Genomic DNA, 144,179 nt, shown 5'->3' with positions numbered 1-144,179 from the left:
GTGATCTTAATATCCTTTCTATTCAATTTATGATTGCCAATCATCATTTGATTCAATGTTTCTAGTTGCATGTGATAAATCCTATTCACCTTTGATGTTTTCTCTTCTAATTTGTTAGTTATTATCCTTTTTTCATCTTCAATCATGATTTTTTCCTCTTCATCTTTCTTTTTCTACTCGGTTACCTCACATAGTAATATTGATTGGACTTCTTGTTCTATGTTAAGATTTCTAACCTCTTCAATTAGGGCACCATTCTTTTCCGTTAGATCTACAATTACTACATCAAATTCCCTTGAGTTTCCATCTACAAATAATTTAGTAGTGTCAATCTCTTGGTAATGTGTGTCATTCTCTTTAATAGTTATCTCTTTATTTCTCTTCATTGAGTGCTTCAAATAATCTCTTTCTTCAATTAATTGATGTAGGGAAAGCTGGATTTCAATCACCAGATTATCAATAACATTTCCCAACTTGTAGACTTTCATCTTCAAGATCTATCCATAGAGTTACAAAGTGTTCCTTTCCAAGGAACCAATGCTCTGATACCAATTGTCGGAAATACAATAGGGTGGGCAGGGGTGAATTAGTCCTACAAAACTTTAACCATAAAATCATTCACCACGCATCCATCTCACAATTTGCATGTAAAATGGAATAGCTAGCTAGATATATTCATCCATAACTTGAAAGTGAATAACATTCAAAACACGAATGACAAAAGATATTAGTTACCCAATAATGCTCCAAGGAGAAGGTAAAACTAGGGTGGGGATGACACCCAAAAATATTCACTAGTGCATTAATAAAATGTATCCAATGAAGGCTATAATGTTTGGTCATAAACTATGATCTACCTTGTGAAAAGTCTTCCCGTTAAAGGCTTACAAGATTATTATATCTTACCCATTTAAAGGATTTCAACACACCATTAGAAGTGTGCTTGATTAAAGGACTTCAACTTATAATGAAGTAAGCACCTTGTTAAAGGATTTACAATAGCCTATTCGGACTAATCTATAAAGAGATTTAACTAATTCACCTGCTACAATGTATCAACAATGATCCTATGATTATCACTCTACTTCTAGATAATAGATCAACTCTTTCCTAATGTGTACTTGATTCTTTTTTATTAGATATATCACTTATTTCCTCTAACTAATTCTACAATGTATCTCAATTCACAACTCCTTAGCCACCATGAATGCTCTATTTGCACATGCAAACTTCTCTCTACACTCCTTCCACTCTTACATCTTTTAGGGTTTTTCCTCCTTATGAAGACTTAGGTGACTTAGTGTTAGGTATGAACCAATGATTGTGATTCACCCATTTTCCACTTAAAACATCCCTTCAATTGATTGGCTACATGTATCACATAGGGATCCTTAATATAGATTTGTCCTTATCATGTAGAATCACAAAAAATCCTTAACTTGGCACAAAAGTGGAACATAGAATTTTGTGCCATTACAAACAACTATGTCCAAAATTATTTAATCAGCACCTAATGTGTTTGAAGCTCGGTATCCACTATATCTTCATTCTATTAACTTAGCCTCTAAATGACTCAACATCCATTGATCACTCGAAATTTGAATAACTTGGCTTATACTATCTACTTGGTACTTGAGTGACTCAACACATACTATATATCTGACAATTTATGTTTAAAATACACTACTTGTTTGGCATGAACTAAGCAAATAACTTAAGTGTATTGTCACTCATATGTCAAAACCAATATGAGATTAATAGAGACCAGTTGGCTAGTGAGTTCAGTGGTCTTGCCCCTGAAGTTATTTGGATAGTGGGTCCTCTTACCTTATACAACTCCTAACAATGTTGGCACAACTCCCAATAGGGTTAGAATATCCTAACAAGGATTCAAAGTCTCCTAATAGGGATTGATATGTACTGAATATATTTCATTGGCTCATAAGAGAGTCCATTCTCTTACAATAAACTTTTATATTACTACATCATTTTTTGAGTTCTATCTCCAACAGGGTTTTCCCTCTGATCAAGTGTTTGCCTAGTTAACATATCTAGTGTTATTATGTATTTATATCTTCTTATGGTTGCTGATATTATTGTTTACATGGTGATTCACCCCTCATTATCTTGGTGGACTTTACTTTTTAACAATTCGTAGTAGAGCCTTGGGTCCTTGAAGAAAAAACTTAACAACTTAAGGAGATTAATGGTACGTTACTTCAGAAAAGAAAGCCCTAAATTTGATGGAGTTAACTATGATAGCTAGAATGGGTCTAGAGTATATGGGTGATGACAAAGAGTAAAAATAAGATTTTGGAAGAAAGAAAACAAGAGAAATGGAGTGAAGCAGAAAGAGATCTATTTATGTGTAATATGCTTTCTAGAGAAGCATTATTGTCAACTCTTCTTGAGAATGAATACAGTCAGGTAAAATCCTTAAAGACATCTCATGAAATTTGGGTAGCCTTAGAATCTACTCTTGATGGTGATAAGCATGCTAAAATATTTAGACTACAAAATTGCATATATTTATTTCAAGCTGCTAAAATAATGGAAGTGTTGACATTAAGGTCAATTTTTCTATTAGTGATGTAACACTTAGTTAGTTGGTTACATTTCTATCAAGCTCTATAGTTACTACAGATCTTGTCATTCATCCAACAATGTTAACTAAGTGTTTCAATTGCTTTATAGTTCATGTTGAGCTACATAGTGTTTACCAAGTAGTTGAGATAGTTTATAGTATAGCCTAAGCATAGCAGTGTCTATTGAGCTATCCAGTAGAAGTGATAAAGATCTTAGTGTTAACTAAGCTCTATAGTGTTAACCAAGTTCTACAATGTCTACAAAGATCACAATGTTAACAAAGTGAATTTAGTGTTGACCACATGATGCAGTGTAAGCTGAGTGATTCTATATCTACCAAGTCACAAAGTGCTAACCAAGTTAAAGCTACTCAAAGTGATCAATATGGATGGAACTTCAAGTTCAACCAAGTGCAAATTTTGCCAAGTGTTAATAGTATTTATCGAGTCTTAAAACATCACTGAGTTTTTCTACTAAACTTGAGTTACAACAATTGGGCTGACTTTGTGAATTATGATGAATTTGATATTCTAGCCAACTCAAATGATTAGTTATTTGAATTGATATGTATGTAACTCATTGTGTCATATCCAAGTGTTTCAATGAGAATTATTAAGAAGTGTATGAGTGCAAATTGAAGAAGGCTACGAGTAGCATAAGGAACAACATAGATTTATCTATCACAACAAGGTGATCATTGTCATTTAGAAAATCAAAGTTATAGATTAGAGATCAGCCATTGATTCATTCTATCAAGTACACTAGTGAAATCCTTTAACTAGGTGAACTTAATAGTCATTTTCTAGATATTCTAGCCAAGTGCCCACTTCAATGTATGTTTGTAAAACCCTTAACAAAGTGGACTTCATAGTCCTTATTTCCAATAACAAAATAGATCAACAAATGTGATCAATTGTAAGCCTTAATAGGTTAACTTTATACTATAGTACTAAAGCTTGTGGGTATCATCACCACCCCAATTTTACTTTCTAATTTACCATATCTTCTATCAAAATGTTATGTTTTATTACTTTCATTATTTCATGCATGCAATTAGATCAGAATAATATATGAAGGATTAATTGGTAAAGTGAGTTGAAATTTTTTTGTTTCCTAATTCACACACCCCCCCTCAGTAACCTAGCCTACCTTAAATCTCCAACAAGTGGTATCAAATCTATTGGTTCTCACATCAGAAGTTTAACAACTTGAGATAAGATTAGAGGCAATGGAGGTATACATGCTAGAAAAGGCTATTGAGAATGAAAAGATAGATCTTGAATTAGCTATTGTACAACTCAAGATGGAAAATGAGCAACTCTCTCAATCATTACAAAGAAGGAAAGATCTTGCAGTACAAATGGATGACAATCTCTACATTGAAGAAAGAATTGAAGACTTATGTCTAGAAAGAAATTTAGATGAAGTTGATGCAGCAATCAAAGACCTATTAGAGAAGAATTCCAATCTTCAAGAAGAAGTCAAAAACCTCAAAAGAGAGAAATAAATCCAATCAGTTAGATTATGTGAAGTCATGAAAGAAAAAGATGAGGCCAAGGAAGTGATAGAAGGAAAGGATAATGAAATTCAACAACTATCCCTTTAGCAAGAAGAAATTATTGATCAATTCACTGATGCAAATCAAGAGCTTATCAATCTAAGGAAATAGAATGGAAGTTTTTAGAATGATCACAATATCGAAAAGTGAACCAATGAGAGAATGATGAAATCTCAAGAAAGAAAAAATTAGGTGAATTAGAAAACTCAATATAAACATAAAGGAAAAGTTGGATTAGGTTATATAGAAGAAGGTGAATAATCTCAACAAGGAGATCAAAAGAAAAAAGGACCTACTTGCAATAATTGTGGTAAGATAGGTCATACATCCAATTAATGTTGGAGTAAGGGTAAAGAAAATATCAATGGAAAGTGTTACAATTGCAATAAGCACAGTCATAGAGCAAGTGAATGCATAGAGAAATCTAATTTTGAAGGAAAATGTCACAATTGAAACAAACAAGGACACAAATCCTTAGAGTGTAAGATTGAAAAATGGAACCAAGTAGAGAAAATTGTGAAACAGATATTTGGATGGGATTACAACACATGGTGTAGATGTCACTACTATGGTCAGTTTGGGCACATTGGAGAAAAATGTGTGAAACATCACTTGAGAAGAAGGGACACCACAAAGAGATGTTTTATTTGTAGAGAACTTGGACACCTTGCCAATAATTATATTTTCATAGGTAGAATTGAAGATGAACATAAATCCAATGTTTACAATATCAAAAAACAAATGAGGTAGCAATGGGTGCATAAATCTCTGGAGAATGCAAGCCAAAGTCCTGAAGTTATTAACACCTAAGTCAATGAGTTTGGTGGCCAAACCATTTGAAATTAGTTCCCTATGGAGATCACTATAATTATGATTTAGAAGAAATCATCTAACATTAGTTCCAACTAGCAAGTAGAAAGATCCATATCAACATTCAAGATGTACAAGAACACCAAGTGATGATGGAAATCCAAGACCTTACCAAGAAAGGTTGGGTCACAAGATCTTACCCGACACGATTGGGTTGCATATTATTTTCAAGATGTAGATATCAAGTTGGTAGTTCCTACTAAGTCAAGAGACCTTACTAAGTTGAAGGTTTCTTATAAGCATTAAATACCAAACTAAGTGGATATGTGTATGAAGAATTAATCGCAATGGTAAAGACTAAAATTTATTAAAAGGAGGAAATTGATTGTATTGTTTCACTACAAATTTTTAGAGCAAAGAGTCAAGAGAAAATTTAGAGTCTTTGAGTGATTTTAGTAGTTGCTATTGTAGATTTTGTTGTGTTTGAAACCCTACTGAGTAATGGCATCTTCAAGCAACAAGGTTTGAAACAAGATCACTAAATTTCCCATGTTAAACAAAGAAAAGACCACTAAAACCCTAGGTAGGGTTGATTTGGGAAATTAGACTCTTTCCAAATGGGATGGAAGAGGCATGAAGCTAAGTGGTGTGAGCAACATGGAATTAAAGTTTTGCATTCATGTGATAGCCCACAAAATCTACATCTTGAACTAGTTAAATAATGTGTCATGTGAAGTGATTGACTTGGCATACACGGTGGTGAAGAACAAATTATCCTTTGACCTTACTGAGTTGTTATTGAATCAATTGAGAAAGAATATGGAGAGCATCTAAGTATCACTGAACAATCCATGCAAGTTTTGTTCTCTCTTGACATGTTTATTTTTCTATGTTCAGAAATTTTTCCCTTCTAAAGGAACTATAACATGGAAGAAAGATACTCTATTTTTGTACCAAATTAATTAATTCATAGCAAAGATGGAAGAAAATTTTGATAGCATTATGGACAACTATTTTGTAATATTTAATGAGAAAATCTAGTGCATATTTAGGATTCCTAGGAAAATTGTAGAAGACTATAAGGAAGATATTTGTTTTATGGTTGATTATGACAAGGTTTATGTTCAGGAAGTTAGGCCTAGAGTGGCATGGGTTAAGCTTCTATAATATCATGTTAACATTGATGAAACTAAACATATCATTAATTCTTTTTTAAATGAGCCTCTAGATCCTAAAGCTACCTATTTCAACAATTATAAAGAGCCTAAAGAGAGAATTGAGTTTGAGATCAAGGTACCTCAATTAGTGAATAGAGGAAGGAAGAGGATAGAGAAAATGATCAATAATTCTAAGTCATTAAGTTCTCCTCTCATCACTACCAAGGGTAAAGGAGATGATATAGAGGATGAAGATGAAGAAGATGAAGTAGAGGAAAAAGAATTTGAGGAAGAGGAGCCTCTAAAGAAGAAAGAAAAGGTTATTATAACCAAACCTTCCAAATCTTCCCCTGCTATGTTTACAAGAAGATCTACCAAGTCTAGGAAGAAGATAAATTTGGGTGAAGATGAAGCTGAACAGATTATCTTTCAGAGGTCTACACCTACCCTTCAGAAAATATTGAAGAAGATACAACAAGGAATTGATATGGCATGTTTTAAGTCTCTTAAGTATGAGACTAGGAGTGAAGAAGAGAAAAAGTAGACTGAGGATACCCTTGTGACAAAATTAGATAAGTGGAAATATTCACCTAGTGAACTTTCATAGCAAGTTCTTAATATTCTTTTGCAAGGAGTTAAACCTAAATGGGTTAGAACAATTAAAACTACCAAAGACATCAATGAACAAACCTTAAGACAACTTATGTAGAGTCTCAGTGAAAAAGAGGTGAAGGAATAATTGGAAGAAAATGAGTAGAAGCTCACACTCAAATTCAATACATGTCTAAATCTATTCAAAGACATTGAATATGTGTTGAGATCTACTACTACCATATGGTAGAATATCTATGGGCTACACAAGCCTAGTGACTTTGTTGTGCAAGTTGATGACAAAGATGGAGAAGATGATGTTGAAGAAGTAGAAATCAAGGATGATGAGATAGATGATATCAATCTTGATGAGGAGGAGGAAGAACATGAAGCTACTAGAGGAAGCCTTCCAAAAATACAATGTATTGAAAAATATGATGCATAAAAGATTATAGCAGAGATTATGACTTCCTTTCCTTATTCTCTAAGCAAAGTCGTAGTGTAATCAGGCTCAAAGAAGGCTTCTACTAAGTTGATTAAGGAAAAATCTACAACACCATGCATACAACCAATATCTAGAATTTTTCTACCAAGTATTTCAATGAATGAAGTGCCTAGCACTTCAACTACCAAGCAGTAAGTTCTTCTAGCATTAGGATTGACCGAGAAATAGCAAGGTATTCCTGTTGTTAGTGTTATTTCTATTGTTTGTACTATTGGTACAATTCCTATTTTTTCAACTATTGTTTCCACCATGGCTAGTGAAATGATAATTGAGAATTAGTCTCAATTGGGCACTAAAGTTGTAGATAAAGGTAAAGAAAGTGTTCATTCTACCATTCCAAAGGTTAAGGGTACAAAAGAGGAAGAAATTGATCTAGATGAGGACATTGTTATTCCAAATTGGGATACCTCTAACCTCATCCCTAATCAAATTGATACCTTGGGTGAACTTTGGAAGAAGAGGGTTAAGAAACAAAGATTAGACAAGAGAAGAAAAAGAAAAATCAATTCTGTGAGGATATAAAGAGTATATTTGTTGATTCTCTGAGTATTGAGGTTGATGAGAAACAACCTATTTTGGATCAGTTAGGTTAAATTATCCACAAGTACAATGAAGAATTAAATGGACAAAAAAAATTGATGTAGAGAGCTGAGAGAAAATTTGAGAACAAAGTATTAGAGCAAGTAGCACACAATATTTCTATAGATCAAGTAGAGTTTTCTACTATTATTACTTCATTAGAAACATCTATCAATAATGTTGTTTCATTATTTGTCAAATTGAGTGACACGTCTATCTTCACAAAGGAGATCAAGGAAAAATTATCCAAGATAGATGGTGATATGAAGGAAAGTGCACACCAATTTTCACTTGATCCAAGTTATAGTTCTATACACTTCACAAAGATTAGATATTAGAAAAATCTCTAGGAAAAATTATTAAGGGAAGAAGCCAGAATTAGGGCCATACTTGCAAAAATTTAGGGCATGATTCTTCCAAACATGGATGCACTGCAAAAACACATTGAACATGCAAAGAATCTCATCCATGATAATAACTTCTCCATAGCTGACCATATAATAGAATTTCCAGCATAGGTATAGGTATCCTTGCATGCGAGTAAGGTATTGCAAGAGAATTGAGACAAGACTATGGTACTAATCATAAATGTACATTCTGATTTCTTGTCACATTTTTATATTAACTTATAGATATCATACACCTTTGGAATTTATTTCAAAAAGGGGGAAAAGTAAATATGCTTAGGGGAGAAGATATGTATATTATTAATAAAGGGAGAGAAGAAGAGTATCTATATAGAGTATGGGAAGAGAAATGTAAATATGCTTGATAAAGGGGAGAATAATATTATACTCTAGATATATATAGGAGTGATATATGTATTGGGTAGTAGTAATATGTATAGATGACTAGTAAATATGTTTACAAAAGAGATTGCTAAAAAATTAGAAAAATAGAATAATTTACTAAGCTATAGCAGTAGGAAGTCAAAATTGAGTTGAAGACACAACATTTCGATAAAGGAAAGTTTTGACTTTTAATTTTGAGAATTCAAATTTCTCATTTGAAGAGTGTTTTTGTCACTAATGCCAAAGTGGGAGATTTTTTACACTAGGTCAATTTTTCTATTAGTAACTTAACACTTTTTTAATTGGTTACATTGCTACGAAACTCTATAGTTACTACCAAGCTTATCATTCATCCAGCAGTGTTAACCAAGTGTTTTAGTTTCTTTATAGCTCACGATGAGTTACACAATGTTTACTGAGTAGTTGAGACAATTTTCAGTATAGCCCAAGTGTAGTAGTGTCTACCAAGATATCTAGCAGAAGTAATGAAGATCTTAGTGTTAACCAAGCTCTATAGTGTTAACTAAGTTCCACAATGTCTACCAAGCTAACACTATTAACAAAGTGAATCCAATGTTGACTGAGTCACACAGTGTCAATCAAGTGATTTTTTATCTATTGATATTCTCAATGTTTACCAAGTCACATAGTGCTAACTGAGTTCAAGCTACTCGAAGTGATTAGTGTGGATTGAGCTTCAAGTTCAACTGAGTGCCAGAGTTTTCTGAGTGTTGACAATGTTTTTTGAGTGTCAGAACATCATTGAGTTTGTCTTCTAAACTTGAGTTATAATAGTTAGGTAAACTTTGTGAATTATGATGAATTTGGTATTGTAGCTAAATCTAGTGATTAATTATTTGGACTTATATATATGTAACTCATTGTATTATATCCAAGTGTGTCAATGAGAAGTATTAAGAAGTGGATGGGTGTGAATTGATGAATGCTACAAAAAAATAAGGAACATTAGAGATTTATCTATCATAGCAAGGTGATCATTGCAATTCAAAAAATCTCATTTAACAAATCAAACTTGCAGATCATAGATCAACCACTGGTTCATTTTAATAGCTGTATCAGTTAAATTCTTTAGCTGAGTGGACTTAATAGTCTTTTGCTAAATCTTCTAACTGGGTGCATACTTCATTATATATTTTTAAATCCTTTAACAAGGTGGACCTCATAGTCCTTATTGCTCCTAATAGGGTAGATCACTAGAAGTGATCAATTGTAAGCCTTCATAGGTTAACTTTATACTACAATACTAAAGATTGTGGGTATCATCCCACCCCAATTTTACTTTCTAATTGGAAGGTTTCTAGGTCACCATATCTTATATCAAAGTGTTATGTTTTATTTCTTCCATTATTTCATGCATGCAATTAGATCAAAATAATATATGAAGGATTAATTGGTGAAGTGAGTTAAAGTTTTACTGGTTCCTAATTCTCACCACCCCCCCCCCACCCCCTCTTAGTAAACCTAGTCTACCTTATATTTCCAATAGGAAGATGATTCTATGAGAAGATATATTAGAAGAATATCATAGATTGTTCCATGAATTAAGTCTTATCAAGGATCTAAAGATGCAAATGAGATTATATGGAATATTTTGAAAACTTTGACACCACTATTCAAATAGATAGTGCAAATGATTGAGAAAGTGATACCTTGCACTAAGAAGTTTACTAGAGAGAGTTTACTTAGAAGAATGGAAGCAACATAAGTGATCTTAAAGAAGTATGGAAAATTTCCTAGGGTGGAAACAAATTTTAGTGCATTGAATGTTTATCCCTCTTTATCAAGAATTGCAAGCACTAGTGGAGACAATGCTAGAAGTAACAAATCTAGATCTGAGGAGGATAGAAGAACTAAAGAAGGAATTTACCTTCTTGTAAGAGGAGAACTAGATGGTAAGTGATTCTTTAAATGTTCTACTTGTAATGAATTTTGTCAATTTTCTTTTAATTTTCCTAAAAGAGAGAAAAAGTATAAGAATAATTGAACAAGACTAGAAGACCTAGAGATTGTTTGTATGAAACTAAGGATGATGATTTTGAAGAAAAAGTTTAGAGTGAAAGTGATGATGAATTAGCATTTGTAGCTATAAAAGAAGAAAATCCTAAAAGAGAAATTAGAGAAGAAAAATCCCTAGTTTCACAAGTTAAAAATAAATTTCATTTGATTATAGATAGTGGATGTTTGCATCATATTAATGGAGACATAAATAAATTTGTCAAGTTTAGTAATCATGATGGAGGAATTGTTAGAGTTGGAAACAATGCAGCTTGTCATATCAAGGGAATAATATCTATTAATCTTGATGGAAAGACTAATACTAATGATATCTATTTTTTTGATGGATTAAAGAATAACCTATTGAATATTATAGAGCTAGTTGATAAAGGTTATTAGTTACCATTTATAGACAAGACATGCATTATCAAGGATAAAGATGGTAAGTTGATTGGAAATAGTACAAGATCCAAAGGTAATGTGTTTCAATTTAACCCTATAGAGATGACTTGTTTGGTTGCAAAGGTGGATAATAGTTGGCTATGGCATAGAAGATTTTCCTACATTAACTTTGATAACATTGTGAAGGCTAGTAGTAATTTTTCTATTAGAGATTTACCTAGAATTGTGAAACCTACTAATATTGTTTGTAAAGAATGTGTTATGGCTAAGTAGAAGAAGGTTTCTTTTCCTAGCAAGAAGCTCACTAACATAGAAAAATTAGAGATTTTTCACAAAACTTTGAGTGGTCCTACTAGAAGAAGAGGATTCTATGATAAAAGGTAGTTTATGATTTCACTAGAATGATGTGGGTAGCATTTCTTAAAGAAACATCTTAGGCAATGGAAAAGTTTAAGCTCTTCAAAAATAGAGTTGAAAATGAATCTAGAGTAAAAATATAATGTTTGAGATAAGATAAACTTTGAGAGTTTACCTCAATAGAGTTTGATACCTCTTGTGAAGAAAATGGTCTTAAGAGGCAGCTATCAACACCTAAGACTCTTAAGAAAAATGGGATTGGTGAAAGAAGAAATCAATCTATAATAGAAGCAACAAGACTCATGATGTTTGATAATAATGTCTAAAAGAATTTCTAGAGAGAAGCAATCAACACAATATTATACACCATGAACAGAGTGCATCACATAAAAGGTACAAACAAGACTCCCTATGAATTGCATGGTTTGGAGATGCACATTCAATAAAATATTTCAGAATTTTTTGAAGTAAGTGTTACATAAAGAGAGATGATGATATTCGTAAGTTTGATGCAAGAAGGGATGAAGATATTTTCCTTCATTATTAATTGAAAATAAAATCTTATAGATTTTTAACCCAAAGAACTAAGACTATTTTTGAGTGCACAAATGTCAAAGTGGATGAAAAGTTTGGAGTAAAAGAAATAATGTTGGATTATAATTCAGATGAAGAAGAATATAATCCTAAACCTATTGGAGTGAATATTGAATTTTTTTTTGAGACTTACAATGATTTAAAGAATGATATTCAAATTTATGAACAAAGAGAAGAAGAAAGATCTAGACCTAGAAAAGAAGCAAGAATTGAAACAACAATACCTACACTAAACATAAATTTGACAAAGAACCACCCTATTGATCAGCTAATTGGAAACAATGAAAAAAGTGTTATGACAATAAATAGAGTACATGAATAATTAGGCTTGATCTCTCAAGTTGAACCAAAGAGTGTAGATGAGTCATACAAGGATCATCATTGGATTCAAGTAATGAAGGAAGAACTAGATCATATTCAGAAGAATAAGAAATGAGAATTGGTTCCTAGGCCTAAAGACAAGAATGTTATAGGAACTAAATGGGTATTCAAAAATTAGATGAATAAATAAGGTGAGGTTGTGAGGAATAAATAAATATTGGTATGCAAAGGATATTCATAGCAAGATGACATAGATTATGAGTAAACATTTTCCACTATTGCCAAACTTGAAGTAGTAAGAATGTTGTGGGCTTTTGTAGCAAGTAAGAAGTTTAAAGTATATCAGATGGATTCAAAGTCAACATTTCTAAATGGAAAACTTGAAGAAGAAGTATACATTGAGAAGCCTAAAGGATTTCCTTTGAGAAAAGAAAATGATATGGTATGCAAATTGAAGAAACCATTGTATGGTCTAAAACAAGCACCTAGAACTTGGTATGTAAGATTGACAAATATTTGACAAAGTTGGGATTTGATAAAGGTACGATAGATAGTAATTTATATTTGAAATATAAAATGGATTGTTAATTATTATGATATTTGTGGATACCATAATCTTTGGAGGTAATGATGAAGTGAGTGAGAAATTTGCTACTAAAATGAAGAATGAATATGAGATGAGTATGGTTGGTGAGATGAAATTTTTCTTTGGTCTATAGATTATACATAATAGTGATGGACTTTTCTTATCAGAAGCTAGATATTTAAAATAATATTTGAAAATATTTGGCTTGGAAAGTTGTAAGCCTGTTGGTAGATGTATGATAATTTGTCACAAGTTATCTAGAAAGGATGAGACACCTATAGTTAAAAAGAAGAAGTATAGATCTATAATTGGAGGTTTGCAATATTTGACTTGCACCAAATTAGATATAGAAAACAGAGTTGGGATAGTAGCAAGATTCCAAGGTGATCTTGAAGAATCACATTATACAGCAACAAAGAGAATATTTAGATATTTGAAGGCTATGCTTGATTTTGGTTGTGGTATGACAGATCAAGTGATTTTACTTTGTGTACATATATTGATGTAGATTGGGAAGGTAGTATGGATTATAAAAAGAGACTGTTGGTGGAGCATTTTTTCTTGGCTAAGAAAGAAATTGGATTGTATTTTACAAAGTATAGTAGAAGTAGAGTGTGTAGCTAAAACAAACAATTATAAACATATCATGTGGATGAAGAAGATGTTGAAGAATTTTGGGATAGAATTCTTAGAGCCTATTATCATACATTGTAATAATACAATTACAATGAGTATGTCTAAGAATCTTGTGTTGCATTCTAAGACTAATCATATATCTATTAAGTATCATGTTTTAAGAGAAAAAATTATAGATAAAGAGATTAGATTAGAGTATGTGAGTAAAAAAGAGTAGATTTCATATATTTTTACAAAACTCTTTCTTAAAGATACATTTGAGTATTCCTAAGGTATGGATGGGGTCGTTGCCCTACCTACTTTTGAATAGATGATGCAAATAATTCATTAGTCTAGTGGTATAGAGCACTATTGTTTACAATCATTTAATTGTATGTTGTCTTTGATGTTAAAAAAATTTCAAGTATATACCAATAAATTAGTATATTTCAAGCTCACTCAAAAGTCAAAGGAAGTTGCAGTGTATAATGAGTGTTAATCGAGCTCACTCGGCTACTGAAGGGAGTTCATAGAAAGACTGTGTCTACCAAGTTCACTTGCTTACCAAAGGAAGTCTAAAGGAAAATTGTTAACTAGTGTTAACCAAGCTCACTCAGTTACTAAAGGAAGTCTAAAGGAAAATCATTTCTAAGTTTGTGTTGATTGAGTTAGGTCAGGTAACAAAGGATTTTCCTACATCAGTTTTGTTAGTTAGTTCTAGTTGACTCATGGGATGAATTTCATTGTTTGAAATTGTATTCAAGTTGACTTGACAAGGTAAAAAATATAAGTATAAGGTCAAGTTGAGGATTGAAATGTAAGAGAAGAAGAGAAGAAGAACAAGAAGCATGGGATTGAAAATATAAATCAAGGAAGCAAATTGGGAGTTAACTGAGCTACAAAGAACATTATAATCAAGAAGGATCAAGTATTAAAGCTAGAAAAAAGATTTAAAATCAAAAAATATAGTTTGCATTAGCAATCAAGTCATATCATTATTACTCTCTAATAATTGTAGCAACAAATCAAATCTCTTAATATAGTTAGCTTAACAACTATTTGTCCAATCCTCTAACAAGGTGGCATTTGTAGATTGAAGTATCTAAAGACCTCTAACAAGGCCACTCATAACAGGGTGAACTAAATCCTTTAATAGGGTCACACCTAAAAATATATTTGATAACCTTTTAACAGGGTTGGCTCCTAATAGGCCTCTCTTCTGAAGAGTGAAAAAATAATAAGTAGTTGTAATTGGTGGTTTTTCTCAAATTGAGTTTCCATGTTAAATCATGGTGTCTCTTGTGTTCGTGCTATTTTCTCTCTGATTTTGCAAGTAAGTTGATTAAGTTCATCACACTTAATATCATAAGATTTGCATGTTTAATGTTAGCAAAGTAATAGTGCACATATTTAGTAGTAATTGAGTGTTTACTATATTAGTGTGTTAATTGAGTGTTTTAGTGCTAATTGAGTTGTATTAGCATATTCAACAAAGTATGATTTTTATTTGTACTAAGATCTAAAGGGATCAAGGATTTCTTTTCCTAGTAATTGATTCACCCCTCCCTTCTTAGTTACTCCTCTTACATCTCCAATAGAAGTATCTAAGATGGGTAGAGTCATCGAGGACTCTTTGTAGTTAGTATGGAATAGTGTTTTTGAACACTTGAGCTAGATGAAGATATTGAGAAGATGATCACATGAAAAATATCTTATAGTAGTATGTGGGAGATGTATGTATGGGGGAGAATTGTTCATAAATCTACCAATGTCAATAAGGAGAAACATTGAGTTATATCAATGGAGGAGAGGTGTGAAAAATGATGACCATTCATGTACGATAGATAAGATTGGAGAACTATTCCTATGAGCTAGAGTGTGAATAATTGATGTTGATCCTAAGAATGAGAAAGCATAGAAATAAGAAACTTCATGGATTTATTGATGTCAATAGGGAGAAACACTAAGTTATATCAATGAGGACAAGTGTGAGAAATGATGACCATCCATGTAAGACAGATACAGATGGAGAGTTGTTCCTATGAGCTAGAGTGTGAACAACTCATTTTAATCCTAAGAATGAGAAAGCATAGACACTGAAGCATTCCTATTATTTTCAAATTTGACTAATGAAGAGGATTTTAAAAGAAGAGAATAGAAATAGTAGCAGAGTTTGATCTGGTATTCTTAGAATTTAGATGATTTTCATCTATGTTGCCATCAATGCCAAAGGGGAAGATTGTTAGAATGAATGTTGATGCTATTCTTTTGGAGGAGTATCCTAAGCATTGGATATATGGATATTAGAATTGATATGTTGCATTGATGACTATGTTTGTCATTGATGTTAGCATAATAGTTATTATGTAAAGAGTGTCATAGTAGAAGATATAGAGAGAGGTTGTACAGACTATTCAATGATGATGATGGCAAGCACAATTGAGGTTGTACTCTACATTGCGTTCTAGTTCTATGGAAAAGTGTGTGCACGAAAAGTCAAAGACATGTGGAAGATATTCTTAAATTATAGAAGAAAAGTAAGAAGATAGAGTACATGATAAGTGGTTTCCGATAATTGATTTATATCTCTTAACTTTGATAGAATCATGATGAGTGTAGTTAGACCAAAATAGTAGATAACCAGATGATAATGTTACTAGTGCAAGGTCATTAGTTAGATGTGAGAGAATTTGTAAAGACTGTGAGGTGACAATGACCTATAATTATAAAAGGATGTAATGTCTTGTAATATCTTAATGGAGTCCTATTATAATTAATTGGGAAAGCCTCAATGATGACTCAAGGAATCATTTTGAGGATATGGTATAAAGGAAGGTTGTTTTCCTTGTGTTGAAAATGTGATTGATGTGGTTGATCTATGAACTATGAATCGTGCAGGTGTTATAAAAAGTTGCTAAATACATGTAAGCAATCCAAGGGATTATTTGGATGCAAAGTTTGTGATCTAGTATTGAGATCACAAAAGGATAAATTTGGTCAAGGGGAAAGAGGATTTTGAGATCATTAATTTCTATTATCATGGAAGGAATAATATAGAGACTAATTGGATAGTGAGTTTGGGGTCTTGTCCCTGAAGCTATTTTGACAGTGAGCCCTTCTACCTTATACAACTTCTAATAGGGTTGGAATCTCCTAAGAGGGATTGATATGTAATCAATGTATTTCATTGGCTCCTAAATAAGTCCATCCTATTTCAAGAAACTTTTATATTAATACATGATTTTATTGGTACCATCCCCATTGGGGTTTTCCCTCTGATCAAGGGTTTCCCTAGTTAACATATATGGTGTTATTATGTATGTATATATTCTTATGGTTGCTGATTATATTGTTCACATGGTTAAGGATTATTAAGGTTGAAAAATATCCAATAGTTGGATAACTTATTCACCCACCCCCCTCTTAGATATCTTGATGGACTTTACTTTCTTACAAGATATAGGTGTCAAAATAGGAAAGTAAAGTTCAACACTAGTAATTGGTGGAACTATTCCTATTTAAGATGCACCTTAAGCCAAAGGCTTAAGATGTGAATGAGAAAGGTGTGTAAGACCATGAAAAAGATTAAAACCATGTTTATTATTATGAACCACTTTCTTAAGAATATTTAAAGAAGAAATAGTATCAATATTGAGATCATCTTGAATAAGAAAACCGTATGCGCTTCCAATCTTTGTAGAAAGCTTACAAATTTGTTCAAGAGTAACTCTTAAATCCTCATCTTCATTATAAGATAAATGGAAAAGCTCACTCTCCATAGAAGGATTCATATCAAAAGAAACCATAGGGTCACCAAGGTTTGAAAAGAGAGGAGAAGAAGATCATCTTAGATAAAAGGAAGGTAAGAGTATATGTCTTCTCCTAAAAAGAATTTTATATTAAGGGATTAAAGTAGTAAAGATCATACATTGAGAAAGACAAGAAGAAAATGTAACGTTAAGGTATCAACTAGATGATAGATAATACAATAAAAAAATTTGAATAATAGGTAGCTTTAAAAAGATATTGTTGAGCTGTTGTTTTACATGATGCTAAATGAGAAGAATTCTTGTGAACTCCTCTCTTGAAGAGCTGATTTTGTGAATTGACTCCATGTTTCTAGGTGATCTTGTGACCTACTAGAATCCACTTAGTTGAAGATAAATGTGAATGTTCATGAGGTGGCCTTTTCTGGTTTGTTTTGATTTTGGATAAAATGAAAAATCTGCACATTGTTTCAAAAATAACACTAAAAAGAACAATGTTTTTTAATGCAATCTAACAATGTAGCTATTATGAAATCCTATTCTAACAAGGGATTTAACAAAGAAAATGACATGAAATTCAAATCAAATAACATGAAATATAAATCCTAATAGACATAAGCTACAGAAAACAACACATCTGCGAGTTAAGCTTTCAAAGAAATCGGCAGGTAACCAATGAAAGTAGGAGCAACACGTTGATGATTTTTTCTCAAACTCATTACATCAGAATAATTTGTAAATATCATAGAAAAAACCAGAACTAAAAGATCACACAACCAAAAACAAAGCAATAAACCTTTGGCTCAATCACAATTCCATGAACAAAATTCACAAAAATATGACACATTCAGGCAAGAATAACTACACTCCAAATGCAAGCACCAGAAGCATAATTTTATTACAAAATAATGGTGACCCCAATTAAAGATTACAATGGAGTATCTATAAGAAATCATCTCCTCATTTTTTTTTGAGAGTGAGATATATCTTCATGCAATAATATGCTTTTAATTTAATAAAAAAAACTAATTATATACAAACTAACAATCTAACTGGTGTTAGTAGGACTCCATCCATTTTATATTCATTAATTGGATGCATGAACCTTTACATGTCAAAAACAAAGAATATATGAGGGGAGAAAGAATAAGAAAGCTTTTAGTCAAAGTGGAAGTGTTTGGAAGTGCCAAAAATAGAAGCTAATCCTTCATTGGGCGTCTGTTGGAGTTAAACTACCACTAGAATGTATTTTTGATGCATGGAAAGCTCTATTTTTGGAACTAGCAATTAACTAATGGCAAAACTTATAGAAATACACACCTGTGGACTTGCAAATCTATGAAATTGTGCACCTATGGACCTGCACACCTATGGATCAGTGCATCTCAACTGTGAACTAGCTCAAATACCACCTACAAACCTGTGTAGGTCAATTGCCTACCAACTCAACTACACACCTACAAACCTATGTATCAACTCAACTGTGCACCTATAGACCTACACACCAGTGCACTTGTGCACCTCAATGAAATTTGTGCAAGGTGCCCAAATCACCAAAAAATCAAAGTTCTTAGTTTTGAAAATGGTTTCTTAGTTTTTCTCAAATAGGGTTTTAGATAACTTTTTTGTACTTACTTTGATCCTTTTGATGATTTATATCATCCTTATAGTAAAAAAAGCTTTCATAGACCCGAATTCCTACTTCTAAAATTCCAAGGCACCTAAGCTGAATCTTGTCATTAATGGTTGCATAAGATGAATAACCTATTCTAGTTCACGTATCCTACATCTATATCTTTGATCTTTAGTGTAAATTGCTTGATTCTTTCTTCTCTCTGACTGCCCAATCCTTCCCAATCAGAGACCAAGTGATCTAGATTATCCAAAATGATCAAACATTTGAAACTTTTTCATACTTTTTTACATATTTTTCTAGGTCCTTTTAATTGGCTCTTTCAGATCTCTTCTACTAAAAATATTAGGTTGAAACTCTCATTAGTCCCTAAAATTGGGCAGCTGAAGGCTTGCTATTTTAGGGACTAAAATTAGATCTTCAGTTCTTCTTTCCAACAGTGTAAATGGTTCTAAATTCTAAGCTCCCGGTCAAAAGTTATAACCCCAACAAGTTGAAGATGCCCTTTTCTCTACACAAAAACACAAACATTAATCTAGAGAGTTGAAACTACTTAATTAAGACAAATCCTAATAATTACAAGAAACAACCCAAAAACCCTAAGTATCGAGAACACCTTAAAAACCTAATCTTACCCTTGGAATGGAAAAAAAGGACACACCTTGTGCACTTGATAGGTGCACCTTTCATCAAATTTTAACATATCGGTGCACATCAACACACCTCATGGGGTACGCTGATGCACACCCTATGCTGACTTAAACACATTTAAACCAAAAAATGAATAGTAAAGTGCACAGTAGGTACACCTCATTAGGTGCACTACTGCACATCTTAACTCAAAGTTTTAACATTATTCCATTTCTTCAGTGCAAGTAGGAAAGGCAGTGATGGGGTGGTGCACACCTCTCTTTGGTGTGATGATGTGACAAGGAGAGCCAGAGGAAGCAAGAATAACAAGTGGAGGAGTGAGGGAGGTGTGTAGCTACACTGTTGTGCACTTACTTGTGATGTGTGCCCTTTTATGAGTCTTGACGCATTAGCACACTTGTGTAAGTGTGCTAGTGCACCTTTTTACTTTGCAAAAAGACTTATCTCCAATGAAATCTAGACTTTGGGTTTTTTGAATCAGGACTAGGATCTAACCAAAAACACTAGAAAAAGACTCAAACCCCAAACTAGGGATCCAAAAAGCCAAAAAAATAAATAAAGTAGGGGGTCCCTATTTCTAATCGAAATGGGGCATGTGTTTTGAAACCACAATAGCTATCAATTGCATTAACAACATCACTCAAAGAAATCAAATACCAAAAGAAAGGAGGCAGAAGTTGATTTCACCAAATATATGTAGGTGAAGCCAATACAAAATAAATGAGATCAAGGGATCTAACTCCAAAGTAGAAAATAGGAGATGTGTCAAGTTCAAAAAAGATGTGTAGGGGTATATATAAAGAAATTAAATGAACCTAAGCTAATCACATAGCCTAAGACCTCAAAGGGGAAACATTTTAATTGATCCTTTCAATTAAAGTTCTAAGGTAACTAGATCCAAGATGATTAGTGACAACCAAGTGATAAAGGAGAACTAATGAAATCAAAGATCTATTAAAAAAATCCTTAAAACCCTAGTGTAGAAAGAGCTAAGAAAGATAATAGATTTATGAAGTAATAGGTTGAAATAAAGAAAATAATTACATGACTCACCTATAAAATGAAGAGGAATATTAGATCTAATTTTCTAATGTCCCTATAAATCTAATTAGTCAATAATTTAAACCCTAAATTTGAAAATATGAGATGTCTAAAACCTATAATTTTTTCAGCTATTTGGAAGAGTTGACTTTTGTTAGAAAGGTCAAATTTTGTCAGTAGACATAAAGTGTGTCCCTACTCAATAGTCTCCAAATGTGAAACAATTTATGAATCTCCAAAGTTTGATTAAAAAGGTATTTGAATTTGAAACCTATTTTTACTTCCAAGATGTTAAACCCACAATAATAAAAAATGGAGATATTGCCTTGGTCACACCCTAGTTTAGGAGTTAATCTTGAAATTGGAATGATTAAAATACTACAAATGTAAATCACATACACAAATACACCCAAAAATAGTAGGATTTCTTAAATAAATTATAATAAATTTACATTACCAATTGAATTAGACCAACAAGATGAAAATGTAGAAGAACTATGGTGGCAAAAGCCCTATATTGATGGCATACTCCACTATCATCAATTAAGGAAGCTATATCTTAAAAGGTTATACCATGAAAATGGAAGATAGATAATAATGCCTCCACATGAACTCCTTGAAACTTCTTGAAAGAAATTTGAATGTAAGAGATTTATCGTCTAATCATGTGTAAAAGCATCTCCTTGAATGTACTTGAATTCTTGAAGAATTGAATGCTTGATAATGAAAGCTTCATATGAATACTTGATTCTAAATGAGAAAAATATAAGGGCTTATAAAGAAATCAAAATAAATTTTATCATACAAGTTGACTAAACCTTGAAATCACCTCCTTCAATCAACCTTAGAACAGAGTCAAGAGGGAGAACAAAAATGGGTCACAAGAAGGGATGTATTGTGTGTTTGAAATATAGGATAGACTAGGTTATTGAGAGGGGAGGGGTGAATTAAGAACCAATAAAACTTATTCTTATTTCACCAATTAATGCTTCATATATATTTTGATCTAATTACATGCATGAAAAAATAAAAGCATTAAAACATTCATAACATTTTGACACAAGATATGGTGACCCATAAACCTTCCAAATAGAAAGTAAAACTAAGGTGGGGATGATACCCACAAGCTTTAGTACTATAGTATAAAGTTGGTTGGTTAAGGCTTACAATTGATTACTTATGATGATCTACCCTATTAGGAGTAATAAGGATTGTTAGGTCCACCTTGCTAAAGGATTTACAAAACATACAATGAAGTATGCACTAGGTAAAGAGATTTGCAAAAGAATGTTAAGTCTACCTTTTGAAAGGATTTAACTGATCCATCTATTAGGATGAACTAGTTACTGATCTCTAATCTGCAACTCTGATTTTCTTGTTGAGAATCCTTTAGAGTGTAATGATCAATTTGTTGTGATAGATAAATTTTTGTTGCTAGACTTATATTTATTGTAGCCTTCTTAATTCACATACCCACTCTTATTATATCTTACACATTTTATACATCTTCTTTTGGATGTGATACAATACATTGCATATATACCAATCCAAATTACAATTCATCAAAGTCACTTATAATACAAGTCTCAAAAAAATACACAAATTCAGCTCAACTATTGGTACTTGGGTTCTAAAGACAAACTCAGTGAGGTTCTAATACTTGGCAACCATTGTCAACACTCAGCATTATCATGCTCTCGATAGACGTAGAAGCTTGGTTTATGCTGATCACTTCCAAGTAGTCTAAACTCAGTCAGTACTAGTGACTTGGTGAACACTGTGAAACTTGGCATATAAACTAAATCTTTTGGTTGAAATTGCAAGACTCAGTCAACACTAACACTGCAAGCTCGGTATAAATTGAATCACTTGGTTTACACTTCCCAGCTCGGTCAACACTTGATTCACATCGTTGATGCTATAAACTCAACAAACAATGAAGACCATGGTTTGCACTATGAAACTTGATAAATACTATGAAGCTTAGTTTGCATTGATACTCATCAACTCAGTAGATACTACTTAGTGTGAACTAAATGTAGATCTTGAAACTCGATAGAAATTGTAGAACTTAGTAACAACTATATTGCTCAATAGTAATTGTAGAACTTGGTCACAACTATTGCTTGATAGTTACAACTTAACCAATTTACTAAGTGTGAGTCACTAATAATAAAAAATTGACCATAATGTCAATAATCTCCCCCTTTGGCATTAGTGAAAAAAACACTTATCAATCAAAAGCTGAATTCTCTAAATTTCAACTTCAAAAAAATATTTTAGTCTCCATCATGTGTCTTTAGCTCAGTAATATACTCTATTTTTGAGATATTTTGAAATTTCTTTTCTAAGAGATGTTTTTTGATTAACTATACATGAATATTATGTTTCTCCCCCACACATATATCATATATCATACTTTACTCACTATATACATATATCACATATCTTTATCTTCTCCCCTTTTATATCACATCTTCTCCCCCTTTTTGACATTAATCCTAAAGGTGTATGCTACATGGTAATGCCAAAATGTGATAGAAAATCAGAGTGTACCTTCAAAATTAATGCCATTTTCTTGTCCCAATTTATCTATAATGCCTTGCTTGTATAAAATGCAATCTATACTTCTGTTGATAACTGGATCATGTGATCAGCTATAGAGAAGTTAATATAATGGATGACAATTTTGGCTTGTGCAATGTGTTTCTACAATGCATCCATGTTCGAGAGAATCATGCCTTGGATGTATACAAGTGTGGCCCTGATCCTAGCTTCTTTCCTTAATAATCTTACTTTCATATTAGTTAGAAATTTAATCTTTGAGTAGTGAGAATAACTGTAGCTTGGTTCAAGTAACAACTGGTCTGCAATTGCCTTCAATTATTCATCTATCTTATATAATTTATCTTTTATTTCCTAAGTGAAGATAGATGTATCACATTACTTGCTAAATAATAAATTAACATTATTTGCAGAGGTTTCTAAAGAGTTGAGAATAGTAGATAGTTCTACTTGATTTATTGCAATCTTCTGTGCAACTTGCTCCAATACTTTGTTCTCAAATTTCCTCTCTACTCTTTCTAGCAACTTTTCTTGTCCATTCAGATCTTCATTGAATTTTTGGATAACTTCTACTAACTGAACCAAAATAGATTGAGTACTATCAACCTCATTGCTTAGTGCATTTACAAGTATGTTCTTCACATCTTCAAGCACTTGGTTTTCTCTACTTTTTCTCTTCTCTAAGCTTCTACTGCTTAGCTTTCTTTTGCAATAGTTCAACTACAATGTTCCTTTGATCAGGATTTAGATTAGAGATATCCAAATACAAGATAACTATGTCCTCATCAAGATCAATGGCTTCTTCTATACCTTTGTCCTTGCTTGAAACTTTAGTATTCAGTTGAGGCTTCCTCTCAATTATCTTTGTACTTACTATTTTCATACTTCGAATAGTAACAATAGTAGGAATAGAAGGGTTAGCAGCAAAGGTAGATATTACACCGATAGTAGAAATACCAATTTTTTGTGTAGCCAAATTTGATGATGGAGGAATCACTAGTTGCTTAGTAAATGAAGTGTTGATTACTTCAGTCAATATGGTACTCAGCTGAACAAGTGCAAAGATTGTTTGGGTGCATGTTTCTAAATGGTTGCCATAACCAACTTGGCAGAAGCTTTTTCTAAGCTTGATAGCATTAAATCTTTGTTTAGAGAATGAGGAAATGAGGCCATAACTACTATTGCAATCTTCTCTAGGTTACTTTCCTCAATACTTTGAATCTTAGGGAGATTCTCCTTTGTAGCTTCCTCTTCTTTCTCCTCATCATCTAGATTTGTTTCTTAATTGTTATTGTCATTTTCTTCCTCTTCCTCTTCCTCTTCATCATTTGCTTTAGTCACATGAATAACAAAATCACTCTGTTGATGAAGTTTGTAGATATTCTTCCATCTAGTTGTAGCTATCTTCACCACATGTTCAATGTCATTAACCAATATCATGCATGTGTTGAATTTCAAAGTTATTTTCTCTTCATTTTTCTTCATGGATTATTTTACCTCTTTATCATTAAGACTCAGCATGTGCTACCTCAGAGTCTGTTCAAATATATCTTTTGTAGTTTTTCTAGCATTTTCTCATCTAAGCTTGATTCTTTCCATAAGCTCATTATGAATTTTTTGTGCAAGTTGATTAGGTGAGTATTTCCATTTACCTAGTTTAGACATTATCATGTCTTCAAATTGCTTCTTCTCATCTGCATTCCTATTCTCATATTTGAGACATTTGAAGTTTTCCATGATAGATCCTACATCAATTTCCTTTAAATTTTCCTAAAATGTAGGTGGAGATCTTTTGAAGATAATTTCCTTGGCATCTTCCTCACCTAATTTCAATTTCTTTCTTGATCTAGATGCTCTCCTTGTAAATACTATAGTAGATGACTTGGTAGGTCTAATTATGATAACCTTACCCTTCTTCCTGATTGGCTCTTCTTCTTCAATATCTGTTTCTTCTACCTCATCTTTTGCATCATCTTCTTCCACATTATCTCCTTTTCCTTCTGTCAATAGGAGAGTAGAACTTGCTTGCCTCAATTTTGCTAGCCTCTTCTTTCCTTTACTAACTACTTGAGGAAGCTTAATTTCAAGTTCTATTCTATCTTTGGATTCATCAAAAGTACCAAAATATGTGGCCTTGGGATCCATTGGTTCATTCAATAGAACCTCAATGATATGCTTAGAGTCATCAATGTCAACCTCATAGCTTAGAGGCTTAACCCACACTACTATAGATTTGATTTCTTGAATGTATACTTTGTCATAGTCTACCATGAAACAAAGATCATTTGTGTAATCTTCTACAAGTCTTTTAGGGATTCTAAATATGTTATTCATATTTTCCTTGAATAAATCAAAGTAATTTTCCATGATACTGACAAAGTTCTCACCTATCTCTATTATATATATTTATTAATATGATATAGTATTGGTACATCTTTTCTCATATGACTAAACCTTTTCAAGGTAAATTTTTTTGCACAAATAAGAGTAAAAAAGTCAAGGGTGAACTAAACTTACATGAGTTCTTCTTTGAAGTCCTGATGCTCTCCATGTTCTTGTTGAATTGATTTAGCATTAGCTTGGTAAGGTCAAAGGATATGTTGTTTTTCACCACCTTGAGAGCCAAATCAACTATCTCACATGACACACTATTGAGACAATTAGAGCTATAGATCTTATGAGCTATTACATGAATTCCAAAATTTAGCTCCATGTTAGTCACATTTTTGATCTTCATGCCTCTTCCATCCCACTTGGCAAGAGTTTTGCTTTCCAGTTCTACCCAACTTATCATTTTGGTAGTCTTTTCTTTGTTCAACATTGGGAACCCTATGATTTGATGAATCATTTTCTTTTTTATTTGAATAGGATGCTCCAACCATAGCTGCCTATTGTGTACGTGACTAAGGATAAAGCTTACCCATTTTATTTGAAAATCTTAGGGAATATGTAGAATGTGTGTTAAACCCTTGGTCTCTAAATGTTGATGCTCGAGTCTCAACGCACCATTCTTACATAACTTTTCTAGAGTCTCATCCATCTCTAGGTTTCTAATATATTGTATCAAACAATAAAAATGTGAACAAATATTGTTAACAAGTAATACCTTTGGTGGAATCTACAATTACGCTCCAGTTGGATCAAGTGCTTCTACAATTGTCAAACTTATCTTGAAGTTTGGTGCTTTCCAATCGACTCCTCAAACAACATATCAGATCCTTTCTTTTGTTTTCTACTAGAGGACACAATGCTCGGTAGGGTTTTGCAACCCAACCTAGCTCGATAAGGTCTAGATTTTCCTTAGACACTCAATGATCTCTTTTTATCTTGAATGTTGATATGGATCTTTCCTTCTAGCTAGTTGGAACTGATGTAAGATGTCTACTTTAGAGTCCTAGTTCCAATCATCCTTATGGGAGATCAAGTAGAAATGCTTGAGTCACCAAATTCTTGAGTGACATGTGCTTCATGGATTAGAATTTCATTCTCAAAAGATTTAGGAATCTATTTTTGCCTCATCTACTTTTTGAGTTGTTATCTTTTTCTTTCTTTTCATCTTCTATCCTTCCAGTGTTCATACAGTTCTTGGAAAAATGTCCAAGTTCTATAAAAATAAAACATCTTCTATTGGTGTCTCTTTTCCTCATGTGATGTTTCACACAATTTTCTCCAATGTGTCTAAATTCTCCACATTAGTATCATCTATGCCATGTGTTGTAATCCCAACCAAATATAGCTTTCACAATCTATTTTTTCTAGGTTCAATTTGTTGGTTTTGCATTTAGAAGATTTGTGCCCATGCTTCTTGCATTTGTGACATTTACCTTCAAATTTGGGTTCCTCTTTGCATTTATTTTCTCTATGACCATGCTTGTTGTAATTATAATATTTTCCATTGAATTTTGCTTTACCATTACTCCAACATTTTTTTGATGTGTGACCTAACTTACCACAATGATTGCAAGTAAGCCTTTGATTCTTTTGAGCTCCTTAGATGATTCACCTTCTTTTGTGTATCCTTTTCCTACTTTTCCTTTATATTTTTATTGACTTTTCTCATTCAACTGATTCATGTATGCTTGAGATTTTATCATCCTCTCATTGGTTTGATTTTTACAATTTAGATCATTTTGCAATATTTTATTTCTAATATTAGATTCATGTTTTCTTCATTTTCATTAGTAAGATAATCAATGAAGTCTACCTATTGAAGGGATAGATGTTGAATTTCATTATTCTTTCCTTCTATCTCCTCTTTGGCTTTGTCTTTTTCTTCGATGACTTCACACAATCTTACTAATTCAATTTCTTGCTCTCTTTTTAGTTTTCTAACTTCTTCTTGAAGATTACAATTCTTTTCTAATAGGTATTTGATTGCCTTATTTTCTTCATCTGAATTTCTTTCTAGATAGATATCTTCAATTCTTTCTTCAGCGTAGAGTTTGTCATTCATTTGTACTATAAAATCTTTTCTTCTTTTTAAGGATTGAGAGAGTTTCTCCTTTGCTTTCTTAAGTTACCCAATAGCCAATTCCAAATCCATTTTTTCATTGTCAATAGCCTTATCTACCCTAAATACCTCCATTTCCTCTTATCTTTGCTCAAGATGTTAAACTTCTCTGAGAACCACTAAGATCCAATACCAATTGGTGGAAATATAGGATAGGCTAGGTTACTGAGAGGGGAGGGGTGAATTAGGAACCAATAAAACTTATTATTATTTCACCAATTAATCCTTCATATATATCTTGATCCAATTACATGCATGAAAAATTGAAAAAATTAAAACATTTATAACATTTTGACATAAGATATGGTGACCCAAAAACCTTCCAAATATAAAGTAAAATTGAGGTGGGGATGAAACCCACAAACTTTAGTATTGTAGTATAAAGTTGGTTGGTTAAGGCTAACAATTGATCACTTCTAACGATCTACCCCATCATTAGCAATAAGGATTGCTAGGTCCACCTTTCTAAATGATTTACAAAACATAAAATGAAGTATGCACTTAGTCCACCTATTAGGATGAACTAGTGGTTGATCACTAATTTTTTTGTTGAGATTCCTTTGGAGTGTAATGATCAACTTGTTGTGATAGATAAATCTTTGTTTCTCCTTATATTTTGTGTAGCCTTCTTAATTTTCACTTCCACTCTTATTATATAGTACACATTTTATACATCTTCTTTTGAATGTTATACAATACATTACATATATACCAATCCAAATTACAATTCATTAAAGTTGGCTACAATACAAGTTTCACCAAAATACACAAAGTTGGCTTAATTTTTGGTGCTTGGGTTTTAAAGACAAACTCAATGAGGTTCTAATACTTGACAAGCATTGTCAACACTAGGCATCATCATGCTCTCAATAGATGTAGAAGCTTAGTTGATACTAATCACTTTTAAGTAGTCTGAGCTTGGTTAATATTGCTGACTCAGTGAACACAATGAAACTTGGTATATAAACTAAATCACTTGATTAATGCTAAAAGACTTGGTTAATTCTAACACTACGAGCTTGATATACATTGAATCACTTGGTTAACACTTCTTGGCTCACTTAACACTTGATTCACATCACTGATGCTATGAACTTGGAAAATAGTGGAGACCATGATTTACACTGTGCAACTTGGTAAATACTATGAAGTTCAATTTGCATTGATGCTCATCAACTCAGTAGATATTACTTAGTGTGAACTCAATGTAGATTCTAAAAATTGGTAGCAATTGTATAACTTAGTAAAAACTATATTGCTTGGCAGTAACTATAGAAATTGGTCACAACTATATTTCTCTGTAGTAGCAGATTAACCAATTGACTAAGTGTGAGTCAATAATAAACAAACTTTACCTTAATGTCAACACTATGATGAAGGGTGCTCCCCTTAATACTACAAAAACATAATAGAAATAAAGGAAAAAAAATTGTGGAACAAAATAGATGCTTCTTATTTATTTATTTTCCAAACCGCAGTGACATAGCCACTTGATATATGAGATTTTCCTAAGTTGCCTACCAACCATCCTTATATACAAGATTTCCCATCACATAGGAAGGTTCTAGAAATTATTCCTAATCTTTGAGGCTAATCAACTATAAAATTACATTATTATTTTACATAGATTCATCTCAAAATATTTGTACAAATTATATTTTCTACATATTCAGATTTTCCAACTTCCTGGGACCATAACTTATAAGTCATTGATTAGATCAGCTAAATTATAACCCCTTTTTAAAATAATAACTCTTATTCTATATTTTATAATGGATCATTTCACAAGCACACATTAGTTATTGGTTGACCTAATTTCTAAGCATCTAAGGCCTTCAAAGCTAAGGTCAAAGTTTTTATAGCAAAAATTTGTACTACAAATCTATAATAACTTCACCAATAACATGAGATATGGTAGTGAAACTTGTCTAGTGGGAAAATATATCTAGGTTAAACCTCTACTTGTGGAATTAGAATACTCTAGACTCATATGAACAATTTACTAAAAAATGTAAGCTTCCACAAACAAAAACTTTTCATTGAAACAACCCTTATTGAAAAGACAGAAACAAATTTTATTTTTTTTGATGCAAGATTTCCCTTACACCCAGGTTGATCATGCATCACACTTCATGCCTGATTGGCCATGCATGGATGCACAACATTCTTGATTGAGTAGAGATGCATTACATCCCTACTAACTAGGTCCAATAATATCTGGGAATCCCCCAAAACCCCACAACAAACCTCTATTTTAGGAAATCAAATGTTGATTTGAGAAAAGTTAATTTATGTGCATAAAATAGAATCTAAGCGATTACATGAAGGTAAGTGATAAACCAAGTGGATAGATCCTACCCTCAGATTCACACCATGAAATATGAATACCAAAGAGGATCTATTAGGTCCTAGACAATTTTGTATAGGAGAAATTAGATGAAAGGGGAGAAGTTAAGATTAAATATTGGTATAGCATTAAATCTCATTAAATAGGTTCTAAATCATCATTAAATTGAAATTATTCCAATTTATGATGGTATAATCACATACATCATGAATCTTAGATGTGGTCATAAGATGCAATTTTGAAATTTGGATGATTAGTGCTAAGTAGAGATTGAGTTGATATATTGTATTTGAAGGAAGTGTTTTGGAAAGTGTTTTTCATATCAGTGAGTTCACCATATTTTTGATATGTCATCCTAATGTTTGGTCTTCACACTCATTGGAGCAATTTAGACAATAGGTCTAGTTTTTTTCCTATTAACCTTTAATGGGATTACAACCTTCTAATAAGGGTTGAATGTCTTGTAATAGGTGTTTGTATTCTAATAGGGAATGTTGTACCAAATGCATGTTAATTGGATCCTAAAAGGGTCACATCATTTAACAAGGAACATATATGTTAGTATACTATCATGTGGGTGCCATCCCCAATAGGTTTAATCTTTGATCATGGGTTTAATGCCCAAATTTTACAAGGCAAAACAAAACCAACAATTATATATATATATATATATATATTTTTTTTTTTTGGAACATTGGGATACACCAATTTGATCATTGATTTGGTGGTAATGCTAAATAAGATTTAGGAAAACTACAACCATGTTCTAGGGTTCACAGGTAAAATTTTAGGGTAAATTTTGAAGATAATAATTCTAGTTGGTGTAGAAGGATTTGTTTCATACAAAATCCTAGATTTCAAGTTTTCAAGGGAGACCAATTAGTTTTCTAACATTTGTTGAAGATATAAACTATCATGTAAAAGCTAGATGATGTTATCATTTTGATTTCACATCCTAAACTTGTAATGAGATGTTGCATATATATAAATGTGGAACATCAATCCATTATCGTTATAGTTACAAGAACTTAGTGATCTAAAAAAGTTTAGGTAACTTCTATTTAAATAGATTCTTACATTTCCTAAATTTGTGCCTTAATCTCTTTAGTATCCTTTCAATTAGGTCACTAGTTTAATAGTTAATTATACACACACACACACATAGACACACAGACACACACATATATATTGTTTTTTAAATTTATTTTAAATTTATTTGTTTATTTATTTAGTTATTATTTTTATTATTATTATTATAATTACTTAAAATTTAAATTTAATATACTTGATAATATAGTGTCTTTGTAAGCTATACCAAACCTACGTAAGGTATTCTATATACTTAATAATACTTACTAGGCAGACATGTAGGTATGTAGCCATAACTATATAAAATCCTTTAATGAATTTATTTAATAATTATTTTATTTTCTAAACCTTACCCATCAACTAATATTTAAGTTTTTTTAACAATTAAATCTTAATACTAAAGCTAACTAAGATTATATGCATCTATAAGCCTTTACCTACATAATCCCTAGTTTGACTATCAACTAATCTATTCTTACTCCCCCCCTGCACTAACCAAATTTCCATAGAAAAACCCTTTCACATTATCCATAACACAAATAATCATTACTAACTAATGTCTTAATCCTAACTTTATTGAAATGCATTTCTATTTTACTAGCCCCTTTACCTAACACCCTCTGCTTAACACATACTACTCACTTTGCAATTAACTTTACTAACTAACCTCCCCTTTTTCCAAGAAAATTTCTCCCTATGGCTCACATGCCATGAGAGGACTCTACATTCCACCTAGTCCCCCTTTTGAGTTCTTTTTCCTAAGTTTTAAAGGGTGGGTATTGTGCCTTGTCTTGATTGGAAAGTATTTTTACTTTATCTCCCTCCAGTTTTTCCCATATAGTCACCTTCTTCAAGGCTAGGTGTACTTTTTTGGGAGTGGAGACATGTTCCCACATGTGAGGAGAGAGGATACAATAGAAAACCTAGGGGTGGACAGCTTTGGGGAGTATTTCATGGGTTTAAAATATGTTATGATTTAAAAGGTGTTTATGCATGTATTTTCTCTCCAGGGGGGTGCTAAGGGTAGTTACCATGTATTTAGGATTATTATATTTTTAAGCATTATCCACATTTCAATCCTTGGGGTAATAACGTGTATTACTATATAGATTGTTCATAAGTATTACTTTTATTAGTTTTAGTTATGGATTGTGACATGTAATCACATGTCTAACACTAGCTTAATAATGTTAAATGGGATAAATAAAGAAAAGTTTATTTCCTAAATCATTATTTGATGGGTGTCCTTTGATGATAGGACAAGATACTAGGAATATACCTATGAATATTTTATTGTTTGTAATTGGGAGAGGATTTATTTCCTTCTCCCATATAATTTCCAGAGAGTAAAAGTGCATCTACAACATAATTTCTCTTATGGATTTTAGACTATCGCATATGTGGAGTTATTTTCTTCCATTACAACTATGATATCAAGATAGTTTGTTTGATGATAATTAATGTGATTTCTTACATCTATATGGTCTAGAGATTTATTGGTACTAGATACTCAAAATTTATTACACTATCTATATTACACAAAATCAACTATAAATGTTTCCAAAAGATGAATAGACTCATAAATGAAATTATTTATTTTTGAAAACATATTGAATCACTATCTATGCATACATATGGACTATTAAGAACTTTATTTTTCTATTGCATCACAATACATAAAAAAGAACCTCAAAATGAAATCACTCAACTCTACATTGAATAATCATTACAATATTCCTCTCACATGAGAATTCCATAAGATTTAGCTATTGATAAAAATTTGAACCTACATAAGAAAGGTAATGAATTTACATAACTTCTACATGGACTCACAACAATGGCTATTTCTCTACATGAGCTATTTCCTTCCTTCCTATACAACAATGAGAGGGATGAAATCTTTCTTTTACAATGCCAATTATATACATAACATCAAATCTCACTTTCATATTTACAATGATATACAATAGGGAGTAAATCCCTCCCACATTACAAGGAACAACAATAGAAGTTTGACATTACAACCCATTATGAGATGACATAGAAAGGATTGATTTCTTCACAACTCTTGATTTTTCAACCATGCCAAGGGTTAGACCTTAATTTCTTCATAAGATCCATTCTCACAAAACCTACAAAGAAACACATAATTAGGAATCATGGAGGCTCACCTCCCAGCCTAGGCCTCCAAAGAGGCCACCCACCAAGCTAGGAAAATAAGGTTTAAACTAGGTTTCATTCCAATCTTACAAATGCATATACATCACATTACAACACTTGAACAATTATATCCCAAGGGTATTTCACCATGGTTCACCAATAGAACCTTGAACATAGGGTGAAGGTGTGCTTTCAAATAGGAGACTTGTCATATCAAACCGTATCTGCAATAAACAATTTTCATGCCCTTTTGGGGCTTTCACAAATTGAAAAATTTCAATGCCATTTAGGGATTCCATAAACATCCTCCAAACATACTACCATCAGCTATAGCTTCCTTGAATCCCATACCCATAAACTTCATTTCTACACCATCTTTGCCTTATCATGCCCAAAGCAAGATATGAATGAATATGGCATAAAATGGACCCTATACTCTAAGGTTCTCAACTATATTTCAAGCCCAAATAACCCCTTCACCCTAGACTTCTCTTCCCTTCCCAAAGGGTGAGTGAAACCCCCACACCCATAGCAACACTTATGCACAAAATCATGGAAACTCAAAAATAAGAGAACAATGAAAATCCAAACTTCATGCTCATCACAACACAACACAACATGATACAAGATGATACCACACATTTTTCTTACAATGAAATTCTTCATACCTACATACTCATGAATGAAATACCAAGATTCAACTTCAAAATGGAAGAAGTTAACTACATGGTAAGAACACCAACCTTGAATTCCTTTGCAAAATGGTAATGAAAGGTTGTAGAAGAGCTCCCTCCAAGCTTCCAAACCCTAAGAGTCTCTGAAAATAGAGAGTGGGTGAACACCCCACTATTTTTCCCAAGTCTCCCTAAAAAAGCTTTCCTCCGATCTATTTTTGAAAAAAAAAACCAAGCCACTACCTCTTACAACCTTGTCCCCCTAGGTTAGCTAAGCATTAACACGGTCAAATTTAGGCCCCTCACATGTTATGCTAACATATGGGTAGCTTATTTTCACACAAAGATCACTTTGGGACCACCAAATTACCCTTCAAAACCCTAGTCAAGTCTAAATTCGAATTTCTCTTTGATATTGACTCATCCTATTCCTTGTCAAGTGGGTTTACTTTATCTTTAAAAAGGAAATTAGTTTAAGGGTTAAGTTCTACTATGACCTAAACCCTAGGTGGAATGTCATTCGCACACAAAAATCTACAAGTGTCAAGTGACACATTAAGGCATATTACACATCATCATGACATGTCCCTAATTCATCTTTTGAGATTAAAATTTTCACACACATACAAGCTTACATTTACAAAATAAAATACATCACAAAGAGGCTTTTGAATCTTCCAAAGATTTGCCTTGGCTAAACTATGTTCACATGAGTTTGGACCTTGTTTCCTTGGTAATTCTCCATGGTTCCACTTCCTGCACACTAAACTCAAGCATCAATAGTCCAATGAAAATTCATATAAAATACATATTGTAAGTGCATATGAATTCCAATGTTGTGTAATCCACATTAACATAATCCAATTAAATTTCCTTTCTTGATCATTTCAAATAAAATATTCAAAACATTAAAATATCAAAATTTGTATATCAACATTAAACTTTACTTAACATGATCAAATTAATATTCTAAATAGATGACATAATCTATTTTCTATCATAGTAACGAAATATTGAATCCATGACTGTTGAGTCCCTAAATATGTGAATTAGGCCCTAGTGCATATCACTATCTATCCTTTTACTCTAATTTCCACTTAAATGTTACAATTTCACATTACAAGCATTTGTACAATTTAGTTTCTATCAAAGAAATCGCAAAAAGTTAGAACATGAACAAAATCATTAAATATATCATTTAGGTCTTAATGTGTAGACATAAGTGTGGATCATCAAAATGTAGATATTAAAATAACATAATCCAATAGTCTCAAAAGTATATCAAAACATAAAATTAAAAGTATAATAATGCAAATATGTCATCTATACTATGACAAATTGGGTGAGGCCTCACAATGGGTTTCCCTAGTTAACAAAAATGTTGTCTTATGGTGTATGGTTTTATCTTGTTGTGTATTTTAATAATTGGAGTTGGAATTAATAATTTTGAAATTAATTTTAATTTATCATTAGTTATTCATGTGCCGTGCCCCCCCCCCCCCCCCCATCCATTGAGTTATTTGTGGATTGTATTTCATAATAGATAGTCATCTACCTTATGAGCCAAACATTTTTGCAATTAAATTTCAATCATCCTCCATTCAAATGAAAATGGGGTTTGTGTCCATCTCATGAATCCTCCCAAATTTTGGCATTTTACTCATTGTGAGTATACCATTATAAGTATATAGAATTCAAACTTGTGTAGGATAAAAAGGAATATTTTATTTTTGATCAAATTTTCCATGTTGATAAAGTGAATATCATTTCATTGTCAAAGCTATCAAGGTATTTGCATGTCATGATTATACCCCAATTAATTTAAAATTTAGTATGTTATTTCCAAAATATTTTTGACACCTTACCGTTTCCTTTAGATCTCCATATTATTAATAGTTGAGCAACATTCTATATTTGGTCTACATGATTTATCTCAAGCCATTAGTTAACTTATTTCTTATTCTCTAAATTGATATACTATATTAATATTGTAAACAGATTATTGATGTGATCAATTACTCCTTTTTTTTTCTTATCATATTTAGTAAAACTCTCAAACTGGTTAGTTTCCTAGCCCATGTAATCCATTTACATGTCCACAATAGATCAGTTTAAAATTTATTAATTAAATTTTCCAAAAGAAATTTATTTTCTCCTATTTCAAATGAAAGGTATGCTATGACATTTAACAAAGAGATGAATTGGAATGACTTAAAAACGAAGTATAATGCCATGCTATTATTGAAATATTTATGGAAATATATATATATATATATATATATATATCGTGATGGTTTCTCCATTATATTAGCTTGATAAAAAAATTATATGTTTCATTTCAAAAGATTGACTATTTTATTAGGTCAAAGAAGGAATCTTTTTTTTTTTTTTTTTTCCATTTATTCAAGTTGTTATATTCTCTTAAATTTTGAAAATTAGGATTAAATTGAACAAATTTATCTTCAATAAAATCTGCTATATATTAACATTGGAACTTAATAATTTGATTTAATCAAAATAAAAATTTAAGATTTGTAATTGTAAATGAAATTTAAAATAGTATACAAAAAAAATTTAGAGCTTACTATAAACTATTTACAATATTTATTATTTTTGTAATTATGTGATATTTAATGTTCATAATAAAGTGAATGAAATTTTTATAGTAGCTAATATTGATATAATTTTATAGGTATAATATATTTTATTTTATATTAAATTAAAAAACTTGAGATTGATTTTTATATTAGTATGATAGAACTACTTTTGTTAACTTTAAATACAAGTTCTTCACTATTGATTAACTATTTTCAGAGCCTTTTGGTCACTTTTATCCTAAAAGCGGTAGAGAAAATAAAATATATTTGCTATTAAATTTAATAGATAGCTATATATTGAAAATAGTTCTATTTGATATATTACTAACTCTATTGTATATTTATTTATAATAAGTTTTAAAAATTACAAATGTTTCAGATAAATAAAAATGAAGTCGATGAGGAAACTCAACCATATATAGATCTCAATCATGTCTGGAGGTAAGAATCATTAAACTCTCTCTCTCTCTCTCTCTCTCTCTCTCTCTCTCTCTCTTTCTATATATATATATATATATATATATATATATATATATATATATATATATATATATATATATATATATATATATATATATATATATATATATATATATATATATATATATATATATATATATATATATATATATATATATATATATATATTCCTTTCAAGCATTTTCATTTTTAGGCACATAATATGAGTGTATTTCTATGTGTTTCATTTTAGACAAGATAATGTTGATGATAATGAAGGCATGGAATTGGAAAAATTACATGCCATAGGAGGAACCTTTCAAGAAGAATCAAGGAAAAATCTCTCAAGAAATGTAAGTATATAATGATATTTCCTTTTTAAATTACTATATTATAAATTTCATCAAAGTAGAAGTGAATTGTAAAAGAATTAATGAAACATTTAAAGCTCTTTGTAAAATTATAATAAGATTAAATTATATAATCATATATGTGTGTGTGTGTGTAGGAAGGGGAGTGGGGCATAGGAAATTAGTATTTTCAAGTCTATGCATATAAGTGTATATGTATGTGTACAAACACACATAAATGTATACTAATAAATGCATAAACATGTGTATGAACACACACATATATGTGTCATCTTTTTGAATAATAGGCACTCACAACATGTCTAGAAGAAACAAGATCTTATTGTTGAAAACAATTGTTCAATTGTATATTGTCTTTGATGTTACACAAAATGTCAAGTCTTTACTAGTCAATGTTTTTTGATCTCACTCAGCCTATGTAGATAGTTTCCAGTGTCTGTTGAGCATTCTAGAGATAATCAAGTTTAGATTTAGTGTCTATTGAGTTCACTCAAGCATCAAAGGGAGTTTGCAGGAAGAAAATGTCTATTGAGTTCACTCAGGATGAAAGAGAAGTTGGTATGGAACCATTGTTAACCGAGCTCACTTGATTATCAAAGGGAATTCAGTTCAGGATGCAGTGTTAACCAAGTTCACTTGGTTACCAAAGGAAGTTTGAAGAAAGTCTTTTTTGAGTTAGTATTGACCAAGTTGGGTTGGCTAACAAAGGATTTTCTCGGGTTAGTATATTTAGTTTGATGAATTTATTTCTTAATTCTAGCCAACTTAAGGGATGAATATTGACTATTTGAAAGTGTATTCAAGTTGACTTGGTAAGGTAAATGATATAAGTATAAGGTCAAGTTAAAGATTTAATGAGAGAAGCATGGGATTAAAAAGATAAATCAAGGAAGTAATTTGGAAGGATATCAAAGTATCATGAGTTGACCAAGCTAGAAAGTTTAATTTGATCAAGGAGGATTAGGTAATCAAGCTAGAATAGAGATCTGAAATGAACAATTAGGTCAAGTCATTGTTACTCTCTAATAACTATAGTAGTGAATCAAATATCTTAATAGAGTTAGCTTAATAGCTATTTTATAAATATTCTAATAAGGTGGCATTTCTAGATTGAAGTGTTTAAAGAACTAATGTAGGAGCATCTTGGGTTGCACTGTTATCTTGCATGTTTCTAGTTTTTACCTTGATGTTGGAACTATGTTTTTATGGTTTCTAGGTGCATATTGCATACCATGTAACTAATTTTTTGCAATTAATGAGAGGATGCACATTTTAGGGATTTAAGAGAGACTAGAGGACTATCTCTTTGTAAAGGTGCAAGTCCTAATTCCTCATAAGCTGGGAGATATGGCAATTCTCCTAGAGTATCAATTTCTAGCAGTTTTGTGCTTGACTTTTAGGATGGATGCACACTTATCCTTGGTTAATAAAGCTTTGTGACTTTAAGGGATTGTAGAGGACCTAAATTACTACCCTTATTTTGAAGTGAAAGTTCTAATTCAATCAGGGCTAGGAGATATCGCAAATTTTCTCAGATATCAATTTATGGACATTTAATTGTTGTTGGAAGCTGACTTATGACTCTTAAAGTATTTAATTTTAGTTTTTAGAATTTTGGGCCAACTTGTTTCTTAGATTAGTATAAGTATGGGTCTTGGATAGAGTATTAATAATAATTTATGGCAGATAATTTGGATAGAGTTTGATAGAAGGAGGATAGAAATCTGAACTTGAAGCTAAACCTTGGATTTGAATGTATTTTGTATCTAGACATAACCTAGAAGGCATTATAGCTAGGCATGTGTGATACTATTTTCATGGTGCAATAAAGAATAATGTTCTCTCTCTATGGTGTTGTTCTCTTTTATGCTTTCTTCCATTGTGTAAACTCTTGCATGGTGGCTTGGGTAGCTAAGTGTGCCACTTGGCCTTTGTTACTCCCAACCTCCCTACGTCAGGCAATATCAGAGTTTGAGGTTCTTCCTTATGGTGATTGCATCATGTAGAACCCTATTTCAGATTTTTTTGTAGGGTTACAAATATATGGATTTGACCTATAAATTATAGAGGGTTTTGATCTTCCAAGAACCTAATTTGTAAAGATGGTTCATGGCAAAGGAAATGTCGATAATGCTATATTGGATTAATTGAGACAAATTGTAGCTAGATTAGATACTATGGAGATAGCCCAGAGGAGAGGAGAAAATCTTGATGATGTAAGTGATGATGAAGCAGTAGCACCAAACCATAATCTAGAACCTAAAGAAGATCAAGATGAGGAAAGATTGTTGAGATTATTATCTAGGGCACATCCAAAGCCTACTATAGAGTTTGTTCCTTATGATGGAAAATTAGATACTAATGCTATGTTAGATTGGATCTTAGATGTGGAGAAGTTCTTTGAGTATGAAAACACTCCTAATAATAAGAAGGTGAAGACTGTAGTTACTAGGTTGAAAGGTCATGCTTCATTGTGGTGGGAGCATTTGTAAATTGATAGACAAAGGAGAGGAAAGGAGAAGATCAAAACTTGGTTGAAGATGGTGAACAAGGTGAAGAAAAAATTCCTTCCTATTGATTACCAAGTTAGCTTAGTGAGAAAGATGCAAAATTTAGAAAAAAGGGCATGATTATGAAAGAATATATTGAGGAATTCTATAGATTAGACATTAGATTTGGACATGTGGATGATGATGTTGAGAAAATTGCAAGGTACATAAATGGATTGAGATCTAGAATTGAAGATGAAATAAGTTTTGTGAAGTTCAAAAGTGTTGAAGAAGCATATCAATATACTTTGAAAGCTAAGGATATCTTGACAAAGAGGCATGAACAAAGACAAAGAGGTAGAGGTTGTATCTTCTAGAGAGGAAAAGGTAGATCTTATGGGGAAGGTGGCAGCTTTGATAGTTTTGTGCATGATAAAGGAAAATCTAAATGGAAGAATGATGACAAAGACAAGACTGAGTGGAAAGGTGGTAGTTTATACCAAGGCGGTACTAGATCTTACCAAGGAAGAGGTAATTATTATCCTAGAGGTGGTTTCCATGGTAATTATTTTAGATGTGGTAAAGAATGGCATGGATCCTTTGAATGTTGATCAACTGAAAGTGGGTAGAATAATATAAATATTGTGATTCAAGGAGAAATTGAGAGTCCACCAAGTGGCCCTAAGGCTGGAGAAAATCTAATGGTGAAAAGAACCTTATGTAATAAAGGAAGTGATGAGGAACCTATCCTTAGAAGAATTCTTTTCGAGACTAGATATAAGATGGCTAGAAAATGCTACAAGGTAATCATTGATAGTGGAAGTTCTACAAATTTGGAATCAGAAGAGCTAGTTACAAAGTTGTAGTTGTAGAGGTTGAAACATCCCAAACCTTATCATGTTTCATTGATCAAATATGAGCATAAGATATTGGTAAGTGAGCAATGTATTGTGAAGTTCAAAATTGGACATTACTTTGATGAAGCTTTCTATGATATTATGCCCATGGATTGTTGTCATATTTTGTTGGGTAGACCTTGGCAATATAATAGATATGTTGTGCATGATGGAAGATTAAATCAATATACTCTTTGGATAAATGGGAAGAAACAAATATTGTTGCCTTTGATTGAAAGTCTAGATGAGGTCAGTTATACTGCAATAAAAGTTTGCATGGTTAATGAAAGGTAATTTGAAAAGGAAGTAAAGAAGAATCAAGTTTGTTTTGCTATAGTTCCTAGAGGAGAAAGTGTTGGTAGTATTGACCAAGTAGCAAAAGTTGGTAATGATAGAGTGATAGCAGATAATGGTAGCCAAGTACTAGAAGAAATTTTAGAATTTCTTAATGAGTATAAAGATATTGTTGCTAAGGATATTCCTAATGGTTTACCTCTAATAAGAAGTATAAGTCATTGTATGGATTTGATTCCTAGAGCTAGTTTTCCAAAAAAAGCACCATATAGATTGATACCTATAGAGAATAAAGAACTTAATAGACAAGTGCATGAGTTGTTGCAGAAAGGTTTGACCAAATAAAGTTTGATTCCATGTGTTGTACCTACTATATTAGCACCTAAAAAGAATGGAGAATGGGGAATGTGTACTGATTCCAAAGCTATTAACAAAATCACAGTGAAATATAGGTTTCCTATGTTGAGGATGGATGACATAATGGATTGTTTGAGTGGAGCAAAGTATTTTACCAAGATTGATTTGAAGAGTGGCTATAATCAGATCAAAATTAGAGAAGGTGATAAATGGAAGACTACTTTCAAGACAAAAGATGGTTTGTATGAGTGCTTGGTTATGCCTTTTGGTTTGACTAATGCACCTAGTACCTTCATGAGGTTGATGAATGAAGTTTTGAAAAGATTCTTGGGTAAGTTTGTGATTGTTTATTTGGATGACATTCTGATATTTAGTAAGACTAAGGAAGAACAACTTGAGCATACTAGACAAGTATTGAAAATGTTGAAAGAGGAAAAGTTTCCGATCAATCTAAAAAAGTGTTCTTTTATGCAAGAGAAGATTGTGTATTTGGGACTTGTGATTTTAGCTGATGGATTGAGGATGGATCATGAGAAGGTTAAAACAATTTTGGAGTGGCATACACCTAAGAATGTGTGGGAGGTAAGATCATTTCATGGTTTGGTTAGTTTCTATAGAAAGTTCATAAGAAATTTTAGTGTTGTTTGTAATGCTATGACTGAGACAATGAGAGGAGATAAAAAGGAATTCAAGTGGACACATGGAGGTGATAAGAGTTTTGAGACATTGAAACAAAAGGTTGCTAAATTACTTGTATTGGACTTGCTTGATTTCAACAAAGAATTTCAAGTTGAATGTGATGCAAGTGGTAATGCAATAGGAGTTGTATTAAGTCAAGAAGGTAAACCTATTACTTTCTTTAGTAAAAATTTGAATGATGCTAAAAAGAAGTATTCTATGTATGATACAAAATTTTATACTATATTGTCCAAGCATTAAAGAAGTAGAGACATTATTTGAATCCTAAGAAGTTTGTGTTATATACTGATCATAAAGCTTTACAATAATTGGAAAGTCAACATAAATTGAGTCAGAGACATATGAAATGGGTTGATTATTTTCCAAATTTTAAATTTGTAATCAAGAATAAGAGTGGAGTTACTGACATAGTTGATGATGCATTGAGTAGAAGACATTCTTTCTTGATTGAAATGAAGGTTGAAGTTCTTGGTTTTAATGAAATGAAAGAGTTGTATGATGCTGATCCTAATTTTTTGAAGAGATGGAGGGAGTGTAGAACACCAAATCTAATAGATTACATAAGTAAGTATGATGATTATTTCATTCAAGAAGGTATGTTGTTCAAAGGTATTTAGTTGTGTATTCCAAGAAGTTCTTTATTAAGGAAAAGCATAGTGGTAGATTGGTTGGACATTTTGGAATTGACAAGACATTGAATTTGCTAAAAAAGAAGTATTATTGGCCACAAATGTATAAAGATGTTCAAAAATTTGTAAAGAGTTGTGGATTTTGTCAAGTTGCAAATGGAGTGAGTCAAAATACTAGCTTGTATACACCAATTACTATTCATGAGAAACCTTGGAGTGACATCAATATGGATTTTGTTCTTGGATTACTTAAGACAGTGAAGGGGTATGATTCCATATTTTTTGTAGTGGAATCTTTTTTAAGATGGCTCATTTCATACCATGTAAGAAGACATCAGATGCTGAGCATGTTGCTGAACTTTTCTTTAAAGAGATTACGAGATTGCATGGATTACCAAGAAGCATTATTTTAGATAGAAATAGTAAGTTTGTTGGTTATTTTTGGAGGACTTTGTGGAAGAAGATGGGTACTAAGTTGAAGTTTAGTTCTATAATTCATCCAAAAACAGATGGATAGAGAGAGGTTGTGAATAGAAGCTTGGGTAATTTTCTAAGATGTTTAGTTGGGAATAAGCAAAGTAATTCGGAGATGGTATTGGCACAAGTTGAGTTTGCATATAATAATTTTGTGAATAGGAGTATAGGGAAGACACCTTTTGAGATTGTTACTAGAATGTAGCCTAGACATATATCAGGTTTGAGGGATATTGCTAGTGAAGTAAAGAAAAGTGTTGTAGGAGAAGAATTTGTTAATTTTATGAAATGTTTACATAAGGAAGTGAAGTTAAGGATAGAACAAAGTAATAAAAAATATAAGGAGAATGTTAATTAGTCTAGAAGACATCATGATTTTCAACATTGTGATGAGGTGATGGTTTATCTAAAGAAAGAAAGATTTCCTTTTGGAACATAAAATAAGTTGAAGATGAAGAATTTTGGACCTTGTAAGATCTTGAAGAAGTTTGACAGTGGAAATGCTTATGAAATTGAGTTACCTAATGACATTGATATATCTCCTATATTCAATATTACTGAATTATACAAGTATCATGAGTTAGATGATGAAGTTATTTTATTAAAGGATTATCCTAAGAAGTAGATTTAAGAAGTTGAATAGATATTGGATCAGATAGTTGGTAAGAGCACAAGGGGAAATGGTTATTATGAATATCTAGTGAAGTGGAAGGATAGACCTATGGAAGATGCTTCATGGATTTCTCATTCTAAGTTGGATTTAGATCAAGTTGTGGCATCTCAATGATTCAAAAGAATAATTTCTTCCAACCTTGGTTGTCTGATGTAGGAGCATCTTGGGTTGCACTACTATCCTGCATGCTTTCAGTTTTTACCTTGCTACTAGAATTGTGTTTTTCTAGTTTCTAGGTGCCTATTTTAGACCATGTAACTAATTTTTTGCAATGAATGAGAATATGTGCATTTTATGGATTGAGGAGGGCCTAAAATAATATATTTGGTTAAATGCATAACTCCTAATTCCTCATAAGTTGGGAGATATGGCAATTCTCCTAGAGAACCAATTTTTGGTAGTTTTGTGTGACAATTTTTTGTGCTTCAGTTTTGGGATGGATGCATAGTTATCCTTTTTGAATTAGAATTTGCATCTTTAAGGGGTTGTAGAGGTCCTAAACTAATACCTTAGTTTAAATTACAAATTCTAATTCAATGAGGCTAGGATATATCACAAATTTTTTTAGATATTGATTTCTGAGTATTTAATTGCTATTGTAGGCCGACTTGTGGCTCTTCAAGTATTTAGTTTTAGTTTTTAGCATTCTGGGCTAACTTGTGGCTTAGATTAGTATAAGTATGGGTCTTTGGTAGAGTCTTAATAATAATTTATGGTAGATAATTTGGACAAAGGTTGATAGAATGAGGATGGAAATCCAAACTTGAAGCTAGACCTTGGATTTGAATGTATTTTGTATCTAGTCATAACCCAGAAGGTGTTATAGATGGGCATGTATGATGATATTTTCATGAATCAATAAAGAATATTGTTCTCACTCTCTATGGTGTTTTTCTCTTTTGTGTTTAATTTCCTTGTGTTAACTCTTGCACGGTGGCTTAGGTAGTTGAGTGTGCCACTTGGCCTTAGTCACTCCCAACCTCCTTGTGTCAAGACCTCTAACAAGGCCACTTCTAACAAGGTGATCTAAATACTTTAACAGGGTCATACCTATTAGTGTGTTTTTAAACCTTTAATAGGTTTGGCTCCTAATAGAGCTCACTTTAGAAGAGTGAAAAATAGTAACTAGTTGTAATTGGTGGTTTTTCCAAATTGAATTTCCACGTTAAATCCTGGTTTCACATGTGTTCATGTTATTTTCTTTATGTTTTTGTAACTAAGATAATTAAGGTTAATCACATTTAATATCATAAGATATTCATGTTTAGAGTTAATCAAGTAATAGTGTATATATTTAATATTAATGAAGTGTTTACCAAGTCACATTCATTCTTGGTATTAACCAAGTTATCGTGTTAATCTAGTGATTCAATGCTAACAAAGTTACAACAAAATTTTAGTTTCAAAAGAGTTTGATTTTGAATTTTATTGACATATTGAGGGATCTTGGATTTATTTTTTTATTAACTAATTCACCCCTCCCCTCTTAGTTACTCTTATATTTTCATCAATTCGTATCAAATTTTTTTTTCTCATTGAGAAGGTTTCAAGGACCTAAGCTAAAGATCAATATGTCTTATAGAAGGGAGATTCCTAATTTGAATAAAGATAACTTCAAGTCATGGTAGAAACTCATGAGACTACATTTGGAAACCACTGGAGACTCAGGCCTAAAGTACCTAGACACCAAGTATGTGGCACCTACTAGAACTATGACTACTGAAGAAATTACAGAAAGGAACAATCACAACATTATGATAATTGACATTGCCTCTACTCTTAATTATACTAAATTTGATGAAGTTAGTGATTGTGGTACTTCTTATGAGATTTGGATCTTGATGAAAGCTATCTATGGAGGAGATGACAATGTGAGGAGAGCAAAGGCAGAAAGTCTCAGATACTAATTTGATCAGATGAAGATGAAAGAAGATGAAAACATTGTAAGATAAAGTGAATGAATCAAAGCCAGTGTGTATGGAATCAGATCCTTGGGAGGAGAGATAGATCATGAGATAGTGGTAAGAAAGGTACTCATAACTCTTCTTCCTATTTATTCAATTAGAGTTTCATCAATTCAAGAGATGAGATTTAATCCCAAGAAAGATATAACTTTGCATGCACTACTGGGAAGGTTGACAACTTTTGAGCTAGATAACTATATTCCTAACTCAAGCATCATTGAGTTTGTATTTCAAGCCAAGCTATCACTCAAGAAGAAAGCTACAAAATCTAAAAGGCAATCAAATAGTTAATATGAAGATGCTTCTGAGGATGATCTTGAAGTCATTGAAGCAATACTTGCAAGAACATTTTCCATAGACAAGGAAATTACAAAGGAAAAATTGCTTTGATCTTCTTTTCTTGTGAAGAAGTTGGTCACATTGTTGCAAGGTGTCCAAAAAAAGAAGGAAAAGAAGAATAGAAGAATTAAAAATACAAAGAAAAGAAAGATTTGAAAAGCTACAAGGACAAAGGTAAGAAATCTTGCTAAATTGCTAAAGATTTTGATAGTAGTGAAGAAGATGAAATGCTTTACATTACTGTAAGGATGAATCAAATGATGAGAATGATAAGATGGCCCTCATTTCACATGTTAGTAAGAATGACACATGGATCATAGATAGTGGTTGTTCTCACCACATTACTGGTGATAAATCTAAATTTGAAATCTTGGTACACTATGTTGGTGGAAGTGTTTGATTTGGAAATGATGAAACATTTTATGTAAAAGGAAAATATTTTATTACACTGACCAATCATCTGAAATGTGATAATGTAAGGTAATCTATTCTACCTAGATCTAATTGAAAGTTCAAGTTTCCTAGCTCAAGTAGAAGAAAGTTGGTTATGACATAAAAAGTTTTTTCATATGATTTTTGATAACCTAGTCAACATAAGCAAGAAAAAAAGGGTTAGAGGTATTCGAAACTTGAAGAAACCTGATATGGGCATGTGGAAGAATTTTCAAATTGCTAATATGGGAAGGATATGTTTTGAAAGAAAAAATTATCATTTTGAAATTTTTTTGGAGTTGGCTCATACAGACCTTTGTGGACCTATTGGCAAAAAAAGCTACTATGGAGATACATACTTTATTCTATTTGTTGATGATTATTCTAGGATGATGATAGTTATGTACTTGAAGGATAAATCAAAAGCTTTTCAAAAGTTCAAGTCATATGTGGCTAGAGTGGAGAAAGGAAAAGGAAAGAAATTGAAATGTTTAAAATCATACAAAGGAGGAGAATTTATTTCCAATGAATTCAATGAATTATACAATGAAAGAGGAATCAAAAGACAACTGTCTACACCTAATATACTTCAAAAGAATGCCATAGATAAGAGAAGGAATAGATCAATCATGCACTATGCAATGACACTAATGACAAAGAAGATTGTTGCTATCAAATCCTGGAAGGAGGCAATCAACACTGCAATTCGTACCTTGAACTGAGTTCAACTTAAAAAAATATTAAGAGAAAACACCTTATGAATTATGGTATGGCTATAAACCTAATGTTTATTATTTCAAAGTTTTAAATGAGTCAAGAAAAGGAAAATTTTCATGTGAAAAGTGATGAAGGCATATTTATGGGATACTCCAACAAAGCAAAGCATATAAACAGCTGAATCTATCTACTAACAAAGTTATAGAAATTTTGCACATGTAAAGATTGAAGAGTTTGCATAAAAGTGTGAAGAACAAAGTAGTAAGGAACCTGAAAACTACATAAACTTTTTTTACTATGAACCTCATACTTTACCTAAAGTTCAAGCAAATGGTAGTCAAAAGTCTTCACCATCCAATTCCTTAAAATCTCTAGTTCAACGCAAGTTGTAGCCAATGTTGCTAGCATCAATGGTTATGATACTACACTGGGGGAATATCTTAAGAATTGTAGAGTATTGACATGATGCATTCATGACTATATATGTCATTAATGTCAATCTAGCATGGTTTCTGTAAATATTGGCTGAGTAGTAGACATAGATCTTAATGGTCTAGAAAATGGTTTGATTGTCTAGTGATGCAAAATTATGGACATTTTTGGTATGGTGTCTTAATGATATGGTTAAGTGTATGGAAGTTGAAACCGATTTATAGAGAGCAGTTCAGAGACAAAGTTGATATGTAATGAGAAGATGCACAATCAAGCATTGATAAAGGATATTCAGGTGGTAATGTCAGCAAGTGCACAAGACCTAGAATGTGAGTTGATAATACTATTATAATTATAATTAATTAATTATGTTATTATAATTAATTGGGAAAGCCTCAAGGCCAACTCAAGGAATTATTATGAAGATATGGTATAAAGGAAAGATCTTTTCCTTGTTTGGTATATAAAGTATATGTGTTGTGATTGTTGTATGAACTGTAAAGTGCAAAAAGGAGTAGAGTGTTTGATGGATATGTGTAAGAAATCCAAGGGATTGCTCGATATGATATTTTTGATCTAGTTACAAGATCAAAAGAAGTAAAAATTTGATTGAAAAGATAGAGAAAGAGGAAGGAACAATACAATACAATTCTATTATTCTGGAAGGAATAATACAAAGATCATTTGAAGAGTGGGTTCATTGGTCTTTCCCTAAAGCTATTAGTGCAGTGGGTCCATCTGTCTTCCACAACTCCTAATATAGTTGGAATCTCCTAATAGGGAATCTTATCTACTGAATGTATTCATAGACTCCTAATAGAGTCCATCCTCTAACAAGGAACATTTATAATAGTACATCATCTTGTGGATACCATCCCCACTAGTGTTTTCCCTCTGATCAAGGATTTCCCTAGTTAACATATCTAGTGTTATTGTATGAGAATCTTATTGTGGTTTTGGTTTATATTTCTCATATGGTTAAGTTTTTTAAAGGCTGATAATTGTGATAATACTTGGATAACTAATTCATTCCCCACCACACCCCCCCCACCCCCCAAAGTTATATCAGTGGACTATATATTCTAACAAGTGGTATCAGAGTTTCAGGTCCTTGAAGGATAATCTTAAGAACTTTGGTAGATCGATGGTGAATATTTTAGAAAGGATAGTCATAGATTTTATGGGGCTAACTATGATAGTTAGAAGGAGAAGATGAAGACTCATCTATTATGCATGGATCCAAGATACTAGATCTTGACAAAGAGTAAGAAAAAATTATTGAAGAAGAAAATCTAAAAGGATGTAGTGAAGATGAAAGAGATATATTCATGTGTAACATGGGAGAAAGAGAAGCTCTACTAATAGTTGTCAAGTAAATTCACTTGAAACATCTTATGAAACTTGGAAAGCATTAATCTACTTTTGAATGTGATAAAAATACAAAGAGAATGAAATTATAGAATTGGATATGTACATTTCAAGATACTAAAATGATGGAAGATGAATCTGTAAGAAGTTATTTTGGTAGAATAGCCAAAATTGTTGAAGGAATTCAATCTCATTGTGGAACCAAGGAAGTAGATGAAGTTATATGGAAGATCTTGATAAGTTTAAACCGCCATTTAAACAAGTAGCTCAAATGATTTAGCTAGTAATGCCCTGCACTACGGATTTCATTGAGGAAACATTGCTTGGAAGATTAGAATCTGTAGAAGTAAATCTAAGACAATCTAGAGATCTAGCAAGAGTCAAAATAGCCTTCGATGCCCTGAACATTTGACTTAATTTGACAAAGAGTACAAGCACATGTGGAGATTTGGTTGGTAGAAGTAGATCTGATGAAGACAAGAATATTGAGGAAGGAATAGCCCTTTTTGTGAGAAGAGAAAAAAATGATAAGAAAATATTTAAATTTTGGACTTGTGATGTAGTTGGTCATTATGCATCTAAATATCCTAAAGGAGAGAAAAGATATAAAGGAAAGTTTAATCCTAGAAGAGATAGAGATAGAAATTGTTTGTATGCAAATGATGGTGAAGAATATAATCAGAAAGGTCGAAGTGAAAGTGATGATGAATTGGGATTTGTGGCCATCAAGGAAGATGATCTTAATAGAGAAATTAGAGAAGAAAGAGCTCTAATATCCCAAGTGGAAAAGAAATCTGAATGGATAATTGATAGTGGTTGTTCACGTCACATGGATGGTGATATGAATATGTTTGTTAAGTTCAAGAATCATGATGGAGGTATTGTTAGAGTTGGTAGCAATGCAACCTATCATATAATAGGATTTGGATCCATTACTCTTGAAGGTAAAACTAACACTGATGATATTTATTTTTTTGATGGATTGAAGCATAACTTGTTGAGTGTTGGATAGTTGGTGGACAAGGGTTATTAGTTGCAGTTCACTAAGAAAAATTGCATTATCAAAGATAGAGATGGTAAGCTAATTGGAACTAGCACTAGGTCTAGAGGTAATGCATTTCTGTTGAATCCTACTAAAATGACATGTTAGATAGCTAAAGTGGATAGCAATTGGTTATGGAATAGAAGATTTTGTCACATACACTTTGATAATATTGTGAAAGTTAGAAGCACTTTTGCAGTCAGACACTTGCCTAAGATCACAAAGCCTACTAATGTTGTGTGCAAAGAATATATTTTCACTAAGAAGAAGAATGTGTTATTTCCTATCAAGAAGTTCACTACTATAGAGAAGATGGAGATCATTCACACTGATCTAAGTGGTCCCTCTAGAATAAGAGGATTCTATAGTGAAATGTATTTTATGATTTTTGTTGATGATTTCACTAGAATGATGTGGGTAGCATTTCTTAAAGAGAAATATGAAGCTTTTGATAAGTTTAACATATTTAAGAATAGAGTTGAGAATGAATTTGGTGTTAAGATAAAATTTTTGAGATCAAATAGAGGAAGAGAATTCACCTCTAGAGATTTTAACATATTTTATGAAAAGAATGGAATCAAAAGGCAACTATCTTCACCTAGAAAACCTAAGTAGAATGGGATTGTTGAAATAAGGAATAAGTTAGTAGCAAAAGAAAAAAGAGTGATGTTGTTTAAGAATGATGTTTCTAAGACATTTTGGAGAGAAGTAGTCAATATGACAGTATTTATTTTCACCTAGAACACCTAAGTAGAATGTGATTGTTGAAATAATGAATAAGTTAGTAGCAGAAGCAATGAGAGCAATGTTCTTTGAGAAGAAGGAAGAATTAGATCAGATTGTGAAGAATGTTACATTGGAGTTAATCCCTAGACCTACATACAAGAATGTGATAGGAACCAAATGGGTATTCAAAAATAAGATGAATGAGCAAGGCGAAGTTGTGAGAAATAAGAATAGACTTGTATGCATGGGATATTCACAGCAAGAAGGCATAGACTATGAAGAGACTTATGAACTTGTAGCCCAAATAGAAGCAATAAGGATGTTCCTAGCTTATGCACTAAATGATAAATTTAAGATTTATCAAATGGATGTTAAGCCAACCTTTCTAAATGGAGAACTTGAAGAAGAGGTATACATAGAGTATCCTAAAGATTTTCCTTTATCAACAAAAAAAGACATGGTATGTAGACTAAAGAAAGCTTTATATTCTTTGAAGTAGATACCTAGAACCTGGTATGCAAGGTTGGATAGTTATTTGGCAAAGCTTGGATTTGCTAAAGGTATGGCAAATAGTAACTTGTATTTGAAAGAAGTTGAAAATGGTTTGTTGATGAGATCATTTTTGGAGGTAATGATGAAGCAAGTTATAAGTTTACTAAAGAGATGAAAATGAGTTTGAAATGAGATAAAAGGAGAAATAAAATTTTTCCTAGGATTGTAGATTGTACAAAACAGTGATGATATTTTTAATTCACAAGCTAAGTACTTGAATGATTTTTTGAAAAGGTTTGGCTTTGAAAATTGTAATCCTATTGGTACACCTATGATAACTAGTCACAAGTTATCTAGCAAAGATGAAATGCCTATAGTAGAGTAGAAGAAGTACATATCTATGATTGGAGGATTGCAGTATGTGAATCACACCACACTAGACATGGTAAATGCAGTTGGAATTATAGCTAGATTTCATGTTGATCCTAAGGAATATCATTTTTCAATAGTGAAGAGAATATTCAAATATTTGAAAGGAACATCTAACTATGGAATTTGGTATGATATATCAAGTGATTTCACTCTATTAGGAAGGTAGTATGGATGACAGAAAGAGTGCCAGTATTGGGGCATTCTTTCTTGGAGGAAGATTGGTTTCTTGGTTAAGTAAGAAGCACGATTGTATTTTGTAGAGTACTACTGAGGTAGACTATGTTGTAGCAACAAATAACTATAATCAAGTTATGTGGATGAAGTAGATGTTGAAGGATATCAGAATTAAGTTTGAAGAGTGTATTATCATTTACTATGATAACACAAGTACAATGAGTATGTCTAAGAATCATGTATTACATTCTAAGACTAAGCATATATCTATTAAGTATCTACTAAGAGATAAACTAGTAGAAAAGGACATTAGATTGGAGTATGTGGGTACTAAAGATTAGATTGAAAATATCTTTATGAAGCCTTTGCCTAAAGATACATTTATGTACTTGAGAGGTATTCTTGGGGTTATGCCCCTACCTAATCCTCTTTAGATGACATAGAGAGTGCATCAATCTAGTGGTATAGAGCACTATTGTTAAACTAGATTGAATGTTGATGCTTCCTAAAGGGGGTAGTATCTATTGAGTACTGAGTCATTGAGGAATCTTGGAATTTGGTTTTATGGTATTGACTAGTGTCTTTGGACACTTGATCTGGTTGAAGACTTGGTGCAGCATATTAGCAATTGGTATTTATCAATTGGTATGAAGTAACATTGAGATTGAGGTCTTTGACATTGATGTCAATGGGGGAGAATATGCATGAAAAAAATCCTCCTGAGGCATGAGGGAGTTGCATGAAAGAAAAACATCTCCTAAGTATGGGGGAGAGAATATGCATGAAGGAGAGGCATAACTTTAGAGAGATTTAGAAAGATTCATGAAAGGAAGCAATAATATGCATCTAATGTATTGTGAATTGTTTAGTCTAAAATGAAAATTTTATGTCTAAGAAGTAGGAGTATGCACCTATTTATTATTTTGTGGTGACCAATTAAGGAAGTACTATACACACTTCATAAATTCTTTGGGGTTCATCAATTGGTTATTATTTGCCAATTGGCTATTATTTATTTTCCAATTTATGGCTGACATGTTGTAACTAATTTTAACCCTAAAGTGGAAAAAATACTTGTACAGAAGGGCTTAGAGTTAGGGATTTTCATAAGGTGTGATGTGAAAATTTCTTCTTGCAATAGTATTGAGCTATAAGGGATTATAGATTATAATTAGGTTGTAATCACTAGATCTTAATAATATGAAACTTGTTGTTTTTTGGGCATAGCCTAGGGATTAGGTGAACCACATTAAGTCTTTGTGTCTTGTGTTTTCTTCTATGCAATCTATTATTTTCTTTTACTAGTTATATTTGCATGTAATTTTTATTTTTGTTTCTGGCTTTATCCTAACAAGTGGTATCAGAGTGAGGTTATTTTTTAGTTAACCTTTGCAAGAAATTATCATATTGAGTGAGAGTGATGGAAAATGAGGGCAAGTTGAGGGTTGATAAGTTTAATGGGTAAAATGAAAATGGAGGACTATCTTTATTAAAAGGATTTATGGAAGTCATTAGAAGGAAAAACTAAGAATTAAGAAACTATGACAAATGAGGATTGAGAGATTTTAGATAGAAAGGTACATGGAAGCATTTGATTATGCATGGAATCATCGATGACATTCAACATTATAAAAGATAAGATGATGGAAGAGTTGATGGAAACCCTAGCAAAATTGTATGAAGAGCCCTCCACTTCAAATAAGGTATTTCTCATGAAGCATTTATTTAATATGAAAATGGTAGAAGGTGGATCTGTTGTAGATCATTTAAAAGAGTTTATTACTATTACTAGTCAATTATCTTTTGTGGGTATTAATTTTGATGAAGAAATTAGGGCTTTCTTTATTTTGTGTTCTTTTCCTGAAAGTTGGAATGACTTGGTATTGGATGTGAGTAATTTTGTATCTAGATCTAATATGCTAAAACATGATGATATGATTGATGTTATTTTGAGTGAGGAAACTCATAGGAAACCTTAGGTAGATCTACATCAGGAAGTGCTTTGAATGCACAAATCAAAGGAAGAATGACTGAGAGAGGAAATAATTCTTGAAATTAAGGGAAATCAAGAAGAAAGTCAAAGGGGAAAAAGTATCAATCAAGAGGACCAAATGACAACTAGTACAATGGGAAACTAGGGCATAAGAAGAAAGATTGTTGGACTCCAAAGGAAAATGAAGGAGATAAATTGGAAAGGAACAAGGAGGCAAATGTGGTAAGTAACAAATTCAAAGAGGATTCTTTTCTTTTGTCTTTAGAAAGTATTGATGATTCATGAGTTTTAGATTATGGTGTTCATTTTATGCTACACCTCATAGAGATTATTTCATTGATTATGTCCAAGGGGGTTCTGGGCTTATTTATTTGGAGGATAATGAACCCTGTCAGATTGTTGGAAAGGGAAAAGTTAAGATTAACTTGCAGAATTGGAATTATTGGCTACTACATGAGGTAAGACATGTTCCAAGGTTGAGTAGGAATTTAATTTTAGTAGGAAAACTCGGTGATGAGGGTTGTGTAGTTACTCTTAATGATAAAAAATTGAAGGTTTCAAATGGTGTGAAAGTAGGCACCTTATATCTTTTTATAGGTCATACTATTCCTTCTATTTTGATTGTTTTACAGAAAAATGAATGTTTGGGAACAGTTGCTATAGTTGAGCAAGGAGAACAAATAGATGATGTAGATTCTAATACAATGATGTGGCACAAAAAACTTGGAAACATGAGTGAGAAAGGTATGAAATTATTTCATTCAAAAAAAAAATTATTAGGTCTAAAATGTGTTAATATGGATTCCTATGAAAGTTATGTGTATGGAAAACAAAAGAGAGTGAGTTTTGTGAAGATTGGGAAGGAAAACAAAAATGAGAGATTAGAGCTTGTGCATATAGATGTATGGGGACTAGCTTAGGTATCTTCCCTTGGTGGCTCTCATTATTATGTTAAATTTATTGATGATGTAACTAGAAAAGTATGGGTTTATTTCCTTAGATATAAATTTAATGTATTTCAAACTTTTAAGAAATGAAAATTCTTGGTTCAAAATGAGACAAGTAAAAAATTAAAATGTCTTAGATCTAATAATGATGGCGAGTATTACAATCATGAATTTGAAGAGTATTGCTCCAATAATGGTCTTCATAGATAAAAAACTATTCCTAGGGCTCCATAGGAAAATGGAGTGGTTGAACTTGCATGTTGGGTTGCCCTTAGATATGTGGGTAGAGGTTGTCCATACTGCTATATATTTTATTAATAGAGGTCCCTCTACTCCTCTTAGTTGTGTTATTCTAGAGGAAGCATGGACTGGTAAGAAGGTGAGTATTCTTTTCTCAAAACTTTCAACTGTGAAGCATTTGCTCATATAGATTCTGAAAATAGAACCAAGTTGGAAGCTAAGTCAAAGAAATGTGTATTTATTGGATATGGAATTGATGAATTTGGTTACAGGCTTTGGGATTTTGAAAATTGTAAAATTGTAAGAAGCAGGGATGCCATATTCAATGAGAAAGTGTTGTACAAAGATCTATTGCAGCAACATGAGAAGAAAGAAGAAGATTATATAGTACTAGATGATACTCCAAAAGATGATGTTCCAACAATTCCTCATGATGTTCAACAACTGCAATAGAAAATACCACACACACTAGTGAATGTTAGATAGTCAACAATGACAAGTAGACCTCCAAAAAGATTTTCTCCTTCTTTGTATTCTATTTTACTTATTGATGCTGGTGAACTAGAATGTTATGATGAAGTTGTGTAGGTGGATACTAAGATTTAGTGGGAGTCTGCAATGAAAGATGAAATAAAATCTTTGTTGAAAAATAAGACTTGGGATTTGTGCAAGTTGTTCATAGGTAAATGGGCTTTATAGAATAAATGGGTTTATAGATAAAAAGAAGAGGATGGAGGTAAGAAAATATTTAAATCCATGTTAGTGGTAAAAGGATTTGAACATAAAAAAGGCATTGATTTTGATGAGATATTCTCTCCTATTAAGATGACTTCTATCTATATTGTTTTAAGTATTGTTGCTACTAAAGATTTTCATTTGGAGTAGCTTGATGTTAAAACAACCTTTCTTCATTTTGATTTGGATGAAGACATATATATGGCATATCCATAGGGATTTGTGGTCAATGATAAGGAGAATTGAGTCTGTAGATTGAAGAAAAATTTATCACTTGAAGAAAGCACCTCAATAATGGTATCTAAAATTTGATAGTTTTATGCATGAGCATGGATATAGTAGGTGTCATTCAGATCATTGTGTTTATTTTAAGAGGTTGGATGATGATAGTTATATTATTTTATGTTTATATGTTAATGATATTCTTGTAGTTGGGTCTAACATGGATCATATTAAGGAGTTCCAATGCCAGTTAGCACAAGAATTTTCTATGAAGGATTTGGGGGCAACAAACCAAATCCTTGGTATGAAGATTTGCATACATAGGAAGAATAAGAAATTGGCATTATTTCAAGCTAATTCTATTGCAAAGGTGTTGCAACATTTCTCTATGGAGAATGTTAAAGTTGTCAACACACCTTTACCTAGTCATTTGAAGTTGACTAAGGAGATGTGTCCCAAGACACAAGAAGAAGAGGATAAGATGTTCACGGTACCTTATGCTTCAACTATAATAAGCTTGATGTATTTTATGGTATGTACAAGGCCAGATATTGCACATGCAGTGGGAGTCCCTAGCAAGTATATGAGTCATCTAGAAATTGAGCATTGGAATGCAGTTAAATGGATTCTCAAATATTTGAGAGGAACATCAATTAAGTATTTACACTTTGGGGGCTCTATCACTAATTTATAGGGCTATGTTGACTTAGATTTGGTAGGGGATATTGATACTAGGTGGAGTACTATAGGTAATGTATTTAGTGTTGGTTGGGCAACAGTGAGCTGGGTTTCTAAATTATAGAAGGTTATTACTTTATCCACTATAGAGGTAGAGTATGTTGCTACTACAGAGGCAACCAAGGAGATGATATGGCTTTAGTTCTTCATGGAAGAATTGGAACACCCACAGAGGGATAATTATTTTTTTACAGATAGCCAAAGTGATTTTCATCTTACAAAGAATTTAGCTCTATAATCAAAGAGAAAACACATATCATTGTGGTACCATTTCATTCAGTCAATTTTGGATGATGGACAATTAAAGCTGGACAAGATACATGCAGATGAAATCTAGCAGATATGTTTACAAAAGTAGTAACAAGGGAGAAGTTGAACTCCTCTTCAGCTTTGATTAGTCTTCTAGACTAAATAAGAATAAACGAATAGCAGATTCTACGGTGGTATGATCTAGTGGGAGTGTCATGGAGTAGCAACATAGCTATAGGATTAGTCTCCAAGTGGGAGACAGGGTAAACTTAAAAAAAACCCCTCTAGAAAAAGATATAAAATATTGGCAAATCTTTAATTATTTTGAAAAATCAAATTATTTTTATCGACAAATCTCTCAATTTTTTAATTTTATATATTATTTACATTGGTGATTATTTTGAAATCATAATTTTTCAGTAGAAAATGTTGTCGAAACTCATTAATAATAGGAAGTTCACTAATCATCAGGAATATTACAAATCAAAATTGAACATGTTTTATGTCATGGAAACTATGAGGCTAATTGCATTATATTTTAAATCAATAGTGAAAACTAAATATTTGTTATATATCCCTAAAATAACTAATAATTATGATAATTATTAGTAAATTAATTTTAATTTCTCCAATAATATATAATATTTAGGTGAATCAAATCTAATCATGTATTGAATATTTTGACGAATCTTTGAGTTTAATTTTTTAATAAAATAAATTATTAAGTGATTTTAAATATTTTAGAACTAAATTTAATAAAAATGTGGGAATTTAGGTTACATTAAATCTTAAATTATTAGCCAAATTACTAGCAATTTTTTTTCTAAAATTAGTCAATTTATGAATATTAGCCACTAAAAAATACCTTGGTGGGAGATTATTGTTTAATGTGGAGTCTGATCAGTTCCTAAGTGGGAGATTGTTAGTTTGATTGTGTCTAGTGACATATAGTTACAGACATGTTCAATATAGTGTCTTGATGATGTGGTTAAGTGTGTAGACTCTGAGTCAAAAATGTACAAAATTTGTACATTATTTACAGAGAGTAGTTCAAAGAGAAAGTATTAGGAAAGTGGTTCCTAATGTTTGTTTTCTATCTTACATCTAAGATACAATGAGAGAAGATACATTATCAGGTAGTGATAGAGGATAGTCAGGCAGTGATGTCAACAAGTGCATAAGCCCTAGTATTGCACATGTGAAGTTTTTTATAGACTGTGAGTCAACAGTACTATTGTAATTATAATTAATTAATTATATTATTATAATTAATTGGGAAAGCCTCAAGGTTGACTCAAGGAATTATTATGAAGATATGGTATGAAGGAAAGATTTTTTTCTTTTTTGGTATATGAAGTATGTGTGGTGTGATCATTCTATGAAGTGTAAAGTATGAAAAGGAGCATAGTTCTTACTGAATCTATGTAAGAGATACAAGGGATTATTACATATGAGATTTGTGATCTAGTTACAATATTAGATGGAGTAGAAGTCTGGTTGAAAGTATAGATAAAGAGAAAGGAATAGTATAGTATAATTATATTATTCAGCAAGGAATAATATAGAGATCATTTAGGCAGTGGGTTTATTGATCTTGCCCTGATGTCATTTGGATGGTGGGTCTATTTGTCTTCCACAACTCCTAACATGGTTGGAATCTCCTACCAAGGATTCAAAGTCTACTACTAGAGACTCATATGTACTAAATGTATTAATAAACTCCTAACAAGGTCCATTCTCTAACAAGGAACATTTACATTAGTAAATCATCCTGTGGGTACCATCCCAATTGAAGTTTTCCCTCTAATAAAGGGTTTCCCTAGTTAACATATCTAGGTTTATTGTATATGAGTATCTCATTGTGGTTTCTATTTATATTACTCATATGGTTAAGTTTTTTTGATTAGATAAAAGAAAGTTTGAAGGGGACCTTAAACCCTAAACAAAAAAGAAACAAAGTCAAGAGACAGTTTTATAGGGACTAGCAACCAAGAATATCATAGTAAAATTCAAAGACTAGTTTTACAAGGACTAGTAACTGAGTCAATCCAGTTTTATAGGGGCTAGCAACCAATATAAGGCAAAAAAAAGGGACCAAAAGTCTAGATAAAACCTAGAAAAAAATTAGATTAGTTCTTTAATAGCACCAAAAATAGGTGTGCCTAAAATAACAACCTCTTTGAGAGAGTGTTGAATATTCTTTGTTGGAAGCTAGAGGTCAACTTTCTTAGTGCTTTGTCTATTTCTTCTACTTGTACCACCGACCGACAATGGAGAATGACCAGTCTAGTTAGCCTCATCCAGAGAAACTTTTCCAATAGAATCTTTAGCAGCTACGATGGATAAGGTAACACCCAACATACCAATCTCATTATCCTTAATCAATTTTTTAATGAAGGCTTCATAAGCTTGAAGATTTATTGGGATGTCGCTAACCAGACATTCCAACTACCTTTGCTTCTTCCTATCTTCATCTAGCTTTTCCTGTAAAAATGGGTACTTCTCCTACAAGGAAGAAACATATAATTGAGGCTTTTTAATTTCATTATACATCCAGTTGTCCATCACCATCCCAATATTATCTCTATCTTTGGCTTTATTTAGAAATTATAGAACAATAACTTTACCCTCAAAATTATCATTCTTAGGATTTGTTTTCCTTCTTTTCCTTAAAGTCCTAGTTTTGGGAATTGGGCTCATCGTTTGTACCAAGATTCATATCTTCATGATCACATTTGGCTAGAGAAGCATTCACTAACACTAGATCAAGGGAAAGGGTAGCATATGGTTAGGTTTTTTTAAGGTTGACAATTGTGATAATAGTTGGATAACTGATTCACCCCCCCTCTTAGTTATATTAGTGGACTATATATTCTAATAAGTGCAGTCTAAGTCATAGTTTGAAGTACCCAAATCACAATGAGAAGGACCCTAGTTTTAGCTAGTGGAAACTAAGTCATAGTCTGAAGGACCCAAGTCATAGATAGTGGGACCTAAGCTTGATTTAGAAGATCACTTTGAGCATGGTGAACCAAGTCATTCAAGTCCAAAATCCAAGAAGAAGATACCTATGCTTGCTAGATTTGTTAGAAGGTATTATGTAACAAAGAAAATCATTGGAGATTGGTCAAAAGGCACAATGATAAGGAATAAATTAAAAGGTACATGTTTTCTTACTAAATTTGAACCTAGAATTATAAAAGATGCATTAGAAAATGAAAGCAAGATTGAAGAAATGAATAAAGAGATTGATTAGATTGAAAGGAACAAAACTTGGACTTCTTTTCCTAGACCTAATGATAAGAGTGTAATTTTTTTTTCTTTTAAAGGGTATTCAAAAATAAGTTGAATGAAAATGGAGAAGTTTCAAGAAACAAGGAAAGGTTAGTTTGCAAGAGTTATGCACAAGAGGAAGGTATTCCTTATGAATAATTTTTTTCTCAAATTTCTAGACTAGAAGGTGTTAGAATACTTCTTTCATATTTTTCACATTAAGGATTTAAAGTATATCAAATGGATGTGAAATCAACATTCTTGAATGGAATCTTAGAAGAGGAAGTCTACATTGAGTAGCTAAAGGGTTTCATTGATCCTAAAAAAAGGGACATGGTTTGTAGATTATGCAAAGCTTTGTATGGTCTCAAAAAAGCCCGTGGAGCTTGGTATGAAAGGTAACATAATTATCTCATTAAGATTGTTTTTCAAAGAAATAATGATAACAACAACCTATATATCAAAGAAGGATGAAATAAGAAGATTGTGTTTGTGGAAATTTTTGCGATGATACATTATTTACTAGAAATGATGATTTGTTCAAATTTTTTTTGATGAAATGAGTAAGGAATTTGAAATCTCAATGTTTAGAGAGATCAAATTCTTTGTTTGCTTGTAAATTCACTAGAACAAGGATGGTATCTGCATTACTTAATCAAATTACATCAAGGAGATACTAAAGAAATTTGGAATGGAGGATTTGAGACCAACTCGAATACTTATTTCTATGATAAATAAATTTTCCAAAAATGATGATTCCAAAGATGTAGATCAGGCTACATATAGATCAATGATTGGAAAACTTTAATATGGAGTGTGCACAAGACTTTCTACTAATCCAAAAGAAAATCATATGATGACAATAAAAAGAATCATGAGGTATCTAGAGGGTATTGAAGATTATCATTTGTGCTATAAGAAATAAGGAAACTTTGAATTGAAAGCATTCAGTGATGTTCATTAGGTAGGAAGTACTGATGATAGAAAGAGCACTAGTGGTAGAGCATTCTTTCTTGCAAAAAAGACTAGTATCTTGGACAAGCAAGAAGAAAAATCATATCTCCCAGTCTATAGTAGAAGAAAAATATATTGTAGCAATAGTCAATTGTTCAAACATTGTTTGGTTCAAACAATCATTGATAGGTATGAAATCAAGGATTTAGTAATTTTTTTTCTATGATAACACTAGTGCAGTTAACATTTCCAAGAATCTAGTGATGCATATCAAGACCAAGCACATTGCAGTAAAGTATTATTTTCTGAGAGAATTGGTGCAAGAGAAGGAGGTAAGATTGGAATATGGTTCATACAAAAGAATAAATTATAGACATATTCACCAAGCCATTACCTAAGAATGCATTTTTGTATCTAAGAGGTAATCTAGGGGTCATTCCCCTATCTAAAGCTCACTAAACAATGTTCAGTGATGCATCAACTGAGCATTTTGACTTGATTAGTCAAGTTGATGTAGTATTGAAAAGAGTAGATTGCATATGAATCAATACATCAGGTGCATGGAAACTACATTGATTGTTGTTTTTGGCATAAGATATCAAAGAGGAGAATTATTTATCAATGTCAAGAAATTTTGTGATTATTTATGCTTTTGGCATGATTTGTCAAAAAGGGAGAGTTTTTTGTCAAGTTAGATGAAGAGTAAAGAAGGAGAATTTGCTAATAGAGGAAGAAACTACTATCACAGTAATCAGAGAATCATTCTAGAGGGAGAGATTGATGTTAGAGGGATTTCACACTATTGGATGGAGTTCTCATAGATGAGAATTAGAATGAAACTAGGGATATTATCCTAACTTTTATTTTTCTCTAAAATTTCATTGTTTGTCGGGCATTCCAAAGATAATAAAGTTTAGAGTTAGTGTCTACTAAGCTCACTCAAGCATCAAATGGAGTTTCCAGGAAGATATTTTAGACCAGTTTCACTTAGGCATCAAAGGGATCTTGTAAGAAGCCAATTTCTACCTAGTTCACTCAAGCACCAAAGAGAAGTTGGCATGGAACAAGTGTTAATTGAGCTCACTTGGTTACCAAAGGGAATTTAGTTTAGGATGTAGTGTTGACCAAGTTCACTCAGTTACCAAAGGAAGTATGAAGAAAGTCTTTTCTAAGTTAGTATTGACTGAGTTGGGTCGGCTAATGAAGGATTTTCTTGAGTCAGCTTATTTAGTTTAATAAATTTATTTGTTAATTCTATCTGACTTAAGAGATGAATATTGACTATTTGAAAGTGTATTCAAGTCAACTTGACAAGGTAAGTGATATAAGTATAAGGTGAAGTTAAGGATTGAATGAGAGAACCATGGGATTGAAAAGATAAATCAAGGAAGAAAATTGGAGGGATATTAGAGTACCCTAATTTGACTGAGCTATGAAGTTTATTTTGATCAGGGAGGATCAAGTAGTCAAGATAAAATAGAGATATGAAATCAACAAGTTAGTTGCATCATTAGTTAGTTCAAGTCATTATTACTCTCTAATAATTTTAGTAGTAAATCAAATTTCTTAACTAAGTTAGGTTAACAACTATTTTTCAAATCCTCTAGTAAGGTAGCATTTCTAGATTGAAGTGTTTAAAGACCTCTAACAAGGCCACTCCAAACAGGGTGATCTAAATCCTTTATTAGGGTCACACCTAACAATGTGCTTTATAACCTTTAATAAGGTTGTATCCTAACATGGTTCACTTTAGAAGTGATGGGGACACAACCCAAGAATGGAATGGACACAACAAGAAAGGGAAAAATTTTATTAACTATGAAAATATGCTAGTACACTTAGTGCAGAGAAAGAAACATGCCCTAAGGCTTTACAATAGTATAAATCTGGAGATAATTTCTTCTCCCAACACCTCCTCTCAAACTCCACTCTGAACTGCCTTTTACAATGCTAGAAATGTCCTTAAATAGACCTCAAAGGATTAAGGATTAGGAATACATTCTAGAAAGTGCTATTTGGCATCCATCGACCAAATAGAAGACTCTAGAAGTCACATTAGAAGTCCGCACAAAATTAGAAGAATCCAGAAATGGTAACCGAACTTTCGGGAAGCATAACTTTTGAATCATAGCTTCGATTGACGAACCGTTTACATTTCTAGAAAGCTCTCAAAGTGCTCTATAGTCTTATGGAAAGATTCATTCATCCCCCATTTTTTGGCCCTATTCGAGGTCATTTAATGCCCCTAACCTAAATTTGAAACATTCTTAGGAGGTCTCCAAAAATTGAAAAACTGCAATAACTTTAAAATCGTGGGCCTTTTGACCTGATTCTTTTTCTAGAATGCTCTAAATTATAATTACATTCATCCGACCAATTTACACCATCTAATTCACCAAAATTATGGCTCAATTACATACTCCTATTTTTTTGGCATTTACATGTATCCCAAGGTGCTCAAATACTCTATCCTAGAACACTAATAGTGGAACTATGAGAGTTGGAACCTTATTTGACCCAAATGGGTATCTAGAAATGAAAACACATGAAATAGATACTAAGTCTAAGTAGATTTTTTGGGTGACACAGGATTGCCCTTATACCTCTGGATGCTCCTGCATCAGACACCTAGGGTAGATTGAAAAGTGACCCTCTCACTTTATGAATGGTAGAGGAAATCCCAAATGGGAAACCTGAGCTGTTGATATCCAAGTTGAGTCCTCTATTGGCCATCCTTTCCACTTGACCAGATACTCTTCATACTACCTATTTTTGGTACTCCTACCCACACAACTATCCAAAATCTCCTCTATTTCCTCCTTCTTAGAAGTAGGAATTGGACATGCCTCTAACATGAACTCCTCATCTACACCATCATCTCTGTTAAGTCTGCAATATTGAAAATAGGAGAAATGTGAATTCCATCTCGCAACTCTACTTCATATGCATTTCCTGAGTCATGTTTCTTCAAAAATTTTCAAGGGCCAAATTTATTCATCTTTAGCTTGTTGTAAGTACTGGCTGGAAATCTTTCCTTTCTTAAGTGTACCATCACTAGATCCCCTACTTGGAACTCCTTATGTCTTCTCCTTTGATCAGCCCTAGCTTTATAATGTTGGTTCATCTTGGTAATGTGAGCCTGGACCTCCTCATGTAGATGCTTGATATGTTCAGCAAATTATTTAGCTTTAGCACTTGTCCTCTCCCCTTGCTCTATCTTCCTCAATCATAGTGCAGTCCTTGGACTACTTCCATATACAATTTGGAATGGTGATCTACCAGTACTCTTGTTTATAGAGTTATTGTAAGAAAACTCTACTTGTGCTAGAATCAAATCCCACCCCTTGGGGTTATCCCCAACTAAACATTTCAACAAATTGCCCAGACTTCTGTTTACCACTTCTATTTGGCCGTCAGTCTGTGGGTGATGTGTGGAATTGAATTTCAAGTCTGTTCTCAACTTCTTCCACAATGTTCTCTAGAAATACCCCACAAATTTAGTATCTCTATTAGAAACTATACTCCTTGGGAGACCATGTAGTCTTACCACCTCTCTGAAAAACAAGTTTGGAATATGGATATCATCATGAGTTTTGTCGCATGGAATGAAATGTGCCATTTTGGAGAACCTATCAACCACCACAAATACTGAGTCATTACCCCTTTGTTTCCTCAACAACCCAAGAAAAAAATCTATACTTATGTCCTCCCATGGCTTTGATGGAAAATGCAATGGCTGATATAGTCCATTATTGTGACTAAATCCCTTGGCCACTTGACAAATCTGGGAATTCTGTACAAACTTCTTCACATCTAGTGACATTTGAGGCAAAAATAATGTTCTTTGATAATGGCAATGGTCTTATCTCTACCAAAATTTCCTACCATCCCTCCACTATGTTTCTCCTTAATCAGATTTTCCCTCATGGAACTCCTTGGAATGCACAATTGACTGCCCTTGAACAACATACCATCTTGAATCAAATAGTCTAGCCACTTGGTTCTATCTACAGCAACAGACTCTTTACAAGCTTTCCATGCTTCAACAAAATCAAGATCCTTAGGGTACAAATTCTTGAGTTCAGCAAACCCAACTACTTCAACCTACATTACTGTAAGCAACAAATGTGTCCTACTTAATGCATCTGCAGCCTTGTTAGATTTTTCAATTTTATGCTTCAACACAAATATATAACTCTGCAAGCACTCTACCCACTTCATATGCCTCTAATTCAATTTACCTTGGCTATTTATGTACTGTAATGCTTGATGATCAATATACAAAACAAATTCCTTTGGCAATAAATAATGCCTCCATTTCTTTAAGGCCTGAACTATTGCATAGAACTCTTGATCATTCAATTTTTCTCTAAAATATGCAATAGGCTTACCTTCTTGACTTAATACAGCCCCAATAGTGCTGCCACTAGCATCACAATCCACTTGGAACACCTTTCTAAAATCTGGGAGTGCCAACACAGGTTGTTTTGTTACCTTCTTCTTTAGCATTTCAAAACTTCTTTCAGCTGTCGCAGTCCATTTGAACTCTTTTCTATCCCCTCTTATTGTGTCAATCAAGGGTGCACATATGCCACTGAAATTCTTAATGAACTTCCTATAAGAACTAACCATACCATGAAATGATCTTACCTCAGTAGCAGACCTTGGAGTAGGCCATTCCAAGATGGCTTTTACCTTCTCTGGATCCATTTTGAGACCTTTAGGTGATATAACAAACCCCAAGTAGACTAATTCCTTTTTAGCAAAGGTACACTTCTTTAGATTAATTAACAATTTCTCTTCCCTCAACCTTTCAAGGACACTACGAATATTCAATAAATGTTCTTCCAAAGTCTTGCAAAAAATTAAAATATCATCCAAATAGACAATAACAAATTTTTCCAAGAACTTCATAAGTACCTCATTCATAAGCCACATGAAGGTGTTTGGGGTGTTCGTCAATCCAAAGGGCATGACTAACCACTCATAAAGACCCTCCTTGGTCTTGAAGGCTATTTTCCACTCATCTCCTTCTCGTATCCATATTTGATGATAGCCACTCTTGAGATCTATCTTTGTCAGGTACTGAGCTCCACTCAAGCAGTCCATAAGATCATCCATTCTTGGCAAAGGAAACTGATACTTGATGGTTATCCTATTTATAGCTCAAGAGTCTGTACACATCCTCCACTCTCCATCCTTCTTTGGTGCCAGTACTGTAGGTACTGCACATGGACTCAGGCTCTCCCGAATCAAGCCCTTCCTCAATAGCTCCTGAACCTGTCTATTTAGCTCCTCAGTTTCAGTAGGAGTCATCCTGTGAGTAGCCTTGTTAGGTAAACTAGCTCCTAGGATTAAATCTATCTGATGACTAATTTTCCTTACCGGTGGCAATCCTTTTGGAATATTATCAGAGATGATATCTCCAAACTCACCTAGTAAATCTAAAACTTCAAGTGGTATTTCACTACTACCTTCTTTATCTTTCTTAGGAATCAAAGCATAGCATATACGCTGATGTTTCATGCCATCTAAAAACTTCCTTCCATCAACAAGAAAAATCCTATCACTGCTACATACCTTTTCACCTTTCTTTTTCATAGGCTTCAGTTTGTGGCAAACTCCATCCTTTGTTAGAGAGAATGTGTTTTCATGACCATCATGTACTGCATGCCTATCAAACTGCCACGGTCTACCCAACAATAGATGGCAAACATCCATTGGAATAACATCATAGAGAACTTCATCATGGTAACTCCCAATTTTGAACTTCACTAAACATTGATCACTTACCAGGACCTTATGATCATATTTCACCCAAGCAATCTGATAGGGCTAGGGGTGTTTCTCCCTCTTGAGCTTCAGCTTAGAGACCATCTCCTCTGATACTAAGTTATCAGTGCTACCACCATCAATGATCACATCACAACATTTATCCTCACACTTGCACTTGGTACAGAATAAACTCCTCCTTTGTCCTAGTTCAATCTCACCACTTAGTAGAACCCTTTCATTTACTAAAGTCTCTCCTCTTTTTGCATCCTCTAAATGTGATGATTGTTCATCCTCATCCACATGAGCAACCCTAGCTTGACCCTCAGCTCTCCTGTTTGTCCTTCCTTGTCATTGAGGGCATTAAAAGGCATAATGACCTTCTTCATTACAATGGAAATAGGTACCACGGAAGCCTCCTCTTCCTTTTCCACATCCTCTACCTCTTCCTCTTTGATTTCCAAAGTATTGATCATGGGGGCATTTGAAACCCTCATTCCTCTGGTTCTTGCTAGTACCCACATCTTCATTTTTCTTTTGGGTTTCATTTCAGCCTCCAGATAACCTACCACTACCCCTTCCTCCTTGACCACACCCTCTTCGTCTCCCTTCAAACCTTTTATTTAGCTTCTCTTCAACTCGTAGGGCAAACTGGTATGCCTCTTCAACACTGGTCATTCTTACCAAACTTAATTCCTCCTGGATGCTAGGTCACAACCCACTGATACAACAAGCAAACTTCTCCTTATTTTCTTTTGCATGCCCCACTCTAATCAGAAGTTGATAAAACTCCTCTGTATATTCCTAGACTGATTTTCCTACTTGCTTTAACCCATGGATCTTGTTAAACAAATCAAGCTCGTAGTCAATAGGAATGAACTATTTCTTTAGTTTCTCCACCATGTAATCCCAACTTGTGATCTTATCCTTTCCTCTTCTATTTATTTCTAATTGAACCTCTTGCCACTAGATTTTGGTATGTCCTTTTAGTTTGGGCTTTGCAAACTTAACCCTATCTAGATCCCTGATATCCTCATACTCAAAGTACTCTTCTAGTTCATTGATCTAGTCGATCAATTCATTTGGTTTTAGATTTCCTAAAAATACACCCACATAAATTGTAGGTCTTTTCCCAAACTTAGTAATGGCCCTAAAAAGTCTCTCCTCTACCTGATTCAAAACTTCCCCATCAACTTCCCCTTCTGGTCCAATTTCTTCTTCTTCATTGTCATCCTCACTTTTGTCACTTGCACTAACATTTGTTCTTCTATGGAACTCCTCTTGCAATGCTTCTACTTGCCTTTGGAGGGCTCTAACCTCCTTAGGATTAAAAGCTTCAACCCTTCCACCATGCTCTCTTCATGGAGGCATCTTCTTAATTCAAACCCACAACCACACAGTCTTGGTGCAAACTACCTCATTGTCGATGCTTTGTCTACACACTCAGGAAAACTTGCTCTGATACCACTTGATGGGGACACAACCCAAGCACATAATGGACACAATAGGAAAGGGAAAAAATTTATTAATTGCAAAAATATGCTAGTACACTTAGTCCAGAGAATCAGACTCCAAAACATGCCCTAAGGGTTTACAATAGTATAAATTTGGAGATAATTTCTTCTCCCAGTACCTCTCAAACTCCACTCCGAACTGCCTTTTACAATGCCAAAAATGTCCTTAAATAGACCCCAAAGGGTTAAGGATTAGGAATACATTCTAGAAAGTGCTAGTTGGCATCCATCGACCAAATAGAAGGCTCCAGAAGTCACATTAGAAGTCGGCACAAAATTAGAAGAATCCAGAAATGGTAACCAAACTTTCAAGAGGCATAACTTTTGAACCGTAGCTCCGATTGATGAACTATTTACATTCTTGGAAAGCCCTCGAAGCACTCTATAGCCCTATGGGCAGCTTCACTCATCCCCCATTTTTTGGCCCTATTTGAGGTCATTTAATGCCCATAACCTGACTTTGAAGCATTCTTAGGAGGTCTCCAAAAATTGAAAAACTATGATAACTTTAAAACCATGGGCTTTTTGACCTGATTCTTTTTCTAAAATGTTTTAAATTATAATTACATTCATCTGGCCAATTTACACCCTCTAATTCACCAAAATTATGGCTCAATTATATACTCCTATTTTTTCGGCATTTACATGTATCTTAAGGTTCTCAAATACTCTATCCTAGAACACTGATAGTGGAACTGTGAGAGTTGAAACATTTATTTGACCCAAATGGGTATCCAAAAATTAAAACACATGAAACATAAACTAAGTCTAAGTACATTTTTTTGGGTGACACGGGATTGCCCTTATACCTCTGGATGCTTCTGCATCAAGAAGAGTGACAAATAGTAACTAGTTGCAATTGGTGGTTTTCCCAAATTGGGTTTCCATGTTAAATCCTAGTGTCACATGTGTTCATGTTATTTTCTTTATGTTTCTGCAACTAAGTTAATTAAGTTTAATCATATTTAATATCATAAGATCTGTATGTTCAATTTTAACCAAGTAATAGTGCATATATTCAGTATTAGCCAAGTGTTTACTAAGTGAAAGTCATTTTTATTGTAATTCAAGTTACTGTGTTAACCTAGTGATTTAGTGCTAACTGAGTTGCAGCAATATTTCAATTTCAAAAGAGTTTGATTTTGAATTGTACTGACATCTTAAGGGATCTTGGATTTATTTTTGTGGTAACTGATTCACCCATCCCGTCTTAGTTACTCCTCTTATATTTCCAACTCTTATGACTTGACACATTACTAGAACATCCAACAAAACAATCTTAGTCTTGAGTTTTTGTAGGAGAGCCTTTGTGTGAAAGAAAATATAATATTGAGGATGTTGTTGATAATTGTGACATGGTCCTAACCCTTAAAATATTTAGCAAGCTTAGCCCAACTTAAATAGTATAGCTCAGTATTCTAATAAGTGACAAGCTTGGACCTTTGGTCCACTTCAATATAAGAGAGTTTACTTGAACTAGGGATCCAACTATAAAAATATTTATTCTCCTTTTACTAATTTGGTTTTAAACTTGGTTGACTAATTTGGTCATTTTTTCATTCTAGATTATTTTACCTTTGCTTCATATATTAACCCACTTCCATTTTGGTCTTAATATTGTAGTAATACTTTCCAATCCGTATATTTCTTATTCAATCCGTATATGTATATGTATATATACATATATTATATATGTATGTATATATATATATATAGATATATATATGTATATATACATATACATATGCATATATATACATATATACATATACATATGCATATATATACATATATACATATACATATGCATATATATATATATATATATATATATATATATATATATATATATATATGTACCTGAGATTAAAGGCATTGGTGTCCACTAATTGTGGGCCTAGTAAAATAGTAATCTCCACTTCTTCTGTCCTTACCTCCAAAAGTGGGTTGGTAGCTACTAGTTTGAATTAGGGAATGCACTGCCTAGAGGGTGTTACTCCCCCAAATGAGTCACAACTCAAAACACACACACACACACACACACACACACACACATATCTATACACACACACACACACATATATATGTATGTGTATATATGTATATATATGTATCTATACGTATATGTATATATATGTATGTGTGTGTGTGTGTGTGCGTGTATTTATTTTTAATTAAGGAATAATTATTTTTAAAATACTAATATTAACTTTAAAGAAAATCAACTCAAATTTAACATATTTATATTATATAAAATATAGTGAAAAAAATTCATAAAAGAACTATTTAAAATATTACTATTTAATTTTAATATTAATTTTAATTTATCTAGAGGAGTTCTTTTTTATCATCGAAGCTGCTATTTAATTATAAGTTGGAGTTATGGTTTTTAAAATATTTTGTATGTTTCAGATTGCCGAGGATACATATGAAAACCTAAAACAAGCGCACCTAGATCTCCATAAATCATATAGGTAATAAATCAATTTATTTTCATATATAGGATTACTTTATTTTAAATGACCAATGAGACACATATGTCTAATTTTATTTTCTAAAATGTTTTCTACTATGTTTTAGACAAATGAATGGACATGACATTGAAGGAGAAAGCCTCCAAAATTTAAAACAATTAGAAGATGAGCTTGAAATAGGTCGATTTCGAGTTCGATCAAGAAGGGTAAATACAAAAATTCAATAGAACAAAGAATGTAATGTTGTTTAGATGAATGCTTATACTTTTTAAAATCGTAATCAAATTTATAGTAATATTAATATTTATTATCCCTTTTCTTAGGAAATGCTATATGAAGAGATTGCAAATAAAGTAAGTACAATCTTTCGATTGACTTCCATGATTTTGAATTGAGTCAATTATGTTTTTATAATATAGTATTTTTTCAAGTAATTTATATTTTAATCTCAATTGAGTATTGTTTTTTCTCTTTCAGAATGAAATATATATAAGAGAGATGGAGCAAACAAAAATAAAGGTACGCGTTTAATTTGTTTTGGTCATATAATTTTATTTTAAGAAAAAGCTAACAATTATATGGATATATATTAACAAGAATGTAGTATTTATGTATATGTTTTTTATATTGGTACTAAAAAAAATAGAGTTGTGTTCTTTGGTACAATGCATAAAGGAAGATAGTCAACAAAATCACATTATCAATTTGTTAAAAAACATTATGCAAAAGGCTAAATAGTCATGATGACATCTCCATTTAAAATATTATCATAAGTCATAACTAGCAACTTAAATTTACTATCTAGAGTTTTACAAACATTAAAAGATCATTAACAATTTGAAAAGAAGGCTAGAGAGGGACATACAAACAAAAGTCTTTAAAATAAAACATCAAAATCCAAAACTAAAAAATGACCTTTAGATGTAGTATCTTAAAGACAAAAAAAAGGAAAAAAGGAACCAAAAGAATAGGCCTCCTTTCATGTGCATTTATATGACAATATTATTCATTCTTTTAATCATGAGTGAAGAACCTAATAAGTTTCTTAAAATTTCCATCTTTATTTTCCTCCTTTTCCAATGTGATCTTCTGACAATAAAAAGAGTGTAGTGGCCAAGTAGTGCATCACTTTAGGAAAAATTGAGACACCTCATCACTCCTTTTTTTCACTCCTATTATTTCATTTTTTAATTTACTCAATATCTTGCCAATTAGCCCCACACTTACCACAATACTCTTTGGTAGGGTTTTTGTTTTTAAATTAAAAAGAAACCAAAACATGGGGGCTAGCCCATAAAATAGACAAATTGGTACACCACCAACAAATTACCACCAACCAAAAATACCCCCTACCACATTTAACAAAAAAACATTGTTTGGAAGCACAATGATAAAAGTAGCAAAATGCATTAAACAACTACTACTTATACTAGAACTACCAAAAATTAGAAAACATACTAATAAAGGCTCAACTACCTTAAACCCAACAAAGTTCAACAACCAGCAAAATAAAAACATAGAGAGTCGAGGCAAAGGGGCCCTAAGGATTCTTGGTATCCTTTCCCTTTAGAAGAATTTTTTCCTAGACTTTAGCAAGGAAGTCGAACAACATCTTAGAGTCCTCATTGGTTAGATAATCCTCCTTGTCCTTTAGTAGATGCAACATGGTAGTAGTAGCATGTGTCACCTTGATAGTAAATTTACTCAAGAGACACATTCTTTCCTCTAGGGTATAGATACTCTCCCACAACTCGTTGCCAACCATCTTGTAGACTTCCTTAGTGACCTTCTACTTTCCATAATGGTAGCTATCCACCTGCTCCATAATGACATCCTACATAATCGGGGGGTTAGGTATAATATTATCTTTAGAAGGAACCCTTGCAGGAAAGGAAATTGTAATAAGGGAGGGTACTCTATCCACAATATCAGGGAACTAGTCCCGAGTTAGGTCCACACATCCCAAACCAATGGAGGCCAAAACATGTGTCATCTCTTTCCTCCCTTTAATAAAATCTCCCAAGCCAGACCTTGAGGAATTAGAAACATCCACTTCCTCCTCCTCCATATTCCCCCCACCAAAATATGAAGCCTTTTGTTTAATTCTTTATTTAGGGTGGCCAATCTCCTCCAAATATGAATCCTCCCCCTGTGAGGCCCCATATTAGAGCTTCCCCTTAGCATTGGATTTCAGAATTCTCCCCAACCTTCTCCTACCACCTCTCCCCTCATCCTCTAATTCCTTTGGTTCCTTCTCTTTGCCTTTTCTTGACTTCCCTTCTTTAGGGAGAACTTTATCTCAATAGGGGACCCACTAGGCAAAGGTTGCGGGGTAGGGGCTCTAAGGCTCGTGATCCTAAGGGGGATTTGTTGGGGATGGGGGTTGTGGGGAGTAGGGATATAAATGTCAAAAATCCTAGGGCAGACCAAAGCAAGGTGGAATTGATAGAGATAGAACATAAACCCTTGATGCAATATGGTATAATTAACTCCCTTCCTCATCTTTTCCTTAACATCGACAATCATATCAACTAAATCATAAAGAATTGAATTGAAATAAAATCATGGTGGTAAAAATGGTTTAGAAGAGGAAAATGATAATAATAACAAACACCATACCTCCCTTCAAGCATTAAGTACTTCATCAACACTAGACAAACTTCATTCAAAGGCTTTGGGAGCTTCTCCCTCATAAACCCTCCTCTGTGGAGAATAGGTTCCTCACCCTCTAGTAAGAAATGATTCAAACTTACTTCATTAGCCATCCTTGTCACCTTTTTCCATTTCCTTCCCCTCATAGAAAGTTTGGTCACCAGAGAGATAAATTCCTCTGAAATATGAAATGAGATACCATTGACCGTGACTCTTCTATCCTCCCAAGAATTAATAGACTGTAGGGAACAACTCTCATCATACCCTTTTAGCACCTTCATGAAAAGGATAAATCCTCCCTCCCTCAACATGTACAAGCGGCTTACTAGCACTATCCTCTAGCGTAGAAGGCTATATTCATTGAAGATCACTCCCCATCTCTACAATTTTCCCTAAAACTCTCTCCTTCTCCCAAACCTAGAGGAAATTACTTAGAATGCAATCAAACTTAGGTGCAAAAATAGTGGGCCTTAAGCATTCATAAAAGCCTTTATTTTTAATAATAGTTGTCCCTTCTAGACATAAATGTCACATGTTGACTACCTATATCCCTACTCCAGCCTTTTCCATCATTCTCAATAAGCCCAAAACATTTAAAATTTGAACTTTTACTCATCGTGAAGTGCGAGGACATGCATAAAAGTCATTAAAAATTCATTCATCTCAAACTTTGATATTCTTTCCTTTTTGGACCATGTGAATTTATTATCATAAGTACCTTTTCTACTACTCCTTGCTATCTATCCATAGTGACTCTATCCCTTCCATTGACTTAGCAACAAGTCACTATAATTTAAGAGGATCATCCAGCTAGAGTTAGTCATGCTTAATTTCTTTATTCACTAAATCTCTTACAAAGTTTTGTAATGTCTTGTTTAGGGCACTTATGGATTTTCTCTAATTTGTATAGATTTCATAATATTTTCATATAATGATCCTTTTCACTCTTTGATATTTGATATATGTGTGTGCGTGTGTGTGTGTTTTAAAGAGTCACATCCTTCCCTAATAATAATAATTATATTAATTAGTAAGGTTAGTTATATTATATTAATAATAATATAATTATATTAATTAATAAGGTTAGTTATATTAATGTCATAAAGTATACTAATAATTATATTATAAAGAATATTATTTTACTAATATATCAAGTATATGTTATTATATTATAATACATTTATTAGTATAGCATTTTTATATTAAAAATATATCTTAATCATAATATTATTATTTATCATATTAGATTACTATTATTATTTTAGTATTATTATTAATATTACTTTATATATAATACTTATTTATTAGTTAAATTATATGTCAGAGTGGGACATCATAGTTCTCCCCTCTAATTTTCTTTCCCTCAAGAAAAATCTTTCATACACAAGCTTTGTAATAAACACAAAACATATTTGCATTCAAAGACTATAGAGATACATGAATGAAACACAAAGCATATATGATGTAGACAGATGAAAACATGAAGTAGACATGATGCAAATAGGCGAAGACACAAAGTAAACACAATGCAAATAGATGAAGACACGAAGTAAATATGGTGTAAACACACAATACACATGTTATGTGATTCCTTGATTGTGAACTTGCAACAATAAAATCATTGGTATGCATTTATATATACATTTTCCTTTTTGGGATTTCCTTATATCAATCCTTTACAAGGTATTTATGGTCTTAGTTTGGTGACTTGTTAATCAAAAGTGTAGTTCTTTAACTCATCATTTTCGAAGTACAAGAGGAGAAAATATAATAAGGTGCCCTGTTACCCAATCATGGGTCTCACCATTCTCCCTCATTATTGTTATCTCTCTCCAATCATCATCTCCAAGATAGCGCCTTTGTATGATCTACCCTGGGGTATTTACACCACTGTATGCCTTACCTAGTATTCCACCGTAGGCCTTATCTTATCTTGGACAATGTTGACCAACATTATAATTCATTAAAGCAATTACAAGTCAATCAAGATTTAAACTTAATTGATTAATGTTGTCACTTAGGTTTGCACCCTTGTCCAAGGCCTATGCGTGAGGACAACCTAGTGAAACATGGAAACAACCTCCAAGTTGTGGGACTTGAACTATGAGGTTGAGTCTTCAGAGAAGGCTGGCTTCCTCTTACTATCAGGGCACACCTAACTACTCCTGGAAGGAAAAGGGGAAGGAGGAGATGCAAACAACAACTCTACCCTACCTAAATGATGCAGGAGCATCCAGAGGTATAAGGGCAATCCTGTGTCACCCAAAAAATGTACTTAGACTTAGTTTTTGTTTCATGTATTTACATTTTTGGATACCCATTTGGGTCAAATAAAGGTTCCAACTCTCATAGTTCAACTATCAGTGCGTTTGAAAATCCCGAAAAAATAGGAGCATGTATTTGGGCCATCATTTCGGTAAACTAGAAGGTGTGAATTGTCCAAATGAATGTAATCATGATTTAGAGCATTCTAGAAAAAGAATCAGGTCAATAGGCCCCACGGTTCCAAAGTTATTGCAGTTTTTTGGGTTTTGGAGACCTCCTAAGAATGCTTCAAAGTTAGGTTTGGGGCATTAAATGACCTCAAAAAGGGTCAAAAAATGGGGGAAGAGCAAAGCTGGTCCATAGGGCTATAGAGCGCTTTGAGAGCTTTCGAAAAATGTAAACAGTTCGTCAATCGGAGCTACAGTTCAAAAGTTATGCCTCCCGAAAGTTCGGCTACCATTTTTGGATTCTTCTAGATTTGCACCGACTTCTAATGCAGCTTCTGGAACCTTCTATTTTGTCGGTGGATGCCTACTAACACTTTCTAGAATGTACTCCTAGTCCTTAACCCTCTGAGGTCTATTTAAGGAGATTTTTGGCATTGTAAAAAGGTAGTTCAGATTGGAGCTTGAGAGGAGGTGCTAAAAGGAGAAATATTCTCCAGATTTATGCTATTGTAAGCCCGTAGGGCATGTTTTGAAGTTTATTTTCTCTGCACTATTTGTACTAGCTTATTTTCTCAGTTAATATAATTTCCCTTTTCTATTGTGTCCATTATGTTCTTGGGTCCTGCCCCCATCAAGTGGTATCAGAGCGGGTTTTCCTAAGTGTGTAGACAGAGCGCACTGTGAGGCAGTTTGCACCAGGACTGTGTGGTTGTGGGTTCGAGTTAGAAGATGCCTCCACAAAGAGAGCGTGGTGCAAGGTCTAGAGCTATTGATCTTGAGGAGGTTAGAGCCCTCTAGAGACAGGTACAAGCATTGCAAGAGGAGCTTCGTAGAGGAGCAAATGTTGCCGCAGATGACAATAGTGAGGATGATAATGAAGAGGAAGTAATGGAAGTTGATAGGGAAGTTCTGAATCCTATAGAGGAAAGGCTTTTTAGGGCCATTACTAAGTTTGGGAAAAGACCTACAATTGAAGTGGGTATATTTTCGAGAAATTTGAAACCAGATGAGTTGATCGATTGGATGAATGAACTGGAAGAATACTTTGAGTATGAGGATATAAGGGACCCAGATAGGGTTAAGTTTGCAAAGGCAAAACTGAAAGGCCATGCCAAAATCTGGTGGCAAGAGATTCATCTGGAAAGACTTAGAAGAGGAAAGGAGAAGATCACAAGATGGGATCGCATGGTGGACAAATTGAAGAAGCAGTTCATTCCTGTGGACTACGAGCTTGATCTGTTTAAGAAGATGCATGGGTTAAAGCAAGCAGGAAGATCAGTCCAAGAATATACAGAGGAGTTTTACCAACTCCTAATTAGAGTGGGGCATGTAGAAGCAAATAAGGAGAAGGTTGCTCGTTATATCAGTGGGTTGCAACCTAGCATCCAGGAGGAATTAAGTCTAGTAAGAATGACCAGTGTTGAAGATGCATACCAGTTTGCCCTATGAGTTGAAGAGAAGCTGAATAAAAGGTTTGAAGGAAGACAAAGAGGATGCAGTCAAAGAGGAAGGGGAAGGGGTAGATCATCTGGAGGCCGCAATTAAACCAAAAAGAAAAATGAAGATGTGGGTACTAGCAGAAACCAGAGGAATGAGGGTTTCAACCGCTCCCATGATCAAGACTTTGGAAATCAAAGAGGAAGAGGTAGAGGATGTGGACAAGGAAGAGGAGGCTTTCGTGGTACCTATTTCCATTGCAATGAAGAAGGTCATTGTGCCTTTGAATACCCTCAATGACAAGGAAGGACAGATAAGAGAGTTGAGGGCCAGGCTAGGGTTGCTCATGTGGATGAGGATGCACAATCATCAAATTTAGAGGATGCAGAAAGAGGAGAGACCTTGGTAAATGAAAGAGTCCTACTAAGTGGTGAGAATGAACCAGGACAATGGAGGAGTTTGTTCTGTACCAGATGCAAATGTGAGGATAAATGTTGTGATGTGATCATTGATAGTGGTAGCACTGATAACTTGGTATCAGAAGAGATGGTCTCTAAGCTGAAGCTCAAGAGGGAGAAACATGCCCAGCCCTATTGGATTTCTTGGCTAAAAGATGATCATAAGGTCCTGGTAAGTGAACAATGTTTAGTAAAATTCAAAATTGGGAGTTACCATGATGAAGTTATCTATGATGTTATTTCGATGGATGTTTGCCATCTATTGTTGGGTAGACCATGGCAGTTTGATAGACATGCAATACATGATGGACATGCAAACACATACTCTCTGACAAAGGCTGGAGTTCGCCACAAATTGAAGCCCATGAAGAAGGAAGGTGAAAAGGTATGTAGCAGTGCTAGGATTTGTCTTGTTGATGGAAGGAAATTTTTAGATGGCATGAAACATCAGTGTATGTGATATGCTTTGATTCCTAGGAAAGATAAAGAAGGTAGTAGTGAAATACCATTTGAAGTTTCAAATTTACTAGGGGAATTTGGAGATATTATCTCTGATAATGTTCCAGATGGATTGCCACCAGTAAGGCAAATCAGTCATCAGATAGATCTGATTCCAGGAGCTAGTTTGCCTAACAAGGCTACTCACAGGATGACTCCTACTGAAACAAAGGAGCTAAATAGACAAGTTCAGGAGCTGTTGAGGAAGGGCTTGATTCAAGAGAGCCTGAGTCCATGTGTAGTACCTGCAGTACTCGCACCAAAGAAGGATGGAGAGTGGAGGATGTGTACAAATTCTCGAGCTATAAATAGGATAAACATCAAGTATCGATTTCCTTTGCCAAGGATGGATGATCTTATGGACTGCTTGAGTGGAGCTCAATACTTCACAAAGATAGATCTAAAGACTGGCTATCATCAGATATGGATTCGTGAAGAAGATGAGTGGAAAACATCCTTCAAGACCAAGGAGGGTCTTTATGAGTGGTTAGTCATGCCCTTTGGATTGAAAAACACCCCAAGCACCTTCATGCGGCTCATGAATGAGGTACTTAAGAAGTTCTTGGGAAAATTTGTTATTGTCTATTTGGATGATATTTTAATTTTCAGCAAGACTTTGGAAGAACATTTACTGCATATTCGTAGTGTCCTTGAAAGGCTAAGGGAAGAGAAACTATTAATTAATCTAAAGAAGTGTGTCTTTGCAAAAAGGGAGTTAGTCTATTTGGGATTTGTTATATCACCTGAAGGTCTCAAAATGGATCCAGAGAAGGTAAAAGCCATCTTGAAATGGCCTACTCCAAGGTTTGCTACTGAGGTAAGATCATTTCATGGTCTGGTTAGTTTTTACAGAAAGTTTATTAAGAATTTTAGTGGCATATGTGCACCTCTAACTGATACAATAAGAGGGGATAGAAAAGAGTTCAAATGGACTACAGCAGCTGCAAGAAGTTTTGAATTGCTGAAGAAGAAGGTGACTGAACAACCTGTGTTGGCACTTCCAGATTTCAGAAAAGTATTCCAGGTGGATTGTGATGCTAGTGGTAGTGCTATTGGGGCTGTATTAAGCCAAGAAGGTAAGCCTATTGCATATTTTAGTGAAAAATTGAATGATGCAAAGAAGAAGTATTCTGTTTATGATCAAGAGTTCTATGCAATAGTTCAGGCCTTAAAGAAATGGAGGCATTATTTATTGCCAAAGGAATTTGTTTTGTATATTGATCATCAGGCATTACAGTACCTAAATAGCCAAGGTAAATTGAATCAGAGGCATATGAAGTGGGTAGAGTTCTTGCAGAGTTATACATTTGTGCTGAAGCATAGAAGTGGAAAATCTAATAGGGTTGCAGATGCATTAAGTAGGAGACAACGGTTGCTTACAACAATGTAGGTTGAAGTAGTTGGGTTTGATGAACTCAAGAATTTGTACCCCGAGGATCCTGATTTTGCTTAAGCACGGAAAGCTTGTAAAGAACCTATTGCTGTAGATAGAACTAGGTGGTTAGACTATTTGATTCAGGATGGCATGTTGTTCAAAGGTAGTCAATTGTGCATTCCAAGGAGTTCCATGAGGGAAAATCTGATTAAGGAGAAACACAGTGGAGGGATGTCAGGACATTTTGATCGGGATAAGACCATTTCCATTCTTAGAGAACATTATTTTTGGCCTCAAATTACACAGGATGTGAAGAAGTTTGTACAGAGTTGCCAGGTTTGTCAAGTTGCCAAGGGGTTTAGTCAAAATACTGGCCTATATCAGCCATTGCCTGTTCCATCAAGGCCATGGGAGGACATAAGTATGGATTTTTTTCTTGGATTGCCAAGGACACAAAGGGGTAATGACTCAGTATTTGTGGTGGTTGATAGGTTCTCCAAAATGGCACATTTCATTCCATGCCACAAAACTCATGATGTTGTCCATATTGCAGACTTTCTTTTCAAAGAGGTGGTAAGACTACATGGTCTTCCAAGGAGTATAGTTTCTGACAGAGATACTAAATTAGTGGGGTATTTCTGGAGGACATTGTGGAAGAAGTTGAAAATAGACTTAAAATTCAGTTCCACGCATCACCCATAGACTGATGGCCAAATAGAAGTGGTAAATAGAAGTCTGGGCAATTTGCTGAGATGTTTAGTTGGAGATAAACCTAAGGGATGGGATTTGATACTACCACAGGCAGATTTTTCTTATAATAACTCTGTAAATAGGAGTACTAGAAAATCACCATTTCAAATTGTAAATGGGAATAGTCCAAGGACTGCACCAGAATTGAGGAAAATAGAACAAGGGGAGAGGAGAAATGCTGAAGCTGAGGAATTTGCTGAACACATCAAGCATCTACATGAGGAGGTTCAAGCACACATTATCAAGATGAATCAAGAGTATAAAGCTAGGGCTGATCAAAGGAGAAGACATAAGGAATTCCAAGTAGGGGATCTAGTCATGGTGCACTTACGAAAAGAAAGATTTCTAGTTGGTACTTACAACAAGCTGAAAATGAAGAAATTTGACCCTTGCAAAGTTTTGAAGAAACATGACTCAAGAAATGCATATGAGGTGGAGCTGCCAGATGGTATTCACATTTCTCCCATTTTCAACATTGTAGATTTAACAGAATATCATGATGATGGTGCAGATGAGGAGCTAGTTTTAGAGCCATGTCCAATTCTTGCTTCTAAGAAGGAGGAGATAGAAGACATTATAGATCATCATGTGGGTAGGAGTACCAGAAACAGGCAGTATGAAGAGTATTTGGTCAAATGGAAAGGACAGTCGATCGAGGACTCAACTTGGATTTCAGCAGCTGAGGTTTCCCATTTGGGATTTCTACCATCCATAAAGTGACAGGGTCACTTTGCAATCTACCCTGGGTGTCTGATGCAGGAGCATCCAGAGGTATAAGGGCAATCCTATGTCACCTAAAAAATTTACTTAGACTTAGTTTCTGTTTCATGTCTTTACATTTTTGGATACCCATTTGGGTCAAATAAAGGTTCCAACTCTCATAGTTCAACTATCAGTGCATTTGAAAATCTTGAAAAAATAGGAGCATGTATTTGGGCCATCATTTTGGTAAACTAGAAGGTGTGAATTGGCTAGATGAATGTAATCATGATTTAGAGCATTCCAAAAAAAGAATCAGGTCAATAGGCCCCACGGTTCGAAATTTATTGCAGTTTTTTGGGTTTTGGAGACCTCTTAAGAATGCTTCAAAGTCAGGTTTGGGGCATTAAATGAACTTGAAAAGGGTCAAAAAATGGGGGATGAGTGAAGCTAGTCCATAGGTCTATAGAGCACTTTGAGAGCTTTTCGAAAATATAAACGGTTCGTCAATCGAAGCTACGGTTCAAAAGTTATGCCTCCCGGAAGTTCGGCTACCGTTTCTAGATTCTTCTAGATTTGCACCGACTTCTAACGCAGCTTCTGGAACCTTCTATTTTGTCGGTGGATGCCTACTAACACTTTCTAAAATGTACTCCTAGCCCTTAACCCTCCAGGGTCTATTTAAGGAGATTTCTAGCATTGTAAAAAGGCAGTTCAGATTGGAGCTTGAGAGGAGGTGCTAAAAGGAGAAATATTCTCCAGATTTATGCTATTGTAAGCCCATAGGGCATGTTTTGATGTTTATTTTCTCTACACTGTTTGTACTAGCTTATTTTCTCAGTTAATATAATTTCCCTTTTCTCTTGTGTCCATTTTGTTGTTGGGTTGTGTTCCCATCACTAAACTACGGAGGTGATGCACCAAAATAGAGTGTTCAGACCATTTTTGCCCATATATGCACTATTGAACCAGAATGAAACTAAGGATATATACATATAGGCTTGTTTTGATCTAATAACCTCATGCAGATCAAGAAGCACAACTGAATAACACAAGGAAAGAGGAATCTCACTTATATATTATCTAGTAGGCAAGAAACAGATACAATATGCAGGTTACAAATCTCGACAATACACCAATGAGAGGCAAAAGGGATGCACAAACACATCAATGGATGAAAGGGATAAAACAGAGAATCATTCGGTTCAAAGGCATAGGGAATGTTACATTGAGAGTTGCAGAGCAATATCAGAGAAATCAGAAAGAGTCGACCCTTGGAAAAGATTACAAAATTGCCTTTATAGTTTGAGCATAACTGAGGGAAATGATTCTGTATTAACTGCTTCAACTACTGCCATTGAACCCCAAAATATCTGATCAAAGATCACACTTGAGTATGGTTTTGAAGTACAAAATCAGATTTTTGACTGAAGGAACGCCTCGAGTAGACCAAAGCGGCGCCAATGAATGATCTTGACACAGTAGATGGATCGGCTGAGATGGTGGAGTGTTTCCCTATGCCTTGCATTCATTTTAGGTAGGCCAGCTGGGTCATGCAGGCCAATTACCTTTCTTTGTTTCACCACCTAGGGAAGTCTTTGTGGTCGACCTTCCAACATCAGACTAACCATGCCACCCTTGTAGATATTCATATTAACTATGACGATTACATTAACTGCCAGCCATCGACCGTCCTTTCTGATCGGACCAGCGAGACACGTGTCAACAAGGCGTTGTGTCGCCAACATAAACCTTGAGCAACTTACCCATAGCGAGGTGGCAACGACCATCGATCAGCCTAGATCCAAAAATCATGAAGACTCGTCATACTCCATGTTGTCCTTACCCCAGGCCTATCATAATTGGCGCCACCTCTGCAACCTTTTCGTATCCAACCGACACCTGGCAATACCTCAGTGACTGCACCCTGGTGAGACCTAGCCCCACTGACACGTGGTGACCTGTCGCTACGTCACTATGGTAAAGAGTAAAGATCACACATCTTCACCATGGCAATATGGCGACAGTCATTGATCCTTGCAGATCTGACGATCGTAAAGACTCACCTCTTGACTATGCTGGCTAAATTGAAGGTCTAGCACACGTGGCTCCCTCTGATTCACCGCCGTGACATCAGACTCTACCAACTAGGCAGATGAAGTACCTGTTGTAACCCAACCACTTGCCTGAAACCTCGCCGCTATCTTCTCTGACCCGCCAAACCTTACCGCCGAACATGCTGACTCACCGTCGTCGGCACATCTTTTCCAATGGGCACTATGTTGCCATGGAAATTTCTAGGCCAACGCGTGATAGCGACATAGTGCCTATGGCGGTGTAGAACATTTCTGACCCGCGCCATCCTCTGCCCTACAATCTGGACCCACCAAACACGTGGCGCCCTATTACTACGTCTTTATAGTAACCCTCGCACAACTTCATCATAGCAAGATGGCGATGACCATTGATCGGCCCTGATCTGACGGCGGAGAACTTGCGAGACGTAAAAATATCATAAGGTTCAGAACTTAGGTAATTTTGATATCTTCGTGTGTATTAAAATATTAGTAATTGGGGTGGTGACCGTTGGGCAGGGTAACATTCAAATTTTGAAACTTGGCGGGGCAAACAAAATGTGGTAACATTCTGGCGACTCACAGGGGGCATGAGCCTACTCGATGCATAAGACTAGTGCCTGTAAACAATCCATTGGGCTATGGAGTAAAAAATGGGTCTAAAAGGTACAAATCTAAGAACTGCAAAACCCTAACCCTTTTTGCAAGGAAATCAAAACATTAAAAACCCTAGATTTTCCTCTGTAACTGAAGCAAAACAAAACTTCCTCTGCAACCTAAGACTATCAAAACCTCGAAAGCTGGCAACTCAAAAGGAGAACCCTGTGTACACGCACTTCTTTAAAGGCAGGAAATAACAGAAAAGGAACTAGACTAACTATGTACATCGATTCACAATCTTCATCAGAAGCAAGCTTTAAGATAAATCTCATTGACTGGGATGGGCAGAACTTCACCGTTGGGTCTGCTCAGTTGGAATGCATTAGCCTGTTTGCAACTGGCAATTAGGTAAGGGCCACTCCACAATGCATCAAACTTGGAATGTCTTCCTAGTTTCGCTCTGTTTGAGTCCCACTTGAGGACTAAATCTCCTTCTCTAAAGGTTCTGGCCCTTGCATTCTTATCAAAACTCCTTTTCATCTGTTGCTGATGCAACTCTAGGGTCTTCATAGCTTTATCCCTTTTTTCTTCTAGCTCCATCAGCTCTGCCATTCTTACTGACATGGCACTATCTTCAATCAATTCCAGCTGATGAGCTAACTCCAAGGAATGGAATTCCAGTGAAATTGGGAATCTAGCCTCCCTACCATATACCAGCACAAAAGGTGAATTCTTGATAGATCTCTTGGGAGTTATCCTGTCAGCCCATAGAGCAGTTCTTAATTTCTTATGCCAGACCCTCTAATTGTCTTCTATTGTCCTCTTCATGATTCTGATCAGATTCTTGTTGGAAGACTCAACCAAAACATTGCCTTGGGGATAATAATTTGATGATGTGCTTAGGTAGATATTGTGATTCATTTCCCATGAACAAATTTGGGTTCCAACAAAAGATTTAGCATTATCTGAGATGATAGCAGAAGGAGCACCAAACCTAGATACAATCCCATTGAGGAACTCAACCACTGATGGTTCTATGGCATCCTTCAAGGAAACTTCCTCTATCCATCTAGTGAAATAATCAGTAGCATCCAAAATCCATTTATGACTTGCACTAGATGGAGGGTTAATAGGGCCTATAATTTGATGATGTGCTTAGGTAGATATTGTGATTCATTTCCCATGAACAAATTTGGGTTCCAACAAAAGATTTAGCATTATCTGAGATGATAGCAGAAGGAGCACCAAACCTAGATACAATCCCATTGAGGAACTCAACCACTGATGGTTCTATGGCATCCTTCAAGGAAACTTCCTCTATCCATCTAGTGAAATAATCAGTAGCATCCAAAATCCATTTATGACTTGCACTAGATGGAGGGTTAATAGGGCCTATAAAATCCAACCCCCACTGGGTAAAGGGCTGATCCACCTGAATAGGATGAAGGGGGAGAGCTACAAGCCTTTGTTTGCCTGAAAAGAAAGCACATTTCTCACATTTCCTCACATACCTATAACAATCATGGAATAGAGATGGCCAATAATAACCAACCCTCATGATCTTCATGGTAGTTGTTCTTGCAGAGAAGTGGCTGCCATCAGGGCCATCATGAAGTTCTTTAATCATCCATCAGGGTCCCATTAAAATCCCTCCTGAATAAGATACTATCAATCACAACGTAGGGAATGGACTACAGTCTATATTGTCTCCTTTTAGCTCTGTCCAATCCCTGAGGGTATCCATCCCCTGATAAGAAGCTCTTCATATTATTTATCCAGCTCTTTGGATCGTTAACATTTCCTTCCTCCTGCTGCTCTATTAATACCATAGCGGCCTCTTCATCAGAATCCTTACCTGATAACATTTCTTTGCACAATCCTCTCCCTCTTACTAACTTGGTAATCTGAATATTAACATCGTATTCCATTACCCTAGTGATCCATCCAAATATTTTTTCGCTGATATCCTTGCTTAATAGAAAATCTTTTACACTAGCATGGGGCACCAACAAATGGATCCTATTGTGGGATAAGAGGTGCTTGAATTTCTTCAAGGCTCTGATGATTGCAAGGGCTTGCTTCTCAACAAAGCTATACTTATTTTCATATTCTTTGAGCCCATCACTAAAGAAAGCTATGGGCTGCTCCTCATCCTTGCCATTTGTCTAAGTCAAGACAACAGAGATACTCAACTCACCACCTAAAGTGTAGAGGATGAAATCTTTTTCAAAATTTGGGTTCATGAGAGTAGGGGCTAAGGCTATGGCTATCTTGATCTCTTCAAAACTCTCCTTCCCCTCCTTGGTCCATGAGAAAACCATGTCTTTCTTAAGCATTGATGTAAGAGGTTTCACCATGGTAGCAAGATTAGGGATAAACCTTCTCAAAAAGTTTATTCTACCAAGGAAACCTTGCAGCCCCTTCTTGTGTTTAGGAAGAGGAAGGGCAAGTATTGCCTTTGTTCTTTCTGGATCAATGGTCAGACCATCCTCAGATACAATGTGTCCCAATAATTTTCCTTGGCTTGTAGCAAAGACACACTTGGCTGGGTTGAGGGAAACCCCAAACTCTCTACACCTTAGAAATACTTCCTTAGATGATCAAAATGATTTTCTACATCTTTTGAATATACATTTATATCATCAAGGTATACTAAGACAAACTTATCAATTAATTTTTTGAAGGCCATCTCCATTGCCTTCTGAAATGTGGCACCTGCATTTTTTAGTCCAAATGGCATCTTGTAGTAAGCATAGGTGCCCCATTTAGTAGTAAATGTTGTTTTATGTCTATCAGATTCTTTAACCAGCACTTGGTTGTAACCAGAGAATCCATCAAGAAAAGAGAATCTCCTTGACCCACTAACCTTGGATAGAATTTTCTCCATGGAAGGGAGAGGATGGTGATCTTTAAGAGAAGCCTGATTAAGATCCCTAAATTCCACACACAATCTGATTTCCCCATTCTTCTTCCTTACAGGGACAAGGTTAGCTACCCATGATGAGTGTTTGACAGGAAATATTATATTGGCCTCTATCAACTTGGATAATTCTTTTCTCATTAGGGGCTCAATCTTAGGATTCACTGGCCTCTATTTTTTCCTTACTAGTTTTGCCTTATCAACTAGATCTATGGTATGCTGAAACAAACTAGGGTCAAACCCTTTCAAGTCATCATATGTCCAAGCAAATACATCATTAAATTCTTGACATAAATGAATGAAGTTTTCTTGCTCAGTTTCAAAACATACCTTCCCCATATTTAGAGATTTTCCATCAGCAATTGTAACTGGGGCATAATCATCCTTTTTTGCAGCTAGATTCATTCCTTTGCCTCTTGTTTGATCATCAGGATTACAAACACTCTCCAAAGTAATGAGACCCTTGGGCAACTTGTTAGAGCTAAGATGAATGATCTGATCACCATACTGATCTTGCAGCCTTGACTGGTTTCTATCTGAGAATCCTGCCTCATTCTGCAAGAAACTCACAATTTTCTCATCGGAGTCAAACACTTGCCAATGAATGTTGTTGTCAGGGATGGAAGGCCTCACTACCACCCTAATTTGTTGCTTCTTCTCCTCCTCAAGATTCCTTGGTACATCATAAGCTACACCCACCACTGCAAGTCTATCAGCATGTTTATTTTCTTTCCTAGGAATGCTCTGAATATTAAATGCATTGAAACCCTCAAGCAAATCCCAGACTCTGTGTTTGTAAGACTTGAGCAGGCCATTCTTGGTGACATTCTGGCCTCTCACCTAATTCACTACCAAGTCACTGTCTCCATATACTTTCAAGGCTTGGATTTCCCTATTTTGGGCGAGTAAGAGACCTTGAATCAAGGATTCATACTCGGCCACATTATTGGTGCAACTAAATTGGAGCCTGAAGGAGAAGTAGTATCTTATTTGAGTAGGAGAGACCAACATAACACTATCCCCTAATCCATTTCTATTCCTTGAGCCATCAAAGTACATACTCCATATTCTATTTATACCATCATTAGTCCCAACAAGATCAGGAGCTTGAACCTCTTTCTCTATTATGCAATATGTATTAAGGCCTATCTCAAGAATTTCTGACATAGGTTCAAATTGATATGCATTTGCCCACTCATCCAAGAAGAAATCAGGAATCCCTCCTATGGAAGTGGCAGGCTCATTTACTATGTCATTTTCATCCATCTCTAGAATAGGTCAATTCATATTGATGAAGTTGGAGGTGTAAGATTCAGTGTGATGAAGGGCTTAAGGTTCTACTCTAATTGAGGCATTGGCTCCATATTTGGTCTTAAATGACATATATGACCGATCAACAGATATGAATGCACCAATCTGAGCGGTGAAGTCTCTTGAAAGACAGATGGAAAAATAGGGCTTGACTTTAGCAGCAAATATATCTTGAATCATAGTGCAACCAGGGCATGCATGTAGGGCCATCTCTACATTCCTAAGGATACCTATGGTTTTGATAGTACTACCATCTAGTTGTAACACATCCCTAACAATGGGCTCATATTTCATCCCTAAAGCATCAGCAACACACCTAGGCATTACTGAGCTACTAGCTCCTGAATCTATCATGCAATTGTGGACTAATTTGCCTCCTATAATCAGGGAAACATAGAATGGGGGAGGTCTAACCCTTTTATTTGTCTCCACATCCCCTGCTAGTTGTACTAGACTTGTGGCATTCTCTATGATAGATGGCTGATCCTTGAGTTCAATCTTCTCTAATTCTTGCTGCAGCATCCTCTTCTGCATTGGTATGGTAGCAACAGCATCCCACATAGAGATATTCACATTGGTTTTCTTCATTTTCTCTACCACACTGAAAGGTGCATTAGGAACTTTGGTAGAAACTTTGGGAGCTACACTTATAAGAGGTTGAGGTGGGGCAACATAAGGGCCACCTGCATCTTTCTTTCTTGGATCTTGCTCTTGCTGTTATGAAGTACTTGCTTGTTCATTTTCTGCTTGTATATGAGGTGTAGCACTCGAAGTTGAGGCCTTCTTAGGAGAAAGAGGGGCAGCATGTTCCATAGCTCTCTTCCTGCTCCTTGTGTTATGAGCAACGGAATGCTGGTTTATATTACAATGCTCCCCATCTTGATGATTCATGAAAGAGCAATCATCATGTCCTTGAATATATTATGCCTCCTTGGGATGATCCTCCTCATATGATTGCTTTGCTACAGGTTCTTGGATAGTTAGGGCCATATAAGATTCTACCTTCTGGCACATGCAATAGGTATAAGAATAGTTGCAAGAAGGGCAAAAATCTTGATCTTGGGCCAAGTTATTTTGAGGGACTATGGCTCTATTCTGATTTGAGCTTGAAGCAGAAGCATGAATATTTTTCCTACCCTAATCAAAGGAGCTATTCCACTGATTAGGAAGCCTACCACCACTTGGAGCTTGATATTGTAGTTGGGGAGGCTTGCCACTTTGAGCTTGCTACCTTTCTAAGGCCACCACCTTGATACTCATTTTTTGTATCATAGAAAGACTATCTTCTAATCTCTTCCCCTGGTCCTTCAACTCCCTCCCCTGCTCTTGCAATTTTTTATCCAGGGTCTTCTCTTTTTTATTTGTGTTCAGCACTAGACCTTGGAACATTTCTTTGAGCTCATCTATCCCATTTGAGGATGTAGAAGCTCGAGGGACTGGAGTAAGAGTTTGTGATGTAGAAGTTGTAGGAAGAGGGGCCATTGCTGGTTGGTGATTAGGAACATTAGGAAAGAAAGGCATTGGGGGCCTTGGAGCCAATTTTCCTCCTTGTATTAGGATGTTCTCATTTTTTATGGCTATCTCATAAGCATTAGGCAAGGTATCCCCTCCCATAGTTTGGATTGTAGTGGCAATATCACTGTCAAAAGATCTAAGGTAATGCAAGAAGGCATTACCAAGGGTAGGTTTCACTGCAGTAGGTATTCTATCCCATGTCTTTTCGAATCTATAATTAAAATCAGTCATATACTCATGGGGGGCTCTTTTTATTGTAGTCAGCTACTCTAATAGTGAAAAATGGTCACTCTTATCCTCAAAATGTTTACATAATCCTACACCTAGTTCGTCCCAATTAGTTATAGAACCATGAGCTAAGCCTCTATACCACTGTAATGCTTTTCCTTTTAAAGATGAGGCTAGAAGTCCGACAGCAACATCATCCTCTGTAATACCATGAATATTACAGACATTTGCTACTTCTTGGATATGCTCTAAAGGGGAGATAGAAGTCTCACCAGTAAAATCAGGTATGCTTTTTAGTGCAAATACTGGTATATCATGTCTTTGGGCTAACAACAGAGGACTTCCACCATTAAAGGTGGCAAAATCATGAACTCTTGGCTGTGCCATATAAACAAGTGTTCTATTAATGAGCGTTGATGGAAATCTAGGCTGAGTTTGAGCAGTAGGAGGAGTAGAGGCAGACCTTACATGTATATTAATTGTTTCTTCACCCCTAATTGGTGATAATGAAATTCTAGTCCTCCTTCTTCTAGGATTTGAAAGGGAAAGCTCTTGATATTGAAATTTACCTCTAGAAGACACCCTTGTTTCAGCTCTGGGCATGAATCATGGCAACTTTGGCCTGGAACCAGGTTTGTTGATGTTCAGAGTCGCCAAGTACTTTGAAGGACCAACCTCTCGAAGGCTTGAATACTGAAGCCAACACTACCTCTTCAGCATTAATCTCTAAAATTCTTCCTTCTTTGACACCAGTAGACTTTAAATCTTCAATAGGATTGTCCCACCGGGCGTGCCAAAAATTGTTGTCACTTAGGTTTGCACCCTTGTCCAAGGCCTATGCACGAGGACAACCTAGTGAAACATGGAAACAACCTCCAAGTTGTGGGACTTGAACTGTGAGGTTGAGTCTCTGGAGAAGGCCAGCTTCCTCTTACTATCAAGGCGCACCTAACTACTCTCGAAAGGAAAAAGGAAAGGAGGAGGTGCAGAAAACAACTCTACCCTACCTAAACTACGGAGGTGATGCACCAAAATAGAGTGTTCAGACCATTTCTGCTCATATATGCACTATTGAACTAGAATGAAACTAAGGATATATACATACATGCTTATTTTGATCTAATAACCTCATGAAAATCAACAAACACAACTGAATAACACAAGGAAAGAGGAATCTCACTTATATATTATCCAGTAGGCAAGAAACAGATACAATATGCAGGTTACAGATCTCGACAATACACCAATGAGAGGCAAAAGTGATGCACACACACATCAATGGCTGAAAGGGATAAAAAAGAGAATCATTCGGTTCAAAGGCATAGGGAATGTTACACTGAGAGTTGCAGAGCAATATCAAAGAAATCAGAAAGAGTCAACCCTTGGAAAAGATTACAAAATTGCCTTTATAGTTTGGGCATAACTGAGGGAAATGATTCTGTATTAACTGTTTCAACTACTGCCATTGAACCCCAAAATATCTGATCAAAGATCACACTCGAGTATGGTTCTGAAGTACAAAATCAGATTTTTGACTGAAGGAACACCTCGAGTAGACAGAAGCGGTGCCAATGAATGATCCTGACACAGTAGATGGATCGGCTGAGATGGTGGAGTGTTTCCCTATGCCTTGCATTCATTTTAGGTAGGCCAGCTAGGTCATGTGGGCCAATTACCTTTCTTTGTTCCACCACTTGGGGAAGTCTTTATGGTCGACCTTCCATCATCAGACTAACTGTGCCACCCTTGCAAATATTCATATTAACTATGATGGTTACATTAACTGCCAGCCACCGACCGTCCTTTCTGACTGGACCAGCGAGACACGTGTCAACAAGGCACTGTGTCACCAACATAAACCTCAAGCAAATTACCCATAGTGAGGTGGCAATGACCATTTATTGGCCTAGATCCGACGATCATGAAGACTCGTCATACTCCATGTTGTCCTTACCCCGGGCCTATCATAATTGGTGCCACCTCTGCAACCTTGTCGTATCCAACTGACACTTGGCAATACCTCAGTGACTGCACCCTAGCGAGACTTGGCCCCACGGACACGTGGTCACCTGTTGCTACATCACTATGGTAAAGATCGCACATCTTCACCATGGCGATATGGCGACAGTCGTTGATCCTTGCAGATCTGACAATCGTAAAGACTTGCCTCTTGATTGTGCTGGCTGAACTGAAGATTTGGCACACGTGGCTCCCTCTGATTCACCACCGTGACACTAGACTCTGCCAACTAGGTAGATGAAGTACCTGTCGTAACCCAACCGCTTGCCTGAAACCTCGTCGCTATCTTCTCCGACCTGCCAAACCTTGCCGTCGAACATGCTAACTCACCGTCGTTGGCACATCTTTTTTGACAGGCGCTATGTTGCCATGGAAATTTTTGGGCCAACACGTGATAGCAACATAGCACCTACGGTACCGTAGAACATTTCTAACCTGCACCATCCTCTGCCTTGCAAGCTGGACCCACCGGACACATGGCACCCTATCGCTACATCACTATAGTAACCCTCACACAACTTCATCATAGCGAGATGGCGATGACCATTGATCAGCCCTGATCTGACGGCGGAGAACTTGTGAGGCATAAAAATATCATAAGGTTTGGAACTTAGGTAATTTTGATATCTTCGTGGGTATTAAAATATTAGTAATTGGGGAGGTGACCGTTGGGCATGGTAGCATTCAAATTTTGAAACTTGGTGGGGCAAACAAAATGTGGTAACAATTAATAGTAATGTTTATAACAATCATTTCAATTATCAGATGATATGATTATTTAGAACTATAGGTTATATATGTTTATAATTTCATACAATTACATGTATCTTATATATTATAAAAAAAAATAACATAATCCTTTATTAGAAATAAAATTTAAGTTTAATAATGTATAAAAATTAAAAAATTTAACCATACCTCATTTTTAGCTTTCATATGCTATGATGGACCTCTTTAAATTTACCTCATTTAACTTTTTCTTGGTAGGTGATGGATTCCACCATATCTTGATTAGTTATGTATTTGTCTTTTTCTTCCTTGATCCCTTACATGGCTCTTAGTCAGGTTGTCCTGCAGAGAGAATAAGACATGTACTTTGCAGTTCTATAGCAAATCAAGACATGGCATTTTTACTTGATACAATATGTATATGAATATATGTCTAGCTATTTTATAACCCAATGACTATTTATGGCACCCCATGATTTCAGTTAAGGATTGATGGGTCTCAATGTTTTTGAATACCCCAAGTCTTGTACATTCTCAATTATTGCAATTCTCTTTCTGACTTTGTTCCACATCCCTCTTATATTAAATTAAACATCCAATATGAATGATAATTTCATTTAGATAATACACATTATTTCTACAAAATTGATGAAATGCTAATATCCTCTAACATTATTTTTCTTCAATAGTTTGTCACACAGTGTGATCCACAAACTTCAGAAAAGTGACCATTCTTAAATTTTCTCAATCACATTGCTTATCTTAGATTAAGTGTATGCTAAATAGTTCATGGTATAATATATCATCTAGTCCTGATCATGTCTAATACCCTGTGCTTCTTTCATCCATCCATCATTTCCCACTGATAGACCTCTCATAATGTCTGCCAAAGATAAGGACTAATGTTGTATGTAGCCCTTATTGTTTTATACTTTCATTTAAATATTTTTCTTCATTTTAATATGAGAGTCTTGTGCAACTTGATACAGAATCCTCATGCTAAGTGCTCCAAAAAAAGAAGTGTTTTATCTTATCCAAGAGAACCAAAATTCCTTTTTACCATTGATTCTAATCATCCACAATATATTTGTTTTGTTATTACCCCCTATTATTGTTGTTCATTGCATATACCCTAGGTGCCACTATGTTATCTCATGAATGAATATGCTTTTGCTCCCATTTAAAATGGTCTTTCATTATTTCACTATATGTATTATTGGTCTTCTTATTTAGGTATAGAAGTCATGTTCCTTGAAATAGCCTTTGGGAAATAATATCTCTGGACTACCTGCATTAAGATCTCTTGGTGTGTAACATAGACTTGGTATGTGAACTATTTCACAAAATGCTTCCTCCTTGAATATGACCACGATTGCGGCGATATTCTTCTGAAAAACTCCACATAGATGAGTGATTTCATTTCAATATATCTCCTTCAATCTACAACTTTTACATGGCCTTGTGAAACATATGAGACTTTCCCCAGAAAGAATACATGTTTGAAATTGAAAAAGGGCATAGACGGTCATGGCACCAAAATAAAAATTACCCAAAAAAGGGAAAAATTTATTTCTATAATTAAACTTGTCTTCAATCAATAGAATAATTAACATGTTCTATTGAAAAGGAGTATCTAATATTAGTCTCCATAAATAGGAGAGTGGTTTATATTTTTATCTCTATGTACATGATCATCACAAATTTTCTAGCATATTAGTTCTAGAATTTTAAAAAGCTAAAAATTCACTAGATTACTATGAGTTGATGTCATTGATCTTTTCTTTTGTAGAGTGTGACTTGCGATCCTTGGTTCAATCTTCATATTCCTCTTTAAATTCCATTGCATTCTTCTATTTGGTGTAAGTGAACTAAATCCAATACACACTACAAGTTTGTTTTGACATCAAGCACATATTCAAGTTCTCATTAACACCACAGAATCATTACCATGTATGCTAGGAGCCATTTTATTATCATCGTCATTTTCTATGTATGTTGGAGATGCCATTGTTTGAATCTTCTATTAAGACTCCTTCAATCATAGATTTCAAATTGGTCACTTAACATGAATCACTTGAATTTGTGATTTCATATTCCAGCATTTGTTTAATATTACTATTGACTATGTGATCATTACAGGAAAATCTCATTGTCATAATGATTAACCTTATTATTGTTGTCTATCTTCTGTTCTACTTTTATGCTTCCTATTGACAATCTATAGTTCTCCATATACCTTCTAGTGTCTTTGAATTAAATTTTTTTACATAGGCTGGTAGGAAAGATGCTCTAATACCACTAGTAATGTCCCATTTAGAGCATTTATGGATTTACTCTAATTTGCATAGATTTCATTATATATTCATTTGATGATCCTTTTCACTCTTTGATATTTGATGTGTGTGTGTGTGTGTGCGCGCGCACGCGTGTGTGCGTGCGCAGGCACACACATGTTTTTTTCAAAGAATCGCATCCTTCCCTAATAATAATAATGATATTATTAATAATATTATATTAATTAGTAAGGTTAGTTATATTATATTAATAATAATATAATTATATTAATTAATAAGGTTATTTATATTAATGCCATAAAGTATATTAATAATTATACTATAAAGAATAATGTATCAAGTATATATTATTATATTATAATACATTTATTAGTATAGCATTTTAATATTAAAAATATATCTTAATCTTAATATTATTATTTATTATATTATATTATTATTATTATATGATATTATAATATAATATTACTTTATATATAATACTTATTTATTAGTTAAATTATATGTCAAAGTGGGGACATCACAAGTTTGGTGAGGCTTTAAGTTCCCTCCAATATCATAGGTCCTTCACATTTAGACGTAATGCCACCATTCCATCAGCCACCTCATTTCCCTCCAAAAAAATATGATGCAATTGCAATATTTTAAAAATAATTAATAAATGTCTGATGTCTTCTACAATTTGTTTAATTGCCCAACCTTCATTCATGATGCCTTTTATAGTTACAATAATAATTTTTTAGTCACCTGCAATCTCCACATTTTCCCATCCAACACTGATCACCATTTTAAGACCCTAGAATAGAGCCAAAGCTTCCACAATATTGTTGGACACTTTCCCCAAATGTCTAGTATAGGCCAAGAGCATCCTTCCCTCACTGTCTTTGACTATACCTCCACTAGTCGATCCCTCCTTTGTAATAGCACCATCAAAGTTGAGCTTAACCTAGTTCTCTCTTGGGGGTTTCCATCATGTCCTTTTCCTTTCCAATAGGTTGGAATTATCAATCTCCATGATCCCCTCTTCCAAACTCCAACACTTGGCAATCCTAATTTCTAGCTAATTAGGGGGGATCACCGATTTCCTCCACTTGTAGCTCTTCATATTTTAACCAAAAGTTTTATAATCATGTCCACAACAACCTCCTTACTTCTCTATTAATTCCTAAATTCCCTATTATTTCTCTCCTTCTAGCTACCCTAGCAAACATGGGGGGACTACCTTCTACATTCAGGCAAGGAGGGGGTGGGTAAAAGGTCCTTGTCAACTCTCAACAAATTACTCAATTCCCCTATTAAACACCCAATTCAAATCCAGTTTCTAGAATAGCCTCTCTCATACATTACAAGCATAATTACAATCAAGGAACATATGGGTAATATTCTCCTCCACTTTCTTACACAAATAGCATATGTTGGATAATTGGAATCCCCTTTTCATGAGATTATCAGTAGTGAGGATTTTCCCATGAATGGTGGTCCACTAGAAAATATTAATCTTTAGGATCAAAGTAATGGTTGAACTAGATATTCCCCCAGTAATTAGACTCTAAAGCTTTATCTAACATTAATTTGTAAGTAGACCTAACAAAGAACTCCTCCATTGAGGTAACCTTGCATATAAAGTATCATTTTGGGCCACTCCTAGGATTCTATAAATTTTAAGTAGGCTATTTAGCTCCACAATCAGCTCCCCACCATCGAATTTGTTCTATTGCAATTCAACCTTTTTCCACTTCCTCTTTGGGCCAATCAAATTGACAACCTTATTCTCCACCTACTCCTGTAGGTGATCCTGAAGGGACCCATACTTTGTTTTGGTAAGAGGTTTTTCAACAAGCCATGTATCCTCCTAGAAATTAACCTGATTGCCACTACCCACCAACCACCTCACACCTTCTCTCAAAAGACTTATGTTTCTTAGTACATTACCCCAAACCTTAGATCCCATAAGAAGATCATTTCTCTAGATGGAGTGAGAGAAATCCAAATTTCCCAGATACTTGGCTTTCAAGATTTTACACCAATTTGTCTCCTCCTTCATCCAATTCCATCCTACCTTTTTTAGGATCAAATTATTCAAATTAGATATCCTTCTAACTCCCAAGCCTCCTCTAGTCTTTGCTTTACAAACTGTATCCTAGCTAACCAAACTTAACCTATTATTCTCCCTTCCTCTCGACCAAAGGAAATTTCTTTGGATTTTCTCCAATTTATCCACCATGCCCCAAGTAGTTTTGAACAGAGAGAGGAAATGCATAGGAAGGCCTTTAAGGGATGAAATTAGAAGTTGAAGCTTACCTACGCTACTCAAGGTTTTACCTTTCCACCTAATCAACTTCATTTCCATTTTTGTAGGATGGTATTCCAAAAGTTATTGCTTACATCTTTCATAGTCAAAGGGAGCCCCAAATACATATCAAGGAGCAAGGTAGTATTACACCCAAAAATATTTATGATCCTTTGCTAAGTATCCAAAAGAGTGTTAAAGACGAACACATTGCTTTTATCCAAATTAATTTTATGTCCCACATTAACTGCATAAACCTCTAAGACAAATTTCTAAGCCTTAGCTTCCCTCGTAGAGGATTCATCACTTAGGAAAGTGTCATCCACAAACTATTGTATCACCTTTGGTGGAAGTGTGGAAGTAGGTTTAATACCTTTGATCTCCCCCACTTCTATCTTTCTCAAGAAATCCCTACCTAGCACTTTTGCCACCATAATAAACAAGTAAAGAGAGATAGGTTCCCCCTTTCTTAGACCCCTCTTCCCCCCGTAGTTCCCCCAAGGTGAACCATTCACTAGCACTGAATAATTAATAGTCTCTATCATTGATTTAACCATCCTTATAACCTTCTAACCAAAACCACTTTTAACCATAACTTCATACAAGAAGGTCTAGTTGATCTTATCATAAGCTTTTGAGATATCAAGTTTCAAATCCATGCCTAGATTACCACTCTTCTCCATAGAGTAAAGTGCCTCATGAGTAGTTATGGTTGCATCAAGGATTTGATGCCCTAGAACAACCTCATTCTAGGTTTTCCCAATAAATTTATATAGCAACAGTTTTAACTTGTTCACCATAATTTTTAAAAAAATCTTATAAGTAGTGTTACAAAAGCTAATCGACCTTAAACTAGAGAGAGCGCTTGGATCCTTGACCTTAGGGATCAGGGCAATAAGTTTTTTATTGAGTTGCTTGAGAAGCTTCCTAGTTTTGAAAAGGTCATGGGCAGCCCGGAGTAGATCCATTTTAATCATTTCCTAGAAGTGTTGGAAGAAATCTAGGGGGAAACCATTAGCGCCTAGGGATTTATAGGCTTTATAGAGAAAATAACTCTGCGAACATCCTCCTTAGTGATCAACTATGTCAGTTCCTGGGTAAAACTACAAAGTTGTGTCACCACTAAATTTTTGTATTTCTATCAGAACCACTAAAGTTGTGTCCTCCTTTTAGGCTGGCTTATTAGAACAACTAAATTTTTGTATTTCTATCTAAAAATAAATTTTGTTCAAACACATGATCTTGATAAATTTATTCTAGGTAATTTATATATGATCTCACATATTTCCAATTGGAAATGTTTATTAAATGCATATTTTATACTAGTTAGTATCCAATTACAAAAGAAAAAAAAATATTTTATAAAATTGATGTTTCAATAAATCTTACTATTTTTTATTATATTTTCTTTAATAACATATAAACACCATTTTTTAGAACTCAAAGCCATGAATATTCTCATATAGATTTTATAGTGTTTTAATTAGATATAGTATATTGTAATTAAAAAATTCTACAAGTACATATTTTAACACTCAAGAAGATGTCAATTTTGAGAAAGAAAAATATATTAAATCTTATCAAAAAAATATAAAAGTGATATGATGTTCTAGAGAAGAGAGTCCTCTTCCAGAATCTATAATTTTTCTTTTGGTTGAAATATATTATTGTTTAAAATGTGGTGGGAGACGAAAACTATCAATTTGAATAAGTTGAAATTTGAATCATTATAAAAGAGAAAATTTAGCTCTAAAGATATTTTTTATTTTTTATTGTTCTAGCTACATATGTTATCTATAACATAATCTAAGATCAAAGGGAAATAATTTTATTTCCATGTCATTTTGTGGTGGGAACTAGACACCTAATTTCTAGCATTTTTTAGCAACTAAAAAGTTATCTTTAAAAATAGGAAAATATATTATTTCTTATACCAAATAATTATTAAAAATTATAATACTAAACTTCATCCATTTCTACACATTACATTAGTTTGCTTCATTTTCAAATTCTAAATAATAATACAAGTTTTATGTTATTGAAGGTGAACAATTATAATTTTGTTAGCATTTTCCTTTGTAAAAGGGTGACATAGGTTTGCGCTTTTACCCGGATTGATTCTCCTCCATTGAGATCACTATGGGTATGGAATTAATCAGCCATTGTCTGTCCTCCTCCTTGACATTTCTACGCTCCTCTTTATAAGAGTTATTGAAGTAAGCAGTAGCCCAACTACCTATCTCTTCACTTTTTGTAAGGTTCACATTATTATTATCTTTGATAGTGTCAATAGTTTTTCTCCTTTTATTGATGGATGTTGACTTGTGCAAAAAAGTAGTGTTCCTATCCCCAAGCTTGAGCCATAAAACCCTTGATCTTTGCTTCCAAAAGGTCTCCTCTCTAATCATCATATCTTTCCAAACCTTCCTACAACTTTCCTCTTCTAGAATCATATCTTAAGATGCTAAGTGCCCCCACTCTCCTCCCCCCCCCCCCCCCAAAAAAAAAAAATTTCTTGAGTTCCTCTAACTTCTTTTCCACCCCCTTCTTAGTCTTAAAGATACTCCCAAAGTAATTTTTTTCCAAGGTTAAACATTCCTTCTAATATTGTCCAGTTTAGCAGAGAGTCTATACATTGCAATTCCTTCCACATTAATCCCCCACCACTCCCCCACCTAAGCACTAAATTTAGGATGAGATTACCACCTTATTTCACATCTAAAATATCTTGGACCCCCTTGAGATAATTCTTCCCAATTAAAAAGGATGGGAGCATGATTCGAGACCATCTTGGGTAATCTTGTGAGAGAGGAAGAAGTTAGACACTCCCTGCTAGTTAGAACCAAAAGACTATCAAGTTTGACTTCGATAAAGTCAACTCCCTTCCTATTTTTTTATCAAGAGAACTTCACTCCATGCATCTCCATATCCATTAAATCATTTTTATTGATAAATTTATCATTGGTAGTGGCAAACTAACAATGCAAACCTTGCACATGATTTCACTTCCATGTCTTAAAGCCTTGAAAGTAGAAAAACCTATTTCTTAGCCTTTACATCATGTGTGAGGTGAAAAGACTCAAGTTTTAGGCTTTTAGAGAGTAAGAAAAACTAGTGACAATAACTGACTGAGCCTCCTTCTCTGACACTTCTTTCAACTCTTAATTTTTATTTAAATCTTCTCCCTGTTAGAGGGCCTAGTTTCCAACCTAGTACAATAAGAAGTACTTGTCTCTTCTATAATTTTTATATCCAAATTATTTTTCTTGATATATAATTTATCATTCATTGTTTCTTTGGTCTTCATATTCAAAGTGGGTTTATTTCTCTCTTTCTCCTTAGTTATATTCATATACACTACATTAGGAGAAGTTTTCAAAGAGAATTAAGGGGTTTTAAGTGAAGGATTATTTCAGTGCATTTTTTTACTTGGGATAGGGGATTCCATCAAACTAGCAAATAGAGAGGTTAAAGAGATAGGGTTTTCATGAATAGTAATGACCCTTAAAGGAATGAGAATAAGGTGAAAAAGGTAAAACCTAAACATGATGTCTTTGTGCAATATGGTATACTTTCTGCCCTACTTTTATCATCCACAACATCCTTAACAATACTCTCTAGTGAGTGGAGGAGGAAAAACATAATAGATATAATATCATGATTCCTAAAATTATTTAAAACAGTCATATGGTAATAATAGTAAAACCTAAAATATCCTTTCAGAGTAAATTATTTTATGACAACTATAAAACACATGATCCTAGGGATTCTATATGTTGTTCTATTGATAACCTCCCCATAATTTAATATCTTATTTTTTTTCATGCATTGAGCCTAATCATGTTAGAAATGTAATAATATGTTTTAATTTTTATATTCCCACCAAGAGCCAACTAACTTGTGTAATAACTTTCTTATTCACCTCAACTAAAATTCCTACCATGGTAAATATTCTCTCTACCCAGGATAAACAATTTTTTTCTAAGAATTAAACTCATCAAAACCAATCAACATTCAATAAATTAGGAAATTACTCCTCCTTTGCATGCATGTAAAATAATTGCATTTTTTTATAGTCATCTTCTAGGTTATCTTATTCAACCCAAACCACATTCCCTCCCATGGTGTTACAAGCTAGAGCCAAAAATACATTTGGTGAAGGGTAAAATAAGGTAAGCTTAATTTGAAGTATATTATAGCTACAAAAAAAATCTCCAAATTGAAGTTAGTGAAGAGAAAATACACATGAAACTAGGATAAATGATGACAATCCATATCCTTATTACACTTAATGCATCCTTCTATATCCAAATATTAAAATTAAGTTCCCTTGTATAAAAAGTAATTTATCCATAAAGAAATATGGGAATTATTAGGTTCAAACTAGATATACAATCTAATGGTATCTGGAAAGCTAGAATTGAAATTATTATCCAAAACCCCAAGGAGTTAATCTCTTAATTTAATGAATTCGTATTTTTTTCTTTAAGCTGTCACTGATAGGAAAGGGATGATGTGCACCACACAAGTATAGGTAGTGTGGCATCATCATCGGTTCTAAATGATAGAGAAGAAATACATATTTTTTAAAATTTTAACAATCACAAGTTTTACAAGATAAAGCCAAAAGATCTCATAAGTCACCCCATCAAAACATATTAGAAATCTGCTTTACAAAATAAGAAGAATTTTATTTTCTTATAAAAGAATTCATGGTATCAAGTAGATAGTGAATGATACTCTCAAAATTAATATTAACTCTTAGGTAAGTGCACAAAATTGTGGTGCCAAAAGGAGGGTAAAAGTGGCCACTTTTTTTTTTTTCTCAAATCAGCAATTTTAGAACTTCGACAAGAATTTGAAGATAGTTACGCTCAAAATTTTAAGACATGACAAAAAATGGTATTAGTCCTTTGAATGTAGTTTCTAAATTGCTAAAAAAATTCAAAATGGTTTAGTTTTAGGCCCTCAGAAAAGGGGGACATAGAAAGTGGTACTATTTTTTAAGAAAAAAGCATAACATAGTGCAAAGTGTGGCTCCCCTAAAATTTTAACTTTTTTTTGAAATCTTTTAATGGCTCTAGTCAAAAGTTACCTAACAATGTGTATTTTATCTGTGATTTTTGGGGCAATTTAATAATGTGTATTTTTTTAAATATGAATTTTGTAAGTGGATACATCCAAAAAATGTGAAATATTTGTGTCCCCTCGTAGAAATTATTGAAAACTAATCCAAATTCAAAACTATTTTATTTCAAAGTGTGTAGAATGGAGTCTAGTTTATAATAAACTAAGTTGTTGTAAAATTCAATGGATTATTAGAATTGCTTTAGAATAACTGAGAGGGACTGGGGGGCGGGTGAGGGGGGGGGGGGGGGGGGGGGCGGGGGGGGGGGAAAGGTGGGGGTGAATCAGTTATTCAAGGTCCAAATGTCCTATTCAAACTTTTCACTAAGTGTAGTGAACCCATTCAACCATTCTTTCATTCAAGCTTTAAATTTTTCTAATCAGCAAGCTACTATAAATCAACATGCAAGCATAAAACATAAGAAATCAACACATAAAATAGTGATTTACGTGGAAACCCAATTTGGAAAAAACCACCTGTAACATGCTACTCAATTCTCACTCTTCTGAAGTGATGCCCTATGAAAGGCCTACCCTATTAAAGGCTTACAACACACTATTAAATGTGACCTTGTTAGAGGATTTAACCACCCTGTTAGAAGTGGGCCTGGTTAGAGGACTTTAGAACATTCACTTGGAATGCCACCCTATTAAAAGATTTACAAATGGAGGTTAGGCCAACCTGAGTCCATAGGATTTTTCGACCTAATACAATTGCTAGAGAGTATTAGAAACTCTTGACCTGACTACAACATACAACTTATCTTGCAAATCTTAGATCACTTCTCAACTCATACCCTTGCCTGGTCTTAAATCTCTACAACTCTTGATAGCTTGTCCTCCTTTCAAGCTTAGTCTCCTTGAGTCTCCATGCTTAATGTACCAGTGTAATCATCTCTTTATGACCACTTGTAGAAGTAGAGCCTTTGTGCTCTTCCTTCTCCTAGATGTCTCCCCCTTGACACCCTTCAAATTACTTCATAGATTTGGCTCTTTAGCAGCAATAGTATCGGCAACTCTTTTCTTCTTAGTCTATGAATTCTTAAATAGAAGTCTTGGAGTACCTTTTCCTGCTCAATTCTTCCATTCTTTAATTTTAATTCACATGGATCAGGTACGTATCATTGCATCTAACCCATATTTTGTTTCCTCTAAAAACTTCTTGAATAATCCTTTAGAATTTTCTCAAAAATGGATTACATAGGATTTTATACCACCAACTCATCATCCTTATCTTCCAACTTGTTCACAAAATTCAATGTAACCACTATGTCAGCTCAGATTTGGTGAATCTTCATCATTTGAAATAATGTAATAGCTCGACACCATTGAAATACTGGTGCTTGACACATATTGTGTTACTCAGCATCAGTTGTATTTTTCTTGATACTTGACACCTACAAAAAAATTTCTAATACTTAGCACTTAATATTCACTTGACACACACTAGAAATTTTCTATTACTCAACTCCATCTAAGAATTTGCTCAGCTTCAACTAAGTTGCTCATCACCCACTAATGATCTTAGTTTAAGCTTTGCATTCTATCTTGTTACAACTTCTTCCTTCAATGTTTCTAAGTGTGACCAACCTTTATATCCTTGAGTATGTCATGAATACATCATTTAACCATTGTCTTAACTGATCCTTGCACTTTGTTACAACATCATAACTCAAAATTTCCCTTAGGTTCTCTTGTTACATCTTGTTGATCAAATCCTCTTCATCAATCAACTAAGTGATAGTACTTGGATCTTATAAGAAAATATCATCCCTACAAATAGTAGGTTTGACATTAATGAAAAAAAAATGATTGAAAACATTCTTTCAATAAAAATCTTCCTCCTTTGCAACAATCCTCCTCTTCAATCTTCAATGATGAACTTTTCAATCAGATTGCCAACAATCTCCCTTTTTGGCATTGATGGCAAACCGAACTGATCAACCATCAGACTAAACTATTCAGCCACAAGCTTACTAGGTTAGAGCAATAAGTCAAATGCCAACAAGTAAACTATAACTTCACATATCCTTTTACTATTCTGATTGCTTCATTTCAGCTTCACCCTTTTTGTGTCTGCCACCTTGTTCTTTGTCTTGGATTTTTTATTGCTCATCTTTTTTTGTTCTGATAAACACCTCCCTCTATCAATATCTCACAACTTCTCCTATTGATCCTCTTTGTTATCGATCATTTTTTTTGCTATTTCTCCCTCTTTAACAACACTGCCAAAGACATATTATCATCTTAATATGCAGGTATAGCTCTTATAGGTTCATTCAATTTCTCCCTCTATCACTTTACTTGTGACTAATTTCGAACTTCAACCCATCAACTACTTTAGGCATGAATCCCAAAGTAAACATCCTCTGCATCAATGTGTAAAATATTCTACACTTAGCTCATTTGATGCAAGGCATTATTGCTTTTGTTTTAGGTAGCCTTGGCTAGGGGTATCACCCCTAACTTACCTGTAACAGACTCAAAAGAATCTTTAGGTAGTGCTTTTGTGAAGATATCGGCAATCTATTCCTTTGAGCTAATATATTCCATCTTCACTTGTTTGTCTTCCACCAGTTCTCTTAGATAGTGATACTTGATTGCAATATACTTGGTTTTAGCATGCATTATTGGATTCTTTGATATAATGATAGCACTTATATTATCACAATAAATTATCACAAGCTTAGTTACTTCTTCCTTCATACCTTGCAGAAAATGTTTGATCCATACAATATTGGTACAATTTATAGTAGCTACCACATATTCAACTTCAGTAGTAGACTGTGAGGCGCAACTTTGCTTTTTCTGGTCCATGTGATCAACCTCTATCCTAAGAAAAGTGGTCCTCCACTAGTGCTTTTTCTTTCATCAATTTTGCCTCCCCAATCTGCATTAGTGTAGGCTCTCAATTCAAACTTCTCACTCCTTTTGTAGTACAAACCAAAGTCATCAGTTCCTTTTAGGTATCTCAATATTCTCTTTATTGCCATTAAGTGATTTTCTCTTGGATTTGCAAAAAATCTTGCTACTATTCCAATAGCTAATGCAATGTCTAGTCTACTATGTACAACATATTGTAGCTTTCCAATCATTGACCAATATAATGTTTGATCTACTTCAGCAGACTCATCATTCTTAGATAGTTTATGGCCTATTGTCATTGATGTGCTGACTAGTTTTGAGTCTTCGAACCCAAATTTTTTAAGTACTTCCTTGATTTATTTGGATTGGGTCACAAATATTCCATGTTTCAACTGATGTACTTGTAATCCAATAAAGAATTTGATTTCTCCAAACATTGACATCTCAAATTCATGCTTCATTTGATCAACAAAAATAAAACATCTTTTTCTCCAAATATTATATCATCAACAAAGATTTCTAATATCAAAATGTCTTTACCTTCTTTAGCTTTGATGTAAAATATTTCATTGTCATCTATTCTCTCAAATCTTATCTTTACAAGATATTTGTGCAACCTCTCATACCAAAATGTAGGTGTTTGCTTCAATCCATAAAGTTATTTGTGTAGTTTGCAAACCATTTTCTTGTTCTTCTCATCAAAAAATCCCTTTGGTTGTTCTATGTAAACTTCCTCTTCTAGTATACTATTCAGAAAAATAGACTTCACATCCATTTGGTATACTTTGAAACCTTTATATACAGCATATGCAAGTAATGTTCTTACTCCTATTCTCGCAACAGGGGAAAATGTTTCCTCATAATCCAATCCTTCTTCTTATGCATAGCCTTTGCAAACTATTTTAGCTTTTTTTCTTTTTATCTCACTATTCTCATCAAGTTTGTTTCTAAAAACCCATTTGGTACCAATCACATTCTTATTAGCTAGTCTAGGAACTAGAGACCATGTTTTGTTCTTCTTAATCTGATATATTTCTTCTTCCATGGCTTTATACGAGTCATCATCTTGTAGTGCATCATTCACTATTTTAGGTTCAACCTTGCTTAATAGACATGATTCACTCATGATCCTATTCCTTTCCATTGGTCTAGCATCCTTTTTACCAGTGATTTGATCTACAGGGTGATGTCTTCTCACATACTTGGCTAATCTGGGTTTAGTCCTTCTTTCCATGTTTGATCCTTCAACTTCAGAGTCATTTCATTCTTCTTCATCAAGAACTTCATCATTCCTTTCATGTGTACTATTTTTAGAGTCAAAAAGTTCATTTTTTGCATTCTACAGCTTGGCTTCTAAATGCAGCTCAGTATTCACTAGTTGAGACTTGGTAGATACTGAAATTTGTTGTTGATTCCCAACTTGATTTGCAGCATCATTCCTTCATAGAAGTATACAAAGGATCTATAATCCTCTATTTTCTTTGACTCGTCAACCTAAACTTCTGCATGCTCATCAAAATTTATATTTTACTCTCCACAATCTTGTTAGTGTTAATATTTAAAAACTTATATGCCTTACTTCTAGTGGAGTATCCAAGGAATATGCCTTCATCACTTTTTGCATCAAACTTGCCATTTCTAGTATCTTTTAGAATATATCATTTACAACCAAATACTTTGAAATTTTTAACATTGGGTGAGTGACCATACCATAATTCAAAAGGTGTTGCATTTGCACCTTTCTTGACTTGAACTCTATTTAGTGTGTAGACTGTAGTACTTACAACTTCTATCCAATACTTTAGTGCAACATTTTTCTCTATCATCAAGGTTCTATCATAGTCAATCACTGACATATTCCTCCTTTCAGCAATAGCATTCTATGGTGGAGTTCTTGGTGCTGATGTTTTCCTTTTGACACCTTTGTCATTGTAGAATATTTCAAACTCTCTTGATGTGAACTTACCTCCTCTATCTAACCTTAGGCATTTTAGGTTCTTTCCTATTTCCTTCTCAACTTTGGCCAAATACCACTTAAACATTTGAAATGCATTGGATTTTTTCTTTAAGAACATAGAAGTCCTCATCTTGGAGTAGTCATCTACAAATAGCATTATGTATCTATCTCTTAGGTAGCTTTGCACTTTTATTTGGCCACATAAGTCTATATGGACTAACTCTAGTACTTCATTAGAAGTGTATATTTTTCTTTTGAAACTAGACTTAGTCATCTTTCCTAGTTGACATTGTTTACACATTGTGTTTTCAATTTTCTTCAACTTGGGCAACCCGTTGACCTTCCTCTTCTTGTTGATGCTAATCAGATTATCAAAATTAACATGACACAACCTTTTATGCCAAAACCACACATCATCAAGTCTAACAACAAGACATGTTGCATCTATTTTTGGGTCAAGCTCCTTGACATCCTCTGCAATTGCAATGTTAACAAAGGGATTATCATGGGGGACTTCAACTCGCCTCTCTCTGATGTTGACAAATGGGGCGGTCTTGCCCCGGATCAGGACAGTAAGCGTGACCTCACTTTGTTCATTCAAAATCTTGCCTTTTTGGATATGGACCTTCAAGGGGGAAGTTTCACTTGGTCTAATAGGAGAGTTGGGGGAGATAGTATTCAAGTTCACCCTGACAGAGCCCTCATATCTCCAGAATGGCTTCTTTCCTATTCTTGCAGATTATCCCTCCTCCCTAGGGTGGGTTCTAACCACTCCCCGATCTCTCTCTCTGTCACCCCCTGTCTAGTAAAAGGGTCTTCCCTTTTTGCTTTGAGAAAATGTGGCTTTCCCATCCAGTGCTGGAAGGAAAAATCTCTTCTTGGTGGAACTTTGAGGTTGATGGTACTACTATGTTTAGAGTTGCCTAGAAGCTGAAAAATGTGAAAACAAACATTAAATCTTGGAATAAAACTAACTTTGGCCACATTTTCCAGGAGAAAGATGAGAAAATTGATTAGCTCAATTCTATCCACGAAGAAATCTAGCTCTTTGGATATGACAATCACAATAGGTAGGAGGAAAAGGCTATCCTCTCAGATTTGCATAACATCATATCTAAGGAAGAGCTTTATTGGAAACAAAGATCTAGAGTCAATTGGTTAAAAGAAGAAGATTGTAACACCAACTGACCACCCTTAAACATCGGGCTAACAATAGGATATCTATTATCAAAAAGGGCTAGGTTCTGGTTTCAAAGGAAGAAGAGATAGTGAAGGAAGCTGTTTGCTTCTTCTCCTCTCTTCTCATAGCTGATCCTTCCCTCTCTGCGTCTAATCAAGAGGATATTTTGGCAGCTATCCCCCCCTGTTGCAAGATCATCATAACTCATTTCTGAAAGCTATCCCCTCACTGGAGGAAATTCACCAAGCCCTCTTTTCCCTCCTGGGGGATAAAGCTCTAGGCCTAGATGGCTTCTCTACTTTCTTCTTTTAGACTTATTGGAATGTGGTTAAGAAGGATGTGGTAAAGGCAGTCCAAGAATTCTTTGGGGCTAGGAATCTGCTCAAAGAACTTAATGCTTCTTTTCTTGTCCTCATCCCCAAGATTCCAAGAGCTAACTCTTTCGACAAATTTAGGCCCATTAGCCTTTGTAATTCTTTCTACAAGATTATTTCCAAGGTTCTCACTTCCAGAATCCTCATCTTTCTCCCCCTGATCATCTCACCCAAGAAAATTGGCTTTTTCCCTGGCAGGTAGATCCTTGATTCCATCATCTTAGTTCATGAAGTCATCCACTCTCGATGGGTAAAAAGGAAGGGTTCCTTCTCAAACTAGACTTTTCTAAAGCTTACGATAGGGTCAACTAGAATTTCCTCTTTGCTGTCCTTCGGGCCTTTGGTCTTGATGCTCAAGTATGCAAACTTATCTCTCAGCTCATATCTTCTCCCTCTTTGTCTGTTATGGTTAATGGTCTCCCCACTCCTTTTTTCTCCCCCTCAAGGGGTTTAATGTAGGGTGACCCTATTTCTCCTATCCTTTTTGTTATCTTGGCAAAATGCCTGGGCAGACTCATCCAACTGAAGATCCAAGATAGTAGTTTGAAAGGTCTAAGGCCTTCATCAGGACCCTCTTCTTTCACCCACTAGTAATTTTTGGATGACACTATCTTGGGGGGTGAAGCCTCTATCTAGGAGGCCAGGACTTTCAAAAGCATTCTGAACTCCTACACCAAAGGCTCAAGATAGGCTATCAATTTGGATAAGACTTTGGTTTTCTTCCTCAACACCCCCTTAGAGAGGCATAGGAAAATTGCTCGCATCCTGGGTTGTGGCATCGGGTCCCTGCCTGTGACTTATCTTGGGCTACCTCTTGGTACGAAACCTCTGGATTCCTTTTGGATCAGCATTATAGACAACTTCAATAGGAAACTTGCAGGTTGGAAAGGGGCCACCCTTAGTCAAGAAGGAAAATGCGCTCTAGTTAACTCTGTTCTCCAAAACCTCCCAACCTATGCCCTCAGTCTTTTTAGGATTCCGGTTAAGTTTGTGAAAAGAATGGAGAGGATTTAGTGGGATTTTCTCTGGACAGGGACTGATGACCACAAAAGATACCACCTAGTTTCTTGGGACCTTGTCTGCCAGCCTAAAAGCCAGGGAGGTCTTGGTATTAGAAAAATTTCTCACCTTAATCAATCCCTTTTGGCTAAACATCCTTGGAAAATCTTCCAAAGCACAGGTGTTTGGAGGGATATTTCGGCTGAGAAATATCTGGATAGATAGTCTCTTATCTCCATATTTCAAGGGGCCAAGCTGCCGACGGGATCCCACATTTGGAATGGGATCTTGAAGGCCCTCCCCCTTGTAAAATCTAGGGCTAAATGGAAAGTTGGAATGGGAGAAAAAATTCTTTTTTTGCAAGATAGCTAGCTGTGTCAGGAACCCCTCATTAATCACCCCATTTTTGGGAGGTGGGCTGATCAATGTATTGGCAAATATGGTTTGATGGTTAGGAACTACAAAAATGGTAATGAATGACACAATCTGGCTGATCTTTCATAGGACCTCAAGCCTTTAATGTCCTCTCTGAATGCCATCTTCACCAACCAAAATGGTGACTCTTTAGTTTGGGGAGATTCTTCAGGGGGCCTTTACTCTGTGGCCTCTGGTTATCTATCCCTAGTGAGCAAAGAGGAGAAACCTATTTGGGTCAAAGCCTGGATCCCTAGTCTTACGCCTAAGATAAACATTTTTTTCTGGCTCCTCTTACAAGATAAAATCCTCACCTAGGATAATTTAGCCAAGAGAGGCCAAATCTTACCTAATAGATGTTGCCTCTGTAAGCAAGATCAAGAAATGGTTAATCATATGTTCATCCACTACCCCTTCTCCTCCAAGGTGTGGAGCCATTTGACTACTAACCTGGACTTCAATTGGTTCCCTCCAGCTTGCATCTAGGATTTCTTTAGTCAGTGGAGAAGCCACCACCAAAGATTGAAATCTTAGCTATTGAGCTCCTGGATCCTCCCACACTTCTGTTGGGGAATTTGGAAGGAGTGCAACAACAAGATTTTCAGAGATAGGGAAGCTCCTGAGGTTATTATAGCTGAGAAAATTGAAGGCCTAATGACAAAGAACTATGCCATAACCAAAGAAGGAGACATTAAGGTTGGAGGGAACAACAAAGCCAGGAAAGAAGACAACATAAAAAGAAGACAAGAGGTTATTTGGTCTTTTCCCCCTGAGAACTGGCATAAAGCCAATTTTGATGGGGTAGCCAAGGGGAATCCAAGACCAGCTAGATGAGGAGGAATCATATGAAACAACTTGAGAGGTGGCATTGTTGCTATCTCTTCCCCTATTGGCCACCAAACCAATCATCTAGCTAAAGCCAATGCTACTAGATTTATTGTTAAGTTGGCACTGGCCTCAGGGATTGAGTAGTTGTGGCTTGAAGGTGACTCCTTAAATATAATAAATTGCATTCTAGGAGCCACTAAACCCTCCTGGACCATTGAAAGCATTATTGAGGACCTAAAATCGGACCTAATGAAATTTAAAAACTTCCACGTTAGCCACATTTATCATGAAGCAAACACGATCATTGACTGATTTGCTAATGAAGTAGTTGTAAGTAACTCGGTGATGACATGGGGAAGCAATAATGTTTTTTTGGTGGTGGCGATTGAGCTCATCCGAAAGGAGAAAATCCATGGCACCAACATAACATCTCTTTAATGATGATAGGATTTGCTAAATCGTACTTTAAAAAGGGAATTATTTGGAGTTATGTGGAACCCCCTCCATTTCATAATCACATGTACGGAAGACATGAGCATAAGGAAGCCAGAAATAAACCCATTAACTAGCACAAAATCATTTCTGCTCTCAGCGCCTTCTGCTACTCTAAATTTGGAAAAACTGCTACTAGATTAGGGTTACTTGAGCTAAAATCAGCAATGGTGGGAGAAAGGATTAGAAGAGAGCCATGGGGCGAAGCGAAGAGGTGGAAAGAGAAGAGGAAGGTCTGGAGAAAGCTCCAGAAGGGTGGTATAACTAAATACATGGAGAAGCTTCAAGGTTTTGATGCAGGGGTCACTAAAGCTATGGTTGATTCCTGGCAAAATGGTAGGGTCAAAATTAATGGAGTTTCCCACCAAATCACTGAGGGTCTTATTGCGGAGGTAACTAGCCTTTCTCAAGATGGCTTGAAATTCTACAGGGACAAGAAGATGTCTGCCAACACTGTCAACGACTTTGTCAAGGATGATAAGGAAAAAAGTAAACTGGTCAAGATTGACACCTTCTATGACATTGAGTCCATCAAAAAGTTCTAGAGGTATGTTCTCAGGATTATCATTGAATATGTCACTCTTGACCCCAAGTTTGATAAAATCAGGACTCATCATTTTGTTCTGTTAAATCATTTTAGACACAAAGTGAAAATTTCTCTTCCATTTTACATTTTCACCTCCATGGCCAAGAATATAGAGGGGTTCAAGAAATGCCTTGTTAAAAACCCTGCCCTCCATGAGGGTCTCCTACTTCTGGTTTATGAGTTCTTGAAAACCCTCACTATTGGTAAAACCATTGGGGTTTCAGGAAATGCTTTGGAGGACACTGCCAGTTCTAATTCTAGGGATGAGCTTGAAGTGAAATTAGAGAAAATTGACATCCCATGCAAAGTTACTCCTGCTACCCATGATCCCCTCATCCTTAGCAAGAAGAGCCCCAAATGTGTTTCCCCAATCCCCCCCTCTCCTCATCTCAAGGAGGTGAAAGAGGCTAGTGATGATGAAGTGGAGTATGATACAGGGTCTGAGGAGGAGGATTCAGAGATGGGGAAGGATATTGAGATGGAAGAAGACAAGGGGAGAGAAAATGACAAGGAGGAGGTGACCCCTATGGACCCCAAGGATAACCCCAAGAAAAGAAAAGTAAACTAGGTCCTACCCCAGGAACATCCCATCGACCTTGTTGACATGCCCCCCAGCCCCACCCAACCCAATTCACCTCAGGAGGTTCCCATTTTGCCCTCGGAGGAGATGATTGAAATCATGGTTGAAAAAGGGGGGCAGGTTATCAGAAAGAATAAGAGGAGGGCTTGGAGGAACTTCTATGGGGAAAAAGTCAATTTGGGTATTGTTAGAGAACCTGCCAAAATCCAAGTGCTGGAGGACCTTGACAAAAGCACCCAATACAATGAGCTCATTGAACCTACTCTTTTGGTTCTCTTTGATAATGTGCATAAAACTAGCTTCAACTTCCTAAACAATGCAAAGAACAGTTTGATTGATAACTTTTAGTCCATCAAGTGGCTTGTTCAGAAAATTGAGGCTCTGAAGGACAAGAGCAACCAACCCAACAACTAGGAAACTGACAAGGACTAGGATGCTAGAGGAAGAAATGACTAGGTGGGAAGCCAGGAGAAAGACAGAGGTCAAGTCTCCAGAGACCATCATGATGATAGGCTCAACCAGCTTGAGCAGAAGGTCCAAAGGCTAGATTCTGTCCACCAAATAATCACCAAATAGATAGTGGACACCCTTCACACCTTGAATGAGAACATTGTCAATCTGGGGGACTATCTGACTACCACTAGCCTTGAAAGGGATGTGGAGCAGAACACAAAGCAAGGATTCAATCGGGATGTTCTTCAAAAAGAGGACAGTAACCAGGCAAATCAGGGGAACTAGATGAACACTCCTACTAGGATTCAGGAGGGCATGGCTAGTCAGAAGGACAATGATGCTATAGAAATCTTGCACGCCATGGACATGAATGACCACTAGCCTACTCGCCTATCCTTTCCTCACTGGCCTTTGGTCACTGGCTATGGACTTTATTTTGTCTCTGGCCTTTTGAGGCAGTTTTTTGTTTTTTAGACTATTTTATTTAGCTCTTTTCACTATAAAACTTTGGGTTTCAAGATCCCTGTAAAACCTATTTTACCTAATAAAAAACAAGACATGTTGCATCTTCCATATCTAGGTAAAATAGATTACTCTTAGTTTATTCACCTTTTCCTATTAGATTTCCATCAATGTCATAGATCTTGGTAATTTTGTTTCCAAAATCAACTTTGCATCCTACATTGCCTAATTGTGATACACTCAACAAGTTGTAGTTCAATCCTTCAACATAGTATGCATTGTCACATGAAATTTTCTCTATAAGTTTAATAGAGCCTTTTCTTTTGATTTGACATGGAGCATCATTACCAAATCTAACACTATTTCCATCATATTGAGTAAAGGTAATGAACTTACTTTTATCTCCTATCATGTGATGTGAGCATCCACTATCTATGATCCACCTATCATTCTTTTTCAAATAGGTAACCAATGTTGTTTCTTCATCTTCATCTTTATCTAATTCATCCTTCAGGGCTACATAGACTACTTCATCATTATTCTCATCAGAGTCTTCTTCAACAATGTAGCATCTCTTTCCTTTCTCCTTGTAATCTTTGTTGTCATCTTCTCTTTTGTTCCTATACTTGTTTCTTTCTTTGCAGTTCTTCTTTTGTGGACATCTTGCAACTATATGACCTACTTCATTGCAATTGAAACATATGATAGGGAGCTTACCTTTGAATTTTCCCTTACCTCTATGGAATCTCCAAGCCAGTAGTGCTTCTAACTACTCCACATCTTCCTCATCTGTATTGCTATCACTGGATGCATGTTTTCCTTTTCTTATCTTCTTGCTTGATGTGTCCTCCTTAGTTTCTTTTATTGTCATCTTGGCCTTGAAAGCATATTCAAGGTTCTTAGGTCTATAGTTGTCAAAATGGGATAGATCAAATGCAGTAAGTCTCCCTACTATTCCTTCAAAAGTTAGTGTGTTACCTTGTACACACCTTAGCTCTTGGATGGTTGAAACTCTAATAGAATAGATGGGAAGCAGAGTTCTTCAGTATTTTTTGATGGTTGTTTCTTCTACCAATTGTCCACCTAGACTTCTTATTGCACTTACCACTTTTTCATTCTAGCAGCATACTGAGTACCATTTTCACATCATCAAACTTTCCTCTAAGGCTTTCTCTCTTTGCTCTTTGGACATTCTAATATCCTCCATAGATTTCTAATAAGGTTTTCCACATTTTGAATGTAGTGTTACTGTCTTTGATGTCATCATATTATGCATAGTTAATTGTAAAGGCAATCTCCAACATTTCTTGATTATGATCCTTTTTGTTCAAATCATCTATAGTAAGAGGTCTTGTTGGATTTACATGTTTTGTTCCAATTGAGGTTTGTGCATAGTCACCTATTGATCCAAGGTGAAATTTCATCAGACTCTACCATGTAGCAAAGTCATCTTTGTTGAGTTTAGGAACTTCTCTTTTGGACATCTTGAGCTTACTACTTCTAGTACCTTGAAACTAAATTAGAAGATGGCTCTAATACCAATTGTTAGAATTTCTTTAGAATAACTAAGAGGGTGGGGGAGGGGGGTGTTGAATCAGTTATTCAAGGTCCAAATTTCCTATTCAAACTTTTCACTAAGTGTAGTGAATCTATTCAACCATTCTTTCATTCAAGCTTTAACTTTTTTAATCAAGCTACTGTAAATCAACACACAAGTATAAAACATAAGAATTCAACACATTACATAGTGATTTACATGGAAACCCAATTTGAGAAAAACTACTTGTAACATGCTACTCAATTCTCTCTTTTGAAGTGATGCCCTATGAAAGGCCTACCCTGTTAAAGGCTTACAACACACTATTAAATGTGACCTTGTTAGAGGATTTAACCACCATGTTAGAAGTGGGCTTGGTTAGAGGACTTTAGAACATTCACTTGGAATACCACCCTATTAAAGGATTTATGAATGGTTGTTACACCAACCTAAGTCTATAGGATATTTAGATCTAATACAATTTCTAGAGAGTATTAGAGAATCTTGACTTGACTACAACATACAACTTATCTTGTAGATCTCAGATCACTTCTTAGCTCATACCCTTGCCTAGCCTTTAATATCTGCAACTCTTGATAGCTTTTCCTCCTTTCAAGCTTAGTCTCCTTGAGTCTCCATGTTCAATGTAACAATGTAATCATCTCTTCATGACAACTTGTAGAAGTAGAGCTTCTATGCTCTTCCTTCTCCTAGATGTCTCCCCCTCAACACCCTTCAAACTACTTTGCAGATTTGGCTCCTCAGTAGCAACAATATTAGTAGCTCTTTGCTTCTTGGTCTATGACTTCTTAAATATAAGTCTTGGAGTACCTTTTCCCACTCAATTCTTCCATTCTTTAACTTCAATTCACATGGATTAGGTAGGATTCATTGCATCTAAACCATATTCTGTTTCCTCTAAAAACTTCTTGAATAATCCTTTAGAATTCACTCAAAAATGGCTTGCATAGGATTCTATGCCTCCAACTCATCATCCTTATCTTCCAACTCATTAACAAAATTCAATCTAACCACTATGTTAGCTCAGATTTGGTGAATCTTCATCATTTGAAATAATGCAGTAGCTTGACACCATTGAAATACTGGTGCTCGGCACATACTATGTTACTTGGCATCAATTGTGTTTTTCTTGATACTCAACGCCTAAAGATCACTCAACACCTACTGAAATTTTTTTAATACTTGGCACACATTAGAAATTTTCTATTACTTAGCTCCAACTAAGAAATTGCTTGGCTTCAACTAACTTGCTCGACACCCACTAGTGATCTTAGTTTAAGCTTTGTATTCTACCTTGTTACAACTTCTTCCTCCAATGTTTCTAAGTGTGACCAACCTCTGTATCCTTGAGTATGTCATAAATACATCATTTAACCATTTTCTTAAGTGATCCTTGCACTTCATTACAACATCATAACTCAACCTTTCCCTTAGGTTCTCTTGATACATCTTGTTGATCAAATCCTCTTCATCAATCAACTAAGTGATAGCACTTGGATCTTATAAGCAAATATCATCCCTAAAACTAGTAGGTTTGACATCAATGACAAAACAACAATTGAAAACAATCTTTCAATAATAATCTTCCTCCTTTGCAAAAATCTCCCTCTTTGATCTTCAACGATGAGCTTTTCAATCAGATTTCCAACATGGATGAGGTAAAATATATGCTCCCAATTAGTACATGTGAATTCTTGAGAGAAAATGGACATACTTTAAAGATAAATTATAGTTTAAAGGCTTCAAAGAGTATGAATTTAAAATAAAGTATATGGTTATATACCTAACACATAGATCTATAATATCACATAACCTAATTTTTTTGATACTTAACCACAAGGAAACTTGAAGAAGAACACAAAAGATAAATTAAGAATTTTTTTTATGGTTGCTACAAAATATGTCTTAGACTAGTTTAGAGCCTCCAAACATTTAGGTTGGATCTCTAAGGTAAATCCAAGCATTAGGCTTGGTGCTATCCAATGCTTTGTTTGGTCTATGGGTACAATATCATGCACATGCTATAGTGAGTGTGTGCTATTTAAAGAATTTTTTAAATTCATGGCTTAAATGGTGTGAACATTCTATAATATGCACACACTTTGTAAGCCTTGTATTTGAATAGAGAGGAAGGATAGGGAGAGAGGGAAGGAGAGAGGAAGAGAGGGAGAGAGGGTAGAGGGTTAGAGAAAGTAGAGGATGTGGAGAGAGTAGGGAATATTATGTAGAGAGAGAGAGGAGGGGGTAGGGTAAGAAAGAAAGAGTGACAGAGACGATATCAAGAGAAGGGGATGTAGAAAGTCATGGGATAGGAAGCAAAGAGGGAGAGGGATTAAGGTAGAGTAAGAGAATAAGATAGAGTAGGGATTGAAGTGGGAGAAAGAGAGGAGAGAGTTAGAGAGAGAGAGAGAGAGAGAGAGAGAGAGAGAGAGAGAGAGAGAGAGAGAGAGAGAGAGAGAGAGAGAGAGAGAGAGAGAGAGAGAGAGAGAGCGGGGTGGGGGGGGTGTGGAATTCAAATATGCTATGGATAATTCAATAATGTGTACACTCTATAGCTTTGGCATGCAATTAGAATTTTGAAAAGAAAGGAAAAGGTTTCATCTTTTTGGCACAACTTGTTGCATTCACCCTCTTCTCAACCTGATAAAAACTATGGAAATAGATGCAACATTACCTTCTCTAAAAGTATGTTATAAGAAAGTCTTATGAAATCCATGTAGAAGATTTAGTGTATCCTTTAGGTTTAGCTCTACTTTTTAATATGTATTCATTGCACCTTTGGTTAATTCAATAATAAACTTAAAGTCACCTTATTTAAATATATATATTTGATGCCAATTGCTAGAGGTATCATTATTCCCCAATGTAGGGTCATGCCCTCCACCTTGTTACTAGTATGGTCTCTAAGATCTTATCATAAGAAACAACATGGTCTCATTTATTATCCCTAATCACACCTCCTTTAACCACTTTACCCAATATAATTGTTCCTTTAAAATTTAATTTAATCTCGGGTTGATTTGGAGCTTTCCATCCTTTTTTTTTTCTTTTGAATCTTCTTTTAGTTATCAAACTTGTAAATATCCATAGGATTCTTCCATATTTTAGAAAGAAAACAATCCCAAGTATATGGAGGAAAAATAGGCTATTTCTAATTAATTGTTCTTATATCTCTGACAAGGGTCTATTAAAAATAAAACACATTATCATTAGCATCTTTAGTATCCTTGAAGATCCTATTGTCCTTCTCCTCCCATAGACACCAACACACATGGAGAGGTGTTCACAACCAAGTTTCCTAGTGAGACAAATTTGAAAGAAATTTCTAGATGAGAATAAATTATTGGATTTATTTCCTAGCACATATAAAGGCTATTGTTTTATAGGAAATTATGGTATACATGTGACACAAATTTATAATGTGTAGAGAGATTGTGGATTGTCTCATATTCCATGTAATAAATGATGCATCTATTAGGAAGATGGAATCCAATTTTGTAAAGATTATTGTATGTTAGATTTTTACCATGCATAGAAGCCAACTAAAAGAAGTTAATTTGTAGACTAAGTTGTGAGTTACAAATATTGTTCCAACTAGAAAGATTAAATCATTACTTTATAAAAATATTATAAGTAGACATAAAAAAAGGTTACATATTAGTATCCTTACCCAAATGAACTTATATTTTTAGGGGAAGAGAATAATTCTCAATTCCAAAATCCATGCCTACAGTTTCAAAAAAATTAGGAATAAGATCATAACTGTTGCTAATACTTTTCTCTAGGATATTATATTTCCCTCTAAGAGTCATTTAATTTTCAAGATATATCATAATCTACATCTTCTTCCTTCTCATTAGTTGTCTAAAAGGGATAGCAAAACAAGGATTTTCACCTAGCCAATGGTTATCACATAATATGTACAAGTATTATTAGGTCCAAGATGATATTGGAATATTTAGGATAGGTAGGATGCTAAGTGGGTGGGGAAATTGAATCAATATACTTAAAAAAATTGTACTCTTTCAAACCTAATTTTTCCTTATGATTTATGAGCTTGGTAGACATGCATATTGTTAACTTCACTGCTTAATAAAAGTAAACACATCTATTCTACTTCACCATAAATTGTAACATATTTATACATGACACAAAATTTTTTTTCATCTATAAACCCTTGGTTAGAGAAAAAATTATGATGGGGATAGCACCCAAAAATCCTTCACTACTACAACAGGATATATCATGCTAGGGGTATAGGTGTTTGTCACTTCTAGTGACTTATTCTATTAGGAGTAATTCAAATGGATTTGTCAAAATCCACCTTTCTCAATGATTTTGCAACACTTATGTAATTTGTGCACTTTATTAAGAGATTTATAATAAGTCTATTAGGTATACCTTGTTAAAGGATTTATCTTCTACCATGGTAAGAAAGTAGTAGTGAAATTGATCTAATTGAGTGCAAATTTCTTTTCTATATAGATCTCTCTTCTTCTCAACACTTTATCACCCCTTCTTACTGATGTATCTAGTCCTTCCTTTATTTATGTATGGTACTCTACTCTATAGTATGTTCACCTTTTCATTACTCTAGCATATCTCCTCTCCAACATAATATCAACAACAACAACCTTAAGCTACTCTACTTAGGTCATTATAAAGAAATATGTTTGCCTCATATATCCATGGCCTAATTAGGGTTTAAGAAACTTTTGGAATATTCCATTAATCAAGATCTATTATCTAGAATCATCCTTATTATCTCATTAGTATTCTTTTATTTCATTGGTTCATATTTTTCCTTGGGATCATCACTAGTGAAATCTCTCTTCCCAACATATATTATTAAATATACTTATTAATCCTTGTAAACATCTTTCCCTTCTTAGTGGAATTTAAATACATATATTTGAGTAACATTCCAAACTTTTAGATTCTTCCTTTGTAGCTCATTAAATGCTATGTTTTTGATTTGTAGATGTCCTAACATTCAATAATAACATACTTGTTTAATCTTGTCTTTCTCAGTTAAGTATCTACTCACTGTACACATATTTTCTCAATATATATAAATATTAATTATACATTGATACATACTTAAGCTTTTTTTCTATTTTTAATTTATCAATATACTATGACACAACAATAATATTCACCGATGAACATACTCTAAACTCACTAACTAATTAGTTTGCACAAATGCAAATATTTGATGTTTATAGGAGTAACATTCGCCTAATTTGGCATTAGTGGAAAAAACCTTCTACATAATAGATCAAAACTAACTTGTTGAAAAGTTTTTTTAACTACCCTTGTATGTATACTTCATTATCATCATGTACTTGGCCTCACTATAGCATGTGTTTTGCAAAATATTGATCAATATTCTTTTTGTGTACAAAACTTTGACATTTCAATCCTTATATCTCCTCTAGCCTTATTTATCCCAACATAAACTCCCCCTATCAATATATAAAACCTTCCTTACATTTCATTCCCCCTTTATATATAAATAGAGTATATCTATTCATATTTCCCCTCTTTTATACTTATACTAAAAAGATAGGCTCAAAAATGAAAATTCTTTAGAAAATACACTCATAATTTATCAAGGAATCGGTTGTGAGTCTTCATCAAAGTATTTATTGTGGAGTTCTAATTATTTTTCAATATTTTTATTATTTTCTTCTCCACTCTCACCTTGAATGCAAGGACTAACATATGATCTTTAATGGATACGCTAGGTGTATTTGTTAGATGTTTTTCTTTGAATTACCTTAAGATGAGGGAATATGAAAGCTTAAATTTCATTTACTTTGGCCCTTGTCTTTTCTTCTTCCACTACTAATTCATTTTGGACCCATCTATAATTTTTACCTCAGTAGTACTAAACTAAGTAGGAACTCGGGTCAGTTATCAATCCATCTACAATTTTCTTCATATGCTCTTCAAATTTTTGTAGTTTCTCTTTAATATGCTATGTGAGATATGTAATATCACAAAAAAAATTAAATAATAAAATTGCATTTTGACCAAGATCATCTATCTTGCTAACCATGGTGGAGAGTTCCACTTGTTGAATTGGAATAGTCTAGTGGACCTATTCCATCACTTTTTTCTCAAATTTATTATGTGCCATCTCCATTAGTTTTTCTTGGGTAACCACATCAAGTTAATTGACCTTTTCATCGAACAATACTACTTGATTTATTTGTTGGAAATATTAGATAGGCAAGGTTATTGAGAGGGGAGGGGTGAATTAGGAATGAATAAAACTTTAACTTATTTCACCAATTAATCCTTCATATAATATTATGTTCTAATTACATGCATGAAAAAATGAAAGAAGTGAAATGATCATAACACTTTGAGACAAGATATGGTGACCCATAAACCTTCCAAATAGAAAGTAAAACTGGGGTGGGGATTATACCCACAAGCTTTAGTATGATAGTATAAAGTTGGCTTGTTAAGGATTACAATTGATCACTTCTAATGATCTACCCTATTAGGAGCAATAAGGGTTGTTAGGTCCACCTTGTGAAAGGATTTACAAAACATACAATGAAGTATGTATTTGATAAAGAGATTTGTCAAATACTATTCAGTCTACCCTATCAAAGGATTTAATTGATACACCTGTTAGGATGAACCAATGGCTAATCTCTGATCTACAACTTTGATTTTCTAGTTGAGATTTCTTTTTAATGAAAAGATCATCTTGTTGTGATAGATAAATGTTTGCTATCCCTTATACTACTTGTAGCCTTCTCAATTCACACTTCTTCTCTTCATATTCACTTTATACATACTTATTTGGATATGATATAATTCATAACATATATGTCAATCCAAAACATAATTCATCAAAGTTGGCTACAATATAGGTTTCTAACAAGATCACAAAGTTTTCTCAACTACTAACACTCAGGTTTAGGAGACAAAATTGGTGATGTTCTAATACTTGACAACCATTGTCAACACTTGACATCATCATGCACTTGGTAGATCTAGAAGCTCAGCTTATACTAATCACTTCCAAGTAGCTTGAACTTGGTCAACACTTGTGTGACTTGGTGAACACTCGGTATATAAACTAAGTCACTTGGTTGACACTCCATGGCTCAATCAAAACTAACACTGTGAGCTCAGTATAAATTGAATAACTTGGTTGACACTCTTTGGCTTGGTCAACACTAGATTCTTATTACTATTACCAGAAGATTAGTAGATACTAGTGAGCATGGTTGACACTATGCAACTTGGTTAATACTATGAAGCTCAATTAGCATTATAACTGAATAGCTTGATAGTGACCACTTGTCATGAACTATATAAAGATTCTAAAACTTGGTAGAAACTATAGAACTTAGTAACAACTATATTACTTGATAGAAACTATATTACTAGGTAGTAATTGGAGCATTTGGTTAACTCTGTAAACTGAAAGATAAGCTCAGTAGCAGCTTAACTGATTGACTAAGTGTGAGGCAGTAATAAAAAAATGTTGACCTTAATATCAACAATATTATGTGGGCTTTCTCATTAAAATTAGTATCAATAAAAATTCCATAGAATGTCCTTAATATTAATTAAAACTTGTATGTTTTATAGTTCTTACCAAATCCTATCCTTCTCTTCCTTCATAGTACATAACTCTCCATATTCTCTGCTAGAATGTTTAGAATAATTGGGAGGGGGTTGAATCGATTATCCAATGTCCAACATATGAATTGAACAAAAAAATATTTGAAAAAATTAAAATATTAACATTCAATAGCCTGACCTCTATACTCAACTTTAAGTAACATTAACTAGTTGCCCACTATCTTAAAAATAACAAAACATTAATATTAAATCACCACATATAACATCCACACAATTTTGACACTAGGATTTAATGTGGAAGCTCAATTTGGGAAAAACCACTACTAACACGTCACCAATTTTTCACTTTTCTAAGGTGAGCTTTGTTAGGAGACAACCCTCTTAAAGGTTACAAAACACACTATTCAAAGTGACCATATTAAAGGATTTAATCACCCTATTAGGAGTGGCCTTTTTAGAGGGCTTTAAAATATTCCATTAGAATGCCACCTTGATTAAAGCATTCACATATCACTACCAGGTCAACCATGACTAAAGGATTTCAACTACTGATATGGTTAGAAAGTAACAAAAGGTTTTGATCCATCAAATACAACTTACTTTGAAAATATAGATCTATGTTTGGCTCACAAGATACTTCAAAATCTTGCCTTCATTTTTATCTAAGTCTCTAATTCTCTTGGCAACCCTTCAAGATATCACATATCTCCTCTTCTCAACTCTTCTTAGCCTTCTTCTTAAGTTCACTAGGCAATAGTAACAACAATTGCTCCAACCTTCAACCTTGATGAAATTTATCCTTGTACCTCTTTAAATAGGTAGTTCTAATGTTTTTGTGCTTAAAAACCACCATAGACCAAAGGGTTAGGTTAGATTCATCTAATCCTTCCATCATTTCATCTCTTCCTTCTATTCTAGAAACATCTCCAATATTCTCCTTGAATCCTTGCATAGAAACATGCAAACAGGATTTCTCTTGATTTAAATGTTCGAGGCCATCCATACTTATCTTCAACATGCTTTCCATATTCCTAGAAATCAAATCTGTGTGCTAGAAATTACAATTTCTCATTATTTATTTAAATTTTGTTTCTTGGCCAACACTATGTGCTGACACTTAGTCATCATTGGGTTGTTCAGTTGCTACTAAATTTCCTACTTGGCACATATACTTTAACTAAGTCAATACTAATGCTCGGTGAACACTATTTCTTCTTGACACTTACTGGGACTCAATCAACACTAGCATCACTTGGCATATATTAAAAATTCCTTAATCTTCTACTCTATTTCTCAATCAAGCCTATACATTTGGTCTATCTTTGATCATTTATTTAAGGCTTTAGTACACCTATCTTCCCTACTTGCAACATGATTCAAACAATCACTTTATCTTTTCAAATTCCAACTAATCAAGTGTCCATTTGTAGTTTCCTCTTCGTAACTCAACCTTTCCTCCAGATACTTTTGTTATGAACATCTTCTCAAATCCTCTTCATCAATTACATAGAAATGACATATAGGTCAGATAGAATATTGTCTCACCAATAATGTTTAACCTTAATGACAACATAAAAATTGTTCCAATTGTAGTTTCCAACAATTTACCTCTTTGGCATGGATGGTGACACCTCTGTTTACCATGCAATCCAAAACATGTATTGTCTCAAACCACTCCAACTTTGTGCAATATCAGATCTTCATTTAGTTTCATTATTTTCTCATCTCTATTTTTAACAATCTCTTTCTTTAGTTTCATTTTGATTCTCATCCATGCAACTCTGATATGCGTCATATAAGCTCCCATTTATCATACTAGGTTATGAAATCAACTAGATTCTTGTCTATTGCTAACAACACCTCTTGTAAGTTATATGAACTCCCTCTATTTTCTTCTTCAATCTCTCTCTCTCTCTCTCTCTCTCTCTCTCTCTCTCTCTCTCTCTCTCTCTCTCTCTCTCTCTCTCTCTCTCTCTCTCTCTCTCTCTCTCTCATAGTGATCACAACATAGTGAACTCCCTCTTTATGGTAATTGAATTACATCATTCTCCCTCTTTTTGCATGGGTAACTATATTTCACTCTCTCCCTCTCTAACAACAATGCCAAAGACATTTTGACTTGTGTCTCTTTTTTGTAGATATCTTTATGTTAGTATAAATTCTTCACCTCTCATCTATGTATGACTGACTCAAAATTCTATCATTATTCTTCATTACTACCTTGGACAACTCCTAAAGTAGGACTGTCTGCATCAATTTGTAAGATAGTGTGATCATCACATTTGATGCAAAGCACCATATTTTCTTATGTATTCATGAGAATCCTTAGGTAAATCTTTAGTGAATATATCATATATTTTCTCTTTAGTGTTCACATACTCCAATTTTACTTCTTTGTCTTGAACTAGATCTCTCAAGTAATGATACTTGATAGCAATATGCATTTTCTTTTTGTGCATCACATAATTTTTTGATATGTTTTTAGCACTAGTGTTATCACAATAGATAACCACTAGATCAGTAATCTCTTTTGTCATATCTTTCAACAATTTCTTAATCTACATGATATTTGAATAATTTATTATTGTTACAACATATTAAGCTTCAGTTGTTGATTGAGAAATGTAGTTCTACTTCTTTCTTGTCTATGAAACTAGTCTCTTTCCTAGAATGGATGCACCTCCACTTATTCCCTTCCTATCATCAACATTTCATGCCCAATTAGAATCAGTAAATACCTTCAGTTCAAACTTATTATTTTTGTAATACAATCCATAATCTTCCATTCCTTTCACATATCTTAGTATCCTTTTTACTCCCACGATGTGATTTTCCTTAGGACTTGTAGAAAATCTTGCAATTATCCCAACTACTAATGCAATATTAGGTCTTCTATAAACAACATATTGTAGTTTTCCAATCATTGATCTATATAATCTCTAGTTGACATAAGTAGAATCATCATTCTTAGATAATTTGTGTCTACTAATCATAGGTATACTAACTGGTCTTGAATCTTCCATTCCAAAAAAAAAATATTACATCCTTGATATATTTGGATTGAGTAATGAAGATACTTTGCTTCATTTGATATACTTGTAAACCAATAAAGAATTTGATCTCCCCAAACATTTACATTTCAAATTCCTTTTTCATTTCATTAATAAATGATTTTCATAATGTTTCCTTCCCTCCAAATATAATACCATCAACAAAAAATTTAGATAGCAATACCTCATTGTTCTTGTCATTCTTTAAGAATAGATTGTTGTTATCATTAGCTCTTTTAAATCCAATCTTCACCAAATAATTGTGTAGTCTTTCATACCATGCTTTAGGGGCTTGTTTGAAACCATATAGAACTTTGTGTAGCTTACACACCATGTTATTCTTAGTAGGGTAAAAAAATCCTTTAGGCTTCTGCATGTACACTTCTTCTTCATGTATCTCATTCATAAATGTAGATTTGATATACATTTGATATACCTTAAATCCCTTTTAACAAGAATATGCAAGCAGTGTTCTAAATCCTTCTAATCTTGCTATAGGGGAAAATGTTTCCCCACAATGAACACCTTCCTCTTGTGTTTATCCTTTGCATACCAGTCTAGCCTTATTCTTTGTGATTTCACCTTTTTCATTTAGCTTGTTCCTAAATACCCACTTTGTTCCAATAACATGTTCATCTTTAGATCTAGGTACTAGTGTCCATATTTTATTCTTTTCAATCTTCTCATTTTATTCATTCATTGCTTGTATCCAATCCTCATTTTGTAAAGGATCTTTCACATATTTAGGCTCAAACTCACAAAGAATGTATCATTTTTTGGTCTTTTTCTTATCATAACATTAGATTTTTTATCTCAAACAATTTTCTCAAGTGCATGACATCTTCCCACATATTTAGATAGTATAGGTTCTTTTCTTTTTTGTTCTTCAATAGGTTCATCTTGAAAAATGATTTCAAGTTCATTTTCTTTCTATTGTTCAGGTTCTAGTTCATGTTCTCCATGCTTGGCATTGTCATCATGATTTTTTTCCCTTCTTCCCATGACTCATCATCATTATTTTGTTGCTCAACACCCACAATGAGTTGTTCAACAACTAGCTACTGCAACTAGGCATTCCCAATTTTTTGTAGATTTGTAGCTTTATTTTCTTGTTAAAGTGGGGTGTTGGGAGAACTATCATTCACATATATGAATGAACTATAGTATTTAGATTCTATCTTGCATTCAAATTTATTCTTTTCTTTCTTGCCTTGTACTCTATTTAAAGTATAAATAGTTGTACTCATATTTTTGAGATACATTTTTTTCCATTATTAATATTCTCGCCCAATCCCTAATGGATCTATTTCTCCTTTCAACTATTCCATTTTGAGGAGGGGTCCTAGGTGCCAACATCTATCTTTTGATTCCTTTATCATTTTAGAATATGTTGAGCTCATTGAAATTTAATTCACCACCTCTATTAGATCTCAAGCATTTTAGATTCTTTCATCTCTCCTTTTCAACTCTCACTAAATGCCACTTAAATAACTAAAAGGAATCATATTTTTCTTTAATAAACATCACAATCATCATTCTAGAGTAGTCAACAATAAATAAAATGAAATATTTTTCTCCACAAAAAATTTGAACACCAATAGGTCCACATAAGTAAGTTTGAACCAATTCAAAAATATCATCAGATCAATATCTCTTGCTCTTGAAACTAGACTTTGTCATTTTTCCCAATTGACATTGTTTACACATAGTATTGTTAGGTTTGTTCAATTTTGAAAAACTTCTTACTCTTTTCATTTTATGAATGCTAACAAAATGTTCAAATTTTATATGACATAACCTCTTGTTCCATAAACAAAAATATTCTTATTGTGCAAACAAACATGTATCCCTAGATAAATCTAGATAAAACAAGTAACATTGTTACATTTGATCTTATTAGTCAGTTGTATTGATCCTTTACCTTTCACAAGACATGGTACATGTCATGTTGGTGTTCTAAAACTACCAAGTTACAAAGAGCCTAACAATAGGATGCAAAGGATAAAATTATGTCTAAGGGCTAGCTAATTCCTATATTCAAGAGAAATCTCTTTAGATCTAGACCAACTTAAAAAAAATCACAAGAATTTTCTACACTTCAAGCTTTGTAGGGCCTAGGTGGGTAAACCTTAGGAATGGAATGACTGGATACTTGATATTCTCTTCACAATTCACTCATTTGCACTCCACTCTTCACCTCTATCCCCTATAGAAGATAATGGTCACAATTCTTCTTAGATTTCCATGTAATTCTTTGTTATAGCAGCTAACCATAACTCATAGAGCTCTATTTACAAATAAGTACTGACCAACAATTTGTTTCTTCATATAGAAATGTAAAATTTGGTTTGATCTAAATTTTGTCTTTGTGCAACCAAATTAACTCTTCAATATGCATCTAAACTAATGATTAGTTCCTTATCCATTGCTACACAAAGTCTAACTAGCAAAACCTAAGCTATTTAATTGACTTATAAATTAAAACATTAGCAGTTAACCCTAAACCCCATTCTTATAAATATCACTCTTATATAATTGGAAACCCTATCAATTTATGAATCATTTACTTAATTCCTTGAATTAAAAGAAACAAAAAATTGGTATACAACTTATCCTAATTGCATTAAATTGTATGAACCTTGCTCATTCAATCCCAACATAACCAACACATAAAAATGGAGATAAAATTTTGGGACATAGTTATGGTAGAACTTTCCTTTGTATTAATTTTCCTTTGAAATAGTACATTTACTAGTATAACTCAAGAATAACTTAGAATATGAGAGAATTCAATTTAGGATTCACTGGTATTCCTAGATTACAAAAAAATTGAATACAACATATAACATTAACACAAAAGCTAACTAGACTAACTACAAAAATAACATAACACAAAAATTTATATAGGTTTTAGACCTCAAGTCCACATCTTAGAAATGCTTTTATTTGAAGGATTACAACAAGCTTCATATGGGAGGACACATTTCAAAATTCAATTGTGAAGCAAATACAAAGATATTTTATCTTATATTACAATAGAAAACATTCTCTACACTTGATCAAAATTTTTGATGCAGTTGTAAAACTAGCAGGTGGCACTCAATGTAGGTGTCTTTAGCAAACTTTGTTTGTCTTCAAGCTCCTGTCACTATCCTTTCCTTTTCTTTGCTTCTTTTTCCTCTAACTGCATCTTTATGTCGTACTAGTCACTACCATAGGATCATAAAGCTTTGATATCTACTATGACCTCCCATATGGTGATACTTGTATCTATGCCAGGCCAAGTGTTATCCCTAATAGCATCCAATTCCTCAAGGCTTTTTTTTCCATTTGGTATTAGTTATTTCCTTCACCTCTATAGTTATCTTTGACTTTTTTTTTCTAGCCTATAAAGCATGTCAATTAAGTCATAAATCACTGCTACACTTGTCTCATCATTGCAGTAAGCTAGGAATCTAGGATGATCCAAAATGCTATCAAAAGATGCTGACCATTCTACCCAATCCTTAACTCTTCCATCACTCTCCAAAATTATAGACACAAAATTGGGTGTTCTTGTGGCAATTGTCTTCATTTTATTCTATATTAGTTGCAATTTTCAACCAAAGAAACCATTCATATCATTCACCTTATTTATCATTTTTCTAGTGTTTATGATACTCACCTTAGGTAGATCCTTCTTCTATGCTAGCATAGGTACCAAACTATCAAAAATGGAGTATACAGACCCCATTTAGTGAAAAGTGGAGACAACAGAAGACAAACCTCTAACATCTATACCCTGCTCCTTGCAACACAAGGTAGTTACTATGAATATTCTGTGAGACCAATTTCAAGACATTTATTTTGTGAATTATCAAGTTCTTAAAACTCCTTATTTGAATTTCCTTGCTTTATTCCAAGTCTTCTTCCTTGATCTCCATTGCCTGGCTTGATGCTTTCCCTATTTCAGTTACTTGGCCCTCTATTTGTACATCTTGGTATTTCATCTTTGTAACTAATCTGATAGTATTCTTTAATGTTTCTACCTCATTTTCCAACTCAAGGGTCTTCTATCCTAAGACATAGGTCTTTTTCATTTCTTGCTCATACCTCCTCTTGGTTCTGATAAACCACTCATAAACTCCCTCTAACTATGCTTGAAGGCTATCCATCTTGTTCTTACCCAATAGAGCTACTGAAGTGTACATCCCATAAATTTGGCTACTAGAGGTGGAGTGTACATTCCAAAAACAACATTATGCTTGGGGATTCCTTGATTTCCACCAGACTAGGCTTTTGGTCCTCTGGAGCTAAACCTCATATTGTCATTGTTTGGGCATCAATGTTATATCCAGAGCCTCTTCACTCATGACCTCAATTACTTCTATGATTATTTCATCACTGATTATCTAGGCTTGCAACTATAACTTCTTAACCCTTTGTTCATACTTAGATGCTTGAGAAACCATATATCTCCTTCTAACAATGTCAAAGTATTGGCTGCCCTTTGCCAGAATTTGTAGGGCCTTTTGCTAAGCCTTTTATGGCACTTCCACCATTTTTTTTTATTACTTCTTTTCTTTTCCCATTCTAAGCTCTTAGGCTGATCCTCTTCATCATTAGTGACTTCAAAAACTATGTCATCATAAAAAATTTTAGGGTCAACCATTTTCCTTATTTCTTTAGGGACTTGTGTTGCTATCTCATCAAAATTCTCTACACACTTATCTAATCTTGACTAGTAGTCTTCTTCAGGATAGAATCCCTTGAAGGATGGATCAAAATTTTTCATCTCATGGTCAAAACTAACATTATCTCTATATTTAATCATCCTCTCCCTAGATACATCCTCATTTATTCTCTCAACAATGGTATCCTCATCTCACATAGGTTTTTTAGGGGGTAGGTTATATCCTCTCATACTTTTCAAGGCATTTTTGACTACATTATAGGGCTCATATGTCCTAACTAGCCCAATTGAAAATTTATAGCCTCTTAGATAGGCATCAGTTTCCTCAATGGCATTCTTGCCTATCTCAAAGTCTCCTACCTCGGTGCATATAAATTAGATTGTTCCTTTTCTGACAAGTTTTCCTAAATACTCTTTGTTCAATGAGATCAATTGCCAGAACACTTCAACAAACCCTAGTCTCTCAGGGACATATTTGGGAAGAATGTGGGGTGGCTAAGGGAAACCATAAATTCTAATAATAGTATATTCATCAAAAGAAAAAGACACTTCCCTAGTCATGTGTTAATCATTTGACAACATCAAAGCACATTTTAGTTTTAACAACCTTTCTAACACTTCTATGAATTCTTTCATTCACTAATCCTATCATTTTTAAAATAGGATGAGCAAAATCATTGTAAAAAGAAATGACATTTGAATATGGGTAGAGCCTTTTCCATACCCTTCTCTACCTTTGTACTGGTAATCTTACTCCCCACTCATGTGTGGACTCGAACAAGCTTTGATCAAAAGAATCAAAATTCTTGAACATGATTAAATGCATAATCATTGAATAATGAGGGAATCTAAAATTCTCCAATTGTCCTTGCTAAGTAGCAATGACCTGTCATGCCTGACCACTACTTCGAGTTTTTCTGCAAATTAGGACCTTGCTGTTATAAGATTTCCTTCAGATGTTATGTTTGTATTTTTGAAGAATTTGGTTATTTTACTTTCCTTTGAAACTCGAGACTTATGATAAACATATTTTCTATTTTAAATTATGTTGTTAACAGAAATGGTGACTTAGGATTTTAAGATTTGAAACTGGCATATTTATGTTTGCATGTTGATTGGGTAACAATTATGTTTATTATGTTTTGAACTCATGGTAAACTGCATTCTGTTTTGTAATGTATGTTAACTTGACATTTCAAAATCATTTGAATGGTAATACATTGTTTGCATTTAGAACTTATCATTGTATTTTTGTATGTGGGACTGAGTAGGGATAGAATTATTTCATGGGATTTTTTTTCAGTTTAGCATATAGGTATATGTTGTAAAGGGAATTAAATAACTTATATTTCATATAACCTTGAGATGGTTTTCATTACATAACTTGTATTCATTTTGTTTTAAAAGGGTTTGAGAAAACCGCAGTTTGCATTGCAAATATTTATACTTGTTTAAAAAGGGTCTAAATACCCTAGGTTGTGATTGGCATAAACATTTCTATTTTTAAAAGGGTTTAATTACCTCTTAAGCTTTATGTAACCCTAAATGGGCATCGATTGTCATGAAGGAGGAAATCATTCTTATTGTGTTGAAAGCCAATTCATGGCAGTGAACTTGGTACTGCCGAATACATGGCACTGTGATTCATGTGGTGTATTGAATGCTTGTTATGAGGATTTATGGCACAAGGTTTAGTCAGCCATTTCATGTTGTGAGTTGGGTTATTTGTAGATTATGGGTTGGATACTAGGCCGCATTGCTCTGTTTGGTTTACATCTATGTTCTTGTTGCTGAGGTATCGACATTATTGAGGGTGTTGGTTGGAAGGGAAACTTGCTTATGTGGTTAAGCTCGATGGAGATTCTCGTCAGAGATTGCTTACCAATTTGATCTCGACTTTTGGGGCTTTGGCATCGAGTTAGATTGCAGAGCATTTTCCATCTTCAGTATTACATTTAGGGGCAATTTCTTACCCTACTCTCTCTTTGTTTTGAATTGCAATGTTATTTCATTTACCATAATGTAAATGGTTATCAATTTTACATTTTTTGAATGTACATTCAAGGATGGGTATGTACAGAGAATGGCACTATGTGCGATGTTTAGCTCTATATATATCCACCTTTGAATGTGGATTTATGGAGAAATTAAGTCAGGTGTTGTTGTATGTATATATATTTGTTTGGGCTTTGCCCTAACCATACAATCTTTCTCTGAGTTGAACCTAGTCGGGACTTCATGTCTGCGACAGCATGTGTTCAAAGTGTTTAGGATATGTTTAAGGGTATTTAGCTTTGTTAGGGCCAAGCTCTGAGAGAATCATATTTTAAAATTCATAGATATATGTGGTTCGGCCACAGTCTCAAGCTTGCATTTGGTCGCAGTCTTATGACTGATTAATGGCATAGTTACTCTATTTCTTAAGTTATAAATGATTTAAATAAGGGTTATGTCATTGTTAAAAAATAGTATGCTTGAATTCTTTAACTCGGTTATTGTATAGTAAAACAGTAACTTAGCGAATAGTTGTGACATTTAATGGTAATGACATTTTGTCAAATGGTTAATAGGAAGCTCAAATTAAGAAGAAAATCTTCTGCGATAGCATAGTTTACCCATTAATTTATTATGGAAATCGAGTCTTATTTAACTAATTGTTTTGTGGTGTTGTTCGCAGATTAAATAAGGCATTATTTTATAACAAAGACATCGATAGATGCTGTTGTATCACCAGGGTCATTATGTGAACAGCTAGTGAGCATCTTATAGTTTTTGGATTTTACATCTTAATCATTTTTAGTCATTGATATAATGTAAGTTACATTGCATATTTGTGAGTCATATTTTAAATTGAATTCCGATTTTGTATTTTAAATGTTGATTGTAGATATAATTGGGTGGTATCTTATCGTTAAACAGTGGTAAAACTTCAATAGACACTTGGATATTTAGTAACATTGTAGATTATCTTTTGTTAAGCATTGGTTGTACTTGGATTCAGTAATGTTTGATTTTACTATGTAGTATTTTAATAATCATTTACAGATTGTTTTGAAATAAGATGTTTGAAACAGAATCTTGTTTTATAAAGATGTATTTCTGTTCTTAAATGAAATGGAAAGTCGTTTTAAGTTATGAGATAGATTATGATATATGTCAGTGAAATGTCATTTAAAAACAAGAATATCATATATACATTGTATTATTATCTTGGCCAATTCGAAGGATAAGCTTAGTTTGTTATAACAGTAGAGATAAGTAGTACAGTACTACGACTGGTAGATATCGTTAAATTGATGTAACTGTTTAATTATATTTACGAGATTGTAATATTATAGTATTTATTTCTATTGTTATAATAACCTGAGTTTACTTTCAAAGTTTGGTAGTAGAAGATGAGATTTTAAAAGATGAAGAATGTATTGTCATGTGAAATCTGACTATTATTCATTGCATGTGCATTCTTAGAATATCTGATTGATGTGTATGTTAAGGATAGCTATAATGAACATATATCGAGGTGGTTGAATATCGATTTATCCTATTTAGTTAATTAATTCAGTGATAATTTTAAAGATGAATTGGGTGGGTTAATTACATACAAAAGATAATTGGCCTTACCTATGACTTAAACCAGTAAGGTTAAGTACGAAGAACAAGGCAAGTCTCTATTGCGTCATTTCACGAGTACTATAGAGAATCCCACTATGTGTTGTTTATGGGTTTACCATATATGGATGTAGTATCTTAGCACCATAGTGATGACACCTCAGTATATATATGGTTCATTAACTGGTTATTCTTAGTGTGAGTTTAATTTTGTGTTGTTAAGAAGATGGTTACTTCTTGCATATTAATTTTAGAATTGCACTGTGTTATGAGGTTCAGATATCTGCATTATGGTTTTATATATGTTTGTTCTAACATGTATGCAGGTGGACTACACTTTTTAACTCAGTGTGTGCTGAGCCCTTTTTTGTGTTGTGTTGCATTTGTGTGTCTGTTTCAGGTGTTTCAAGTTGATCAACTAGTAGCAATGGATGATTGTTGAAGTTACTTCTTGATACAGTATTTGATACTTGTAGAGTCCTTATGTTGGACCTAGGCATCTAAGAATGATAATGTACTTCATTATTGTATTAAACTCATTATGTATTTACATCATTATGGAAATTCATTTAGATGATATAATCTTATATTTTGAGGCCTTCGAATTGAGAATGATTCAATCATGGTACTTGTTAATATGTTATTTTTAAAATAAAATAAAAATCTTTCATGCAATATGCTTGTTCTTGGTTTTCTAGTTATTGTTTTGTTTAGAGTAGCTTTACATGATCTCCTCATGTATCTTGTCAATTATGTATGCTACATAGTTGTACCAACATTGGCATTGGCATCTTAAATATTTAGGGCCAAAACATAATGTCCCCCTAGGGCATTTATGGTTCCATCTAAATCTAGGACCTTGTTTAGACCAAAGATAGTATTATGGAAATACCTCTGAAATAATTCAAGAGGCATGATTTTCTCCACTTCCTTCTTTTTTGGAATCTCTCCCTTTTCTTTATGAGACTAAGGGATGTGCCTTGTCATTTCCCTACCCATATAAAAGCTCTTATTTTTCTTGAAATTCTTAGTTAGGTCATCAACATCAATAGGAAATTTCGTTGGGCATCCCACATCAAATGCCTCTATGAATGTTTCTTTGTCTAGGGACATGAAAATGCTTTTGTCTCTTTAGTAGAATGACTTACTAACTAGATTATAACATTTTATCAATGCTTTTACTAGGTCCACATCTATAAACACTTCTTGCATAATCGTTTTTCCTAAATTCCTAACCTAGGGGTTGCAAATTGGAACCTTCTCTGACCTATTTTTATAGAATAACCAGAACAACTCGTATCCATTTCTATCTAGAACTACATTTCTATAAAAAGCATATGGATCCCTAAAACCATGATCATTTGCAGCTTGTGCATTAGTAGAGCCAGGTAAAATATGTATCCACTCTTCAATAAACAAGCTAGGACTTTTCATTTGTAAAGTAGATTTTTCAATTTGTGCCTATGTAATTAATTCTCCTTTCTAATCCATTTCTTCAAAAAATTCAATCAACTCTAGATGCTATGTGTTGAATAATAACTAAAAATCTTCTATTCAACTCAAACTTTGCTTAGAAAACTCAAACAATTATGAAGCTAGTAATGAAAATCTTTGTGCCCTTTAGAATTTATTTATTTCTTCAATAGGAGCATGGCATTAATGAATTTTAAATTGGCACACTTCAAAACTTGAAAAGATTAAAAAATATATGCTTTTTGTCATTTCATATATCCATCTCATCCCTTTTTATCCACCTTAGACATGGTCATTGAAAACTACTTTTATACTTTAAAACTAGAAGTTGCGATGATGCAATGACCACTTTATCGCTACTTCACCATGGTTTCTTCTCTTTTCTTATTTCTAGTTGTGACTGTATGAAATAGGTTAGTTCACAATGTTGTATCTCAATTCTTGAACTATGATGTCTAGCATGCAATGGTGTAATTTTGTTTGTTCACTACTTCACAACTTTATTTCTATTTACCTCTTTGACTACTATAATCTAGTGATGAGCTCTTTATTCACTATTTCACAATTTCATTGCATTTTAGGACTTAACATATTTCATGCTCGTGATGATATGATGCTCTATATATCTACCTTATTTCTCTCTCACAACCACTAGTCATGATGTATACTTTAACTATGTGATGTTGCGCCAAGAATTTCTTTTACTGCTACTTCATCCTTTACAACATTATAACTCAATATTCTATCTATCTTTGAAATCTTGTGAGAATGTGATCAACAATTCTTCTCCACTTTGCAAATTAAGATGGTAATAATAAATGAAACCATGCAAAGATGTGATTTCTATGAGAGTGTGATCTTAAGCATTCGCCACTTTTAGCTTTTACTCCGAGTCAATCAAAAGCCTTAGCAATATTATGACAATCTAAAACTTAACCACTTAATTATTTGATCATTCCATCACAACTTACTTTGTCACTTTGCTTCAAACCCTTGTGAAAGAGCAATAAGCATCTCTCCTAATTATCATATTTCTTTCATGATTTTGCAACTTATAATCTTTCTTCATGTCTTAGTTGTGAGATCATGCAATAATCCTTTAACTTGACTATTTACTCCTTATCGCTGCTTTGTGACTTAAAATCTTAACTCAACAAGTAACCCTATAAAGGTGTGATTATAAGCTTTCATAGCTTTGCCATCTTAACCTGATTTTTCCCTTAACCACCTCTGAGCATGTACTAGTCTTAAGTCTTAACCGCTACTACCTTTTTGCATCCTCACAACTCTGTCTTCATTTTTTTTCTAAACACATGCAATCATGTACTAATTCACTTTTAGACTATTGTTTATATCTTTTGCACTATCATTAATTTAGTCATACTCAATGCTTTCTAGCATTTGACCTTGCAATGACTATGTGAAACTAACCTTTTTCTTTGTTTGCATCCTTGAAACTATCAAGTATAACATGCCCTTTACCCCAACGTTGTTGCGATAACCATCTTGTTGACCACTTCTTTTTATTCATAGTATCACAACTTTAAGTGTTTTTAGTTCTTATTTAACCTATGATCATGCACTTTCCAAGTCATTACTCTTTTGCAAATCAAACTTGCATGGTCGCACTAATTGCTCTGATGTCGTAATGAATTGTTTAGAAACCATCTCACACCTTTGCATCATTCAAGAAGGTTAGTGATCAAAGAGTAGCAATGTTGTGCTCAATAGTTCTTTGCAACATCACAACTTAAGAGACAATAAAAGCATGAGATATAATAAGACCGTGGATTCAAAAATTAGGGATATAGACACATGAGCAAGAATTTTTTGTATATCCCTATTTAATTATTGCAAATCAATTTTGATTAAACTCCCTTGAAACATAAAACATAAAATTTTCTTAGGGTTTTTATGAGGGTTAATACAATTTTTAGAAACCCTAAGCAGGACAAACACTATTCTACTTGATTTTCACAAGTTTTGACAAAATTCTCAAGCCATTAGTGGCTATGTCTAGGGATGATGGATAACTTGTATGCATGCAAGAATGCAATTTTTTTGGCAAAAGAAGACCACATACTTGAAACTCATGAAAACTTCTTCAAAGAACACACCTAACTAAGCAAGGGAAAACACAAAACCACACAAGAAAGCACTATACAAGGATTTATAGGGCATCTATAGAATCTATAGAATGTACATAAAACCTATCTATTATTCATGGGAAATAATTATTTTAAGAAAAATACCTCTTCAAGAACTATCCATGAACTAGTAGCTCAAAAATGTTACCTGAAAGTTCTCTTATGAAATAAGAATATTTACCTTTATTGCTATGGATCTGATAAGGGCCAAGCCAGATGGGGTCAAATTTACCATTCTTTCCTTTATCTTCCAGTCTAGCATTCCATAGTAATACTAAATCTTCAAGTTGAAATTTCCTATATGATGCTTTTTTGTCATAGAAATGCTTCATCTATGCTTGCAATCTTTCATTTTGTGTAGAGGCATCCCTTCTTGTCTCATCCAACCATAAGATATCATCCATTCTTAGTTGCATATCATTAACAATGTCTTCATCAAAAACTTGGATAAATTTATACATCTCATTCAGATTGTTTTGGGGCAATCTTACCTGGATCCCATATACTAAATCAAACAGGGCACAACCAATAGCCTTTTTTACTATAACTCAGTCTGCCCACAATGCCAGAGGAAACTTGAAATCCCAGGCTCTCTTATTTTCTTTTAGAATCCTTTTGATAATCTTGAGTAAACTTTTATTGTTGGATTCAGCCTGACCATTTCATTGGGATTGGTAAGGTGATGATGTGGATCTAGTGATGCCATATCTTTTGCAAAAAAAAAAAATACTCATCTAATCTAAAGCACATAGCATTGTCAATGACAATTTTCTCTAGGCACCTAGATCTAATAATGATGTTATTTAATATGAAATTTATTACCACTTTTCTTGTTGCATTGCTAGTAGGAATGACTTCTACCCACTTTGTAAAATAGTCAATGGCAACAAGGATCCAAGAATGACCTCCACTAGATTTATTTGAGATTTCACCAATGAAATCAATGCCCCACTATTGGAAAGGTGCTAGCACCTCCATTGGCTTCAATGGCAGATTTCTAGAAAAATTCAGCTTCCCCCTAAATCTTTGACATGCATCACATTTCTTTACTAGCTCTTGTGCATCTTTGAATAGCGTAGGCCACCAAAAACCAAACCTAAGGATCTTGTGGGCTATTTTTTTTCTATGTAATAACCCCCACACAATCTTTCATGCATGTCACTCTAGATCTTCCTTAACTCTTTTTCATTTACACATTTAAGAAGAACACCCTCCATGTTTCTCTCCACCACAACTGACCTCTCACAATGATATATCTAATGGCTTACAATTGTAGAGCCCTCTTCTAATTTTTTGTGAGTCCTGATGGGGTATTCATATATTGTAGGTAGAATATTATATCTTTGTACCAATAAAAAATGTCCATGTCACATAGATCACTCCTACAATCATCATCAAGTTGGTTAATTTGATTTTCTTCAAGGTTAGCCTTTTCCATCAATTTAGCAAGGCCTTGACTTCTAACCAACTTAGGAATTTGACTATCAATATTGAATTCTTAGATCATATTGATCCATCTACATCTTCTCCCTAAAACCTCTTGTTGTGAGAAGATATCTTTCACTGTAGCACTTGGAACAAATCCAATTAAAGTGGCTCCCATTAAATAACATCTAAATTCCTTTACAACTTTCACCAATGCATAGGCCTATTTTTCATTTATGTCATATTTAAGTTTTGTAGGTTGCAAAGACTTTATGAAAAAATGCAATTGGTTGTTCAAATCAATCCTCATTTTTTTGGAATCAGACAACAACAACTATGTGAAAAGATGCAAGAGAAAAGATGTGCATAGGATTTGCATAATTTAAAGCTCTTAAAATAGGGGCATACTTATTGTCTTTCATTATCTCATTAAATGCCATACTTGGTTCTTTGTCTCATTTGAACTTTGAATCCTTCTTTGGCATTTAAGAAATAGGTCTACTTACCTCAGCAAAGTTGGTGACAAATCTTCTGAGAAATTTTATCTTCTAAAAGAAAGATTGAATACCCTTTACATTCTTTAGCTTCTGAATCTTGTCTATGGCCTCAACTCTTTCAAGCTCTATCCCGACTCCTTGTTTTCCAACTAAGTGACCCAATAGCTTACCCTTTGTAATAGAAAATGCACATTTTCTAGGGTTTAGAGAGATGCCAAAATTTAATGCTCTAATGAATACCTCCTCAAGGTGCATGTAATGATCATTCTCATCTTTTGAGTAAGCAATTAAATCATCCTGGTATACTACTAGAAATTTGTCAATAATATCTATGAAAGCCACATCTATAGCTCTTTGAAAGGTAGCAGTAGAATTTGTTAGACCAAATGGTATTCTATTATAAACATAAGTACCCCAAGGTGTTGTAAATGTAGTCTTGTACTATTCTAATTATTTTACAACCACCTTGTTATAGCCTAAGAACCCATTCATCATGGACATGAGTTTTGATCCAATAACTTTCTATAACATTGCCTCCATATTAGGTAAGCCATAATTATCTTTCAATGAAGATATGTTTAGGTTTTTGAAATCAATGTATAACCTGATATATCCATTCTTCTTCCTAACTAGAACTAGTTTTGACACCCAATATGAATGCCTAATAGGTTTGATGATCCCAACATCTCTTACCTTTATTAACTCTTCTTGCATCTTGAGTGCAAGAGTAGGATTGATTGGCCTTTTCTTCTTTCTAAAAGGTTTGGCTCTTTGCTTCAATGGAACTTCATGTTGAAAGAGATCCTTTTTATATGATTTTAGATCATCATAGGAAAAAGAAAATACATTTTTGTACATTCTTAATAAACCAATTAATTATTTATTGATCTTAGCGGCTAATTTTTAACCAATGCATACCTTCTTAGGTGCTTCATTAGTCCCTAGATTCACTTCTTCTAGATCTTTAGCATTTGGTTCTTTGTTTTCCAACTTAGATCTATCATGACTGTCAAACACAGTTTCCAAAACAACCAACCCTTTTGGGATCTTGTTCATTTTCAATTACACAACTTCCTATCCAAATACAATTTCCTTACCATCAAAGTTCTCAACATATGTTTCACAATCAATTTCTTGCCCCTAGAACTACTCCTTACAATTCATAAATATGATTATATCTTTATCTTCCTCTAAAACTTGCAAATTATACATATTGTTAGGAATTGATGGCCTACTATGCACTTCAATATTTGCCACACCAATAAATAATATGCCATCTTGATTAATAGCTACATTAGCTAATAGGTCAGCCATATTATTATTACTTATGTCTTTACAAATTATTCCAAAAGTGTCAAAACACTTAATCATATCCCAGACAACATTCCTATATTATTTCAATCTTTTATTCTTTGAAACATATACTCCTCTAACTTGAGAAACAATTAACTTAGAGTCACCAATAATATGCAATTTCTTAATTCCATGGTTTGATACAACTTTGAATCCTAGTAAAAGTGCTTCATACTTAGCATTGTTATTAGTACATATAAAATTTAGAGTAAATGAGTATCTAAATGAATTTTTCTCTAGAGATATAACTACTACCCCAACTCTTGATCCTTCCTTAGAACTTGCTCCATCAAAATACATATTCCATAAATTTTGTGAATCCAAACAACAAGTCACCTCTTGTGTAATTAGTGGTGGTGGCTTCTCAATTTCTTGGATGACCAGTTCAACTCTAAATGCATTAACATTTGTATCCAGGAAACATGTAGCATCTTTGTCAACACTGTCTTCAAATATATAAGTAACCCTTGGTTCTCTATCAATTTTGATAGCCCTCTCTCCTATATGGAAAGTAGCATATGAAAAGTCACACTACAAGCTACCTCCTATCACAACACTCCATTTTATAGAGACTAGCATTCCATAATGGAGAGGAATATCAACTACAAGGACTATCATGGTCATTTCAACATCAAGATAGGTAGGTAGTCTAAAAGGAAATGCATTAATTGTACTTATAATATACACTTCCCTTGCATCCATTGCTCTACATCTACCCTATTTGGTGTCTACTTCTAATCCAAGGGCTTCCATCACTTTGAAAGGCATCATGGTGTTTGATGCTCATGAGTTAATCATGCAAATTTTCAAAGTTCTACCATTTATGATCAAACTAAGAAAGAAAGGATCAATGAATTGTAAGTAATCTACAAATGAATTGTCCAAATACATTTGGGGTATTTGTGAAATGACTCCCTTATCTTCTATTATTAGTGGTGTCTATTGCATGATTGTGGGCTTTTGCTCAGCAATATTACTACTTCCTATCCCACCCAACCAAGAAAGAGCTTTATTTTCATGTTCCTCTATTCTAAACATTTCAGATAAAGGAACTTTGACAAAAATCTAGGATAACATGGATATCATGTCAATAGGATCATAAACAATAGGTTTAATATAAATACCTAGAGCTGACAATGCTCAAATAATAGACCCTCACTTGCTTGATGACATCAGGTTCTAATTTCTCCTCAGGCATATCTACCTTGCCTATTTCAACTACTTAAAACTGTTCTTTCTTTTTAGGCTCCCACTTTTTGTTCTTACTATCCTTGACTTTAACTATTATTGTGCTATCCTTTTTACTATCATCATTTATCTTGTCAGTAATGTCTTCAATAAAGATTCTAGATGGCTTACCAGTATCACTTTTGACAATTCTATTTCTCAAATTATAATTACTATGCACTTGGGAAATCATCTCTGATGTGATCCTTTCAATCTCTTTTTTTTATGGTTTCCTCAAATTTATGTGATCTACCCCTAACAATGTAGTGTATACTTTGTTTTCATCATAAACTTCATCATCTAAAAACACTTGCTGATGGTATATTTGATACATATTTCTTTGGTTTGCAACATGATATTTAGATTCTTCTAAATCAAAATCATCATCATTATCACATAAATTTACCATATTATAGCTTACATCCTCATGGCCCTTTTACTCCTCTCCTTCTTCATTTTATGCATTTTGATTTTCAAAGAAAGACCTAGATAATGCACAATAGTCAAGGGAATTAGGGGACTGACATATAATACACCATGGTATATCATTTATCATGTTTACAGAGTTTCTTTGTAGAGGATTTGGTGTATCTTCATCCTTAGTGCCTTGATCAAGGTTGGAGATAGGTTTGTTATCCTTCCATTGAGTGGTATATGGATAATTTTTCATTCTAGGCTACCTATTATAATGGTTTTAAAATTGAACTTTATCACTATTATTTTTATTATTGGCATTATTTGCTACTAGATTCATGTTCTTTAGAAAATTTAGAACTTGACCCATTGTATCCTTTTTAGTTTTCTTAGTTGCAATAGGCTTATCACCTTGTTTCTTATTGTTCCTTGGTTTGAATAGTTTAGGATCATCTCTTCTTCCTAGCTTACTGAATGTCTTTCTATTGTTCTCAATATTTACTTCCATCATGTAAGCATCTCTTAGGGTCCTAGGATCCTTATCCTTGAGGGTATAGGCCATCTTACTATCAAATGCATTAAAGTATGTAGTAAGACAAACATCCTCTCCTAACCTCATCACATGGAAAAGATTATACATCCCTTTCTGAAATCTCACATTGAAATCAAATGTGGACTCATTAGGGTTCTTAGTGTTGTTTAAATCATTCAACATGAAACCATCATTTGTATTATCTCCATATTGTTCCTTAAAGAACTTCTCCAAATCACTCCATGAACTAATGTTGTCATCAAGTAATCTTTTGAACCAATCCCTAGCATCCTCTATTAGTGAATGTACAAAAAAATTCATGATTATGTCCTCATGTTTCACCTCATAATAATTAAGCATGTCCACAAATTTTCTTAGGTGCTCTTCACAAGTGATGGCATTGCTGCCTAAAATTATTTATAACCTTATCTATAAGATTATTGGATATGGGATGTGGGAACCCAAGAATGCCTAGAAAGGAGATTTGTTTATACTTTTCCATGTAGATGGGTCTCCTCTAAAAACCAAGAGCATTTGATGTACTTGCTGCAATTGCTTGGTTTTGATTAGGCATCTAAGGATCTACTGGATTTACTAAATAGTAGGTATTTGGCTACTTGTAGTTGAAGATGAAGTGAGGTCTAATTGGGAAATGTTTTTGTTAGCAATTGCTAGTATACAAGTAGGGAAAGAAGTTGTAGCTTGGGAGGACATATTTGGCCAAGAAGCTAAAGTGGAATCAGACTTAATGAATTGTGTTTTCCTTCTAATTTTAGTTTCTTGGGCTTTATTCTCAACCTTCTCAAGCTCTTTAGCTAAATTCTCCCTTTCCTTCTTTGCCTTTTCTAGGTCTAAATCAAGTTTAGACATGAGTTGACTGGCAAATTTGCTAGGAAGAATCTGAGGTTCATTTATTTGTATTCCTACAATATTCTACTTT

General features: G+C 34.0%; 1 protein-coding gene across 1 annotated transcript; it reads left to right on the top strand.

Annotated features, from left to right (window-relative positions):
* The first annotated feature begins 36,882 nt into the window (after window positions 1–36,882).
* LOC149547756 (uncharacterized) lies at window positions 36,883–133,371 on the top strand. The gene is made up of 7 exons (XM_089794796.1): window positions 36,883–36,943; window positions 37,215–37,314; window positions 71,011–71,072; window positions 71,179–71,278; window positions 71,396–71,425; window positions 71,550–71,591; window positions 133,240–133,371. The coding sequence occupies exons 2-7, from the start codon at window positions 37,243–37,245 to the stop codon at window positions 133,246–133,248; spliced, it is 315 nt and encodes a 104-aa protein (XP_089650922.1). The 5' UTR covers window positions 36,883–36,943; window positions 37,215–37,242; the 3' UTR covers window positions 133,249–133,371.
* Window positions 133,372–144,179: the final 10,808 nt, after the last annotated feature.

The sequence above is a fragment of the Cupressus sempervirens genome, chromosome 7 (genome assembly GCF_028749045.1).
Source record: "Cupressus sempervirens isolate cs-2001-9-10 chromosome 7, ASM2874904v1, whole genome shotgun sequence".
In the NCBI taxonomy this organism is placed as follows: Eukaryota; Viridiplantae; Streptophyta; class Pinopsida; order Cupressales; family Cupressaceae; genus Cupressus; species Cupressus sempervirens.
This window is presented reverse-complemented; position numbering and strand designations above follow the sequence as displayed.

Coding starts and splice junctions, on each gene's coding strand:
- LOC149547756 (XM_089794796.1), top strand. CDS start 37,243: ATGGAATTGGAAAAATTACATGCCATAGGAGGAACCTTTCAAGAAGAA. Junction 71,073..71,178: donor GATCTCCATAAATCATATAG/GTAATAAATCAA, acceptor ACTATGTTTTAG/ACAAATGAATGGACATGACA. Junction 71,279..71,395: donor TTCGAGTTCGATCAAGAAGG/GTAAATACAAAA, acceptor CCCTTTTCTTAG/GAAATGCTATATGAAGAGAT.